Source organism: Dysidea avara, chromosome 8 (assembly GCF_963678975.1).
Source record: "Dysidea avara chromosome 8, odDysAvar1.4, whole genome shotgun sequence".
NCBI classification, from domain to species: Eukaryota; Metazoa; Porifera; class Demospongiae; order Dictyoceratida; family Dysideidae; genus Dysidea; species Dysidea avara.
Genome location: NC_089279.1, coordinates 3,039,926 through 3,146,297, shown reverse-complemented (window position 1 = coordinate 3,146,297; position 106,372 = coordinate 3,039,926). Strand labels below are relative to the sequence as shown.

The 106,372-nt window shown below is 38.6% G+C and overlaps 2 protein-coding genes and 3 long non-coding RNA genes across 11 annotated transcripts; 3 read left to right on the top strand and 2 right to left on the bottom strand.

Moving 5' to 3' along the window:
- Positions 1–3,853: 3,853 nt before the first annotated feature.
- Positions 3,854–10,922, bottom strand: LOC136263270 (uncharacterized). Its single transcript, XR_010704525.1, has 3 exons — positions 10,797–10,922; positions 8,994–9,042; positions 3,854–8,445 (listed from the first exon to the last, which is right to left on the bottom strand). It is a non-coding gene; the product is annotated as an uncharacterized lncRNA (long non-coding RNA).
- A 197-nt stretch (positions 10,923–11,119) lies between these two features.
- On the top strand, positions 11,120–70,970 carry LOC136263262 (metal transporter cnnm-2-like). Of its 3 annotated transcripts, none has more exons than XM_066057771.1 (3): positions 11,120–11,239; positions 48,289–49,424; positions 70,569–70,970. In XM_066057771.1, the coding sequence occupies exons 2-3, from the start codon at positions 48,360–48,362 to the stop codon at positions 70,719–70,721; spliced, it is 1,218 nt and encodes a 405-aa protein (XP_065913843.1). In that variant the 5' UTR covers positions 11,120–11,239; positions 48,289–48,359; the 3' UTR covers positions 70,722–70,970. The 3 variants fall into 3 exon arrangements, with proteins under 3 accessions (XP_065913843.1, XP_065913846.1, XP_065913844.1); XM_066057774.1 differs by having other exon boundaries at positions 11,144–11,229; XM_066057772.1 differs by having other exon boundaries at positions 11,146–11,239; positions 48,310–49,424.
- Positions 12,234–16,678, top strand: LOC136263260 (uncharacterized). The gene is made up of 9 exons (XM_066057769.1): positions 12,234–12,626; positions 12,683–14,255; positions 14,302–14,349; positions 14,400–14,905; positions 14,953–15,147; positions 15,382–15,609; positions 15,670–15,895; positions 15,954–15,995; positions 16,048–16,678. Exons 1-9 carry the CDS (start codon positions 12,534–12,536, stop codon positions 16,344–16,346), a joined length of 3,210 nt encoding a protein of 1,069 aa, XP_065913841.1. The 5' UTR covers positions 12,234–12,533; the 3' UTR covers positions 16,347–16,678.
- A 10,665-nt stretch (positions 70,971–81,635) lies between the features above and the next one.
- On the bottom strand, positions 81,636–85,746 carry LOC136263269 (uncharacterized). The gene is made up of 3 exons (XR_010704524.1): positions 85,513–85,746; positions 82,648–82,786; positions 81,636–82,041 (listed from the first exon to the last, which is right to left on the bottom strand). It is a non-coding gene; the product is annotated as an uncharacterized lncRNA (long non-coding RNA).
- LOC136263267 (uncharacterized) lies at positions 85,482–87,151 on the top strand. 5 transcript variants are annotated; one of them, XR_010704521.1, is made up of 6 exons: positions 85,488–86,339; positions 86,459–86,523; positions 86,572–86,770; positions 86,827–86,898; positions 86,955–86,988; positions 87,037–87,151. It is a non-coding gene; the product is annotated as an uncharacterized lncRNA (long non-coding RNA). The 5 variants fall into 5 exon arrangements; XR_010704523.1 differs by having other exon boundaries at positions 85,482–86,339; positions 86,396–86,770; XR_010704520.1 differs by having other exon boundaries at positions 85,486–86,339; positions 86,459–86,770.
- Positions 87,152–106,372: the final 19,221 nt, after the last annotated feature.

Below are 106,372 nucleotides of genomic sequence, written 5' to 3'. Positions count from 1 at the left end.
CTTTGTACAGGAACGTTTTTCATATGATACAATGTAAATGGAGAAGTGTCATGTGCTCCAGAGTTCATAGGCATATTATAGCAGGGGGTCTGGGGCATGTCTATAGTCCCTCAGAAGCTATACACATTTTATTGTCTAATACATTTGCAGTTTTGTATGCAAAGAAAATAAATTGTTATGCATTGTTTCTGATTGATCTTCTGAGTTGTAGCAGTTGGTAACCAAAGGACAGCAACTGCTCAGTATATTATGTAACTTGCATTTGCAGCACCATGCCAAAAACATATTAGCCTCCTAGGGATAAACACTTAAATGGTTCTCATTCTCACTGTTACATGCAATGACTGTTCTAAGCTTTCCGTTGAGCTTGTGACCGTTGAAGTTGGCTGTTTAGGCTATTTTATGCCAGCAACAGTAGCAACATTGTCAGAAGTGTTCCATCAATCAAAACATTCTATTCATGGCATCCTTCAGCAATCAGCAAAAGTTGCTATATCTTGTTCGTATAGGATCTTCAATGCCAGATCCTCAACATCATAGGACGTTACTGATCTGTTGGACTAATTATTGTGCTGTGCTGTGTCTTGGTGTTGTTGTAATGTGTGTGTGTTGTTATTGTGTGTGTTTTTTTTGTTGTATTTATGCCTTGTGAGGGCCCTTGTTATTTCAACTTGTTACCCCTGAGTCTGGGCCCCCATTTTCTCTTGTATGTTGTCATACTTTCATGACGTTATCATCATCATTAGGGTGTTTGACTGTTCTATTAGAGAATCTCGATCTTTTTGAAATATTTCCTATTAACCCCAGTCTCACTCCAGACCTAGAGACTTCACTATTTTCAATGTCCAGATATTCACTAGCTATCTGATGCAATACTAACCTTATGATAGTATGTCGTGCGGCCAAGTACAGCCAGTGCGGGCGCGCGACAGACAAGTGTGTATTTTACAGGAACCAAAAAAAATAATTTACGGGAACCAAGAAAACGCCGTTTTCACGCATCCATAGCTCGATAATGGCTGGACGGAAGTTAGCCATTTTTGTTGTAGAAACTCCCTCGGAGTAGGGCACTTCCTATTCCGAATTTGAGGCGAATCCGCCCATCCATCACTGAGATACGCGCCTTCAAAGTTCGTCTTATTTTCTTCATATTTTTCTTCTTAATCTTTTTCTTCTTCGTCTCGCACAGTTTAGAAAAATCGTAATAACTCGCCCGTGCTTTGGTAGATATACTTAAAATTTGGAGGGCAGTAAGGGCGTAATACAGTACATTTGCAATCCAATTTTGGTAGAGATTAGACAAAGAAAATGGGAGTTATGCGAGATTTTTCAAAAATCCAAAGGTGATTTGTTGTCAGCAACAGAATAACTTGAAAATCGGTCTGTAGATGGAGTAACTATCATAGTGCAAACCTTTTGTGGTTTGAAAGAAATCGCACAACAATCATGGAGTTATAACAAAAACGCCAACCATGTGTAAAAATCGCATGATCGAGTTTTTAGTATTACTTATTGGGGTGGGGTAAAACCGGGACGGGGACAGGGACAACAGGGGTAAAACCGGGACGGGGACGAGGGATGGGGAAAATAAGGATAAAACCGGGACGGGGACAGGGATGGGGATGACCAACAGGAGTAAAACCGGGACGGGGACAGCAAGTATCACAGAAGTTATATAGCTAGCTGTCCATCATAAATACTGGCGATGTTTAATTAGAAAGAAGAGCTGATTAGTCTTCAAGCTATACTTAGTGTGTTTGCTTTCCTTGCCATTCCCACAGCTGACCCAAGTTAGTCAGATATACATGTGGTCATGTTGACCGAGGATCCATACACATGAATTTTCAAGTAGCTCATATGTGTATTATTTTGCATATTGATTTTGTGCACATTGCATTTATAGCTATACTTGCTGTCCAAGGTTCTGCAATTATATACTTAATTTCATTTGTTCATCATATTCATGATGATGTTTAAATTAAATATGGCTCAGTGGACAGGGCGGCTGATATACTTCCAGCATACAGGATAATATAGTTATACTTAGTAATATAAGATTGCCACTAGCTAGCTATACTGATGAGACAATGATGACATGATAATCACTGAAAATATAGGATTAGCTATATATACAAGACACCAAAATCATGAATTAAAAATGCAGCTCAGTACCTATAGTATAATAAAACAAATGCTAAGAAAAATCATAGATGTAGCTGTATAGCAATGTGTGGCATGCAAAACATAAAGTTATTCTCTACAAAAAGTAATTAGCATATGAACCGGTTAAAATTTTCAACTTTGTGGCCACGTTAGAGGAATATTTGACAAATCACTGTTATTTTGTTGACTTCATACCATCTTAATAGTAGGGACGTCCATGCCACATCTTGATAGAGACACAATGTCCTCCGGTATTGATGGTGCACCACCAAGTTAATAATGCTGACCATAATGATAAGTGACAGTGACAAGTTATTGATTTATTCTATGCTGATTGGAATTGCCCATGGACTTTTATTGGTAAACAGGCATGACAAAACTTTTGATTTACCTTTGAATTCATAAAACTGATCCCTTACACTGTTTGCTGTACAGACAGTAGCATCAATTCGATCAGTCATGGTATATTGTGCCTTTCGAGGTGGCGTGCTGGGAAATTCAGTTCCACAATAACCCATGACATGGCCTGGGATGGAAAATATGATCTATCAATCCAAGGAGTCAAGCAAAAACAATGGAGTTTAACTTCATCCATCTCAGACTGATAAAGATCCTCTGAGGAGGAAGAAAGATCAAACATTTTATCATTGGCTTCTTTCAAACAAAGGAAATCGTATACGGCATTTTTGTAGCAGCTTCATTGTCCAATTCAATATTGGCCAGGTCTATAGGTGTTCATCTATACAAGCTGTGATTAGCAGTACTGCTGTAATAATATCTGCATAATCAGTGTTAAAGCACTGGACTGATGTGTGATTATGCAAGAGCTAACTGAGCTAATGTGTGGGCAGAAATTCTAGCATGATAGTTCAGCTCCATTCTGGCAGGTTCATTGTATGCTGAAAATACCTGTGGATATAAACTGAAAACTAATGTATAGCGTATTTACAACTATTAAGGACAAATATTTTGATATCCAGGATAATTAGCTAAAATCTTGTACATAATATAATATCCATACAAAGTTGGGCCTATAGCTAATCATAATAGAGAAAAACCAAAAAAAGTTGTTTCTTTTGTATGCATGTAGTGCTCAAACATAATAACATACAGTGTATACATATGAAATGCATTTGAACACACACATATGTATATATGCCAATTGAATTGCATAACTACCTATAGTATCAGCAGTATACAAGCACATAACTGAGTAAACTAATTTTCAGGATGCACTTTTAGCTAAATAATTCCAGCTTCTTTTTCTGGACTTCCCACTGCATGTGCTTCATCTAAGCCTAGATCATAAAGAAACACTGTCCCTCCTTTAGGTTGGATGGGAGGATTAGAATCCAAAGTGTTGATGTACTCCTTATACGTTGTGTTAGCATTCTCCAAGTAATCTACAACTTGGCTATAGCCCAGAGCTACATTCAAATCGCTAGAAAATAAATTTTTAATACTGTGCAAGCCTCCCGGGGGAGCATGTATGCACATGTAAAGTAATTACAATCTGAGCGCGGAATGATTTGATCTTCCACTTCACAATCTATTTGAAAAACCGCTCAAGAGTATATTAGTGTGAAGTCTGGGTTTATATAGCTAGTTGAGGAGTCAAAATCTCTCTAACCTTATACGGTAGTTCAAAGGTTAAATTACTTCAGAGTTTATTTATTTATTTATCTATTTATTTATTTGTAATGTACAGGACTCAGAATTGAGTATATGGTACATGTAAACATACAAGTGATTAGTTAAATAAGTAATTTTCTAAAAGTGCTTTGAATTTGTCCAAGTCTGGTGATGTAACAATATGTTCTGGGAGGGTGTTCCAAAGTCGGATGGTGGAGGGAAAGAAGGAGTGTAGGTACGTGTTAGTTCTGGCTGCCAGGTGTATGAATCTCACACTGTGACCGCGGGTGGTTGTAGATGATTGGATAAGATAGTCATGTGGTACTGATATAAGATTATTGATAATTTTATAAAACATATGTAACTTGGCTTGATTTCTTCTGAGCTCTAAAGTTGGCCAGTTCAGATGGTTTAGCATTAATGTTACACTAGCTGTTCGGTTGAAGTTGTTATGCACAAACCTCGCTGAGCGACGTTGGACCATTTCAATTCTATTTATATCTCCAACTAGATGTGGAGACTAGACAGTTGAAGCATACTCAAGTGTAGGGCGGGTGTAAGTAGTGTAGCAAGCTGACTTGACAGACAGTTGGCACTGATTTAAGTTTCTTTGCAAGAAGGCTCTAGTTAAATTGGCTTTGTTGGTTATCTTGTTAATGTGTTCAGACCATGAGAGATTGTTTGTAATAGTAACACCGAGGTATTTTGCACTGTTGCTTTGTTCAATAACTGAGTCATAGATTGAATATCTTGATGTGTCTTACGGGTGATAGTTAAATGTATACATTTGGAAGGATTAAAACTCATTAGCCATTTCTTTGCCCATTCAGATAAGATGTCTAAGTCTCTTTGTAACATTGTTATGTCTTCAGGTGTGTGAATAATTCTATATGCTAAAGTGTCGTCTGCATACAGCTTAACATTGGATGAAACAGAGGAAGGGAGATCATTGATATATAGTAAATAACAAGAGAGGTCCCAGGGCAGAGCCCTGGGGAACACCTGACAGTACATCAACTGAGCTACTAGTAACATTATTCAGTACAACCTTTTGTGTTCTATTTGTGAGAAAGTCTTTGATCCATTCAAGTACCAAGTCTCGAATTCCATAATGTACAAGTTTTACAAACAGGTGCTGATGTGGTACTTTGTTGAAGGCTTTGGAGAAGTCTAGTAATATGACATCAATTTGTTCTCCAGAGTCAATATGATGTGAAAAATCTTCAATAGTGGTGAGTAGTTGGCTTTCACATGAGTGGTGTTTTCTAAATCCATGCTGGTAACTAGAGAGTATGTTGTGAGTAGAGAGATGCTTAAATATGTGACTGTAAATGACGTGTTCGAAAATCTTACAAGGGATACATGTCAGTGAGATCGGGCGGTAGTTAGATGGATTTGTGTGGTCCCCTTTCTTGAAGACAGGAGCAACCAGTGCTTTTTTCCATTCTGAGGGAACTTTATGCTGTTTCAGAGAAGCTTGGTACAATAGTGTAAGCATGGGAGCAACACTATGAATGGTTTCTTTTAGCAGTCTGGGATAGATTCCATCTGGGCCACAGGCCTTATGCACATCTAGACCACATATAGTAAGGAGGCAATTTCATTTACTGTAACATTGAGAGGATCTATGGAGGGATATGGAGAGCTATCTAAGTTTGGTAAATTGACAACATTTTCCTTAGTAAACACAGTTGAAAAGTAATTATTTAAAACATTTGCCCTAGATTCATATGAAGTATATGTTCCGTTGCTGTCCTCCAGAGTTGGTATACCAAAATTCTCTTGTCTTTTACTTTTAATGTAAGACCATAGTCTCTTGTGATTGGTATCATAGTCAGGGTTGGTGAGTTGCTGGAGATAACGATTGTGTGTCTTGCGGCATTCTTTCTGAGATAGTGTTTTAAGGGAACGATAGGCTGACTAGTCAGATGCTAGACCAGTGGTATGTGCTTTGTTGTATGCTCACTTCTTTCGATTAGAAAGGTGTTTAATATAAGCAGCGATCCAGGGGGCTTTAAAGTGGTTCTTGGAGGAGTTTGTGCTAGGAGACTGAGACATTCAGAGCATATAGACTTGAAGGTTTCCCATATCACTTCAACTGGAGTGTCTGATGAATAGTTAGACAAAAATTCAGAACAATATTGCATCATGATGTGATTGACTTGGTAAAAGTCAGCCTTATTCCATAAAAATATATGCCTAGATATTCCAGGAGTTGTCATTACATTACGTTGCAACAAGAAACAACAATATACTCGACATTTTTTCCACAAATAGACCATCCTTAATCACAGAATGTAAGGTAATCCCTGGTATTAGCGACCATGAAACTGTACATGTTGAAACCCATGGTCAAGGATTATTCTTTCAATAGTTTCACTAAGAGTTTCAGCATATGAGAGATTATTGGTAGGGGGGCGATATACTGATATAATAATCAAGTTACCTTGAACCAGCTGTACCAAACTACAGCTGGTTGGTGGGACATGGGCTGTGCTGTAGCATATCAGTTAGGAGGGATCATATAGGGCATCTGGTTTGGGGTAAATAGGCATACCACCAAATATACCAGCCTGAGCTTTATCATAGATGTTGAGGTACACATTTACCATGACCCAATCTTTGAGGGTCATGTGACAGATTAAGGGTCAGGTCACAAGGCTACAGCGCTCCAGCCCATTCTCCCAATCTCGATGCCTTGTTGTATCATGGTCATTGCCGCACACTGGTATACAGAATGCTTGTTTGTTTCAGCTCTATAGTCAATGTCATCTTCATAACACTCGATGCTGTGGTGCAATGATTCTTTCAAAATGCAATAATCAAGGCTTGCAACACAGTAAACATAGTAGTGGTGAGACAAGTTTACCAAATGTACTATCAGTACATGTACATCAACCAGACATGTAAGCTTCATACTTGGAGCACAAAACTTCTGACTGTGTAAATATTACTGCAACATTCAATTAGTGTGTGTTGCAAACTATGATTGCAAGTCCCTAGTCTGCTCCACAAATACCTCTGTACAGTACAAGTGAAGAATAATACCAACATATAAATGGACACTTCATTATGTTTTTCACTTCTCATTACAGTACATTATACATAAACACATGCAAAACACACTTAGATTTGCTACAAAGGAATATTGTCGGTTACATGTCAAAATTGGCTAATTTACAATTAAGTCACCAATTGCTGCAGATTGATTGCTGCCTTAAGCTTCTTGGTATAAGGACATCTACAGATCATCTAAGGCTCTTCACCATTATATAGGCAGGGGGCTTATCAGTGCTGAAGCAAGCAGGCTGACTAATACTGTATAGCGCCAAATTTTCGTAGTGTAAAAATTTTGGAATTTTCGTAATGATTCAGCAATTACGGATTTTTTTACTATGAATATTTTGGTTATAAGTGAAGCGCGTGTTTTAGTTTACCGAGTGGTGTTGTGTTGGCATGAGTTGCTGCCATGAGCCAGCTTAATTTGTTTAAGTTTTTTAAGGTGACTTCTTCATCACCTCAAGTAGTACTACCTTCCCCAGATGGCCCCCCGGCGCTGTTGCGCGAAGTCCCATCAACAGCAATCAGTGCCGCGAACGAGGAAGTTGAGAAAGCCATAGTGAATCAGTCTGAAGGCAGTATTACAAAGAAGAGAGGTTGTTATCAGAAGTTTACACCCCAACAGAAGGCCATCATAGGAAACTACGCACTGATAAACGGCCCCAGTGCTGCAATTCGCCAATATGTAAGGGAATTTCCTGGTTTAAGATACACCCGATACACCACAGTGTGTGACTGGAGAAAGGCAATATCGATTCAACAGCGGAGGGAGCACGACACAGTGACAGAACTACACGGTAAGAAAAGAGAACGGCCACCAACACTTCCAACACTGTAGATTCAACACTTGTAGTGCTGAATCAATGAAACGCGTGATGGCAGCTGTGTATATACGAAATTATTTTCTACGAAAGTTTTATTTACCAAAATATCCAAAAATTTACAAAATTTTAGCGCTACGAAAATTTGGTGTTATACGATAGGCCATCATCATCTATCACATAGGCTACTCACTTCCTGGAATATAAATGCTAACAATAAATAACAATTATTATTGTGATATGTAATGTGTAAATAATATGAGGTGGTATAAGCAGTGGACCTGGAAATGAAGAACTCGGTTGGTACTTCACAATATTCATACCTGTTACCTCTACAAGTCACAGCGTCCCGTCTTGCATGACCACATCACTTACTCTATATCATGGTGCCTCACACAATCCATAGCATTTAGTGCCTACTCTGAAAGAGGGTTTGGACTGCTTAGCATAGACCATTCTGATGGGTGCTCATTTTCACACCTCCAGCTATGCACCAATATTAATAAATACTAGAAGGTTTAACTTCTCATGCACTACATGAAGCACACAAGGCTATTTGTCAAACTGCTTGTGTAACCAGCAGCTCCTGCCAGCAGTCACCCTTTCACTGAAAATGTTTCCTGGAAAAAAATGTCGTACAAAATTTCTCCAGTTACACAATACTAGTGTACTTGTCATACAGAAAGCCAGCTGTAACCAGTGAGCAGCCAGTCCGACCCCTGACAATAGACGTCATGTGAGGTACTTTGATGCTGCAGAAGTGCTATAACTATGTAAGATGAGACACTGTGACTTGTAGAGGCATCTAATACAATTATAGAATGCATAAACACTTAGAAATATATAAAATTTCTGGATCCCTGCAGGTCCTTGGTCCTGGGTTTATTACTTTCTGGGGTAGGGAATTATATTAGTACCGACTTGTGTACAATAATCTGTATTTGTAGCTATAAATACCTTAAGGGAATGTCCGAGAAGTTAGACTAAAGTATTCTAGGACTATAGTATTCTAGGGATGGGGGTATTGATATTTCTGTCGTACAACTATTGTCATGAGCCATTATCACAATTATTGTACACTTAACCACCGTAACAAAATATTCAACTAAATATTTAAGATGAATTTACCTATTCAATTATTATGTGATAATTGCCGATTTTAATTATCACTAAGAGACAATGTCAACTATTGTCAACTAAATATCATGATAATTTGATAATTGCCCATCCCTATAATATTCTTGCATCAATACTACAAAACCATGCCCCCAAGATTGCATATGGTCTATTGTAAACTCAGAAACAAAATACACTTACATTAGGATTGCTCAAGCTGGCAAGTTCTGTGGCATCTTGTTTCATTAATCTGCAAAATAAGCAATTGATATAAAATTGACAATACGCACAACACAATAAACATTTGAAGATAAATTATTAAATTTTGCTGCATACATACTCAGTTTGTGTTTATAGAAAATACTGGATGAGTGCATGACATCATGTTTATCACTGGTACAATGAAAAAAGCTATTTACTATTGTATTGTGTCAATTGTGGCCGGTCGTGTAGTCTTGTTTAGTGTCCAGGGGTACACAGCATTACAAGAGAAATAAAAGCTGGATATCAAATGAACATTTATGCAGCATTATGTTAAGAATGAGCTCTATTAGGCTTGAATCTGCTGAGGAAAGTATCCTAAGCACTTGAGTATGTGCAGGAAAATCCACCTTGGACAAGACTAGTAACTTGTAGGAAGTTAACATAGATAGAAGCCGTGGAGCTCAAAGTTCCATAATAACCAGTTATAGTCATGGCAACTGTAATAGCATGAACCGGCCAGCATCACAGGGCATACCAAGCCACCGTTCTAACCATTTGGTTATGTTGTTTCACCTGTAAGAATTTACGGTGAAAGCAAGCAACAGCACAAAGCAGAGATTCAGTTGTACTCATCATAGTTTAAATTCCAACCTTGCCCCATGTGTACATAACCAGTGAGCTTACAGTTTAAATATGCATGACATTGTCAGGCACATTGGTAACCACCTGGTAGCAATAATGCCGCCATACATTATGTTCAGTATATTAAAGTTACAAGCTCGAGGCAAAGTAAGGTAAGTAAGGGGGTTTCCGGACAGCTGGGTATTCCGGACACTTAGTTTTTAATCTGCTACTGAAGGATGGAATAGAAACCAATCAGGCTATGGTTTAAGTACTTAAGTACCCTACTTGTGTACTATAAAATACTAAAGTTTTGTTTTGATAGCTTTAAGGATTGCCGAGATACATCACAATTCGCTTGCGCGTGTAGAATATTTTTGTGTAAAAAACTTTTACTACGCATGTTAACAGGAGATTGAGAGCACCGTTCATAATTCTAAGCGACCATAGGCACCACAAATAATCAGTCACACTATTCAGTGAACGGATACATGATTTAGAGATAGTACAACTGGAATCCAAGCCGATTACCTGCGACGTGTTAACTGGCACGCAATCAACACAACCAGCAGCCCAGAGAAGCCCCAAGCAAGGATCCGCGGGGCTACACTACTTAACTATGCTGTTTCGGTGTTAAGGCAAGGACTGATACAGATTTCCAAGCAGTAGATCAAATGTCGCATCTTCGAAAGTGCTGCAAGACACACGCACGGTCCGAGCAAGGCTGGCAGCAGTTCTGCTTCTTAAAAATCGCTGTCACCAACAAAGTAACCACACAAACAGAATGCTATCAGTCTCTGCTGGGCCTTGACACTGAATAGAGTGCAGCATTTCCCATAGCAATGGCAGGTACGTCTTTTTTTAGTGGTGTCCGGAAACCCCAGCCACATAAAATTTTGACAATTTCTCAAACTACAAATTTAAACTGCTCTTTCTCCTAGTACCCTATACTTCACCACCCACACTTTATACCACCGATAGCCTAGCTCATTAGCTACAATTCGTCACTAAGCATTTTAAAATCCGTTTTTCTTTCGAGGAGGAATGAACAAATTTCTAATGCGTGTGCAAACTTTGTCCGGAAACGCCCGCCCCTACCTTAGTGATTCACTTGCTCATACTATGAATGTGTGCGTACACAAGTCACTGCAAATTTAGTTTAACACAGGGGTGAGTTACCGTGCCTTCCATATCCATAACAGAGTCACCAGTTTCTCGAGTTTATCTCCTTTATAAAGGTCACTCACTCGTCATTGTTATGCAGAAAACGTGGTTAACAACTTCGTGTGGTGATCAATCAGTTTCCTGTATTACGTAACGTTGTGGTTGAGCAAGTCTGTACATAACGAGATTAATATATAAAAGTCACTTACATTGTTACGCAGAGAAACCACAATCTATTGTGCGTTAATCACGTGATTTAAAACCTGAAGTTCAAAGGTCGTAGGATTTCTACGTATAATAAGATTCTTTCTAAACATATCCCGTAAAATTAGCGATGGGACTTCAGCGTCGAGTTCGGATACTTCATAGTTTCGTGCACTGCCAGGTCACATGACGTTACGCCCCTGATTAGCAACTAGCAACTGTTCCTGAAAAAAACAACGGACGTGTAAGGAAAAGTATGAGAACTGTTGTATTCTGTTTTAAATAATCTTTACGAAACTGCGACAGCCAAGCTGTAAAATCATAGATTATATAACCTATGGTAAAACATACTCTCATGAGCTCATAAGCACAGAGGCGTATCTAGACCAATTGTGATGCCCGGGCAAACCACTAACCTTGCAAGCAACTAAGTGAGCAACCTGTGGGATGTTCATACGTACACTCATAAAAAATTGTTTTTAGTGCAAAGCATGGCTAGCTATTCTGTATAGCTGCTAACTCTATCTGTATGGTGCATGAACATAAGCATTTATACAGCCTATCTAGCTAATCGCTACTGCATGATCGCTACCTAATCGATTGTGGGATGTAAATGTAATAGTAATATCTATGGTAATAGTAATCACGTGCAGCGCCACACACACTTAAGAGATCTTGTGTGATAAGTCCTCCTCCGGTCCTCCATTGAAGATGTGACTCACTAAACATGACAATTCATCCACTGACTGGCTCTGCTTCAGTGAACTCAGGTCTACAAAAAATGGTGGCAAAATTGGCAAAAATCCTGGTGATCTCCCACCACTGCGACTAATACAATTATGTTTTAATAATAGCTCACATCACATATCACACTCCACTCCTAAATCGTACAACACTGACTACACTGACACCTCGCTCCACACTGTTCCCCTTGTGTCACGTTGTATCTAAATAAATTTCGGGCACTATTAGAGGACTCTATAGAGCTAGTCTCGCGTGGCCAGACCCTTTCTGCGCAGCCGCTTATTGATTGGAAATTGTAAGTGCCTTGTAGCGCGGTGCTTATAATTTCCAATCGATAAGCGGCTGCGCGGAAAGGGTCTGGCCACGTGAGACTAGTATAGAGCATTATCACGGACCTCGCACCACCAAACAATAATCAGACAAAAAAAAAATCTGACAAGATCCAACCATAGATATATATATATATATATATATATTATATAGTCATACCAAGAGTACATAATAAAAATAGGAAGGGAGAGTGTCTAACTGTCAATATGCGCCGTACAAAATCACTTCGTACGATTGGCGCCCTTGTATGGATGCTATTTTCCGTATATCACCGTTTTCAATCGTATTTAATTCTCACATTGTAGAGAACAAGGCTAGCGTTGATTGCTGACGATAAGGTGAAAGCCAACCCTTCTAGTATGGTTATCTCGATCGATTTGAGACTTTGTTGGCTGCTTTTTACGCGGGAAATAAAGGCGAGTGGAATTTCGAAGACCAGCGCGATAAATAGAACCGAGATGAACGCTTCCTGAAATGGCTGAAGAAGGAATGCCAAAGAGGCCAAGCAACACTAGCAGGCGTCGCCATATGTTTGAGAGCAGGGATAATGCGAGTCACGCTAATTCGGTGAGTTTCGTAGTAGAATTGTAAATCGTTGTGATTGAGGTTGTGATTTACTATAGGAGCCGCTTCGTCCATCATGCTTCACGGATCCTCCCAGGGCTCCGCAAATTGGAGCGTACTCAGGCGTATATCAACAGTGGCAAAGATTAATTTTTCCTACGCCATTATATAATTTTGTTCCAATGTTAAACCGCCCATTCCAAGTACTTTCAGCACCACCACCGTATTTTTACCAACGTCAACTCGTAGACAGCACTATTCAATCAGCAACCTCTAATGTATTTGTGCCAGACCGTTCTCAATTTCAGAACGAAGATGTCGCTTCACAACAAGACCAGTTTGAGATAGTAGAAGCCGAGGTAGGATCTAATTCGCAGCCAGACCAAACTGATATTGCAGAAGCTACCTCAGAGTTGGACCAGACCGAGATTACAGAATCTACTTCAGAGTTGGACCATACCAAGATTGTAGAAGCTACTTCAGAGCTGGACCAGACCGAGATCACAGAATCTACTTCAGAGTTGGACCATATCAAGATTGTAGAAACTACTTCAGAGCTGGACCAGGGCGAGATTGCAGAATCTACTTCAGAGTTGGACCATACCAAGATTGTAGAAGCTGCTTCAGAGCTGGACCAAACTGAGATTACAGAATCTACTTCAGAGTTGGACCCTACCAAGATTGCAGAAGCTGCTTCAGAGCCAGACCAAACTGAGATTGCAGAAGCTGCATTACACCAAGTACTAACCTTGAAGAGTGCCATTAAGGAAGGCAAATCAGTTTATCCAGAATTGCTATTTATGAAAAAAGAAAGCAATGGTTTAGTTGTGTTGGAAGTGACACAGAAGAAGGTGCATAAGGTGTCCGGAAGTAGCTATATTTCAGTAGCTAGAATATTATTTATACCACCAGAATCAGATTGTGAGTCTGAATTCAGTTATGATGTTCAAATTCTTTTCACTTCCATTCAACATGGCACTGTAAGTACTCTGCCAGACCTTCTTAACATCTGTAGTTTGCTTTCCACCAGTGCACAGTTTAAATTTTGTCCAGGACTAGAGGAGAAAGCTTACTTTGACAACTACCACAAAATTATAGGCTACAATATAAAGAGCGTTAGGATTTGGGAAAAGCCCTTTACTCGTATTGACTCGAAAACTTGTTTATTGTGGCACCAGTTGTCTAAGAACAACAAAAAGGAAGATAAATTAATGTCCGAAGTCCTTTGTTCTAGTTGTAAACGGCTAATTTGTAACTTGGAACACCAGAAACGTAGGTCGGAAGAATTCAGTCCAGCTAGAAAGCTTGCCAGGCAGAAGCCATCATCTCAGTATAAGTTTAAATATTTGTCTCCGGCTAGTACAGCAATTAGAAAAAAAGCAGCACAAATGGAACGTTCTAGTGACAAGGCAAAGTTGGCCAGACATGAAGATATGGAGCTGCTGCTGGATAATGATCAGTCAGAAGAACTTTGTAATATAATGAAAACCATTGAGGAGTCATGTCCAGATGAGCTTCAGCAGGTTTTTCAAGAAGGAGAAAACCATTCTGTTGGAAATCAGGTGCGAGACTCATGGGAGTTGGACAAGCTTCATGCAAAAGAAAGTTTTTTTAAAGATCAGATAAAAAATGGTAAGTGGTTTAAACTGGAATTTACTTTTATTTTGTTTATTTTTAGAGACCGGGAAGCGTAGCAATCGCTGGAATATAGTGACCATCAGAATTGGTTAGTGGTTTGCTGCTTGAGTTAGATGTGTTGTAAATTTTTCTTTTTAGCTCTAGCTGTGTTTGTCCGTAGCCCTGCCGCTTATGAACCTTTGAAGTCTTTCAATATTCTGCAGCTTCCCTCACGTGCTACTTTGCAAGCTTTCACTGGTGCCTTTCTACATGAGGCTGGTGCATCTCGTGATGCAATCAGCAAACAAGTTGAAAAATACAACATCTTTCAACAAAATTGCAAACGAGAAGGGAAGTTAATACCACAATCTAATGGAGCATTGATCTTTGATGAGGTCAAAGTCGTGTCTTCGTTAATGTGGAACTCAAGGAATCACAAGATTATTGGTCTTGCCATGACCGAGGAAAACCAAGCATCACTGCACGACGTATTTCAGCTGTTTGACGGGGACCATCGTGTAAAACAAACCAGCTATATTCTTCAGTTTCTGTGGAGGGATGTGACATCTTGTTTTGATATTGTTGATCCTTGTTTTTCTAGTGAAGAGGCAGTGAATGCAAAAGTTGTGGGTGCTTGTGTATTTGAGACTATTCGACTTTTTCAAGTAAGCGATGCATTCATGACATTATCTGTTGTAATTGGAGTTTATAGGTTCATGGGTTACAAACTAGCCTTTTGATCTGTGATGGTGCTGCACCGAATTTGTCTGCTTTGAAAACCACACATGGTCATTCTGGCATGTATGGTATTGGTACAGGTGCTGATGCATATTCTATAAAGCCCTGGTTTGTCAACCCGTTCAAGCCTTCACACTACATCTACTGGCTCATATGTCCTAGCCACCAGGTATATCATTGCTACAATGGAACATGTCTTAATGGCCATCTGTATAAAAACACCGCCTCCTTCAAAATGTCTGGGTTTACCCAAAAGAAATTTGTGAATGTATATGTATGTTACCTGCCTATAAAATTTAAGGTATACACGTTTTCCTCTGTTTTGTAACTGGCTCAAGACTGTTTCCATTGTATTTATGTACATAATATAATTTATAATTTTATGTTAATCTCTGTTATGTAGCTGAAGAATATGATAAACGCACTATTTTCTTCTCAAACTGGTGGAACGAAGAGTTTCTGCACTGAAAAAGGGATTAGCTTTGGGTGGAAGACGATCTTTGATTTATATACACGGGAGTGTTCCAGGCGGGATAATGGTAATGCAAGGATGGTTTCAAAGTTGCGAGAGTCATATGTTTTGCGTGACTCCTGGACAAAACTCAATGTCATGCCAGCAAAAATTATGCAGGTGAGCTCACTGAATTCCTTTTTGTGTTGTGACATTTTATAGTATTTTCTATACATGCAGCAAGAAGTTTTGTCAGAATTATATAACTACGTTACCCAAGATCCTCTTCCAGTTGACTATGAAAGTGTCAAAGCAACATTGTGTTACTTGGAAGCATGCAACAAGATATTCGAGAAAGGGCTGTTGAGTCATCATAAAGTGTGTGATCCGAATAACAAGGTGATTGGCTCAATCAAAGAGGGATTTGCTTTTTTCACTGAATGGCATGCTGGCCTCTCAAGAGATGGTAACTTATTTGTGTGTTTTAAGTGTGTAATGTTCATTGTATACGGTATATCATGTAGGTGATGTTGCAGCGCTTGACAAAAGATTTATCAGCTGGCAAAGTGAGAAAATTCTTATTGCGTGTGTTAAGTAATGTACTATTCTTCTTTGTAGCATTTGATCTTCTGAGAGTCTGTGTGCATGGATTTTTAGGTTTTGCAGACTACTTTTTTCAAGAATACCCAGATAACTTCATCAGTCCTGTACGATTGTCTGGAAGTGCGGTTGAGACACTGTTTAGTCAGTTTAAACACACCAGTGGGGGTAAACTGAGCTCTACAAATTATTCCATTGCAAGAGCTGCCCATTTAGTGAAACATTCTGTTAGCTACCACGATGGCTCAAAAGGATACCGAGATGTTCCTCTGCACTTATCTGAGTCTGTCTTAGAGAAAAAGAAGTACGGATTCTAGTAGCAAAGCATATAGATGTAAAGTTCTTGTACACTGTATTTTTTTGTTTGGCTGACCTATGCATGCACTTAGTATTCTAGTCACTATAGTACCTGTATCCAATATTCCTCTTATGTTTAGTTGCTCTTTAGTGTATCTTAATAGTAACTGTGTTTGTCTTGTTTGCCTTTGTAAGTTTTTTTACTATTTTCCCTTTTACTGCTCAGTGACGCTTATAGCTGCATTCCCCTTATTTGTGTACTATTGTATGGTAATTGTACGATGTATTTGAATGTTCACTCCATTACATTACTTGATTATAACAATTTATTGTATTTTGCTTTTAAGGTTAACATGGTTACTAAGTAAAGAGTCTCTCAAGTTTTGCCCTGCCAAAGAACCACTTCCTTTGCTGGCTGCAGTTCTTTGTTTAAAGGAATCCAAGTATTCTTGAACTCGAGTGTGGCAAACTTTACGGGTTAGTTCTTGAAACACTGAATCAAAACCAGCAAAATTAGCATCCTTCAATTCAGTTATTTTGTTCACCACAGCATTAACAAAAATTGATCGTAGACTGGAACTGCCTACAACTTGATCAGGTAATGTTTTTAAAAGTTCAGAACCATGTTTCCTGAAATTTGTGTCATTGCAATTTTCTTTAGTAGAAATATCAACTGCTTTTAAAAAGGGAACCAGTTCAATGCATGGAAAGTACATGTAGCCATTGTCCCTGTACTTGAGATAGCCAGGCACGTCACTTTTATCTTCTGGTTTATGTATACTACTCTTCTGTAATACTGATATTTCTATAGATACCTTGTCAGTCAATGCACAGGTTTTGATTCGAGAATACCTACTGCGTAACATACTTGCAATAGCAGCCCCGCCGAAGCGATAATATACATCATCAGAATCTGCAAACACAAGCCTGGACATCATCAGGACTACTTGTTTCAATGACTGAATGACACTTGCGGAGTAACTCATCATATATACAACCACAGAATAATATAAGGAAAGTCTTACATCTCTCCTTCTGTAGTGAATACTTTGTTGAAAGATGGTGCCATTGGGATCGGACAGATACCACATCAACTGCTATTGGGTCTGAAGGGTGTAACCCAATCATGGACAATTCACGGTTACAGTCAACAAGAAAATAACTGCAGTGGTGATGCCATTTAAGTTGAAACTGAAGATATCGGTCAGACACAGCTGAAATGGCAGCACATTCTTCATACAGCATTACAAATCTTTTTTTTAAGTGTTCACTTAAAAATTCAATATCACTCACTGGCAGAGAATCACAGAAATCTTTCAGGTCTTCACTTGCTAAGGGAATCTGGTTGGATACTCCAATCTTGGCTAGCATGGACAGCGTAGTATTATGCACACTACGAGCATGATTAGCAACACTGGTCTTCTCGGACTTATTCAGGACTTTTCTCCGTCTAGTCTTACCATTTCCATCTTTATCCTTTTCTCCAGTGTCTGTTGTCACCTTCTTACTAGAATGAGTTCGATTTCTCGTACTCGAACTGCCTCGCAAACCACTCGTTTCACTAGGACCCGCCTTGGCTTTGTCGGTCTTTTTCACACACGACTGCAGAGAACGTTTAGTTTTCTTGTGATTACCCTTGGGTTGCGCAGATATCCTTTTACGCGGCTGTCTCACTTCTCCCCGCTCCATTCCACGTGTTGGGTCTTCGCTCATCACTGATATTTCTCGTGATCTATTATCGATATCATATGTTTACTCCAATATCGATATCATTGTTGTGGGCGGTATAACCTATAAGGGTGACATAAAACTGCTAGTGCGAGTGAGACACGAATTTACACAGTGAAAGTGTTAAACTGCTACAATACGGAGTGATTTTGGTGGAATCAGTACAGTTAGACACTCTCCCTTCCTATTTTTATTATGTACTCTTGGTTATACAACGGCCACGAGTGCTCTGCCTGATATAAACGCACGAGCCTGAGGGCCATCAGGCCCGAAGGCAAGTGCGTTTATACAGGCAGAGCACAAGTGCACGTTGTATAACTGTTATGTACCATTCACCTAATAGGTGGGGAGAGTCTCACAAGACAGCTGTAACGCTTATAAAGGCCAGGTTTCTAACATCGATTGTGGGTAACCAAGCCTGACGTTGCGATGACGTTCCCCCTGCATTACTGCAGCCACCTGAGATATTGAAAGCTAGTACGCTATGGGATAATTATATCACTAACCTGCATTCGCTGTTCCACTGTCATCATGTAGTGCTCAGCATGCCAGCGTGCCATATAGACTACGCACCAGACTAATCGCCATAGTGATTCTCTCGAGCAAAAAAAATCAGCTAAATAGACGGTTTAAGTAAACAAAACCTAACTACTAAACGATACTAGTCTAATTCTTACTATTCACACTGGCTAAACTCGAATCTGGTGGCATGACAAAACTGGTTACCACAATCGAACTTAAAGGTTAGTATTATTTAGAATATATTTGTTTTATTGAGTCATTGTCGAAGTGGACTACTGTTTAATCTGGGCTAAGATGGCACCAGACTAGTAAGGTGTATAAGTACGTTTATATATATGTAGACTACAGTTGTGGCCACCTGCGTTGGCTTTTTCGATCGCCATTGGCTGCTTGTAAACATTATACGTATTGGTGACGTTATGGCCCACAATCGACCTTTACATGTCAGGCTATAAAAGAATTCGAGTGATCTGTGAAGTGTCTTTCCACCTATTAGGTGAGGTGTCGTAGTGGTCTTCGCCACCGGCACTTGTGCTATGCTGCACAAAACCACAGCCAGTGCAATATCTGTATATTGCACTGCGGTCGGTGCATTATAACTTATAATGCACTCGTTGTGGTCTACAAAACCGCAGCCAGTGCGTTATAAGTTATAATGCACTCGCTGCGGTCTGCAGCAGTGCAATATACAAATTATGGCACTGGCGGTGCCTTTGAACTGCCCACGCAGAGTGGTACATATATATATATATATATGATCTGACTAACAGCCAACTGTGAACACTCACACGTCACGTGGAGAACACATGGCGCCATTTTCTGATTTTAACTGAACGCGCAGCGCTAACTTGTTCCATCTCGTGGTGCACTCCTTTTTAGAGAGGGTGCAAGTCTTGATGCATGTGTCGATGGCAGGCAGAATCCGAGGCAGAAGCTGTTGGCAAATATCGTAGAATTAATAGTGACGGAGGTGGGAGAGGTTTTATGTGCTAAACGCGATGTTTTGAGTCAACGGTGGCTGCGTGACCCAACCATTTTCTGATGCCCAGGCAAAGTGAAGTGATGCCCGGGCCTACACCACTGCATAAGCAACTTTACTTTAGGAGGACTTCATTGAAACCTAGGTGCCAATTGAAAGCTTTTCCTATGTGTAATCTACGAGTAATTTATTAAATGGTGCGGTGAACCCGACCAGTGGTTTGATCGTAGATCGGGTTGATGTGGGGGGGGGGGGGGGGAGTGGATGGGGTGGGGGGAGTGGATGGGGTGGCTAGCCAGCCACCCACCATGAATTGAACTTTACTTACACACGCAAAATCAAAGCATTATGAATATTTACAGCTGCTTTCAGAATTTGACCGCCTACAGATTCTTAACTATTATGAAACAGTAGAAATTAGTGTGCTAGGTCACTATCTGCCCAGCAGTGTTCATGCTTTAAAGAGTTTTATTGATTTCACTCAGCCGTCTATTGCCACCAAATCTAACATAAGACAGACTCTAGATAGAGCAGCCAACACTTGCATTACATGCTCACTAAGAATTTTCTTGGCTAGGAACTGCAGTGAGTGGTCTCCTTAAATTTGTAACTACTAATCACCTTTTTTTTTTGTCTACTGTATGTATGTATGTTTGTCAGTTTTGTTCTTGTATTTACCTTGCTGTGCCCACACAGATCTTTTACTACGATCTGATTGTGGTCGCACGAGACCGAGGTCGCACATACTATAAGCTAACTCTACTTATTGTGTTTTCTCATTTATAATAATGATGGTTCTCTCTCATAGCTAAAGTACTCAAACTAATCATATAAAACACTTGTAGTACACATTTTTCTGTTACGTTTAGGCCCAAACTCTTTGCATTATTTGTTCAACATTCAGTGGGAAACTAAGTCCTGCATTGCCAACACTCCGAGGTTACCCAGTCTTTCATCATTCATAGTGGTGTGCAATCATGAATGGATTTGCCTGAGACAAGAAAAGGTGATGATTGAGTCTAACAATGGAATAGTATTTGTGACTCTTTAGTAATCAGTTGGTGAACTTACTGTAGAGTTTGGTCTAGTTTGACGACCTTTTATAACATGGGGCATGCTTTCATTGCTGTCAATATCTCTGCATAGATTGAAAGCTTTACGATAAATTTGATTATGCTCAGCATTTGCATTTTCACAAAGTTGCTTGTATAATGCTCCTTGACCTCATGATTTTGTTAAAACCAAAATAGCTATGCTTTTTGTAGTCATCCTTGTAAGCATTCTGCAATTGGCTTAATTGGCTCCAATAATTCTTTTGACAGCAAAAATACAACCACATGCTCAAAGCTCGTAAAAATATGCTTTAAACCATTGGCAGTACTTCAAGATTCAGAATCCCTTATTTCCATTAGGATAAATTTCACTGTCATTATCAGCAGGTAAACAAATCTGTTCCCAAGTCTTAACCAGGTAAGGATACAATTCAAAAATTGTAGTGAGCTTTAGTTATAATAGCTACTAGCATGTCACTGCTTACAAGTGTTTCTTTAGGTTCAGTACAATGGGCCAGCATAAAATTTACATTTATAATTTTCGGTCAAAATCACTTCCAGATCCAATCTCAGGGGGGAAATTTTCAAAAATTTTCTGGAGGTGCATGCCAGACCCCCCTAGTAAGAGCATGCTTCGCACACTGAACCTATTAACACAAACACTTTGATAAATCCCCACTTTGTTAGCTAAATGGCAGTGCTTGTTGTATAAAAAAAAAAAGCAAAAGCATGAAACTAAGCCAGCCATTTATTTCTGGATCATCCCCCTGTAGATATCAGCAATATAGGCCCTGTGTGAAGGCTTGGCACTGTTAGGTACAATTTGTGAATTTGCGCAATTTATAAATTGCGCACTGTTGTCGTTGTGCATTTTGTGAATTGATAATTTGCACAGTAATTTGTAAATTACTACGCAATTCGTCAACTCACTATAACATTGTATGAAAGTTGCGCATTTCATGAACTCCTAGATTCTAGTCCATATGGTGGCTTAGAAGGACAGTCCACTGTGGCCTTGTGAAAGTCGCTGTGGTCCTTTGATATCTGCTGCGGACTAGTGAGAGCCGCTGCGGATTTGCTGACTCACATGATTTTCCATTCCTGTAATCTGGCCACGTGTGATCTGTTTATTTTGTCACCTGAAGACTGAAGAACTGATTCGTGGGAAACTATGAGATTCAGGCAATTTAATCAGTCTACGAATATAGAACTTTTTAAGTTATTTATTTATTAATACTTCACAGGACTGTACAGATCAATACAAAATTGAACTCTCCTTGAGAACGTAACTATTAAATTACAGACCTGAAGGTCTACCAGTATCTTGCACTGGTAGCCATAATTAATTACCTACAAATTACAATTGGCTATGTATTTATAAATAATAATTACAAGGGGTAGTTACAAAGAGTACAAGTTAAAGAATAAAATAGTTTGTAGGAGCTTGAGTGTTTAAACATTTGGAGCAGGGGCAATGGAAGTAAAAAGTACATAGATTTTTACTGTCAAAATTGTTAACGAAATGATTTCAAAAATAATTCTTTGAGAACTTCCTGCTAAAACTAAGGATCTAGCCTAAGATATCACAACTAGTTTGATGGTGGGCATATTCAAGAATTGACACACTGTGACAACTCGACAAACAGTTCATGTGGAGAGAGAATTTGTCAACTGTAAATAGCTATCACTTTAAGGGGTGGAGTTGTGAAGCACGAGTTTCAAGGGAAAACAAAAGCAGGCAGGACTAAAATGTATTCTAGACTGCACGGTGTAATAGTGAGCCCACTCATCATAGTCATCAATCATTAATACCATTAGCGTATCTCAGGTCTACAGGGTTGTATGAGCTACTCATGCTGTGAAGTTTTCAATGTCAGGTCATTTCTGCAGGTACACTAGTTTTAAGAGAACTACGCCCATAAAGAATATTACCTTTCAAGATTTTACATATTAACTGTTTTATTAGAGTATCTCGATCATTTTGTACCAAAGTAAATCATAGGCATCACGTGATCTTAATTTTTCTTTTCTTAACTAAAATCTGGGCAAACTTGGGTCGGTCAGGTCCAAGTAACAACTAGGTATGGCCTTATAGTACTTTGTGAGCTGTGTGCAAGACCTTAGCTTTCACTCTGGTTTGTGTAAAATATTAAGCTGTATATGGCAAGTGAAAGTAACAGGTATGTGGGTGAACTACTAGAAATTGGTCTTTATAAAGGATCTGGCTGCATCACAATCAGGACCACTTTTTGTTTAATACCAGTAATACTTGAATTCCTAAAACAATTAACAGTATTACTATATATCTCTGGGCACTTTATTATTGGCTGCTAACAACAGTTTATCATACAGTACTATAGGGATCATGGAGGTTTGCACTTCCTCACAATGAAAAACCAGCCTCACAATGCCTTTATGGCACCTTGGCAGTATTGGGTTATAAAAAATACAGAGCATTTCCATTATGAAAGGAAACCATCACATGCTACCACCAAATTGACACCTTTTGCTGTCAGTAAAGATGAATAGGACAGTGGTAAGTTCATGAAGAATGCATTGTATGTTCTGCAGTATGTCAAAAGGCACATGTCCGGCTGAAGCAGCACCGAACAGTGAAAAAATCAAGCTGATAGCCTTAGCCATTATTGAGTTATGCTTGCCTGAAGGCATCAGTCAGTTACTCAGTCAGTCACTAGAAAATTCCATTTAATATAATTATTATATATTTAATTTCTTAGCAACTTGTTGAAAGCATTTCGAGTCGATCTGAAAGCTTGTTTACCTAACCAATACTGCTTTATCGAAAAGTGAGGCTGGTTTTGGGGTGATGCTTTTTCATGGACCATGCCCGTTTGTGGTCCCTACTATACAGTACTATCAAACTGTATGATACTGTTTGATTACTGTGGTAATATTTCCTGACACAAATGCTTGAAACAAAATATATATTAATGGATGTTTATTCAATTTGTTATAAGGAAGTGTGTCTGAATAGTAACTGATCATCTAAATGATTTGGCTGAGAGTTTAGTGATGCATTGCCACATTATGTATCATACATGCTAAGTAATGGTTGCAAAAGTACTAGAACTGCTGTGCAATCACCCCAGTTTTAATCCTAGGATCAAGTAATTCTAGCACACTAAGTACAGCAAATGCTGTTTGCAATGGCATGAAGTTTAGAATCTGAATCAAATTCAATGGCATCCTAGGTTAGAGCAAGAGTTTATAATGGTTAATAGGGCTACACCAATATAAACTCTTGGTTAGAGTATATAAGCCATGCACTTTCTAGATCCAATCTCCTTTTCTGTGTCCTCCTGTCTGAATCACAGCTCAACTCGAACTCACAATTCGCTCTCTCACTGGCTGTTATATCCTTTTCACTTTCATTACTCATCTTAACCAATCCTCTTACCAGATCTAGATCTTTATAAACCTTATGCACTGGGGCACGAAAATTAGTTTTCCGTATACGCTCAGGATCTACCCACAATATTAAATATTAGAAAATGGCGATGGAGTGGCATGAGTGATTCAACTATCTCACATTTCTTGCTAATTAAGATTAGAAAGCGACTCAGTAATAAGGCAAGAGTTCTGTGAAACATGTATGTAGTATAATCCTATAGCACATCGCAAATGGTGGTTTTGGGTGGGTTACTTTGTACCATCATCAATTATCAGCCTGAACCAGAGCATTAAGTCCTTAAGGATGAAAAACTTAGTTGGTAATGAATGGGATAGTGTTTCAAGTTTGTTCAGTAGTATTACTAGGCCACCGCTAAGTCAAGCCTTCAGGTACAGCCTCATGGCTAAAAACTGAAACACCCGCCTCCCCCCAACTGAACGCAATAGCTACGCCATGAAAATTAATAATAAATAAACATTTTACAGACCTTCTGTCTTGTTAGTAAGTCACCTTCTCATGTAATTTGGCAAGAATGTGATACAGTTGGAACACCCGTGCCACTCCGTCGCCATTTTCTAACAATCGATATTGCGGATGGATCCTGAACGTATACGGAAATAATTTTCGCATGCCCCAATGACTGTTTTCACTGATAACACAACAGCTTCTTTAATTAATAACCAAACAAGTGTAAAACTGTAAATTTAGTAGTGATGGCACATAGTCATTACTCAAATTTACGTAATTAGAAAATACAGTCGAAGGGGCATGCACATTAAAAGAAATAGTTGTGGTGATGGAGAACCTTGTTCATTTGCTCATGGAAGACGATAAAAAGCTGGCCAATATGAAGATCATGGAATTTAAAATATAGCTCACCAGCAGGGAAGTGCCTACAAAGGGGAATAAAGCTGAGTTGATTGCCAGGAAAACTAGCTCACCAGCGGGAACCTGCTGGCCTGGTGGAAACAGTTGTTTGGTTTGGGTCCTGGTTATGGGTATTATGTGAATGCTTCTAAGTATTGATTGGTCGTTAAAGAAGATCACTATGACACTGCTTACATCTTATTCACTGACACTTCTCTGCGCATTACAACTGAAGGTCGTCCCTACTTTGGAGCTCCTCTTGGTTCGCCTAAATTTAAATCCGTCTTTCTTCAGGAAAAGGTATGTCAATGGTGGGATGACGTTATTCAGCTTTCCAATTTTGCTTCCAGTCAGCTACATGCTGCGTATTCCGCTATGATTCATGGCCTGTCATCTCGTTGGATCTTTTAACTAGGACCGTGTGTGATTTGTCCTCTCAACTTGCTCCCCTTGAGGAGGCTATTCGTCTGCATTTGCTGCCGAAGTTCTGTCTCCATGTTCCTAATGACTCTGAACGGGCAATGTTTGCTTTGCCAATCCGTCTAGGGGGCCTCGGTATATATGACCCTTGTAAATCTTCCCAAGACAACTATCAGTTTTCCACATCTGTTACATCCCCTCCTAGCATTTTCCATCTTGAATCAGCTTTCTTGTTTTGATTCCTCCATCCTACAACAATGGCGTGCTCTTAAACAAGAAGCTCTATCCACCAAACATCAGAATCTCCCTCAAAGATTTTCCGAGTTTTTCTCAACTTTGTCCAACTATCTCCAACTGTCCCTGAAACTTGCTGGTGAGAAGGGTGCATCCTCCTGGCTTTCCACTTTGCCTTTGGAATGTCATGGATTTGCTCTCCACAAAGGTGACTTTTGCAATGCGTTAGCTCTCTGTTACTGTTGGTCTCCCAAGAATCTTCCTGCCAGCTGTGTCTGTGGCAGATCCAACAACATTGAACATGCTCTCAGCTGTCCGAATGGAGCCTTCCCCACCATCCACCACAATGACATCTGAGATTTAACTGCAGAGTTAATTTGGAGGTTTGTCATGATGTATCTTCTGAACCCCCCCTTCAACCCTTGAGTGGTGAATCTCTCTCTCTACGTACAGCTAACCAAGATGTTGGTGCTTGCTTGGACATCAAGGCGTCTGGCTTTTGGGGTTCTCGATTTGAACCTACTTTTTTGGTGTTAGAATATTTAACCCATATGCCCCTTCTAATTATTGTAATCCCTATCGCCAGCATGAAACTTCGAAATACTGTCAGTATGCGGAGAAAATGCGAGAGGTGGAACACAGGAATTTTAGTCTTCTTATTTTTTCAACTTCTGGAGGCATGGGTGCCTCCACCACTGTGGCTTACAAGCACCTGGCCTTCCTCCTATCATGTAAGTGGAAATCACCCTACTGTAGGGTGATGAGCTGGCTTCACTGCTGTCTTGGCTTCTCCTTATCACACTCTGCCATCATGTACATGAGGGGTTCTTGCTCCTCTGCTGGTCATCTCTTTAAGGGTCATGTTCCAGCATCAGTTGACCTAGCACTGAGGGAGGGGCGTCTTGGGGCTGTTTAAGCCCCATTTCCTTTTTTCTTTTCTATTCTGTGTTCTGTAGGTTCTGTTTCAGTAGCTCTGTAGGTGTAGGGATAGGCTAAATTTATATTATAGAACATCTCAGTGTAGAGTAGAGTGTGGTGGATGGGAGTGCCAACTAGGGCCGGTTCGTCTTCCTTTAAAAAAAAAAAAAAAGCAGGGAAGCACCTACGAAGGGGAATGAGCTAAGTTGATTACCAGGAAAACTGGTTTGCCTCAGTAAAGTACCTACAAAGGGAAATAAAACTGAGTTGATTGCCAGGAAAACTAGTTCGCCAGCAGGTACAAAGGGGAATAAAGTTGGATTGATCGCCAGGTAAACTTACAGTCATAAAGTCATTTGGCATTGTTTGACAGCACTTAGAAAATTCTCGAGCAACCAACAAACACTTAGCCAGCTTGTTGTATTCATTGCCATGCAGATTGAATCCTATCACTCTGTTGCTAACATGCGAGCTTGCACAAAATTATTGTTCATTGTTGTACTGCTGGTGTAGTATTACATGTAAGATGTTGCTAACTATAGTGTTTGCCTTTATAGCTCATATTATGTATACAACAATGAGCCAAGATGAGTATATGTCAAGGGCATGGTGAAAATAGTCATTGTGGCATTGAAGTCAATCAGGCAGGATTGTAGGTCATCCAAGGTAATGCTGGCTTGGAGCTTCACCAGATGCATGGGTGACTGATACATCTGTAACAAATCCATGCAATTCAGATTTCTACTGTGAAACATTGCAGCTAGTATTAGTATAATTTGATTTTGATTTTTGTTTAAACTCATGACGTTCGGCATAGTCATTCTTCCACGTCAGAGTACATTGAGACACATACAAATACACAAGTACAAAACTGAAAAACATACAAGACATGACACATACAAAGCAATGCATTTAAATAATACACAAATTAACTATTATTAGTCATATAGTGAGTCTTTGTTAAAGTAACAAATTCTCCATGCTTGCGGGGAACTTCAAATGGTAACTTATTCCACCAGCAAGTGGCACAATGTCGAAAATATTGCTGTGTTCTAGCCAGATGATGGTAAATGCTGTTAGCAAAATAGGCCTTACACCGAGTGTTATAGGTGTGAGTGCGACCAAATGTTATTGGAGGTTGGTGACTAAAACAGTGATGATGAAATGCTGCCAAGCTACGGATCTCAATTTTTTTCTGATATGTTAGGCCAACCTAGCTGTTCACGTGGTACAGACACATGGTCAAACTTCTTAAGGGAGAAAACTACCCTCACTACGCTGTAAGCGGCCAACTTGGTGATTGAGAAGAGGGGGTCCCTACACTGGACACTGGTAGAGCATACATGATGCGCGATGAAATGAGGGACTCCATTAGCAACTTAAGAAGGGAAACAAGTAGATGTTTGTTACTGCATCTTCTTCACAAGTATCTCCAGAACAAGTTTGAGTTGTGTCATCAGCAAACTGCAAGAGGTTACCATGGAGGGAATATCGTTGACATATACTAGGAATAAAAGTGTCCCTAAGGCACGTCCCTGTGGTATACCTCCACGAACAGGAATCCATGATGAAAAAGAACCCTTGAATTTTACTCTCTGCAAACGGTTGGTCAAGTAATCAGTAAACCAGGCTATTTCAGTTCCATGGATCTCCATACTATTTATACGTTGCAACAGTAGTACATGATCAAGTGAGTCAAACGCTTTTCTAAGATCAAGGAAAGCTGAGCACACAACTTTGTAAGCATGTACAATATGGTCAGTGACAAAAAGAAGTATTTTTTCTGTGGATCTACCATGACAGTAGGCCCCCTGGTAAGGGCTCAACAATTGATTGGTTTCAAAATACATTTCAAGCTGAGCTGCAACAAATTTCTCAAGAATCTTAGCAACGATGGACACTACAGATATGGGACGAAAGTGTGATGTGGACCACTTTTATGGACAGGTGTAATATTACTTCTCTTCCACTCATCTGGAACTGTAGCAGTGCGTAGAGACAAGTTATACAATTTGGTTAAAGGAACTGCAATATCAGCAGCTATTTCCCTCAAAAAATTGAGCGGATAAGCCATCAGGACAGTAGACTTCCGAATATCAAGGTGCTTAAGTAAGAGCAACTTCAACTGCTTCAGCCTGTATTGATCTAAAATGAAATGATGTCGATTCACAAGTAGCACCAGGGACAAACTTGGAAGAGGGTTGATGATCAAAAGTCAGTGCAACATCACGAAAAAATTTATTTACAGAGTCCAGTGAGAGCTTGGAATTGATGCCTCCTTCTCTTTTCTTCTGTCTACCAATAACCATATTGATACCTAACCATAGATTACCTGCAAGTGAAGAATTGACACCTATCACACTGTAGTGCGCGCTGATTCCAATGAACACACTTTCTACAAGTGGTATATGGATACTTGAATGGCCCTGGATTCTGGGAAACATTACCACACAACAGGAGCAGAAAATGTTGGAAAACCCCATGGTGACGAGCATAATATGAGAATAACCGATGAACACCATCTTGATGATGCCGAAGTCTGACTGAGAACGCCTCCACAAATGAGCAGCACTTCTTTTGATCACTCAAAACACAGTTTGAAGTTAAACATGGAGCAATTTACCACAAAACCACAGGCAAAAGCAAATAGTCACCAGCCACAAAAACATGTGTAACCACTTCCGAAATGCCTTTTTTAGTATAAGTATTAGCTGAAAAGAATGCAGTTATTGTCATCGAGTACAACTCCAGTTGTGTGTTTCAACCATCTCTTAGTGATGAGATTTTTGTGTGTATGCTATGTGTGGCATAATTGCAATTGAAAGAATGTACTCTGACCTCTATGGAAAGATTCTTATTGCAGTCAGCTTGATGATTACCACATGACACAAGCCGAGCTATATTTATATTGTGTTTAGACATACAAGAGTCTTCTGTACATATGTGTATAAAACATCATGTTTCTTTTTGTACATATATATGACCGAGTCTGACAAAATGGGGCTTATAGCCAGAAAATACATGTGTTTGCTTAATAATTTATATCTCCATTTCTGTTTAAGCTATAACAATTCTGTAAGTTTCAGTAAAATCTCCATACATGTCTACATAAGTGATGAAAAATTTTAAATAGTTATCATGTCAACAGAAAAAGTTATAAAATTTCAAACTTTGAAATTATTATCAAAATTTTATGGGCTATAAGCCCCTCTTTGTCAGACCGGGTAACAATTTTAACAATATTTTGCATTAGCTCTTACAAAGTGGAGGTGAAAACTTTGCAAGAATGCTACAAACAAAAAAGATTTATCTGCAATGTCTGTCATCATGGCATGTTTCATTCGATAAAAATTCTTAATCCTTGGCTCTTTCAGCATGTATCCATAGAGATGTGATCCTTCTAGTGGAATCTACAACAGTTGCTTTTTAAAATGGAGGTATGTTTAGCCTCACTCCAACAAGCAAATCCAAAACTGAGTCCAGCACATAGAGACCACCATGTAAATGCTCCATGGTCATAAAGAATTCTTCAAGTGGAGGTAGTTTTTTTTGGACAAACTCCTTTGTCAGTAGGGGGAACATCATGTGAACAAATCAGTCAGACCAAGATAGTCGTAAAACTGTCGAGGGCAAATAATGACTAAACCCTGTATTATAGCATAGCTACCAGTGAGTCACTGGTTTTAATGTTATCCAATGGAAAAGTTTGTTGTTTGTAATAGCAAGCACCTTGCTCACTGATAAGTAGCTATAGGTATATTATCTATGATTTTCCTCGTGGAGCTAACATTGCATGTACCAGGTGGTTCCTCTATGGTAGGTCCATCTGTTTGACTATTACAATCACACATTCGTAGCCTGAGCTCTCTACTTCTCTGCTCCAGCTAGAGGGCTGTGGCTCGACAAATGGATGATGTAAAGCTTTAATAATAATAAAGGCTGTGCCTAGAGTCACGGCAATCACGTGAATAAAAAAAACTTAAGACAAAAAACCTAAGAAAACGAAAAAAAATATTTTTGGCTAAAGCGAGGATCGAACCCGGGACGTCCCATACTCTAGCCCAGCGCTCTACCACTGTATCACTGCAGTTCCAGCTACCCTACTACCTTAGTTTGTACCTTATATATGTCATTCACGAAGAAGCGTATCAAGACACACGATAGTGTGTCGTGCGGCCCAAGAAGCCGGCGCGCCACACCGTGAGTATATTAACAGGAAGAAAGAAAACGCAATTTTCACACCTATGTAGCTCTGTGATCCCTTATCCGATTGGAACCAAATTTGCTAGAGACGTGCCGCCCAGTTAGGGGAGTCTACATACCAAATTTGAAGAAAATCGCTCCAGCCATTTCCGAGATACGAGCGAACAAAATTTCGTTTTAATTTCTTCGTTTTTTTTCTTCTTCATTTCGCACACTTCGCAAAATCCGCCATAAAACACGAATGCGTGCTCGGATCGGGCTGAAATTTGGCACACTAAAAGGGCTCATTAAGGCGGATCTCTGTACCAACTGTGGTAGGAATCCGATGAACATTCACGGAGTTATGACCGATTATTTGCGTAAAATAAGGTCGAAGGTCTGTCACGCCTACAGGGTAAACCCCTTGGAGGAATCAGTTGAAAATTGATATGTAGATGGAGCAACCATCGTAGGAGTGCCTTTTTGTGGTTTGAAAGGAATCGGAATAAAGACCATGGAGATATGACACAAAACCCAACCTGTGTCAAAATTACGCGATCGATTTTTATGAATAAAAAAAACTATTAGTTTTCGTGTCTACCAGGCAAACCGCTTAGAGCAACAAGCTGAAAATCAGTATGTAGCTGGAATAATCATCATGGAAAGTTCTTGCAGTAGTACAGAAGAATCGGATTACAAATCACTGAGTTATGATTCGAAAGGCAACTATGTGCAGCAAATGCGAGATCGAGATACTCTAATAGAACAGTCACCCTAATAAAGCATTCAGCTGCATGTATAATTTACTCAGTTATATTACATTGCAAGTTATTCTGTAGGGAATTCAGCTACAAACAAGTCACCCTGTAGTCAGATCAGCTAGAAGAAGGTACCTAATAGAGAGTTCAGCTACAAAGAAGCCATCATGTAGAGAGTTCAGCTGAAATAAATCACCCTGTAGAGAATTCAGCTACAAACAAATTGCCCTGTAGAGAGATCAGCTAGAAGAAGTTACCTTGTAGAGAGTTCAGTTACAAAGAAACAATCATGCAAAGAGTTTAGATGCAAACAAATCACCCAGTACTCAGAAAGTTCCGCTATGAACAGATCACACTATAGAGAGTTCAGTTAGAAACAAGTCATCCTGTAGAGAGATCAGCTAGAAGAAGTCACATTGTAGAGAGTTCAGTTACAAAGAAACAATCATGCAAAGAGTTTAGCTGCAAACAAATCACCCAGTAAAAAGTTCCGCTATGAACAGATCACACTGTAGAGAGTTCAGTTAGAAACAAGTCATCCTGTAGATAGATCAGCTAGAAGAAGTCACTTTGTAGAGAGTTCAGCTACAAAGAAACTACCATGTAAGAGAGTTCAGTTGCAAACATATCACCTGTAGAGAGTTCAGCTAGGAACAAGTCACCCTGTACAGAGATCAGCTAGAAACAAGTCATGCTGTAGATAGTTCAGCTAGAAGAAGTTACATTGTAGAGAGTTCAGCTACAAACAAATCACCCTGTAGATAGTTCAGCTAGAAACAAGTCACCCTGTAGAGAGATCAGCTAAAAACAAGTCACCCGTAGAGAGTTCAGCTAGAAGAAGTTACATTGTAGAGAGTTCAGCTACAAAGAAACTACCATGTAGAGAGTTCAGCAGCAAACAAATCGCCCTGTAGAGAATTCAGCTACAGACAAATCACCTTGTAGAAAGATCAGCTAGAAGAAGTTACCTTGTAGAGAGTTCAGCTACAAACAAATCACCCTGTAGAAAGATCAGCTAGAAGAAGTTACCTTGTAGAGAGTTCAGCTAGAAACAAATCACCCTGTAGAGGGTTCAGCTACAAACAAGTCACCCTGTAGAGAGTTCAGCTAGAAGAAATTACGTTGTAGAGAGTTCAGCTACAAAGAAACTACCATGTAGAGAGTTCAGCTGCAAACAAATTGCCCTGTAGAGACAAACAAATCATCCTGTAGAAAGATCAGCTAGAAGAAGTTACCTTGTAGAGAGTTCAGCTACAAACAAATCACCCTGTAGAGGGTTCAACTACAAACAAGTCACCCTGTAGAGAGTTCAGCTAGAAGAAGTTACATTGTAGAGAGTTCAGCTACAAAGAAACTACCATGTAGAGAGTTCAGCTGCAAACAAATTTCCCTGTAGAGAATTCAGCTACAAACAAATCACCCTGTAGAAAGATCAGCTAGAAGAAGTTACCTTGTAGAGAATTCAGCTACAAACAAATCACCCTGTAGAGAGTTCAGCTAGAAACAAGTTACACTGTAGAGAGATCAGCTAGAAACAAGTCACCCTGTAGAGAGTTCAGCTAGAAGAAGTCACATTGTAGAGAATTCAGCTACAAAGAAACTACCATGTAGAGAGTTCAGCTGCAAACAAATTGCCTTGTAGAGAATTCAGCTACAAACAAATCACCCTGTAGAAAGGTCAGCTAGGAGAAGTTACCTTGTAGAGAGTTCAGCTACAAACAAATCACCCTGTAGAGAGTTCAGCTAGAAACAAGTCACCCTGTAGAGAGATCAGTTAGAAACAAGCCACCCGTAGAGAGTTCAGCTAGAAGAAGTTACATTGTAGAGAGTTCAGCAGTTTAGCTGCAAACAAATTGCCCTGTAGAGAATTCAGCTACAAACAAATCACCCTGTAGAAAGATCAGCTAGAAGAAGTTACCTTGTAGAGAGTTCAGCTACAAACAAACCACCCTGTAGAGAGTTCAACTACAAACAAGTCATCCGGTAGAGAGATCAGCTAGAAGGGTCACCTTGCAGAGAGGTCAGCTACAAAGAAATCACCCTGCTTCATCTTTTCTTCTTCCTGTAGTAAAGAAAAAATGACAGGTTAAAAAGCCCTAAAGCCGGCCATAGGCTGGCTTTGGGGTATACAAATACAAAAAGAAGTGAAATCTAATCCAAAACAGCCAAGCTGTAAAAAAAGAGTGCGGCCCTGAGAAAGGCTATGGTGAAAAAAGATGTGAAATCCAAGGTGGCGGCCAAGAAATGGCTGTGATGGTAGGTTAATGGTAAAAATTTTAATAACAACAATTCAGGTGAATTTGGTGCCGCTTGGTCTTGGCACAAAATTCACCTGAATTGTCATTATTAAAATTTTTACCATTAACCTACCATCACAGCCATTTCTTGGCCGCCACCTTGGATTTCACATCTTTTTTCACTATAGCCTTTCTCAGGGCCGCACTCTTTTTTTACAGCTTGGCTGTTTTGGATTAGATATAAATAACACCAGTAAAGAAGAAACTAAACCTGAACCCTTACCTAACTTTAACTCTAAAGTACAAGGCGCATCCCCTAAAGTCGAATGCTTGGGGCATACTACCAGGCGCATTCCCTAAAGTTGAATGCTCGGGGCATACTACTAGGCGCATGCCCTAAAGTTGAATACTCGGTGAATACCAGACTCCTGCCAACCCTAGCTCGCCTCAAACTCAACAAAAACTTACCTTTATACAACTACTGTGTGAATTCTGGGTGACTGTGCCGTGACTTTAGCAGCAAAATGTCCAGTCACGATGTTGTGACTCTAGGCACAGCGAATAATAAATACTTTAGGTTAACCCTCCTGGAGGAAAACTGAGTGTGGCCCCGACTGGTGACCTGCGGTTTGAATCCTGGGGTAGGAGGGATTTTTTCCCGCTCTTTTCTATTACACCGTATTGTTAGTTAGGTCAAGTACTGTTCTTAGGTTTCCAGTTCCAGTTTGCTAGGTTAGGTAATTGCTGTCAGACCTTCAGTGCCGGTCACTGTTAAGCTTTAATAATTATACAACCAAGTACTAAAGATAATAAGAAATGCGGTTAAAATTACGTCATAAATAATAAATAATAATGTTTGAGAAAACTACGAGGCCTAGAGACACAACCTAACCGGGGATTGACTTGCCAGTGAATGAAGGTACAAACATATAATCGTTGTGCCTGTCCGTGCTGATGACTTAAACGTACATGTAATTCTATATAACGCCCAGTACCACACCCATGCTTTAATTTCAGATTTCGCGAAGGAGAAGATTAGCGAACCGCTGCGAGTGATTGCAGGAGAGCCAGAGGCCACTTTACTCGAGACTACAAGTATGTTTCTAAGCTGTTTTCATGGTGCACAGTGAGTTCCAAGTCGCCATGTCAGGTGCTAGTGGACACGCTTCGCGTGTGATGAACAAGGTTAAAAGTATGTTTTCATGTTAACATGATTGTTTGTTTGTTTGTTGTGTATTTGTATCATTTTGTATACTTCTGTTCATCTTTTACCTGGCTTCAGCTAGCTGAATTGCTTCCATCTCCAGTGTTCAGTGCTAATAATACATTTTTGCATAAAGTTCTACAGTATAAAGTGCATCTCCTGTATGTTGTGCAGTATTGTGTTATGCATCATTATGCCATTGCCACACCATTGAGTACTGGCACTCAGCTACTAGTAGTTTTACATTGGGCCTGGCAGGGGAACGCCAACACAGCTTTCAGCTGATAAGTTTGTGTGATGATGCATAGCTCTCAATCTGAAGCCTTTCAGTGCCATGAATGAGATCACTTTGAGATGGAAACTATACAAACACTGCCGTGATTACATCCCATACAACCTGATGAAAAGAACAAACACAACATACACAAAATGTGCCCTTAGGTTGATAATTGCTTTGTGCATGGTTGTGCCTGCTATTATTATATGTAGCTATAGTCTGCCACCATCAGCAATGCTCCACATGCTTGTGCACACTGACATATCCATGAAATTCTAGCCACATTTGTTCTCTAATTTTTTATTTTTTTTTGGTCTTGCAGCATATCCATGACATCACGTGATTATTTTAGTACAAATGACCCAACTCATGCTAAATATATACATAACTCAGATATCAGTTGTAGGTGACAGACAGTTGAAATACTCTGCTTTTATCCCAATCTTACCATGGTCTGCTCTTGGCAACTCCAACCATGTCTTAATCCAGCGCTCTAATCCATCCTCATTTAAACATATCATGTAACTCAAATTGTGTACAATTGCATAAAATTAATGTAATAAGTATTCGTTGGATGTTTAAGCTTTACTGCTTGCACGTGTCGGATTCATTACCACGATTATCACAATTTAAAGTGCAATCTCACATCTCGATGGTCGGATGATCACTGTGTTGTCCATGCACTATTTCTACATGGCCCATTAGTAGGTTGTCCTGCTGGTGATTGTACTTGGTTGTATTTGCCCCACGTCTAGTAATAAAAAAAAAATCTTTTGGAGCTTTTCAAGGAGCAGTCTTATCACTTGCAGAAGGCAAAGAGACAGAACCTTGTTGCGCCTTAACAATGCCCAGTTGTATTCATGAACGAATGCTGCAAATACGAGTAACAACACTGCAGGTTTGATCCATCACTATTAACAATTACTCTAAATAATATACATGTCCCTTCAACTGTTATATTTCTAATTATGCAAATTTGAGTAATGAATAGCTATGTGCCATTACTACCATCATTTTTTAAAACTATTTTTTCCCAGGCTAGATGGACTGCCCTTGCCTACCACCCCCAGCACTGACTGTTAAGTGCTGGACAGCTGGAGGTATCAGCTAACTGAAACAATTCAATCATGGGTGCCAGACTCAAGGCGACCCTCGGAATAGGCCAAATCAACCATTGGGCCCCTATTTGCTGATTATTAGTTTCAGTAATCTCATCCACCATCCACATTCTTCTTAGGCTACCGCATGGTAAGCCATTATTTACTCTGTGCACGCTCAAAAGAACATGTGATACCAAACCGTCATAATTTGTATTGAAACACGATGGCGTTTTTAAAATCAATGCTACAGTGCACTATGCATCGCCTGTAGAACTGTTGTTTTTCTTGGCAAATTACTGCAGTGAATTCTATTTTCAACTGTTTTTCAACAATCAACTGAAATCCTGCTGTCATGAAGTCGATAGAGCATGATTGCAACTAAAAACCAATGTTAATTTGCAGGAGGAAAGAAAGACAATTTGGGCAAGGTCTGTACATCAGTGTATTAATATTATGGCAGTGGTTACTGAACTGAAAGTCGGTTCAATAAGCTGGACTCGCTATTGAACTGATAGTAAAACTTAGACAAAAAGGGTCACTAAATGAAAACCCCCCCACAAAACTCAACCTGGGCTTGAACCCTGGACTACTGGAACTGTAGTCAGTGGGCTAACAACTGTGCTACCGCTGCTAGCTACCCAATACCCCTACTTTTCTACTTTATAAATGTTACTCACATAGTAGTCTCACTATAATATATAGTGAGAAGAACGTAACCTAAAGGTAATGAAGAAACCAAAGCTAAATCCGACCTTAACCCTAACTACTTTTCGCATCCCTTAAAGTTGAATGCTCGGGGAAGCTACTAGACGCGTCCCCTAAATCAAATGCTCCGGGAAACTACTAGACGCATCCCCTAAATCGAATGTTCGGGGAAACTACTAGACGTGAAAATGAAAACCTTTTGGTTCAGTAACCACTTCCTTAAGTTCCTAATATTATAATGACCTAATGGTAATGCCCTCCCACCCACATCATAATAATTAGAAAGACTGGATGAGAAACTAATAATCATCAAATATGGGCCTTGATGGCATTGGATGACTATTCGATGACTGATGACCCCGTAAGCACATCACAGAAGACCTTAACAAAGAAAAACACAACTGCCATTGAACCCAGAATAAACAGTAACTGTAATTCATGTTCCACTTCTCAGCCAACACAGAGACAAGTTTCTGAAAGATGGTAGTTGCAGTAGGTCCCATGCTTCGAGTGGCTGCAAAAACTAAAGAGTAAAAACACACTCTCCACTTCCGAATCCTTTCATTATATGCTCGGCGTTTCTCCTGTTCATGAACTTGGTAACACCTTGGTAATGGGGAACGAGAATAGGAGCATGTAAAAGGATTGTGTTGTAATATAGTTATAATATGGGCAGATGGCACATGCTGCCATCTGACCCTCAACACCACCACACTATTTTTTACAATCATTTTAATTCTGTAATCTTACATCTGGTGTTGTAAAGCAATTATAAATAAATAAAAAAAGAAATGATCTTGTAATTATAATTACCAATGTATTCCTTGTAATTGAGTTGTTGTATGACATGTGATTGTAGTAGTGATTTGTTATCTTATCAAAATTTATGGTGTCAGGAATAGCTTTCCATTAATCGACGTTGTTGAACTGTGTTACTACATTGTCCTTTTTATATTGGGAAGCCGCGGAGAGTATAAAACAGTGGTGAGTAAGTTTCTCAAAACCATGTGCAGGACATGGCATCACAGACCTTAGCCAAGCCACCAGAGCCACTCAATCTGGAGGACACTACTTGCCGGGGTGATCACTGGAGACAATTTAAATGGGACTGGACCTATTATGAAACAGCTTCAAAAATAGACAAAGAAGAGGGACCAGCATCTCCTCAACTTCATAGGTAAAGATGGTCAGAGGATGTTTGAAACCTTTTCTCTATCAGACACTGATCGTGGTGATATTGCAAAAGTCCTAAAAGAGCTTGAAGATAGATGCATGCTTGTTACCCACTTGATCTATGAACACTATGTTTTTAATAAAAGAACCCAAGAGCCTGGTGAATCATTAGACCACTACCTGACTGACAAAATCAAACAAGCAGGCCGGTGCCAGTATGGTCAACTAAAGTATGAGTTAGTCCGGGACAGGCTTGTCAGTGGAATACAAAATGATCGAATTAGAGAGAAGCTACTGAGTAAAAAAGACCTCACACTAACAAAGGCAATTCAGCTACTGAAATCAAGTGAAGCTACACAGCTGCAAGCCCAGGATATGGTGACGCCAGAGATAAACACAGTACAAGCAATTGCAGCACTGCAACCAAAGTCATGCTATGAAAAGAAAACAATCTAGCAAGTTGGCAACTCGAGAAGACCTCATAAGCCCTGTAGGTATTGTGGCAGGAAGCATGAATTTAGTGAAGATGCATATCCAGCAGTGGACAAAAAATGCTACATATGCAGCAAAAAGGGACACTTTGTTCCACAGTGTAAACCAGCAAAGGTTCACCACATTGATGATGAGTACAGTAATGAGGAACTGTTCTTTATTCATGCAGTGAATAGCTTATCCGATAAGCCTGCTCTGGCTACCTGCACAGTAAACGAGCGTCACAAGGTAACTTTTGAAATTGATACGGGAGCTTCTTGTAACATCCTCCCCTTTGCTGAATATGTCAAAGCAACAGGAGACAAGCGAGGGACACAAATGAGCCCCTCCAAGACTTGGTTAACTATGCACAATAACAGTAGCGCTATACCACTTGGCAAAGTAATGCTACACGTGGAACAAGGGGCAATACACATCTATTACAATTCTTCGCGTTGCAGTCATCATGCAGTGATGCCCATTCTGGAAAAAACTCTTCCATTGGGATGAAATTGATATAAAACTTGTACAAATCTTAGATTGTGATGATGTTCACTCAATTAGCTCCGACACACTAAACTCGCTTATGTCTAAACCTCTCAGTGACCCCATCCTCCAGCAGTACCATGATGTATTCAGTGACCTGGGTGAGCTTCCTGGAGAATACACAATACAGATCAAAGCTGATGCTGTGCTTGTCATTAACCCACCACGCAGGCTACCAGTGACCAGTCCCATTGAAAAGTATAGTCAAGGCAGAACTGGATATGATGACAGAAAGAGAAATCATCTCCCAAGTGATGGAACCCACCCCGTGGGTATCCAGTATGGTGGTTGCATGTAGCTCATGTTGAGTGCTACTGATGTAGCTTCCAATCCACCTGTCCCCAACTGAACCAGGTCTAGCTATCATTCCCCCCTTTCCCTCCCTCCTAGGGGCTAGACTTAAAAATGTGGAATCCAGCCAGCTTAATTTGTGGTGAACTAATCCATAAATTCCTTTCAAAAGAAAATTCCAACAACCTTACCCTAAAAGGCCAGGCACCCTCTACGCCTACCTCCAGGATTTACTATATTTCACTCCCTTCCTGTGTGAAGGGAGGAGAATGGGTAATCGATGACTGGTTAGTGGGGACTTCCGGTGGTAGGTGTTAACTCACCTGACGAGACAGTACTGGAGGATCTACTGATAGAATTAGTTGTGCTGATCTGTGTGTGCCACCGCGGCTAGAGCACTATTGATCAAACTAGTGCCGGAAACTTGCTTGAAGATCTTCATGGTCACAATCTGACGGTTATCACTGTGGTTCGCAAGGTAACAGTAGAAGTTTATACCCTACTAGTCATCAGGATATCGTTCCGTTTGAGGTAGAAATAAAATATCATTGTTCTCCGTCTCGCAATTTTACGCACGATGAGTTGAAGTTCGATCACATGAGCCAACAAATGGCGTCTTCTACATCACGTGCATAATTGGCTGGAGGCGTGTGTGATTTTTTTTGTGCTAACCACGGTTAAGCTATTAACCTCCATGTAATCCACAATGATGTTTAACATGTTTAGACAATGAACATTTTGAAACTTGATTGAACTGAGATCAATCAAACTGAACAATTACCGTGATATTTTAATAGCTAGCTATGTATCACAACAGTAAATTTTCTATAATAAACTTGTCTAGGCTTCATTGCTTAGTATCAGTATCGGAATCAGTATTGGCAGATAATTTCAGTACAAATACTCGTATCGGAAGTATCGGTAAAAAGTGGTATCGGTCCATCTCTAGTATTTGGTATGAGCAACTTGGACAATAGGTACAGCTTCAATACAGTAATTGAAGACAATGAGGTTTTTCTTATTGGTATTCTCAAGAATTCACATTTGCTGGGGTTAAACTCCATCCGCCAAATGCATGCCCATTGTGCAAGAGCATCTAGGTATTCTTGTAATGCATGACAATCAGTTTCAGATTTTATGTAGGAGTAGAGTAATACATCATCAGCATACAACTTTACTTTAGAGCGTACTCAAGAAGGTAAATCATTTATATACAACAGAAAGAGCAATGGGGAGCACTGTGCCTTTAACTCCCAATGACACTGGGGTTGAATGGCTCTTTTGGTTATCTAGTATCACATATTGTGATCTATCGGTTAGGAAAGATTTAAGCCAAAGTAGTAGTTCCATAATGGTGAAGTTTTTGGAAAATACATGAGGTACCTTGTCAAAGGCCTTATGGAAGTCTAACAGGAGGACATCACATTGACCCCCTTCTCAATAAGACACTTGGCAAAATGATTAATGGTGGTGATCAGTTGTGATTCACAGCTTCGTTTCTGTCGAAATTCATGACTTTGTGGTACTGTAAACGTTTGGTAATGCTGGAATATACAATGTGTGACCTGGTTTGCAAAAAGGGGTCTTATAGTGTTTCCAAATTGTCAAGTTTGACTAATCATAACTCCTCATATTTTCAACCTATCACCTTCATATTACACCAAGCCATAGTGCTATGTTAGGGGTATAAGGGGACTAAATTTCAGGGTGATACCACATTCATAAGTCAAGTTACAGGTTGCCAAGTATATGCAATTAAAAAGGCTATAAGACCCCTTTTCGCAGACTGGGTCACATATGTTCTAAGATTTTACAGCAAATGCAAGTTAAGGATATTGGTCTATAATTTCCTGGATCAGATATGCTACCAATTGGAACAACTGCATGCTGCTGTTTTCCAAATGCTTAGTAAAACACTTTGGTCTAATGACGCTTGGAAGATAACAGTAAGGATTGGTGCAATCTCATATGCAACCTCTTGTAGGAAACGTGTTTGAAGGTTATCAGGTCCAGATGCTTTGTTTACTTTGATGTTAGATAATAGCTGGGCTACACCATCTGAATGCATTACAATCTGTGGGATACTAGGTAATGTTTCACCACATAGGTCTGGAATACGAGGTGTATCTTCGTGGGTAAATACAGATGAAAAGTAGTCTGCAAGCAAATCTCCCTTTTCCTGTGAGTCAGTATAGGTAGATCCCTGATGTTTTAGTGTACTAACTCTTGTGTGATCTAGTTTTTTGCTTTTAATATATGACCATAAACGTTTGGTGACAGCATTACTGTTAGGATCAATGAGATTGGCTACATACTGGTTAAAATATTTGCGGCATTCATACTGACACTGTCTTTTAATATCCTTATATTTAGCCCAGTCATATTCTGTTTTAGTGTCACGTGCATGATTGTAGGCATGTTGCTTTTATGGGTTAGAAGCTGGTGGGATCTATTCTATGGAATGGAACGGAATGATGGACTAAACTACGGAACAGCACACTTTCTCAAATTGAAGCCTGCAGCTTACCATTGCTGAAACTGCCCTTACAAGTTATTGAGGGACCTCCAGCATCTGATTAAACATATCCTCAAGAAAAATGTAATGCAAACTAATCGTACTGGAAAACAGAGGAGTGCTGTTAACAAGTACGAAGTTCCAGCAGCTGGTGTCACAGTGATAGAGGAATTCACCAAACATTGGACAGGTTTATTTTGTTAATACTTTTGTTATGCAAGACTCAAATATGAGTGTAATGCATATCAAGTTAACGCACACTTAGTAAGTTAATAAATGAATGTAAGTTAGGAGAAGTAACTATTTCTTCAGACAGAGAGTTCCATAGGCAAATAGTGGTGGGTAAGAAGGAGTGATAGTAGATGTTTCTTTTAGTAGGAATAGCCATAAATCTCACTTGATGACCTCTTGTCCTGGTAAAGCTTCTATGAAGTTGATCGGAGAGTCAGCTGAAACAATGTTGTTGATGATTTTGTAGAACATGATAAATTGTCCTTCTGTGTTCAAGGGATTCCTATTCAGCAGTTGAGCTTGTTAGAATATCTATAATGATTGTTAAAAGCAAATCTAGTACCATTTTAATCTTGTCTATATTAGATTGTGTGAATGGTGACCAAACAACAGAGGTGTACTCCAAAATCAGCCTAAAAATTTGACACAAAGTGAACACTGGCTAATGTTTCTTTGTAAAAAAGCTAGAATAGAATTATGCTTTACAAGTGATAATATGTCAATATGTTTAGATTTTGGCTTATTTTAACAATTATTTTGCTGAGGTAATTTCGTGAATGGGGTAGTCCCTGATCTTGTACATAGTTGATAAAGGTTGTTTTTTGTTAGTTATAACTAGGTGTTTGCTTTTGTTAAGGTTGAGAGACGCAAGCCAGGTTGCAGCCCAGTTGACTAGTTAATATAAGTCTTCTTGCAATATTGAAACATCTTCACTTGAAAGGATAGCTCTGTAAATTATTACATCTTCAACATACAAATAAATCTTGGACGATATAGAGATAGGTAGGTCATTAATGTATATTATGAACAGAAGAGGACCCAGGACAGAGCCTTGGGGAACACCGGATAGCACACTACAAGATGGGCTGTGCACATTTCCAACTGAATGACTTGCTGTTTCCTGTCAAGCAGGGTTCACCCCGGACACGCGATTATACAGAGATGGATTACAATATTTAAATACTTTATACCTCTTCACCTAGGTCAAGATTGTACGAGTTCACGCACTAAGTGTCAGCCTTCCCGGATTCCTCGTCTTGCCACAGCAGCCTTCCAAAGATTTATTTGATTAATATGTATAATCGGAAAAAAGTCGATTCATGAACACCCACCGTCTACAAATCAGACTTATATCCAATCAACAGTTTGATATCTTTAAGTTGTAGAGTAACCCATCTACTTGCTAAATATCCCTAGTTCATTTAATCAAATCCCTTTAATCATGAATTACAAATCAAATAAAAGCATGCGATAGGGTATCTCATAATCAGCTTCTTTTAAAATTAAAGTCAATTGGTATTGCTGGAAATCTATGGCTATGGTTCCGACACTATTTATTGCACTGAAAACAATGCGTTAAGATAACAACAAATATTCACCAGTGTTATCTGGTGTTCCACAGGGAAGTGTGCTAGGTCCTCTTTTGTTCCTCATTGATATAAATGATCTTCTTCAGCAAGTTCTTTTTTCTATACTAGTAGTATTTGCTGACTATTGCAGATATAATAGATTCTATTCACTGTAAGAAGATTTTAACGTACTTAATATTTGGAGTGTTGACACAAATTTACTGTTCTATTTATCTAAGATATTCCATGTGAGTTTCAAGACACAATTTACCAGATTACCACATCATACTCTATTGGATCCAGTACCATCTCTAGAACCTATGCTCACAAAGACTTCTAGGAATAGTGATTTCCTCCAACTTATCATGGTTAGCAAAGCCTACAAAATGTTGGGTCTACTACACTGATCTTTCTCTTCAAATGTTCATGTAGAAGCAAAGAAACACCTCTATATTCTATTAATCCATTCTCAACTATTATTTTGCAGTATCTTGTGGAAGCCACACCTGATAAAAGATATTAATTAAACAAATTCAGCAACGTGCAACTAAGTCCATATTGAACGAATACTCAAGTGACTATAAAACCTGTTTTTTAAAGTTTATCTTATCACTAATGTATACTCTTGACATCAATGATGTAATCTTCTTTATCAAGTCTATCAAATTTCTATCAGATGCTTTCAATATTAATGACTTCGTTTCTTTTATATCTGGCAACACTCGACTAGTGAACAACCATAAACTGCAGCACACAAGAAGCTCAAATGCTCTCAGCAACAACATACTTTTATTTTAATAGAATTGCTTGAATATGGAATGCATTACCTGTGATCTTAGTATCCCTATAACATTAAAATTCGTCTAATAAATTTCCTATGTAATCATTATGAGCAAACTTTTGATCCTACTAATACATGTACGTTTTCATTTCTTTGTCCTTGTAATAAATGTAATAAACACCCCAAACCTCCTAATTTTGATAAAATGTAGTGTCTATAGCTAGTTAACAAGTCTTTATATAATCGAACTATTTACTTAATGTGCATTACTTAATATTATTTAACTAATTTACCTATACTGTATTCTACTTTATACTACTTTCTTACTTTACGTTACTTTACGTATCTCAAACTAAGTATACTTAATCAAGTTTTCATATACTTAAATTTATGATGCGATTATTACTCCAATGACATCTCATTTTATTTGATTTGTAATTCGTGATTAAAACCACTTTACCATCATGCTGGAAACTAGCAACTGTCACTGCCATTCATAAGAAAGGTGATACAAAACTTCCTAGCAATTATCGTCCTATCAGCCTTACTTCAGTATTTTGCAGAATGCTTGAATCCATTATTTAAAATCGAATTATGTCCTGCTTTCAAGCAAATGACCTTTTTTGCAATGAGCAACATGGATTTCGAAGCAGAGAACAGTGCCATGAAACATTGATTATCCATGAACAGTAAAATAATCCTCATCAAGTGCCATGAAAGTCATTTCATTGATATTTCACTGTCCTGAAATACTCAAGATTTCATGGTAATTTCATAGTACTGACAATTTATTTCATGGCACAAGAAAATTTCATGGTTGCAGTGGCTCCATGAAGTGTCAAATTTTCATAGGCAGCGTCCACGAATTTTTATAGATGAAAACTACATGAAATTTCATGGTTTACCATCACATTTTCATAGGCTCTTCTGTGGGAGTTCAGCTAGAAATAAGTCAGATCAGCTAGAAACAAATCAGATCAGCTAGAAACAAATCATGCTGTAGAGATATCAGCTAGAAAAAATCACTCAATAGAGATATCAGCTGAAAACAAGGCATCCTGTAGAGTGAGGCTGTAGAGAGATCAGCGTGATCAAGTCACCCTGTAAGAGCCCAACTACTTTTCAAGTCACCCAATGGAGAATCCAGCTATGAACAAATCTCTCAGTAGAGAGATCAGCTAGAAATAAATCTCCCTGCACAGTATTCAGTTAGAAACAAATCCCACTGTAGAGATATCAGTTAGGCAAGTTACTCTGTTGCCTGCAAAGAGTTCAACTATTTTTCAAGTCACCCTGTAGAGAGCTCAGTAGAAACAAGCAGCCTTGTAGAGAGATCAGCCAGAAACAAATCACTCTGTAGAGAAATCAACTGGATCAAGCCACCCAGTAGGGTGTTCAACTACATTTCAAGTCACCCTGTAAAGAGAACAAGTCACTCTATAGAGAGATTAGCTAGAAACAAGTAACCTTGTAGAGAGTTCAGCTGGAAACAAGTCACCCTGTAGAATGATCAACTAGAAAGAATTCACCCTGTAGAGATCGGCTAGAAACAAATCTCCCTGTAGAGAGATCAGCTAGAAATAAGTCACCTGTAGAGAGATCAACTGGAAACAGGAGAGAATTCAGCTACATTTCATAGAGTGTTTCAGCTAGAAATAAGCCACCACGTGGTGAGTTCAACTTCAACCATTAACATGTAGTCAAAGAGTACAGTTACATTATGAGGCTCCCTGTAGAACTACATACACATTTCCCTGTAGAGTATTCAGCTGCAAACAGTTTAACCTGTGTGACTTATTTTCAATCAACACAATTTAAAATTATTGCCTAAAGTATATGTAACTAAACAAATCATTAAATCTTCTTCTTCATAATAATCTTCTCTCTAGATCTGTGGTAAAGAAAAAGACAAGTTAAAAGAAATACCTAAAGCTGACCATAGGCTGGTTTTTAGGTATGAAATTACAAAAAGAAGTGATATCTAATCAAAAACAGCCAAGCTGTAAAAAAAGGGTGCGGCCTCCAAAAAAGCCAGGGTGAAAAAAAGATGTGAAATCAAAGGTGGTGGCCAAGAAGTGGCTGTGATGGTACATTTATGGCAAAAATTTTAATAACGACAATTAGATGAATTTGGTGCTGAATCCTAGTGAAACTTGGAGGAGGCAATGCAAATTCACCTGAATTGTCGTTATTAAAATTTTTGTTATTAACCTACCATTACAGCCATTTCTTGGCCGCCACATTTGACTTCACATCTTTTTTACCTTGGCTTTTTTGGAGGCCGCACCCTGTTTTACAACTTGATTAGATTACAAGCTAAGTCTGTGATACTGAAAGTTAGTACTCATTTGAATATTCAACTTTAAAAATGATGAAGAAATCCACAAAGTTATATTCTACAGTTAACTGACATGGTCCATTACTACTTCCAGATTAGATGGGAGTATGCATGCAGCATTAGGGTGTTTGTTACCCGACATATTCTAAAATTCAACTGCCAAGGGACGAATTGCTAAGGGGATGAGTTCATGGCCAAAATGGAGATTTCAATTGCCAAAGCAACATAAATGTATTTCCGAAACCTGAAATAAACAATGTGACAAATGCAGCAAATCGACGTGTTGATAACAATGATCTATCTAACTGAATGTGTAAACCATGTTGTCTTTGATATTCTGCTGGCGTTTAACAACCAGCTTTTTTACTTTGATGTAAGGCTGCAGTAGGATAAAAGTTTGATTTTTTGCCAGCCTTCATGATCCCTACTATAAATATTGTAATATTACTGCTATATATAAGTGATACATTGGTAGATGTCATCATGTGATAGTTCATCATACAGTATGATAGTAACTGTATAGTAGGGACCACAAAGGAGTAGGTGTAGCTCATGAATTAATATCACCCAAAAACCAGCCTCAATTTTCCCTTATGACGATGACGCAGTATTGGTGAGGTAAAACTAAGCCCAAACAAGCTTTCAGATTGACCCAAAATACTTTCAATAAGTTGCTATGGAATTTAAAAAAAATTTATTTGATGAAATTTTCTACTGACTGACTGAGTAAGTAAGTACGTAAGTAACTGACTGATGCCTTCAGACAAGCGTAATTCGATAATGGCTAAAGCTATGGGCTTGATTTTTCACTGTTCGACGTTGCTTCGGCCCGACATGTGCCTTTTGGCATACTGCAGTACATACAATGCATTCTTCATGGACTTACCAGTGTCCTCTTTTGTGTCCCATTCACCTTTGCTGACAGGGAAAGGTGTCGATTTGGTGCGAGCACACGATGGCTTCCCTTCGAAATGGAAATCGTCCATATTTTTCATAGTGGCTATTTTGATTGCAGAGGTGCTTTTCAAACAGTTCTTGATTTGTATTGCTTTGTAATGGGTTGAACATAGCCAACAGCGAAGCGTAATGGATACTTCACTTTTCAGACAATAATTAATAAAATTGGGGTGCGGCACCATTTCTATTGGTATGTGTAGATTGTAGAGATGCTTCCGGGAAAGTTCTTGATTCGTAATGCTGTGTAACAGGTTGAACATAGCTGACAACGAAGCGTAATGGATACTTCACTTTTCAGGCGATAATTGGTATAGCTGGGGTGCATGGGTGGCACCCGCAGTGCCATTTCAGAAGCGGTATGCATCGGTTCACCAGTCATAATAAAATTATTTACAAAAAAAGTTAACAAAGAAGTACACAAAAAAATTTGGAATTTTCAACTAGAGTAGGGACCATAGCACATCGATAAAAAGTACTGAAACAAGTTGGAGTAGTCCATGACAGTAAAACAATAAGAAGTGTTATCCCTACTGTGCATTTCCATTATAGTATCTTGAGCACAGTAGGGATATAACACTTCTTATTGTTTTACTGTCATGGACTACTCCAACTTGTTTCAGTACTTTTTATCGATGTGCTTATGGTCCCTACTCTAGTTGAAAATTCCAATTTTTTTCATGTACTTGTATTATTATAATTTGTAATCTTCATACAGTATATTTTGAAACCTCATCAGCTGCTCAATTAATTGCAAGTAGCATTTACTGTGAAGCAAGTACTCAAAGAATGAAACAATCACACTGTTTACTGTTCTACTGCTTGATATTCTTGATACTTACCTGGCCAAGTGTTAGCAAATATGGAGCTAAACTGAATAATTATTTACCACTTGCAAACATACCTAGTGATCAAGTGAGATCTTTACTAGATGGCTACTTTGAGTTTATAGCTGGAGTACCCACAAAGTTGATTTTGTATGGGAAAGGCTTTACTAATACAACAAATGTGTCCTTAACTACTTCAAATACCTGTGATGCACAATTTTCAAATTCACTTGGACATATGATGCTTGGGGACTCCAATGAAACTGCATTGATAGAATTACATGCTAGTGATACACTAGAACCTGGAATATATCATTTTTGCCTGTCTGGTGAGCATCAAGGCAAAGAAAGTGACAAGAGTCTAAAAATTGTCAGATCTCACAAAAGTTCTAGTTTAGACATTAAAAAGTTTTCTGTTCATCTTGTTTTCCTGTTCATTTTTCTGGCTCTCACTTTTATATATGCTGGAGAAGGTATAATCATAATGGACCTAACAATCGATTATCTTGAAGAGAAACAGCATATTGGCACAGAAGTGGAGAGGAAGTATGCAAAAGGAATTCTTCCATTGAGAAGGCATGGAAAAAGACTGCAGGCTGCTCTTATTTTGGGAGGTGTAGTGAGCTCCGCTGGTGTCAGTCGTATGGTTGAAGTACTGCTATTGTTATTTGAACCATTCTGGAATCTACTTATCTCCCTTGCACTGGTCATTTTCATTGTAATTGTACCTACAATCATTTTTTCTCGGTACCCACTAATAATGTGCTATAAGACCAGACATCTGGCATATATAACTTTATGGGTTACTTTTTCTGGATCATGGACGTATGGCAAGTGTTTGGAGAATGACATTGATGGTGTACCTGAAGGACCACCTGTGGCTGCAACTGGAGATCCACCTGTGGCTGCAACTGAAGATTCACTGACACATCCAGTACAGGAAACTGAGGATGATCATGAGCCACAAGAGAATACTGCCTCCGGCAGTGTAGATCAAGAGCTCAATCTTCCTTCCGGGTCAACAGAAGTAAGTGGTTTACAATATCATACTATAGCATACTGACAATCATTTGTCTGAATGAAATAGAAGAGTTGTGTTTCAAGTATACTGCACCTTGAACACTCTCAAAATTTCTGACCTGATGTATATATAAAGACACATGGTAGTGTGTCGTGTGGCCAAGAAAGCCGGTGACCACACAGTGAGTACGTTTACAGGAAGAAAGAAAGCAGCTTTTTCATGCATGCATAGCTCCATGGCCCCATCTCCAAAACACACCATTTTTGCAATATAGCTGTCCTCCAAGTAGGGTATACCACACAGCAATTTGATTAAATTCGCAACAGCCATTTGCGAGATATGGGCATTCAAAGTTTCGTTTTAATTTCTTCATTTTTTTCTTCTTATGCTGTATGGGGGGCTACAGGGGCTTCGATTTCTTTTCGCACACTTTGCAAAAATTGCTCAAACATGTAACTTGATTGCCTCGATCTTTGACACAAATGAAGGGTGTGTAACGGTGGATTCATGTACCAAGTTTGTTGTGAATCTGAGTAATATTCAAGGAGTTATGAGCATTTATTCACGTAAAAAAGATCAAACTTCTGTCATGGCCACAGGGTAAACCAAGTATAGAAATAACTTGAAAATTGATGTGTAGATAGGCTTATCATCGTAGCAGTGCCTTTTGATAGTTTGAATAGCAATAGAGTTACAGCGACAAAGTTATAAAGTAGAAACTAAGCAAGTGTAAAATTGCGGGATCGAGATACTTTAATAGAGCAGTCACCACGGGGTAAAAAAGGTGTGCAAAAATGTTGGAAAAAAAACTTACCAGAGTTTGAACCAGGGACCTCCATACCTAACACCTGCATCCTTAACCACTGAACCACTGCTACCTTGGCTGATCACCTCACTTGATTTCTGCTTTATAAATAAAATTTCTAGTTGAAATCTGCTTATAATCAAACATTTGTAATTTCATAGATCTACCAATAGAAGTACTAGATTGTTCTAGAGCATTCTATGTATGTTCTATGAGAAGTCCTCACAAAATGTGCACTCTATTAGAGTATTACAATAATATTGAATTAAATCATGCAATGAAATACATTTATAAGTCTGTCTTCAATAATCATCATTGTATCTACATAGAAAAGAAGAAATGTGAGTAAAAACTAACCTCAAAATCAGCCATAGGCTGGTTTTGGGGCCTTATAAAGTACAAAAAGGAGTGAAATCCACACAAAAACAGCCAAGCTGTGAAAAAATGGTGCGGCCTTAAAAATCCTGGGTGAAAAAAATTGTGAAATCAAAGGTGGCGACCAAGAAATGACTGCAATAATGTTAATGCTAAAAAATTTTTATGTGTGTGCATTATTAAAATTTTTTAGCATTAACATCATTGCAGCCATTTCATGGCCGCCACCTTTGATTTCACAACCTTTTTCACCCAGGATTTTTGAAGGCCACACCTTTTATACAGCTTAGTTGTTTTGCATGGATATCACTTCTTTTTGTGTTATCCCTAAGCCAACCATAAACTGGCTTTGAGGTTTGTTTGTACACAAAATTAATCATTGTTCTGCTTGTCAACAGATGCAAACACGATTATAAGACAAACTAGTACTCTACCAATGCAGAAAAATACCAACTGAACCAATATCAAAGCCAATTTATACTGGTAATGTGCTTGTTTGTTCATTGATATATATAATAAAGTTGTAATGTACATGTAGTGCCTGTATTTTATTTATTTGCAATAGTGTTTTATGCAAAGTAAATTCCCTATTAAGATTTTTCAGTGACTATTCTATTAGAGTATCTTGATTTTCCATGCAAAATGTGACATAAGTTGCAGTTGCTCAATTTTAACAAGTACATCTTTTATGCTAGAATATGATTTCCAACCTGTTGTCACAAGTTTTATTAGCATACCACTTATTATGATGAGTATGATGATGACGACTGGTGCAAGTAGGTCTTACTAATAGTGTACAAAATATCGGATTTGATTTAATGGAATACTGGAGAAGTTGCAATAGTACCGACTACTTTCGTAATGCTCTAATAGAGAGCACAATTTGTTTGAGGATTTCTAATAGAACACACAAAAAATGCTCTAGAACAATCTAGATTTTCCATTGGTAGATCTAGCTAGAATTTTCATTTATAAAGTAGAAATTAAGTGAGGTGAACAGCTGTGATAGCAGTGGCTTCGTGGTTACAGATTTGGGTGTTCAGTATGGAGGTCCCTTGTTCGAACACTAGTTAGTTTTTTCGACATTCTTCATGCATCTGTTACCCCCCTGTGACTGTTCTATTAGAGTATTTTAACCCTGCAATTTACAGTTGTTTGGTTTTGTCCAATACAATTTCTTTTAAACCACAAAAGTTTCAAGCTATGGTGGTTTACCTATTTGCAATCCAATTTTTAAAAAGTTATTGTTTACCCTGTAGGCATGACAACAAGTTGGCCTTTTTTAATGTAAACAATCATCCATAGTTCTATGCCTATTGATCAGATTGGCACAAACTTGATACATGATTGTACCATATGTTCTTAAGTGTACCAAAGCTCAAGAAAATTGAGGAACGCATTTGCATTTTATAATGGTTTTTAAATGTGTGCAAAAAGAATAATCTAAGCCCCCAAACCTCCTAAGCAAAGAAAGAAAAAAACAAAACAATGAAATTAAGCCATAGTTTGAAGGCTCGTATGCATTAGACAATCTTGCTCAAATTTGGTATGTGGGGTGCGGGCATTTGCAGTATAAAAATTATTCCATTTTGAAAAGGGAGAACAGAGTTACGTATGCGTGAAAATTGTGTTTTGTTTCTTCCTGTAAATATACTCATGGTGTAGTGTGCTGGCTTTCTTCACTGCATGACACACTACTGTGTGTCTTGATAATTGACTTGTGCTCAGTATTTAGGAAGACCCACATTGTGATAGTAAAATTAATTGCACATGCTAGTAGTGTATTGCTCTAGCTGGTGCAGGTGCGTGACAGACAAGCATGTATTATGGTCTCTTTCCCAGACCCTATTTCCTTGGGGATGGTGCTTTATTAATTGGAGTACCCCTTGGAAAAACTTGGAATCTTGCTGTGGGACCTGGAATAGATTGATGCTTGGATGCAATCCAGTTCTTCATTCTGCGAGCCTCCTCTGACACTCTTCCTACAACAGTAATTTTACATTGTTGGAGCATTCAATGTGGTGCAAAGTGCACTTTGTGTGACTGTGTCCAGCCAGCCAATGGCGGATCCAGGATGGGGAATTTGGGGCAAATCCCCCCCGCCCTCACCTTGTAGAAGAGCCAGCCATATTTCTGATTAACTTTGTCAGGCCATGGCCAAGATCAGTTTATTAACTCATGAAAATATGCACATTTTACTAGCATTTATTACAATTTCACCTGAAACCAAGGCAAACCAAAGTTAAACTAGCTGTGAAATTGTCACCCAGCACCTTCGTCTGTACTAAGCACCTCTAAAAATAATTATCTTGTTGCTGTTAATGACATCCAGAGCCCTTTAAGACTTCACAACCATCTGTAAAGGCCAAAATGGCAAATATCAACAGTGAGACACCACTAAGAGGTGATTATTTGTTGCTTCAAAAATGCAGTAACTAACACAATAATCTGGCTCTCCCCAAACTGTCTAAGTTATTCGCTAGATATCATTGTATACTAACTTACCTGGAATGCGAGCAAGTGAACACTTCCTCTTCTCCCTTCACCTTATCATCTCAGCTTAGTTATTTATAGAAAGAGTATTAACACTTTGTAGCCATGTTAAAGCTATATAACTTGCCCTTTGGAAGGGATCATAAACAAAGGAAAAGGAAGGGATCATAAACAAAGGAAAAGGAAGGGATCATAAACAAAGAAAAAGGAATATTGCCATACCCACTTGTGGGGTCTACCCCATCTGTGACTGAGTGTGTCAGAGGACTCACCCTACTTAATTAATGTCTGTATTCATCAACAATTACAATGGTTTCTCTCTCACATTCCTGAATCAATTGTGCATATGTGACCGGATTTGCGAAAAGGGGTCTTCCACACACATCCAATTCTATGAACTTAGAAGACCATAACTTAGTGTTCAAGTAACATATAAGTCTGAAATTTTCTCCATCCATTAAGTTATGTTGGTATGTACTGCTGACCAAATTTAAAGCCATTATCGTTTTCCAATCTGACGGTATGGATGGACAAAGTTGGTGTATGGAAGACCCCTTTTCGCAAATCCAGTCACATTATTTGTTCCTAATCATTCGGCCTGACATAAACTATATGTATATATATACATATCATACAGTACGATAGTAGAGGTTGGTAAAAAATCATATGGTTTCGTGAATTTTCGCACTTTAAAAAATGGCCTTGCAATAAGTTTTACCCGAAAAAACTACCTGGAATGCATTAGTACTGTTATAATGATGCTGTACCTTGGGTAAACGAAGCAAAAAGTCAAATGTTTCGATGTACAGTGAGTTCTAAAATTTTTGAAATTTACCTAAATTTCGTCTGCCAGCTTGCCTGCTGTAAGACCTGGTAGCGCTAGGTGTGCGGTTCCAGAAATTTCAGACAGTCAAGGTAAATGACGGCGGATTTACAAATCTGTTGTCCCGATTACGTTCTGTCAACTACACCATGTTGCTTGCTTTTATCATTCATCCGTAGTCTTGCGTGGCCAGACCCACTCTTTGCGCGGTGCTTATCAATTCATAATTATAAGTGCCTAGCTGCAAGAGGGTCTGGTATAGTTTGAATAGTAAAGTTGTTCTGACACTCTGAGCTTTTTCAGGGTGATAATGAAACACCGGGTTAACTTTCATCACGCCATGTCACATTTTGGGTTGTTAACGAATTCCTTTCTCTGTTGACAGTTACAGCCACCAGTCCGCAATATGACATGGCGTGATGATAGTTAACCAGGTGTTTCATTATCACCCTGAAAAAGCTCAGGGTGTCAGAACAACTTTACTATATGAACTATACCAGATCCTCTTGTAGCTAGGCGCTTATCATTTTCAATCGATAGGCACCGCACGAAGAGTGGGTCTAGCCACGTGAGACTAATTTATCTGCTCCTTTGTTCTTCTCGAAGGAAAATTAATAATTGCGACACGTGCCACAATCCAAACACGTGATTTCAGCGAAGAGTGAATACGTGTGTGTAAGATGAGAGTGAATGAGTGTAGTACCCAAGGAGTTGTCTCTAGCATTTATTAACGCTAGGTAGTCATTTAATTGGGGCGAGCCTGAGCGAGCTCCACACTAGTGAGAACTTTTGTACGGTGAACCATGTACAATCAAAAGCGGAGAAAAACGATTGCTAATTGAAATTCAACAACACTTACAGAAGAATCACAGTATAGTCTACTGACGCTCCAAATAAGGCTCGTACGGTCAACCAATACATGAACAATAATCGGCGTGGTTTACTGACACTCCAAATAAGGCTCGTACGGTCAACCATTACACAAACAATAATCGACGTGGTTTACTGACACTCCAAATAAGGCTCATACAGTCAACCATTACATGAACAATAATTGGCATGGTCTATTGACACTCCAAATAAGGCTTATATGGTCAACGATTACATGAACAATAATTGGCATGGTTTACTGACACTCCAAAATTTAATAAGCCTCGTACGGTCAACCATTACACAAACAATAATCGGCGTGGTTTACTGACACTCCAAATAAGGCTCATACAGTCAACCATTACACAAACAATAATAGGCGTGGTTTACTGACACTCCAAATAAGGCTAGTACGGTCAACCACTACATGAACAATAATCAGCGTGGTTTACTGACACTCCAAATAAGGCTAGTATGGTCAACCATTGCACGAACAATAGTCGGCGTGGTTTACTGACACTCCAAATAAGGCTCGCACGGTCAACCTTTACATGAACAATAATCGGTGTGGTTTACTGACACTCCAAATAGTGCTCATACCTTGTGTCATTTATAATATACCTGGTGTCATATTAATATTAAAATGGAACAAGAAGAAACATTACTGAAGATGACGGAGGGAGCAATATAAAGCATGAAGAATTCGGGAAACCCCTGAACAGAGACAGCAAAGATTAGCCAGGCGCAGAATATGACAAACGAAGATATGCTGCATTAACCATCAAGGAATGCTGTACAGATAAAATAACAAGAAGTGGTACATACATTATCTAGCTACAACTACAGGCAGGGCTGGAGCCCATGGAGGTCAGACCACTTTTCAGCTACTTGAATTTGAAAAAAAGATCAAGATACTCTAATAGAGCAGTCATCATAATATGCTCTAATAGAACAGTCATCGCAATACTCTAATAGAGTATTTGGTATAGAATATAGCCACTGTTCTACATAGTGTAAGCCATTGCATCTATGTTATTTGTCCTCAAATCACCCAAAAGTTCCAGTGAGTCATCTGCATTGCACTGCATTGGGCTAATTGATCATGCATGTGAGCATGTCATGCATACATTAGCAATTACAAACCCAATGACTTCCACAGCAAAACTCATGTATGGATACTAAAAAGTACTGACTGATACTAACTCTGTATTTATTGAATTTTACTTAGTATCACTCTGTCTTAGAATAATTTTTTTCAAGTAAAGCTTAGCCAGAGGAAAAACTAGATTACTAGTGATAGTGGTAGACTATTACTGTGTACATTTTGACAGAATTTGATTAATGGTCCCAAGATGGTCCCAAGACGGAGCAATACTGAATAAAATACAGAGTTAGTATCAGTCAGTATTATTCAGTATCCATACATGAGTTTTGTTGTGTTCTGTATCTCAAAGAACTAAGCTTTCACTGAAACTTTAAAAGTAAAATTAGCCATGAAATTGAATTAATTGGTACTGTAGTACAAAATTACCAGGATATATCCTTAATGTTAACAAAAAGGAGAAAGAGACTTTGCAAGTAAAAGTAACTTCCAGATGTCATTTCAGAGCATTTATTTTCAAAATTTTTCCTGGGGGAGCATGCCTCCAGATCCCCCTTACTTGGCATGCTCTGTGTGCTTAGCACATGTAGTTGATTATCACATGATCTAAAAATCACATCAGATCAATAAGAAGTAGTATGACCTCCATTGCAGTCCATGGATGGCCAGACCACTCAAAATCTCTGGGCTCTGGCCCAGGCTACGCATACTAACTATAATTAAGGGAAAAGGGAATTGTCATCAATATCAACATCCTGAAGTGTCCAATACCTCAGGATCATCCTGGAGTTGTTCACCCATAAAGCAACAAAAGTTGTTGGAGCAGATTCTTCCTTGCTAGCTTAGTAGGAACACCACTGTGGGGGTGGTATGGTCAGCAATTGTCTGTACAGGTTGAAAGTGACAATGATCTGGAATCAACTGAACAATCTCACTTGTCAGCAGAAACTAACCCCGTTAGTACAACCACCACCTCCATCACCTCCAGACAAAATAGTGATATTACTATTTTAATTGTAATAATTGTAACTTTATGTAAGTTAATATTTGATGCTATTCAACATCATCTTTCATCATAAAATAATTACTAGCTAACTATAGACCAAAACATTAAAACACTGGAGCGACTTCAATGCAGAGCAACAAAATACATTCTTAATGACTATACTAGTGATTATAAACATCGATTAATGACTCTCAAGATTTTGCCACTTATGTATTTTCTATACATCTCAGACATTATGTTTCTGATAAAGTGTTTAAAATTGCCAAACAGTTCCTTTAATATTAATAACTTTATTAGTTTTGCATCAGGAAATACACATCTAGGTACAAGTAACAAATTACAACATAATAGAAACTGCAGTGTATTAACTAGCAACTTTACTTCAATTGACTACTGTGGATTTGGAATGCACTACCCATCATCAATTGTGATCTTCAACAATAAAAAAAACAACTTACTAACTACCTATGGAATCATTTTGCAACTAATTTTGATTCTAATAATGCATGTACATATTCGTTTTTATGTCCCTGTAGCCATTGTAACAAGTCCCCCAAATCACCTAAGTTTGAAGCATTGTAGCCCTCATAATAACAATCACTTTTATAATATACGTAATTTTTTTCTCCTAACTAATCACTATATACTATAACTAATCAATTGTAATTATTTTAGGCCACTGGCACAGGTTGCCAGTGGACCTTCAGCATACCTGTAGCCACTAATCTGTTGTAACCACGTTCATCGTAACTCTGTATGCTGTAAAGTCAAAAAATAAATAAATATAAATAAATTTAAAAAATGATATCAGAAATCACAACTATTTGAATCTTACTGTAACTTACCCTGTCAACTTTACACTTTATAGCCATAAAGTCCTTACCTTCATCATACATCAGACTCGCCCCATGATGCTCAAGCATCTGTCTAGTATAGTCTTAATTACCAGTTTAGCTTTTTTCGTGAAGTAGCTAGCTAATAATGTCGTTGAGGGGCGGATCCACCTCAGGATCCAGACTTTTAAAAGTAAGGGTTCCGCTCTTATAATGGTGGACTCTCCAGCAATGTTTTACTGTAAAATCATCAACATTTAGGTCATTAGAAATGCAGCTGAAGCCTTAAACAGTTGCTGTGATAACTTTAAAAGACAAAACAATAGTTATTTTTAGAGGCGTTTATTTGTGTACGAAGGTAAAAGATAGCTGCTTCAAGTGATATTTGGAAAACAAAAGGAGATAATATAGCTAGACCAAAAAGGAAACAAACTGGCTATTTAAAAAATTCAAAAATTCAAAAGGAAGTAGGGGTTGATCAGACTCACGGTAGTGAGGCGCGCGGCCAAGAAACTACGAAGCGCATGCCCAAGGGCATAGGCCAACCAGAATTAGATAATGTCAGGCCTAGATGGCCGGTACAAACAGGGTAAGATGACTGGTATAATGTGACAATACGTGTAACACATGGTACAGAAATAAAGTGAAATATGTCTAAATACGGCTATATTCTTTTATTTTAGCAAAGTCGCAGGAAAATGATGACAACTAAAGATTTTTTTATTACGTAACGCAATACAAATCCATTGAGAGATGGGATCATAGATAAAACGCGATCAAACATACAGTGTAGTGTGTGATAAGAAATCTGTTATGATCGTGTTTTATTAATGATCTGAGAGATGTTGCATAATCCAGGGCTAATATTGCAAAACCGACCCTACACGTAAATAACTCACAGTAGTGGCTGCATCTTTTAACGTATTTTCTCCATTCAAACCTGTAATCCCTACAATAACTTTTAAAGACACGATGTGGACACAAGTCCTAATGTCTGAAAAACAAGTTGTGAAAGCGTGCAGACCCATAAGTTCCCTAGGGAAGGCGTTTTAAGCAGAAATCTTTTAAAGTCCATTTAGTGCCATGCCCCATGCCAGCGTTTATAATCTGCAGATGTCTTATAAACAAGGTGTGAAAGCGTGAAGAATGTATAGACACTAGGGAAGGTGTATAAATCGTTAGTCAATACTCCATTTAGTGCCATGCACTACTTATGATACAAGAAATATTTTGCAAGTTGTGTGAAATGACCAAAACTCATGTACACAAGTTACAAACCATGAACCACATTCTAGCCAAAACTTTGTTGCCCTACATTACGTACACAATGAAAGCCACAAACAACACAAGCTCCACCTTAAATGGTGCTTTGTGGAAGTGCGAAACTGCCGTGGAAGTGTGAACTGCTGTGACAGCTACAAACAAAACAAATGAGGTAATTCTAATTGTGGATAAGATGGTTGCAGAATTCATGAAAATTTCTTGCGGTAGAATAAACATATAACAATGCTATTACAACACATAACAGAAATTTAATAAACATCAGTTTAACACCAGGTGATTATTTCTTGGATGTCTGCATGATGACACAAGATTAAGTGAACCCTGTAAAAGAACAAGCAGGCGCTGAATTAAACATTAAAAAAATTATATTCAAGCTTAAGGCTATAAATGAATCTGGTGTACCAGAGGTAACATAAATGTGTTTTGGTGCCAAATTACGTAAACATGGACATGAGGAGACCTGTCAAACAACAAGTGACCACCAAACAGAATGTACAACATGGTAAATGTATTTCTTAGCTATACAACAGGAAATTCAGGATTGCAATTGTACCAATTCCCACTTTTAAGCCAAGTGAATACCTGATAATATTGTTTAACCCATTTTACAACCAATACCTGATCTTAAGTAACATTAAGTTGCACTTGTGCATAAAAGTACAATTTATAAAGCAATTGCTGTGAGCTTTTGCACATACCTTAAGTCAAAGCTGCTAATCAGACAACAGGCCAATTATCGCTAGGGCTGGGTTTGTGGTCACCACAAAACACAACTTGCTTGGTAATCTGACAACACAAGAGACCAGTCCTGTAAAACAACAAGCAAGCATTGTTGCCTGGTCATGATCAAACGTGACTTACCATGAATACATCTTACTGCTAGTACGTGAACTACTATGACCATATGGCCTGCAAAACTGACGGTGTCATTAATATGTACAATACACCAAAAAATCTGGGTACTAGGAAAACATTAATACTATACGCACAACACATAAACTGACCTGGGTATTAGTTTGTTACCATCATATGAGATAGTACAATATCAACTAATTATGTAGAAATTCATGACACCTTTTGACATCACAATATATATATATTAGCACTACAAAAAGAACACAATGCAATTCCTTGAGCTCTGTATGTAAACTGATATGAAATTCACAATACTAATAAAGGTCCTACCTGGTCCAGAGTTAAGTATCACAACCACATCCACTGTTAGTGGGTGAATCACTATGACTAGATTGCCTGTAAAAACAGATAGGTGAGCGTTAAATACAATACACTTAAATTTGTCACTTTTTACACAAAATAAACATTTGGGGATTTTATTCATTTAAACAGTTGACATTGTTACACAGAGATCTGAATAGACAGGTATATCAAGAAGTTTGCGGACATTTGCTATACTTTTGTTCATGGCAAAAATGCCAGCTGGAACAGCATGTCCAATACATTTCAATTAAAAAATCATTAAAAATTAAATTAATTATTATGTACCGCCTACCTCAAGTCTGTTTAGTAACTTTCCAAATTTGATACATGCAGAGCAACTCTCTGTGAGTACAATGATGCCAAAAGAAGTCTAACTCATGGAACTTTTGTCTTGTCAAAATGGCCTAAACTGACCGGGTGTAGCAAATTTCCCCATACATTTTGTATTAAGTGTTTTGGGGTCATGCAATAAAAGGCGTAATGACCCGCGACATGTGATAAATATCTCAGATTCCGAACCAGATTTGGAAATAGCAGTGAATAGCAATTAAGATGAGCTATAGCAGGAGGAAATTTAAGCTAAGGTTGAAAATAACTTACTTTTTCTATGGCGAATTGAATGCTGGAAATTTGGAAAGGAACGCTCTGATCTATTTCGATGTCTTGACAGCCATTATTAACCTTCACTATATTAGTATTACAATGAAACAAAAGCACTGTGAATTAGTTCTGCAGGTTAATTTGTGAAAATTACGGTGTTCCGTGATTAAGCAAAATAATGTCCATGCCATGCAGCAATCTTCTTCATATGTTTCATTGTACATAAATTCAGTAAGTTAGACCAGAACATGTGAATGGGTATACTTTTTCATATAAGCATCGATATCTGACACAGATTCGCTTATTGACTTTTCACCTGCAGCCAAAGTTCCAAGACTTCTGATGATGATGTAAGTGGCAAATGATAAGATAGCCACGGTTTTTTGATAATTGGTCCGTACACCTTGTCAACAATCTCGCCATGAGATAATACAAGCTAGAAGTGGAGTTACTAGGGTTTTTGCCTGACGGGTCTCTAAAATACCATAAATGTGGTTAATCAGTGTGTGCCAATGTTGATCTAATTCTCGATCTAATCAGTTTCATTAACCTCCACTCCAGACTCTTATTCTTTCATACTTCAGCAATGGTGTACAGCCTCTGCATTAAAGTACGAAATGAAATCCAGTTACAATAAGACTTAATGTTGATTACTCAGCCTCGTCACTCTCCTTCTTGGACTGCCAATTTTAACAACATTAATTCAATTTAATTGAAACCGTGTATCACGTGTGTCTGCTTGGGTGTTGCGGGGGCATTCCAAGGGACTTCTCCTAAATAGATCATGTGATAATTGTCAGTCTTGTGTGGTACTTGTCCTTAGTCATGGCTCAGCAATGCGGTATGTGTGTACTATAGCCTAGCTATAGGATTGTTTGTGTGCTGCTAATTTTTTGTGTGATGATGCATATGGTTGCATAGAATGTGTGATGGTATAGGGCAAATGCACGCCCCTAGCTATGCCTATGGCATTAACTAGCTTTTTCTATAGCTACTCTATTATGTTGCTGATACATCAGGGGCACCAGAGTAAGGTGAAAGTGGTAGCTAAGGCTAAGTCAACTGGTCTATATAGTCTGGGCCTCTGGGGCATACTCCCTCAGAAAATTTTAGCTAAGTATACTGCAACTTTTAGTCCTTCAGTGACCAAATTCGCTTCATCAAGTTTGAAAGTTTGTTTAATTCCAGTCAAAAAGGCTCATATCTCAATGCACTGGTTGTATCTACTGTACTGGCTCTAATGCCCTATATATAAATTGTCCAAAAGATGGTTGGAGTCCCATATTAAAATGAACTCTTATTATATGCTTGCATGGACTCTTGATAATAATGTCTATATGTATTTAGCTTTCAGGTTACGTATACAAGGTATTCTTTCATCTACCGGTATAAATTGCTATTCCATGCACTATGAGGCCTGGGAAATGTAAGACACTAACAACCAAATTATATAATGTTCAACACAATGATAAGATAATTGCCAGAGCAGAGTTCATGGTTATTGTATCAGCAAAGAGTTTTGAATATTAATTGAGATGTTTTATTTGAGTGCATTTTGACTATTCCTCCTATAATTATTGTTCAATTATCTGATGTCTTGTTGGTTTCCCTCCATCCTCTTTACTGATCCCTCTTTATTGATTCTATGTGACCTAGAAAATCTGCCTTGTCAATCCAGTTACAACAGTTGATCTAATTATAATGTTGATGCAGTTATTGAGACGAAGAGATGCATAGTGTTTCCTTACAGTGCCACAACACACAAACACTTGAAATGTAATCTGAGACTTACATGTATATAGCTGCAGTGAACTAAGTAAGATCACTATAGCTGCTGGTAAGCATTGCATCATACCACCACCCATCAGTGCTTGTGCAATAAATTGTCTATATTATGAATTCAGTCAAAATTATGCATAGCTGGCTATGTAGTAATTTATTACGCACCCAGTCAATGCTTAAGTTTGAGCATAAGATGCCTGAAGTATTCCACAGATATATTTTGTAAATAATATTATTAAAAAAGATAAATATACTCTAATAGAACAGTCAATAGCCAGCTGTGTAGTAATTGTGAACTAATTAGGCACTTGCTATTTATGAGCATAATCTAAAGCATTTACCACAGATGGGATATTGTAAAATTTTGTTAATAGTAAATGAATGCCACAGAAAACATAGATCTATACTCTAATAGAACAGTCTGTCTATTCTACACTGTAAATTCATACTTCCAAATTTACAGTGTGAACAGTGTCTGTAATGTGCATGTCTTTGTCAAACATGATGACAGGTGCACATGTTTGACTCTCCTAGATAATAATATTATTGCTAATTTTCAAATATCAGTCATCTAAATGTTACCATTTTAACAATTTTGTTGTTCCACCAGTGAGACTATCACTATAACAAAAATGAGTGATATCCACCCCAAAAACACATTCGCTGTAAAAAAAAGGCGCGTCCAAGAAACTACAAGTACCTGTAATTCAATATAATTAAAAACAGCTCAGTTGTAGGGAAAGACTTCATGAAAGTAAAAATAACTGGTAACTTAAAGAGCTGATATCTGGAGCAGCCAAAAATCAATCTTAATCCAACTACTTATACTAATTTTTTTTAATCTGTGCAAAAACACCTAGCATTGGCTGTAAAAAAGTGTACCCATGAAAGTAACTGGCAATTGAAATAGCTGATATCTGAAGCGGCCAAGAATAAATGCTGATATACAACTAGTTGGAATTAACAAAAAATTTAACATTGAACCTTTATCTTTCAGCTGTGTTCTAAATTCACTCTTGCTGCATCATAAATTGATTTCTTTTAACTCTAATTGGCTGGTAATTTGGCTGCATTTTTTTTTTTGCTCTATACACTGAATATTAAAAAAGGCGGCCAAATTACCAGCCAATTAGTGTTAAAAGAAATCAATTTATGATGCAGCAAGAGTGAATTTAGAACACAGCTGAAAGATAAAGATTCAATGTTAAATTTTTTGTTAATTCCAACTAGTTGTATATCAGCATTCATTCTTGGCTGCTTCAGATATCAGCTATTTCAATTGCCAGTTACTTTCATGGGTGCACTTTTTTTACAGCCAATGCTAGGTGTTTTTGCATGGATTAAAAAACTTTACTATAAGTACTTGGATTAAGACTGATTCTTGGCCGCTCCAGATATTAGCTCTTTAAGTTACCAGTTATTTTTACTTTCATGAAGTCTTTCCCTACAACTGAGCTGTTTTTAATTGCATTGGATTACAGGTACTTGTAGTTTCTTGGACGGGTCTTTTTTTTACAGTGAAGGTGTTTTTGGGGTGGATATAATATACATGGTACAAAAAGTAAGGAAACAAGCTCAAAAATGTTACAGCTGAAATGATCCAGCAGTAAAAAGTAAGGAAACAAGATTACACGACTACTTGCTAAAATGAGACACACTTTAATCCCTACTTTTGGCTAATTTGATGGTCTCATTTCAAGATGCTAGCCAAAAGTAGGCATTAAAGTGTGTCTCATTTTAGCAAGCAGTCGTCTAATCTTGTTTTCTTACTTTTTACTGCTGGATCATTTCTCATTTCAGCTGTAACATTTTTGAGCTTGTTTCCTTACTTTTTGTACCATGTATATTATATCAACCTTTTGAAATTTAAATTTTTTAAATAGCTAGCATATATATATTCCTGTCAAATTTTTAGGGAATCTATGGTAGCTGTTTTACAGGCCAACTCCTTTCATTTGGCTTCTTCATATTTTACCTTCCTTGTTAACTGCTCCAGGTTACCATCACTATCCACAACCTTGGGGCTCTGAGTCCAGCTAAAAACTGATTCATTAACACTGCTCTCAATAGCAAAGAGTTTCTTGATTATTTCTCCATATTCATCAACAGTCTCCTAATAGTTAGGCTCTTAATTGTGTCCTGTCATTAAATATCTGAACAGATATAAATCCTTGATAAGTTGCTCAACCAAGTTGACAACAAGCTGTAGGCATTACATATAGCTCAGATTAATAAAATAACTACAGTAGGTGATCCCTGCAATCAAGCTGTCAAGTTAACCAATTTTTCATGACTATTCCATCCTGTCAGGTTAACTATTCTTGGATGATTTTGCAACTGCTGGTGAAATGACATAGATAATATTTTTGCCAGTTATTGCTTCTTCACAACTGTCAGTAGGGTTTCACTGACAGCAGGTGAGTGAATTAAGTTATTCTAATCACTATTCTCACTGACAAACTTCCCAGTGCTCCTTACTACACTCTTCTCCTCTTGCTGCAGTGTTGTGCATTCTGTAGCTTTAGCTATGTAGTCAGTGTAGTCTCATGTGCCTCACACTTCTACTTCACTACTCCCAGAGCAAGGTAACACAACAGTTCATTATTCTTGACGTCCCTTCCTACTACCTATTGCAATCAATCAATTCGTTTTTACAGTTAGATAATTTGTTTCTGTGCATATTATATATACAGTAGGCATCAAAAACAATTCCCATTTTGATAGTGTTTTATTCCATTGCAACGGCGGTGGAATGGTATCAAAATGGCAGTGGAAGAGTAGTACAATGCAATAGAAATGGAACTGTATGTATATATGCCTGTTTTACTCAGTCATAGCTACTGCTGTGTAGACTAGACAACTCCGTTCTGCTTGCTGCAATTTGGTTGACATTCTGCTTTGTCTTCTTGGCAATTTCTTCTGCAAACCAACTTCTTTCATCAATCATAATCAGGCTTTGCAATTCTTTTGTAGCTTCACAATTGAGCTGTTACATTTCATCCCTTAAATGGACATAGCTCATGAAAGAAGCTGGCCTGCTTCAAGATTAGATCATGACTTGTACAATCTATTATTGAGCATGGCTTTACATAAACTTGAAGACAGCAACTCACATGGACTCGTGCAGTCCAACATTAAGCAATGATTAAGGAATGTGGCTCCACATATGCCTACAGTTCCAGACAGTAACATATAATCCTGAAAAGTGGGCAAGGCCAGTGGCATAGCTAGGCCTCCATGAATGGGTGGGCACACTCACCCACACATTTCACCCCATGCAACTAACTAGCACAAAATGTGAGTCCATCCTTAGTGGACTCTATATACATTTGGTTTAAAAGCTGTTTCAAAAGTGCATAAGTGTATCTAGCTAGCTAATAATATGCTACACTTCTGTTCCTGCAGCTTATTTCACTAGTCTAATGCTACTGCATGAATGATATAGAAGCTAGAAATTGAAAGTAACTTATTACACCTCCTTGTCTGGTCTCTTTTAACTCATCTGTACTTGTACACAACTCTTTATACTCCAGTCTGACTCTTGGCCACTGATTGCAACTATTCGCCTCCAACCAACTTTACACCATTTTTGTCAATCACTTTAGGTCACTTCACCCCACCAACAAAAGAACACCTGTGCTGTTGCTCACAATTCAATATTCCAGATGCGAAAAAATAGACAGGATTCCTCCTTCCTCGTGTTCCTCTCTTCCCCACCTAAAATTTGGATCATGTGATAATGTGCATTAAATAGGAAACACTAAAACTACCCGGATCACGTGATGTAATTATTGAACTTATATTATTAATATCAACTGCTTTTTTTGCAACGAAAATATCATGCTACCAAGGTATGCACTATTTGTCTCTTGTTCATACTAACAAAAGCGAGTGGGCGCCGCTCTCTTAGGGAAATTTGGGTGGGCACGTGCCTACCCTGGCCCACCCTTGGCTACGCCACTGGGCAAGGTTCATGAAGCTGAACAGCAACATGACTGAACTGTGATGAATTAGTATACTTTAACATTGTCAAACTAATAATATTACTAATGTATTTCACGTGTAATTTATTCCGCACGACCTGGTGACCCAGATGACCTGACCTGATTTCAACTCTGAATTACACTTGAATGCAGCAAGACTAAATGGAGAACATGGGTCAATGTTACAATTTGTTCATTAGTCAGAGCAAGACTGATGACATATAGGCTTGGTTGTAGCCAGCCAATTTTCTACATAGTACCTTAATCATTTAGTGCATTTGATGCTGCAAGCATTAAATCTTTTCTACATTAGTGAACAGAATATTTAGTGCTTGTTGCACTAAATTGCAGCCATTTCAGCCATTATTAAATTTTTTTAGCATTAATATCATTGCAGCCATTTCTTGGCCGCCACCTTTGATTTCACAACTTTTTTCACCCAGGCTTTTGAGGGCCGCACTCTTTTTTTTACAGCTTGGCTGTTTTTGAGTGGATTTCACTTCTTTTTGTGTTTTCAAAAACTAAATCCTGCACCTTTTTACTGAGATATGGTTTCCAGGCTGTTGTATCACAAGTTTTGCTAGCATATGGCACTTATTATGATGATTATGATGATGATGATTGGCGTGAGTCGGTCATACTAGTCTGCTCGCAGACCGCCTGGGGGCGAAACTAAGTTAATACTACAAATATACTACTGATCGATACGAAAATAGCTCTGATTTGATGAAATAGCTACTAGATTGAGCCTCAAAGTGTTGCAACAATAGTATGGCGCTAATGCTCTAATAGAGCGCATGTTTTTACTTTCGCTGAAATCATCTAATAGAACACACATAGAATGTTCTAGAACAATCTAGATTTTCTATTGGTAGATCAGTTTTACTTAAGCTAGAATTTTCATTTATAAGGTAGAAATTAAGTGAAGTAATCAGCCGAGATAGCAGTGGTTCAGTGGTTAAGGATGCAGGCATTAGGTATGGAGGTCCTTGGTTCAAACTCTGGTCATGATTAGTTAATTTTTTTCCGACATTTTTTATGCACCTTTTTTTTTGCCCCCAGTGACTGCTCTATTAGAGTATCTCAATCCCGCGATTTTACACTTGCTCGGTTTTTGCTTTATAACTTTGTAGCTGTAAGTCTGTTGCTGTTCTAACCACCAAAAGGCACTCCTACAATGATCAGCCTATGTACACACGAATTTTCAAGTTATTCTTCTACTCGGCTTACCCTGTAGCCATAACAAAAGTTTCATCTTTTTTTACGTGAATAAATGCTCATAACTCCTTGGATATTTATCAGATTCATAGCAAACTTGGCACGTGAATGTACCTTTATACGCTCTTTACTTGTGCCAAATATCGATGCAATGGAGTTACAAGTTTGTGTTTCATAGCAATTTTTACAAAGTGCGCAAAAAGAAATCAAAGCCCTCATAGCCTCCTTATGGCGAAGAAAAAAAAAACGAAGAAATTTAAACAAAACTTTGGCCACTCGTATCTCAGAAACGGCTAGGGAGATTTCCTTCAAATTTGGTATGTGATGTGGCCTACCTGGCGGGCACCTCTGTAGTGAAACTAATTCCAATCAGATAAGGGATCATGGAGCTACAAATGTGTGAAAATTGCGTTTTCTTTCTTCCTGTAAATATACTCACGGTGTGGTGTGCCGGAGCTACAAAGGTGTGAAAATTGCATTTTCTTTCTTCCTGTAAATATACTCACGGTGTGGTGCACCGGCTTCTTGGGCTGCACGACACACTACCATGTGTCTTGATGCGGTTAACTGCTTATTTCCAAAAATCATCTAAATATTACTTTTTTACCAATTTGTTGTTCCCAGTAAGTTTATCACTGACAAAAATGAGCGATATGTATCCCCCAAAACACCATCACTGTAATAAAAGTGCGCCCAAGAAACTACCAGCACCTGTAACCTAATGTAAAAACAGCTCAGTTATAGAGAAAGACCAAAAGTAAAAAAAATCGTGGTAACTCAGGGGCTGATCCAGAGTTTGGAAAGGGGAGGGGGGGGGGGGGCACATTGCTGAAAAGTTGAAAAGCAAACAAACAAAAATAATGGCTATCCTTTACCAAATATATAATTTCACATATGTAAAATAAAATCCTTTTTTACAGTTTCATAGGTAAGCTACACTTCCTCATGAACACTGTGACTGCTTTATTAGAGTGATTGACTGCTCTATTAAAGTATCTCAATCTTGTATGCAATTTTTTGAAGGGGGGACACAGGTACCCCCCCCCCCCGATTCGCCACTATAACTTATAGAGCTGATATCTAGAGAAGCCAAGAATCAATCATAATACCACTACCATCTATGGCTGTATATCATTTATGTAAAAGTAACTGACAGCCAAAACAGCTGATATCTGAAGCGGCCATGTTGATACACAAACACTGAACCTTAATCATTCAGCCATGTTCTATATTAACACTCTTGGTATGTCCTAACTTAATTTCTTTTAACTATAATTGGCTGGTAATTTGGCTGCCTTTTTTGCTAACTAGTAAAAAGGTGGCCAAATTGTCAGCCAATTAGAGCTAAAAGAAATTAATTTAGGATGCAGCAAGAGTGATGTAGACCACAGTTGAACGTTAAGGTTCAGGTTAAACTTTTGTAAATTTGCAATTAGTTGATATTAAACATCATGGATTAAAATGTTGGTAATTAAAGTAAAGATTGATTCCAGATATCAGCCTTTAAGTTACCAGTTATATTTTTACTTTCATCGGGTCTTTCTGTACAACAGAGCTTTTTTTACATTGGATTATAGGTACTTGTATATGCATGCGCCATTTTTAGAGGAGATGTGGAAGTAGATACACTGAAAAATGAAGTGTGTCCTGCACACCAAAATGTCACAATATAATACACACCAATATGCTAATGATGGTGTGTATGCTGGTGACAGTATGCTATGTTGGTGTGAAAATTGTGACATTTTGGTGTGCAGGACACCCTTCATTTTTTTACAGTGTAGTTAATACATGCAACTTTTACCTACCATGTATGCACATGAAAGTTACAAAACTTAAAGTTAACATGCATGTGAAATCAAAAAACAGCACATACCAGGATTCATTTTGTATCTTGATAGTAACTGTACATGTAGTGTAAAAGAATGAAGCAGTGCATGACGTCACATTATTACACATTACTTGTTAGTTCTTTGTCCAGTCTGTATAATAATTATCAGGGGTTTCAGAGTAAAAGTGAAAGTAGTAAAGCTCAGTTTGGGGGAATGCCTCCCTAACTTTTTCCCAAGGAAATTAAACATTTTGAGATGCTATTTGGAAGCAAACTTTGGGCTGTAGCTAGCACTGTGTGCAAGGTGCTAGTTTGCTATAGAACTACCTGACAAGTGTTTAATGATATAACTGGACACTACCAAAAAGCACCTCCATTAGGGTCCACAATGCTGTTCATCTCTTATAAACTTATCAGTTGAGTTTATTAATTAAGAGATAAACTGTAAGGAATGCTTCCAAAATAGCTAAAAAGAGAAACAAAGCCAAAACCAGTAATTATTTTAGAGGTGCTTACCACGGACGAAGTCAACATTAAGCTGTTCTGAATGAAAAAAAGGTTGGATAAGTGTTGTTTTTGTCAATTGTTGCCATGCATAAATGCTATTATTGTATATTTACTACTTTTGGTTTTGGCTTCATACAATTAAAGCTTTTTATAAATTTTTTCCAGCCAAAAAGTGGTGAGGCTCTGGCCTCACTGGTCACACCTACTTGAATGCATCTGATAATTGTAACTAAATTAATGTGGTTAAACATATAACCCTCCAAAAATGAATCAAGCATGCATGAGTTATTCACTTGTTACAGGGACTGGGACAGAGGGAGAGAGAAAATTTGATTCCCTTTCCTTGGCTGTACAACATGTACTACCATGCATGTGTCTTTTATATTATACATATTTTAATGATAATTCTCATTCCTTTAGACTTCTGATGAGGTACTTCCTACCTCAGGCTATGCGTCAGCCGCTGCAAATGCACGCTCAAGAAATGAGAGAAGTATTGAAATGGAAAGGGAGAGCTACACATCAGGTGAAGTGTATACAGACCATAGAGACCCATACTCAGAAACTCAATGACATGTTGATTAGAGATGTTGGGTATGCTGTTGTTATGGTTATCGCAAGACAATTAGGCCATTTGTTTTATTTTTGTACTTGTTTATAGTTGTAGCTATATATATAAGTAGATACAAATTTATATATAATTTTCTTGGAACTGGTAGCTATAATACTCAGTGTAGTTTTGTATGCACTTGAGATTCAATACAGACACAATAATTATAATGATTTGCTGCATTCTTGCATATGGCCTGCTTTAAATATAGATATGAGTTAATTTTAATGGGTGAAAAAACATTGACTGGCCTGCAGTTTGAATCCTGGGGTAGGAGGGATTTTTCCTTTTCTTTGGAACTTTTCTGTTTCACCTTATTGTTAGCTAAGTTTAGTAATCATTACAAAAGTCTCCAGTTCCTGTTAGGTTAGGATAATCCAAAGGCTGCAGCACATGTTGCTGTCAGACCTTCAGTGCTGGACACTGTAAAGTGCTAATAAGAATAAATGTGACCGGGCCTGCAAAAACAGGGCATGTGGGTACAAACTACACCCCGTCACACAACAGGTCATATCTCAGTACTGAAACAGACTAATTGTATTCTGTAACTTACATCATACAGCCCATTAAATGTTTCATAAGTGGTGAAAATTCCATAGGCTGGTTTTGTGTGCCCACATGCCCTGTTTTCGCAGGCCTGGTCACAAATACAAGGAAGAAAATCCATCCTTCCTGGAGGAGACTGAGTGTGGTGCTCAATTAGACATTGGGTGGCCTGCAGTTTGAATCCTGGGGTAGAAGGGATTTTTTTTCCTTTCTTTGGCCCTTTTCTGTTTCACTTTATTGTTTGCTAAGTTAAGTAATCATTACAAAAGTCTCCAGTTCCTCTTAGGTGAGGATAATCCAAAGGCTGCAGCACATGTTGCTGTCAGACCTTCAGTGCTGGACACTGTAAAGTTTTAAAAAATTGTTAATTTACAATGAAGTAGGGATCTATGCAATATGAAGTAGTAAAACAAGAGGTGAATGATGGTGTTACAGCATAGCTCAGTGGGAAGTCCCTACTTTTGCATTGAACAAAATAATAATAGCTAATGTGCCAAAGTAGGGACTTTCCCACTGATCTATGCTGTGACACCATCATTCATATCTTGTTTCACTTCATTTTTAAATTAACAATTTTTAAAAATACTAGTATGTTTAGTTTTTTGTTGTGGCACAGCTACGTAGCTACAAGTAATAGTTGTAACATACTCATGAAGTTTTTTATCTGATTTGTAAACACGACACCCAAGGGTCGCAGGCCTGAGAGTGGAGTGTTTACAAATCAAATACAAACTGAGTGGGTGTGTTCTAACTGATTTGTGGTATGGGGCATGCGCAGATCAAAGGTGCCCATCTGTAAAACGGAAGGAACAAGAACGCAAGGCTAATATTGGCTACCGCTGAGCGGTGTGTACAAGGAATGATTTTACTTACTTATTACTGTCTTGATGGTTAGTTAATTCATTTTTAGCTACGTTTATTCATTGGTAGCGCATTTGTTATACACAAGCTCGAGGTGCCATCATCGATGCCAATCACTCCAGCTATTGTACTGCTTCCGCATCATTTAGATGGATGTAGCTGAAGTGTCTGATATTCATTGTTGAGTAGTGCAGCGATATAATAGCGGCATAGCCTTGGTTAGCTTAATTTATTGGCAAATGAATGTGTGGTATACAGATATTGGGCTCAGCCTAGCGGTTGTACTGCTTACCATTCATTTAGACAAGTGCAGCATGCATGTGTGTTCATTCGTTCCAGACCGATTTACCAGTCCTTGTCAGTCCTTGATGTATTAGCCTTGTATTGTGACTTCCTGTGTTGGTCTGGTGTTTGGTTTTGTTTGAAGTCTTTGAACTAATTATATTTCAGAAGGCTCAGTCTCACATATTAGTCGTTAAAATATTAGGATACGAAGCACGTGTGCTGTTGCGCATGCGCAAGGCATCCATATAAAAATTGCCATGCTTTCACACCTTTGGCCTTTCTTCTAGCTCACTAGTGTTGGTCGTTTGTGTATCTATTAGTTACTTGATTGATCATTGTAATGTCCGGAGACAACTCTGAAGTGCTGATTTCTATGCAGCAAACTCTAGTCTGAATGGACGAGCGTCTGATGGCCATGTGTGCAGAAGTAGAGAACCTGAAGCGTACCCACTCCACAGGAGGACAGGAAACACAGCTCCCTGACAGTGGTGAACAGCGTGTCTGGGGCTATGAACTGACTTCTAAGCTCCTTGTGGTCCTCGTTGTCCATTGGTGTAAATGCTTCATGCAAAAAGTTCTCTGTACTTTCCTCATGTCTTAGATGTTAAGTTTGTGAGGTTTGACAATACCTAGAAACAGTTGACTATTTCCTTTTCTCAAAGGGGCTGTCATCTGTTTATACTGACACAGAGTTTCCACTGGACACAGTTGTTTGTTATCAGGGAAGCTGGCAAAATAATAATCAGTCAAGGCCTTACTCTGTCTTGACTGTTTGGCCAGAGTAGATGGCAAGAATATTACACCCTCTGGTTTGAATCAACAGAGTGGGGTGGTCTGGCCAACGACATCAGCATTACCAGTTTGAATGTTAATAGCTTTAGTGACAGTGTAGCAAATACCATCCCATTGAAGAATATGGTCAAGTACCACCTGAACATTCCATGTACCAGTGTACTTCGGCAGTGGTGGCCTTGCATGAAAGGCCCCTTTAAGGAGTCTAGCTAGTAGAGGGTACTTACCTACTTCCACGTCATCCACTTATCATGAACACTGGATATTGCTGACCTGTAGGCATTGAGAGAATTTGACTGGTACCCCTGCAAGTGTAGTTCAGCCAGGAAATTGGCTATATCTGAAGTGGGTCCTGAAATGGGATCACAACCCTGTTCAGTACATTAGCCCAACTATTTCTTGAAATGGGAGTCATAAGATCATGATGTTGTGCTCCTCCAGGATGCAAAGAGCAGCTCTTTAACTTTGTTTGAAAGGTTAGCATTTCCAAACTTTTCCCGGAGATAGACCACACAGCCAGCTGTGGCAGGACTCAGCTGTGGCAGGAACTCCACCTGGATTCTGTTGGATGGCCCCTGGGATGTGTCCTGATTGCATGGGAGCTGTCTCGGGTAGTCGAAAAATATTCCCAGCAGGATTGGATACCACGGTTGCCCTTTCCACAGCAGAGCCACAAGAATTACTTGAGCTTGTTGACTCTTCAGTTGTGAGAGAACTTGGGCCACTAGGCACCATGGCGGGTTCGCAAATCCCTTCAATGAACCCCATTGCTGGCTGCTGCTCAGTACTCTCTGTGGATCCCTTGTAGGGACCTATAAAACACGGGAGCTGGGAGGACTACTTGGGATGTTGCAAGCATGCAGTTTCCCTATTATTTGAGCCAGTTGACGTTGACCTTTCCTCAAAGTCTTCAGTCTGATATGGTGGAACTTCTCTCCTGGGAGGGTCAGTTGAATGGTGGTAGAGTGCACCTGGAGACCCAGGAGCTCTATGTGCTGAGTAGGGGAGGTTACTGACTTGGGCATATTAATGATAAAGCCCAGACCTGTCAGCAGGTATATAGCAGTACTTCTGGGTGAAGTTTCACCTGCTCTGTGGATTCTTCCATCAGCAGAATGTCTATATAAATAACCATGTGGACTCCCATGCTCCAAAGGAGGATGGTCACTGGTTTCATCACTTTGCACCGCACTAAAATTTGTATTTACACGTACAGCAAATATTGCTTAAATGTGTATATAGTACACATCATGTGTAAATAACTTTTATTCATATTTGAACTACTAGGCATACCATATATAGTTCACATTTGACATAGAGTAAATTTATTTATGTGCCAGATTTGCATCACATGTGAGGTACAATGAATATACTTTGATTGTCGTATTTACACTATAGTCATAGGTGAAAAGTACATAATATTATGTAGCACAAATGTTACATTGATGTGCAATAAAATGGATATCTCTTTTTCAGGTTTACGCTGAAAGAATTCAATGAAGTGGAATAAAATATACATGTATATAAGTCCATTTTACTTACATAAAAACAAAAAGTTATTAATTGTTATTATCAAACAGCTCTGCTGCCCATTCTGAAATATTATCTGGTTTGGGACAAGTTGACACTCTTCCCTCCTCCATTTCCAGACATATTGTCCTTCCTCTGGGAGTATGCTGCTTGTTAATCTTTCCGTCCAGCAACTTGATCATTTGTTCCATTTCTTGACTCCTCCAGGAAAGCCTATATTTAATAAGCTTTTTTTCTTTGTTGTTGGATCACGTGAGTGCTCACTACAATCATTTCTTGCCAACTCATCATCCGAATCTTCAATGGCAGTATCATATATTCTGCTGCTGTAAGCAAAGGCTCCACCCGTTTCTTTGTAACTTCATCCAATGCTGTTGATTCTTGCAATGCCTTCTTATGAGTATGTAGTAAAGCAGCTAAGCAAAATAATTGCTCACTTTTTGATAAAAGTGTCAAACTTGGTACAACATTTGCTTAATTCATACTATTTCATACTAGATACAGTACCATTAAAGTTACCAATCATATCACGCTCAAAGTACCTGAAATGTAATACCAATAGAAATGTATTGGGGAAGCCATAAAGGTACTCTGAGCTGGCTCGATAGTAATTGTACTGAAACTTTGCATCTGAATAGACATGGGATGGTCATATACAAAAGCTGATCAAGGGAGGTTCTCACCCATGTCATTAGTTTGCCATGTTAAGAAGCATGGAGGGTCATGGTTCATGAAGCCATAGATGTGCAATACATTATTTCTATTGGATTGTACCTGTACTTTTTAACACTGAAATATTGGCTTAATTAAAAGTGTTTAAAACAAGTTATTTTAACACATTTTGAAAGATTTTCTGATCACACCTGTAAATTTGAGATACATTCATGCTATTTCAAAAATGAAGAGTTTTGAATGCACTTGTATGGTTTCTTGACTATCTAGAAAAGGGTTTATAACTTAGTTTAAAAGTTTCTACTAAGGCAATGATTTTGACGTGGCACTGTATCTCAAATGATTTAGTATACCTTACTCAACTTCCACAGAAACTTTGGTGCTTTTATCACAAAGTGAACAATTTCATCAAAATGTGTTGCTTAGCCACTCTGCTAATGTGTTTTCTGTACATTTAAACATAACTGCGACAGTAATCTATGAAAACAAAGGCTCACATTCTTATGTCTCTGTCTTTGTCTACTCTGCAGAAGTAGCTTCCTGTTTTCCTGAGGATGTTCTGTGCTGGCGACCATTTATGGTCTAAAACAGATATTCAGGGCATGAAAAATGCCACTTTAAATCTCTGCAACGCTGTCTTGGAAAATAATTCTTTATCTACCAAAATTGATGTGCTATGGGAACAATTCAAAGACGTATGCTCAGAATGTCTTAGTTATGTTCCATCCAAATCTATAAATTTAAATAGCAAAAAGAAACCTTGGATATCTCAACACATCCAATGCCTATCCCGCAAAAAAAACAGCATTTGTACAACTTGGCAAAGTTATCACAATCCCCCCATCACTGGCAAGCTTATTACAAATTAAAGAAAGAGGTCTCGAACACATGTCGTACAGCTTATAACGATTATGTGCTATCCTTAGTTGAGAGTGGACATATCACAAAAAACTAGTATGGTCTTATATTAAAAGTCAAAGAAAGGATAACAGCGGTATTCCACCACTATCTCAAAATGGGTCAGTGCATACAGACCCACATCAAAAAGCAGAAATCCTCAACAATTATTTTTCATCTGTTTTCAGTGACAAAAATCTACAACACCACCAACCTTGGAAGAATCTACTACTTCAGATATTGCTCCAATCACTATTGCTATGCATGAAGTAAAGAGGTTATTAGATAACCTATAGACTCTCACAAAGTCACTGGCCCCACAGGAGATACTAGCACTGTATACGGAATGGACGCTGTCCGCGAATCATTTCACAGGTTTTACTCTTTTCACCACCTTTCATAACCCTTACGTAATATTAAGCTCAAAAGCATCCAGACTTTCTACTGTAGTTGTTGCTCTCTCTCTTTGACTTTAGGGCACGCATCTAGTAGTTGCCGCGAGTAGTCAACTTTAGGGGATGCGTCCAGTAGTTGCCGCGAGTAGTAGACTTTAGGGGAAGCGTCTAGTAGTTGCCACGAGTAGTAGACTTTAGGGGAAGCATCTAGTAGTGTTAACGTTAGGTTAGGGTTAGAGTTCAGCTTTGGTTTCTTCTTCACCTTTAGGGTTACAGTAGGTTCTTCTTACTATATACAGCTTATTTCGTTAGTCACATTTATAAAATACAAAAGAAGGGAATCAAGGGAGCTAGCAGCGGTAGCATAATCGGTAGCACACTGGACCATCACACTGGGATCCTGGGCTCGATCCCCCTTCAATACTGCACTTTTTTTTTCGCCTTTTTGGTTCATCGTTTTTTGTCTAAGTTCTGTAGGGTTATGAAATAGAGTGAAAAGAGTGATACCCTCATTTCACTTGGCGGACTGTATACGGGTGTAAAACCGTGCGGTTCCCACCCAATGGCTTCCTCCACTACGCGGATAAAACGCCCATACCCGCAAAGCAACTTATTCTACAACGCGGACAAGACGGAAGTAACGGGTAGATAATTAATATCTAATCCAAAACAGCCAAGCTGTAAAAAAACAGTGCGGCCCTCAAAAAGGCTATGGTGAAAAAAGATGTGAAATCCAAGGTGGCGGCCAAGAAATGGCTGTGATGGTAGGTTAATGGTAAAAATTTTAATAACGACAATTCAAGTGAATTTAAAAAATCACCTAAATTGCCGTTATTAAAATTTTTACCATTAACCTACCATCACAGCCATTTCTTGGCCGCCACCTTGGATTTCACATCTTTTTTCACCATAGCCTTTTTGAGGGCCGCACTGTTTTTTTACAGCTTGGCTGTTTTGGATTAGATTTCATTTCTTTTTGTATTTGTATACCCCAAAGCCGGCCTATGGCCAGCTTTGGGACTTTTTTAACATGTCTTTTTTTCTTTACTACAGGGAGAAGAAAAGGTGAAGCAGATGTACTTTAAATATTTCTGATTTTATCAGTAAATGTACAAATTATATATATAATACATATATTTATCATAGAACTCTCCATGGTGGTTTCTTTGTAACTGAACACTCTACAAGGTGACTTCTTCTTGCTGCTCTCTCTACAGGGTGAATGTTTGTAGCTGAATAATCTACAAGGTAACTTCTTCTAGCAGATCTATCTACAGGGTGATTTGTTTGTAGCCGAACTATCTACAAGGTAACTTCTTTTAGCTGATCTCTCTACAGGGTGATTTGTTTGTAGCTGAATTCTGTGCAGGTGATTTGTTTGCAGCTGAGCTCTTTACAGAATGGTTTCTTTGTATCTGAACTCTCTACAAGGTAACTTCTTCTAAATGATCTTTCTACAGGGCAATTTGTTTGTGGCTGAATTTTCTACAGGGTGATTTCTTTGCAGCTGAACTCTCTACATGGTGGTTTCTTTGTAACTGAACTCTCTACAAGGTAATTTCTTCTAGCTGATCTCTCTACAGGGAGATTTGTTTGTAGCTGAACTCTCTACAGGTGATTTGTTTGCAGCTGAACTCTCTACATGATGGTTTCTTTGTAACTGAACTCTCTACAAGGTAATTTCTTCTAGCTGATCTCTCTACAGGGAGATTTGTTTGTAGCTGAACTCTCTACAGGTGATTTGTTTGCAGCTGAACTCTCTACATGATGGTTTCTTTGTAGCTGAACTCTCTACAAGGTAACTTCTTCTAGCTGATCTTTCTACAGGGTGATTTGTTTGTAGCTGAACTCTCTACAAGGAAACTTCTTCTAGCTGATCTCTCTACAGGGAGATTTGTTTGTAGCTGAACTATCTACAGGTGATTTCTTTGCAGCTGATCTCTCTACATGATGGTTCTTAGTAGCTGAACTCTCTACAAGGTGACTTCTTCTAGCTGATCTTTCTACAGGGAGATTTGTTTGTAGCTGAACTCTCTACATGATGGTTTCTTTGTAACTGAGCTCTCTACAAGGTAATTTCTTCTAGCTGATCTCTCTACAGGGAGATTTGTTTGTAGCTGAACTCTCTACAGGTGATTTGTTTGCAGCTGAACTCTCTACATGATGGTTTCTTTGTAGCTGAACTCTCCGCAAGGTAACTTCTTCTAGCTGATCTTTCTACAGGGTGATTTGTTTGTAGCTGAACTCTCTACAAGGAAACTTATTCTAGCTGATCTCTCTACAGTGAGATTTGTTTGTAGCTGAACTCTCTACAGGTGATTTGTTTGCAGCTGAACTCTCTACAAGGTGACTCCTTCTAGCTGATCTTTCTACAGGGTGATTTGTTTGCAGCTGAACTCTCTACATGATGGTTTCTTTGTAGCTTAACTCTCTACAAGGTAACTGATGTCTCTACAAGGTCACTAGTTTGTAGCTGAACTCTCTACGTGGTGGTTTCTTTGTAACTGAACTCTCTACAAGGTGACTTCTTCTAGCTGATCTTTCTACAGGTGATTTGTTTGCAGCTGAACTCTCTACACGATGGTTTCTTTGTAGCTGAACTCTCTACAAGGTAACTTCTTCTAGCTGATCTTTCTACAGGATGATTTGTTTGTAGCTGAACTCTCTACAAGGAAACTTCTTCTAGCTGATCTCTCTACAGGGAGATTTGTTTGCAGCTGAACTCTCTACATGATGGTTTCTTTGTAACTGAACTCTCTACAAGGTGACTCCTTCTAGCTGATCTTTCTACAGGGTGATTTGTTTGTAGATGAACTCTCTACAAGATAATTTCTTCTAGCTGATCTCTCTACAGGGAGATTTGTTTGTAATTGAACTCTCTACAGGTGATTTTTTTGCAGCTGATTTCTCTACATGATGGTTTCTTTGTAGCTGAACTATCTACAAGGTAACTTCTTCTATTGATCTCTCTACAGGGCGATTTGTTTGTAGTTGAACTCTCTACATGGTAGTTTCTTTGTAGCTGAACTCTACAAGGTGATTTCTTCTAGCTGAACTATCTCTTTCCATAGTTGCATGAACTCCCTACAAGGTAACTTCTTCTAGCTGATCTCTCTACAGGGTGAATTGTTTGTAGCTGATCACTCTACAGGGTGAATTGTTTGTAGCTGATCTCTATACAGGTTACCTGTTTCTAACTGATCTCTTGAATTCTCTTCAGGGTGACTGCTCTATTAGGATGACTGCTCTATTAGAGTATCTCGATCTCGCACTTGCTGCACCAAGTTGGATTTCGTGTTATAACTCCGTGGCTTTAAGTCTGATTCTTGTACACCATTGAAGAGCCTTTCTAAGATGATTGCTCTATCTATACAGCGATTTTCAAAGCATTACCCCAAGCGGATTATCTGGTAGGCGTGGCAAGTAATCGTTTTTTTATTAGCTAATCTCGATTGCGTAATTGTTACACACTGTTGGTTTTTTGTTGTATTTTCCTGGTTTTTAGCTCGATTTCTTTCAAACCACAAAAGGTTTGAGGTTCAATAGTTAACCTATTCACCCACCGATTTTCAGCTTCTTCCCATACGCGGTTTATCCTGTAGGCGTAACAACATATTGGTGTTATTTTTCGTGAATAATCGATCATAACTCTTTTCCTGTTTATCGTATCCTAGCCAATGTTGGTACAGAGATGCGCCTTTATACCCCCCTTCAGTGTGCCAAATTTCAAGGCAATCGGAGGTGGTGTTCGCGTTTTATAGCAGGTTTTGTAAGTGTGCGAAAAGAGGAAGAAAAATAAGAAGAAAAAAAACAAACTAAGAAACTAAGCCAATTTTTGAAGTCGCATATCTCGGGAACGCTTGAAGCGATTTCGCTCAAATTTGGAATGTGGAGTGCTGAAGGTGGAGGGAGTGTCCACAGTAAAAATCGTTTTGGTTCATCAAGGCAGCACAGAGCTACGGAGGTGCGAAAATTGCGTTTTCTTCCTTCCTGTCAATATACTCACGGGTGTTGCGCGCCGGCTTCTTGGGCCGCACGACACACTACCGTGTGTCTTGATTATAGTAGCTACAGCCTCCCACAATGATGTATCCATAGGGCTAAAACCACAGATTCAGAATTATAGCCCATGCGCGTTATAGCTTGAGGTCTGCACTCATTACTGTCCACTTTACCAGTCAGGTACTGGAAGGTGAACATTGGAGGCAAAATCTGTACGAGGTGCTTATCACGAGCCTGGACACATAGAGGCCAATGAACGACTGATAAGAAAAATCGGGAGTATCGATGCTTTGGAGTTATTTAGGTATTAATAGTGAAACGCCTGGGCACTTGAAAGCAGCTAGGCGACCACTGTGTCTCGGTGCTGGAAACACTTTGCACATGATGCATCAGCTAGCATGAGACCCCTCCTCGCCACAGATTATACCCCAGCACTCGTGTTTAGTGGCAAGTACCGCCGGTGCGGTTACCATTAACTGCAAGAGTGCCAGACCTGCAGTTCTGTGGCATATTATGGCACAATATACCTACATCAACTTTTTAAGCTAGCCCCACCCCCGGAATCCCGATACACCTACTGGGGATTTGACCATCTACATCCTGGGGCTTTTGATGGTGGCAGTCAAAAATCATTTTGATAAATTAATTCCCCTCAGAAACCCCCTTTTGAGGTGGGAATATAGTGGGGTTTTAGCCTCAGTACTGGGAAATTTGACACTAGACCTTGTCAAATCTGCTGTATTCTCCACCCTACCTGGAGTGGGACATGAATAGTGCATTGAAGTTTGGTAGAACTCACCATAAAAGCTGTCATATTAACAAATACTTGAATTGGAGTTATGACATCATGGGAAGTGTGGCTTCATGGACCAAGTAACTAAACTAACTTTGTAACAGTATACTACATCCTCCTTCTTCAATAAGACACTCAGAACATTGTTTGTCATGCATTAATCAATTATAAATTATTATACTTCTTTCATTCGTGTTTCCCATTTATGGTATGTACTGTCCAACTTGATGACAGCAGCTCATGGTTATAGGCTAGCTTCAATCACATGGCAAAGTTGTTAGCCCAGTTGCATACCTTTACCACGTCCAGTATGTGCATAGACAGGTGACATATATATTACGATGATAATTTCACTGTGACAGTTCATTTAGCCTGCAAACAGAAACAAACAACTCAATACATTTTTAAATGTAGTAGTTTCAATAGCCATATGTGTCCAACTCAGCAAAATCCTCGTATGTGTCCAACTCAGCAAAATCCTCGGCGTATCACAAAGCACCACTGTTGGACCTGTATAAGTGTTGTATATGTACAATTCATTAATTATCAAACCTGAAAAACACATAATGGACAAATCACATGCTGGAAGGAATGATGTGGCGGACACGGCTTTACAATACAATCATTGTTATACAATTGTTTTACTTTCAGCAGGTAGTACATATGAATAATAGTTAGCATCTTATATAGTTACTGCACCCCTGCATACCATCCCACAATTCAGCTCCATTTCACAGTTTTAACTATGCCACTAATACAAGCTTGGAGTTCCACATGCCAGACAAGTGGGCAGTTTAAATCTTGCTACACAGTCACAACATTAAAGAATACTTATAAGCATTTGATCTGATTAATGCACAGTAAAGAGGAAATTGTTCATTTTCAATATAAGTGGATATATATAATTAACATCTTGCAGAGGAGGCTGGTCATGCTACATCAAACATCTTATGGTCTCCAAAATTGTTCAAACCATTCAACTGTGATGCTAAAAATTATTGAATTTAATTATTTTAAAAGGACTCTGGGAACCATAGATTATGGTTCCCAGAACCCTACTCAACACTTGTTTGGCTTTCATAACTAATAAACAAATGCTACGAACATTATGCATACCCACTTAAAAGTGTCAAAGGACTCCATATGGACGATGATATTTTCAGTGCCCTGTTTGGTTCTGCAGGCAATGTCGTAGGGCTATGACACACGGCGAACCATGAGCTCCTCTGGTTTAGGGTAGTAAAGATCAATCACCCTATCTCATACACACTTATGCTAATCCAGTTTGGTAAATCAGCTGAGTACTTACACACACACACACAGACGCACACCCACACACCAGGAATATGGCAGGAAACACCAACAAAATAGTTATGAGAATCTTGATAGCTGAGATTTCTGAAAACTTTCATGTTTTCAAAGCTGCAAACAGTGAGCTGCGTACCCACTGATTTTTCCTGTCTAAAGATGGGACATCTTGACAGGACATGCCAACAAAAGATGGGACATCTTGATGGCTGAAAATCATGAGTACAGAGCTAAAGCTTGTACCGTTTTGCAACTGCGAACATCGTAATAACATTGATATTGATAAACAGTTACGTACCCACTGATTTTTCCTGCCTAAAGATGGGACATCTTGACAGGACTTGCCAACAAAAGATGGGACATCTTGACAGGACTTGCCAACAAAAGATGGGACATCTTAACAGGACTTGCCAACAAAAGATGGGACATCTTGATGGCTGAAAATCATGAGTACAGAGCTAAAGCTTGTACGGCTTTGAAACTGTGAACACCGTAATAACACTGATATTGATAAACAGCAACGTACCCACTGACTTTTCCTGACTAAAGATGGGACATCTTGACAGGACTTTCCAACAAAAGATGGGACATCTTGATGGCTGAAAATCATGAGTACAGAGCTATAGCTTGTACCGTTTTGCAACTGCAAACATCGTAATAACATTGATATTGATAAACAGCTACGTACCCACTGATTTTTCCTCCTTAAAGATGGGACATCTTGACAGGACTTGCCAACAAAAGATGGGACATCTTGATGGCTGAAAATCATGAGTACACAGCTAAAGCTTGTACGGTTTTGAAACTGCGAACACCGTAATAACACTGATATTGATAAACAGCTACGTACCCACTGATTTTTCCTGTCTAAAGATGGTACATCTTGACAGGACTTGCCAACAAAAGATGGGACATCTTGATGGCTGAAAATCATGAGTACAGAGCTAAAGCTTGCAGTTTATAAAACTGTGCATTGTAATAACATAAAATGAGATATCTTGAAAGCTAAAAACCATGAGTACAACATTACCAGAAATTTAGTACATTTTTTGGTCGTGTGCATTAGTGTAGACAACCTGTGTAAAATATTCATATAATACAATCACTTTTGAATGCGATGTTTTTAAAGCTATGCATATGTTGGAATAAATGTCTAATGATTGAAACCAACACATTCCAAAGGGTTTGAAGCCATGTAGTCCCTAACCACAATATTATCTTGCACTAACCTCAAAATTTGCTTCCACTTAGTACACTTCAAAGCCATACTGTGTGTGTCTGTGTCTGCATGGTTTAATCATGGCACATTTATACCTCATAAATTAGAGTGTTAACCACATCAAAGGGATACTCGAAATAACTGTTTGAGTGCTTTAACTTTCTCAGTTAAGGAACATTGTGTGAGATATAAACTGTTTGTTTCTTATTTTTTTTCAATTTCTGTTGTAATTTACAAGTACATGTTCCTTTATAGCCTGCAGCTCGTCTATACAAAACCATTCATCCGGAAGCCACAAGTCACCGACTAAACTGATGATTGTTTCTAATGTGCATGCATGTGTGCATGTTATTGCATTTTTAAATTAATTGAGTTGATTGACTATAATGTAGTCTGTATCACAACGCGTACGCCATAAGTGTCTTGTCCTGGAGGAAGCTGGTCTATCACATCATACTTCAGTCGTTTTGCTTTGTTGTTATCGCTAGCATAACTAGTCGAGCAATTTTTGGTCCAAATTTACACCAGATTTAACCTTAGATGGGTAAATTCTCAAAAAATCTTCTGTGGGGGCATGCCCCCAGACCCCCCTAGACGAGAGCATGCTCTAGGTTTTGCACTGTGTACGTGCATATATGCTCAAAACTCCTTACTTTAAAACAGCACCCATCATAATCTGCTGATTTTATTACAAGCATTTTCTAGTTCGATGTACGTGATTTTAATATACCCTGAAAAGTAGACTATCTCATTTGGCGCCAGTTTCAGCTAGCTACTACTTTCGTAGTTTACTTGCTGGAGAAAACAGAACACCTATAATTAGTTGGATTGAGCTTTCTAAGTAAGGTCAGTGCTGGATTTGCCTATTAATGACGAATGATGTAGGCAATACGTCATAGACTGAAGCAGTTTCTAATTTGTTGGAGCACCGCTGGACATTTATGGACGGCCTGGAACCACAAGTAGATGGCTGTATTTAGCGAAGGTTTTAGCCTACGCGTTAATAATAAGGTGAAAATGATTGGTTACATACAGATTCAACCGACTTCGTAGGGTGAGTGAGTTTATTGTATGTTAAACCCATACATTTGGGCCTACCGAACCATAGTCTGTATTGCCACATGTAGACGGACTTCAATCCTACCAAATGGGTCATTTAGCCTCTATTATACATATTTCATTACCTTCACTACAGAGCGGACATTGTACACCGCTATTTGAGATGTATTGCCAATCCAACACTGTATGTCAATTTAATTTTTAATCAGTAGGCCCATGACCTCAAATTTCTGGTATTGAAGTTAATTTGTATATTGACAGCGATTATCAAACATAGAACGTCTTTGAAGTGGCCTATTTTCTTCATTGCTTTACAGATACGTACATGGAAATACGATGTGGGTTAGGTTTACACCTCTTGAGTTCACCAAAGACTTAAGTACAGGTCGGCTCACCATTTTTTTTGTTCTAGTGAGGGTACGGAGAGTATACTATCTAACAGGATATCTCGTCGGATGTGTCAGTCACTCTGAGGATAGCTACATGTTAGCCGCTAGCTCAGTACGTCGGTAACGAAGAGACGGTTGTTTCTTCCGTTTATCGTCCAATACTTGAACACAATACAGTAGCAGAATGATAGGTACCACACGAGGTCTAAAGATTGTTCTTTTAACTGGTGGAGGCGTGCGCACAACAAACCATCTTTAATCATCAAAATCACGTGCGGTTTCTTTTTGACGGAAGTGATTGGATACTGACGCTAAACAGTCTAACGCAGCCGGATTGTTGAAGAAAACTAGGGTTAAACATGGCGCAACATTGGCGCTACTCAATACCAATGATTGCGACGATACTTTCATGGAATTTGGGGGGTTTTCGGGTGCTTGGCAGCTGAGACGTAATGGCGCTTGACTGAGCAGATCTAGATGTGAAGGATATCATCGTGTCAAACACCTCAGATTGTTTTCGCCAATCGATACGATGAAATACGTATTGTTTTTAATAACTGTTTTATGTATTATAAGACATTCCGGGTTGAGAGAACTACCGTCCTAGTCTGCTTTCTTCTGTTAGAACACTAAGCTGTGTGATGGTAGATAAGTATAGTTGTGTAAGCCATGGCTGTTTTGTAGTGTAGTCGCAGTTTATTTGGACCAAAGTTCACGTGTGCCCTTAGTGGATGATTTCAACCCAATATATCTGCTATGTTGCTGGGATGCAATTGTACCATGGGCTGTTTGGCTGTCGTAAGGATTTTAGTTACCTACTATTCAAATTCATGGTAAGACTTGTTTTAGTGTAGCTTGATATAATTTAATGTGTTTCTCTGTGTACCAGTTGTCTAGCCAGCTTTCCAACAGTAGTTCAGTGCTATCAAATTATTTTGCCTTTATCTTTTAGGATTTCCTACAAGATATTTTACAGCATTAGCATCTCAATGGAATTTCCTTGCCACTACTTGCAACGTAAGCTGTCAAGTACTCAATAACTGAAACACCAGAGACTGTTAACAGAATCCTATGGCATTAAGCCAGTCTTTGGAAGCCTGCAAGCTGATCATAGCAGTATGATGACCCCTCTGGCACGTGATGGCAGACATCAACCACAAAACAAACTCTTTACCTTACCCAGAAACTTCTAATGGATATTCCACTTTCTGCTAACGTCAAAGTCAACTTGTAAACAGTGGTAGCTGATGGACACAGGACTATGGTACGTGCTGATAATGTGTAACTATTTTCTTTCCATTATGTATAGGCTTTTTCCAGGTGTTGTCGTGTTTGCAACAAAGAACTATTCACACAAGTAGTGTTCACATCTGGTACTTTGGCATGTGCTAGGTTAGTGTATAGTAATGTGCAGCTTGTGATACACTGTAATGTATGTTTTTCTTCAGGTTGAACTTGCTTTGCTTCGAACAGTTATTCAAGGTACATGTGTAGTGTGTAGCTGCATCATCTTACTTTTGTTATTGACAGAACTGGAATGTTGGAATGCATGGAGCTAAGAATGTTGTGTAAAAGAATGAACAAGACATTTTTATTGTGGAATTTTATGCATTTTGAATTATGCTCTCACGTGACAAAAACTGAACTCATTATCGGACACAGCGGCCCGCGCGTAGGATCCTGCGTGACCCTTTGGCGGACACCGGATAGGTGCTTACGGAGAACTAGGCGGTTTATTGATGGCACCGTACGGATTTCTTCGCGGGTGAGACGCGTACGTCCGCGTACAAGTGGTCCCAAACGCAGAGCTGCCAAGTGGACCACCTGAAAATGCTGGAGACACTACCTGGTTAACTAAGAAGCCACCTAACCACGCAGCCACTTCAACACAGAACCCACATTCATGAGGGTTCTAAACAATGCCCAATTAATTTGGGCATGCACACACACACACAGCATTTTAAAAAAGTGTATGTATTTGATGATAGCTACAACTATCTAACCTATACTGCTGTTTGTGCAGCTTATTCCACTACTCTATCGACACTACAGTATACAAATTGTGCGGTACCATGACAAGTGACGCCACAACCAGGAATCGTCCATCATGATTATCACTTTTCAGTCAACTTCTGTCGTGTACTCCACTTCTCGGCTCTGCCAATACATTACAGGGGGTCTACAATTTCCTAACACAAGCGACAAGGACTGTCTGGGCGGACGAGTAAAATTTAACACGAGCTTCAATCGCTGTGTACTGGTTCAATGCGAAGACAGATTCACCACCTTGGTTTGTTGACTTGCTTGCTGCCGCATTACACGATACACATTCACAGTAACACCTTTAACTTCCCTCTCTTCTACGTATTTTAAACTCTATAATCACGTGCCGGTGTGCTTTATTACAAGTGTTGGTGATCATTATTTAAAATATCTACAAAATGACAAGTGTGACACAATATTAGCAAATTCATTTACACAAAATAGCTCGAAAATGAATACTATTTTAATACTTGGATGGCTTAATAGTTTGTATACACACGTATGGCTTGAGAAAGTGACGATTCTCAACACACAATTAATGCGTGGGTAGTTATAATATTTAATTGTGGGTTTTAGTTTATTCTGAAGGAAGTTTAGGGAAATACTGGAGGTTTGAGGCAGCACGCGTGTGAGCTGGAGAATTGGTTGAAATGCGTGTGTCACACGCCCAATGCGTGTGACTTGGCAGGTCTGTAAACGGGGTACTAACAGTAGTCCACGTACGCCTACGTGGATAACCGTATCTCAACCGCCTGCTCCCACTATGCGGTGTCTAATTCCCTGGGTACGTTGTCCGCAATCAAGGTGCGTTATTCCTGTGCCCGGACAGTATACTACACAACTGCTGAAACAATTCAGCCCTGAGCTTTCCCCTGCCCTCACAATTATTTTTCAAGCCTCTTTGCAGTAATGTCAAGTGCCAAAAGATTGGAAAACAGCAAACATTGTCCCTGTTCATAAAAATGGCAACCGTAGCACTCCTAGTAATTACCAACCTATATTACTAACCAGCATCTGCTGTAAGCTACTTGAACACATCATTTATACACATATTTTCTCTCACCTTAACTCTCATCAAATACTATGTGATAACCAACACGGTTTTAGACAGAGGAGATCATGCGAAACTCAATTACTCCTCACCATTGACGACTTGGCAAAAAAATCTGGACAATAACCTGCAAACTGATGTAATTTTTTTAGACTTTGCCAAGGCTTTTGACAAAGTAGATCATTTCTGTTTACTTCAAAAACTTGATCATTATGGCATACGTGGTAATCTTCTGTCCTGGCTAGAAAACTTTCTAACTCAAAGAACTCAACGTGTTACCATAGAAGGACATTACAGCTCTACAACCAATGTCACCTCAGGAGTACCTCAAGGCTCTGTCCTAGCTCCTCAATGTCCTCTATTGTTCCTGTGTTTTATAAATGATCTACAGAGGGCATTAAAAGCAGAATAAAACTTTACGCTGATGATGTACTCCTGTACTCAACAATCACAACACTAGATGATTGTCACCAGTTTATACACAGTGATTTTGCCGAATCTGTCTAGTTAGACTCTCATTTAACTCTTGGTATGCGTATCTACAGACCCTTAGAATTAAAACACCTCTCTAAAGAGGTATCAACATAGGATTCTTTCCATGATGGCAGTACTATCAGCAGCATACCATGCTATGCATTTATTTTACTGTGCAGTTTCTCCAATGTAAAAATAAACGAACTTCTTGTAAAGCTCTCACACTGCATATTCCAAAAGAAAATCGTAAATACTCTGCGCCACACTCAGTCTCAATTGAATTATTAATAAGCCATAATATTATAGCCAAACTATGAACCAAACTATGTAGCCACAAAAATTAATGTTGAAAAGTCTTTCACTCAAGTACATACAGTGTTGTATGTATATGTGTACAGCTAGCTAAATACAATGCAGTTAGCAAGACTTCATACCATTATTGAATTCTTATGTATGTACAAGACCATATTGAAAGTTATTTCATCCTGAAAGCACTTTACTAGTTTATTCTAATATCCACCTACAGCTGAATAGACTGTGGTGTTAGTTTAGCATTTGTTTTTCTAAGCATATACATAGGTTCCCGCACCTACATGACACGACAAAAGTACAAGGTTGAGATAGTGGTCAAAATTTCAATGGAGCTTTCTTATTCTAAGAAAACATTTCTTTTGTGGCTAGCTTCAAAATATAAACGAACTTCCTTCAGGTGTCTCCTTTACAAGCAAACCACAAAATATACTCCTTCAAGTGTTTCCATTAAACAAAGTTTTACACAATAACAATAATAATTATAAGTATACTCCTTATTATGTACTGAACTGCTTAACTGCTTATCAACAAAGCACTTTGATAGCTGCAAGACAAGTGAGTTATGAAGCTTTTAAAATATCCTGTACATGTGAGATGATTCAGGTGCACAAAAATGTTTAGCTACAACATGAAAACAAGTTCAAAACCATTGGTAGTAACACATGTTCACCACTTTGATATTCACACGAACTGACTACATTGTAGTACAATGCCTATAAGGTGAACATGTGTTCACTCCCAATGGTTTTATACCATGCAGTACAAGCATATTTCATGTTGTTAACACATTCGCATGCCTGAATTGTCTATAGACAGGTTCCCTTTTTGGAGTGTGTCCCCTGCGTAACGTATACTTCTGTTTATTTTAGAAAGCTTCATAACTCACTTGTTCTTGCATATCCATATCAAAGTGCCTTTTGATAAAAAGTTCCAAAATTTAAAGAGTTTCACAGTGTTGCTGTGTGGGCAGTTGGCCCATGTAACAAGAGTTATTAACAATAAATGAGGGCTCAGATGAACATGAACAGATTATATAGTTGTGCTATTAATTTGTTGACAGGGTGGTTTTCAGACAGTGCAAGATGCAACTTAAATGCCTGCATTGCATGGTTTCCTAGCAACACTATACAATTGGTAAAACAAAGTAATGTAATTACCCATGTCACTTGTGCCATGGCTAAAAGAGACATCAGTCTGGAGAACCATCCATTTGGTTTATTTACTAGCAATAACAAAGACAAAATTATAGCAAAACTTATATGACCAAATTTTGGAAAACTGTCGATATACGCACAATAGTACTTTTGTAATAAAACGCATTTAAAAACTATGGGTAAAAAACGCAAGCTCCAGAAAAAAAAAATTACGCAAGTATTTATCGCCTCAGTTGTGGGTGAACTAAGCATCCAATCGATACATCCGGGGCATCGTCGTGTTCGCCTATTCATAGGGAGTACAAAAATCTTTGTTTCATCTTCATGCACGAAAGGATGTCAAAGTTACAGACGTTTATGTACGTTGCGGTAACGAAAGAATTTACCGACGATCGTTTTTCAGTGAATTTGCCTTCCTTCTCGAACACAGAAGCATGCCTGTGGAAAAAAACTATACCTTAGTTAGGGTCCGCAATCCGAAAAATCAACTTCTACAAATCAATCCCCCTATCATTGTGGGATGTTCATTGTAGTATCCCATTGCTTGATCTACCATGAAACCGGAGACACGATTGTTGTCTTCACAGAAATAGCTATCATTTTCAGTATCTCACAAGATGCAAGATTTATTTTTAAAATTTCTTGCTCAACACAAAGGACCGGATGAAACTTGCTACTTAGCCAAATCGTATCCAGAGTTGTTGTAGTTGAAAACTACGCACAGAAATAAGTAAATGGTTTGCTGGGTGCCCGGCACAGGGTTGCTTTCTTTGAAAAAACAGACAAAGAAATACGAAGTTTCGAATTCAAACTGCCCTACCACCCAGGGCAAGAGAAGCCAACTCTTCCTCATAGTGTTTCGATACGGTTGGGTGTATAGTCTGTCTATGCTGTTAGTTTGGAAAAGATCTGAGACTTCTCACCATCTGGGTGACGAGTGTCAAATTTTTTTGCAGCATCAAAGAATTGTGTTGCGAATTCTACCCATTTCCAGCGCTTCTGCAGCCACAACAATCATCAATTATAGACTAAAACTATGGCAAAAGATGTCCCTGAACGTTTTGTAACAGCGGTTGTCAATTATTATTTCATCCACAGCTTCCACGCCTCGCTCTAAGCTATGCATCAAGGGAGGCAGCAAAATCGTCCAAATTTGACTTCACCTCTAACGCTCTACAGCAGCTTCAAATCTTCACTAGATCACCCTACATCACCATTATGCTGCAAAACATCCCAAAACAAACCGAAAAATGTACAAAATCTTTCATTTTATATTCGAGCTGGGTGGAGCTCCTGGTGAGCTGCTGGTAGCTATACTGCACAATGGCGGATCCAGGATGGGGCATTTGGGACAAATGCCCCCCCCCCCCCCCCTTCAAGAAATTGCATACAAGATCGAGATACTCTAATAGAGCAGTCAATTACTCTAATAAAGCAGTCACAATGTTCATGAGGCAGTGTAGCTTACCTATGAAGTTATAAATAGGATTTTACATAACATACGTGATATAATATATTTGGTAAATAGCTATTCGTATTGTCATGACCTTTTTGTTTTTCTTCAACTTTTTTCAGCAAGGTGCCCCCTCTCTTTCCAAACTCTGGATCCGCCCCTGCTGCATCATATGAAATCACAGAAACACCAACTACTACTGCTGCCAAACGTTTTGAACCATCATTTATCATCATTCTAAACAAAATTAAGTGACCAGTGTGGCATCAGAAGTACCGGAAAGCACTTTGGTACCATTGAGAGAATCCCTTGAAATGACGCACGAAAATTTTGACGCTTTCACCCAGATGGTGAGAAGTCTCAGATCCTTTCCAAACTAACAGCATAGACAGACTATGCATCCAACCTTATCACATCACTATGAGGAAGAGTTGGCTTTTCTTGTCTTGGCTGGTATAGGGCAGTTTGAATTCGAAAATTCGTGTTTCGTTTTCTGCTTTTTGAGAGAAAGCAACCCTGTGCCGGGAACCCAGTGAATCATTTGCTTATTACTGTGCGTACTTTTTAACTACATTAACTCTAGATGATATCTAGCTAAGCAGCAAGTTCTATCCTGTTCTTTGTGTGGAGCCTGAAATTAAAAAAATAATTTTTGCATCTCACGAAATACTAAAATCGATAGTTCTTTGAAGACAACAACCGTGCCTCCGGTTTCATGGTGGATCTAGCAATGGGATACTACAATGAACATCCCACAATGGTAGGGGGATCGATTTGTGAAAGTTGATTTTTCGGATTGCGGACCCTACCTTATATTAGGCATTCCAGACTGATCTTAAAATTTTGGAAAAACTGGCTTTTTATATGCTCAATAGATAGAGTATTGATTGCTGATCTCAGAAATATATAGTTTGTTGGGTTGGAATTAGCTACTTTGGCATGCACAGTGCTTAAAAACTGAAAAAAGGTACATTTTTTCTCCAGGGCTCCCCATACATTTTACAGAGGAAAATGGCACAATTGAATCAGGAAGCCATCTAGCAATCTGGACTATCTTGAAACTGCAGTTGCTTCTAGCTGCAAGTTTGTACATGTAATGAGAGTAACTTCAGGTCTTATTGGATCTTAGCGAACTTTGTATTCTTTGTGGTGAGCAAATATGTTTCACCTACTGCACACTTCTCATACAATGGTGTATGCCCATAGGCAAGTGGCTATCTCAAGTTGGTAAAAACATCAAGTTAACAACTTATAAAGGTAAACAACTAAAGTGGAGGTGCCACAATGATGCAACAATACCTAAGGTGGAGTTGTGGTTTCAATTATGGCATTGTTATGCCGACTTTGAAGTGGTTTATACTTCTGAGCTGATGACACAACCATCAGAAAATTGCTCTGGAGCTGAAAATCGCTAACCCGAGCGAAGTAACTACGCACTTTAAAGTAAGCACCAGTGACTACCTTCCACCCGACCGTACGTTTTTTAAAGTTTTAAAGTATTCTACATACATTACAAGGCTTGAAAAGATTACAAAACAACACAAAACTTACTTATATGTAACGCGCACGATAAAACTAAGATTTTCATGATGATCAGCGTGTGGACAAACCCCACAGCGATTTTCACCCTCATTGGAGCTCAGATGACGGAGCAATCCCAAGTTAAACACGAGTTGTCATTTTGTGCCAGGGTTCTATTGGGGAATATACGGAGAATTTTTTTATTAAAAAATCTCGGATACTGGAATGCCTACTTATATATAGTAGATGCAAAAATTCATGGCGAACACAATGAGCGAAGATTCAATTCCGTACGCCATTATATCAGTAAGTTATGATGGTTTATGTAAGTGCCTGTAGATTCTTTTCTCGATAGCTTCAGAATCTGTATGTTCTATACCATATGCGTATTTTGTACCATACGCGTATGGTACATACCATGTGCGTATACGCGTACGGTACAACCATACGCGTATGGTACGGAAAATTGTACCATCTGAGTATAGGCTATAGCTAACCTGCTTTGCGTATAATATCAAGCAGAAGGTTTTTGCACTGCCGTACCTATTGACTATGCCGGATGGCACTCTGTTTTCATTTCTTTTCGGGGAAGAGCTAGGGAGGGGGAAGGGGCTATAGTCTCGCTTAGCGGTTTCTGTTCAGTGAAGATCGAGCTAGCTAGGTATATACCTCTATAGAGCAATCATATTTTGGTCTGATTAGTTGCTGAGATTCATTTTACTTTAGTGTAATTAAGATATAATTTGCTTTACTGCATGATGCAAACCTACACTGTTAATACTGAGGTGGTCATAGCACACTTAACCAGCAGCACACCCTTGGGGTGCAGGCACACTTTCAGGATATAGTGTGTGAAGCACACAAGACAAGCAGTGTGACCGTATATTGGTGTACATGGCATCCTTTATTATTTAGAGGTAGTAGGATGTATAGAAAAGCATCAATTTTATTGAATTTATATGTGCTATAGCTAAATAAACTTATTTTGTGCTAAACCATTACACAGACACACTACAATAAAGTGTGTATTTGTACATAATTTATGTAGGAGATGATTGTCCACATTTGTCCATTAGTTAGCAAATGTGAACCCATTTGTCCATTAGTTAACTAATGTGAACCATCATCTCCTACACATCACATACTCTGCTGAAGTATGTGATTGTGTGTGTGTGTGTGTGTGTGTGTGTGTGTGTGTGTGTGTGTGTGTGTGTGTGTGTGTGTGTGTGTGTGTGTGTGTGTGTGTGTGTGTGTGTGTGTGTGTGTGTGTGTGTGTGTGTGTGTGTGTGTGTGTGTGTGTGTGTGTGTGTGTGTGTGTGTGTGTGTGTGTGTGTGTGTGTGTGTGTGTGTGTGTGTGTGTGTGTGTGTGTGTGTGTGTGTGTGTGTGTGTGTGTGTGTGTGTGTGTGTGTGTGTGTGTGTGTGTGTGTGTGTGTGTGTGTGTGTGTGTGTGTGTGTGTGTGTGTGTGTGTGTGTGTGTGTGTGTGTGTGTGTGTGTGTGTGTGTGTGTGTGTGTGTGTGTGTGTGTGTGTGTGTGTGTGTGTGTGTGTGTGTGTGTGTGTGTGTGTGTGTGTGTGTGTGTGTGTGTGTGTGTGTGTGTGTGTGTGTGTGTGTGTGTGTGTGTGTGTGTGTGTGTGTGTGTGTGTGTGTGTGTGTGTGTGTGTGTGTGTGTGTGTGTGTGTGTGTGTGTGTGTGTGTGTGTGTGTGTGTGTGTGTGTGTGTGTGTGTGTGTGTGTGTGTGTGTGTGTGTGTGTGTGTGTGTGTGTGTGTGTGTGTGTGTGTGTGTGTGTGTGTGTGTGTGTGTGTGTGTGTGTGTGTGTGTGTGTGTGTGTGTGTGTGTGTGTGTGTGTGTGTGTGTGTGTGTGTGTGTGTGTGTGTGTGTGTGTGTGTGTGTGTGTGTGTGTGTGTGTGTGTGTGTGTGATATGCACAAAAACACATTTTATTGTAGTGACAGTTCAAGTCGGTGAACAAGCTGGTATGGTTGTATCAATAAAGTAACCAATTTGCATTAACCAAGAGTAAATTTACTCTTGATTAACATTAACTCATAGAATTTCCATTAGATTAATCCAGTCAACAGTAGAGAGATGAAAAAGATGATCAGTGGGGGCCCGTACATATCTTAAGGTAGCCTCAGTTGAGTGAAATTAAATCCACAATCAAACTCCAGGCTTGATGATATAAGTTTATATACATTTTGAAACAATGTTTAAGTATAGATTTGAAAGCGGTAAGTTGCATGCTGACTGACTGATAGTGTTATGTACTGTTTGTAGATTGTTGACATTCTAGATTGTTGACATTCCAGGAATGTTACACCAATTGTGAAACTGCAGATGATGTAATATTTCACAATAATACTATGATGAGTGGTTGACTTTGATAATAAAGCTGTTAGATTCTATCCTTCCACTCCGGAATGCACAAGTGCTTTTTATCTCCACAGTGGAAATGCTATTACTTTGAAAGTACACAAGCTGGTATACTATAGTACTGTATGTTCTTTAGAATAGTCGAGATAATTATCTAGCTATTGCATAGCAACCACATACACTGAAAACGTATTGTAAATTTTAATTTTTGTTTCTTCCATGCAGTACATTGTGGCTGCAATTGCTACACATATATTACTTCTTCACAGTAAATTCAAATGGATCAATTCAACCTCCATGGGTAAATTTAACCTACAAATTTTTTTATTAAAATGACCATTTAAAAGTGGTTATAACTAGGGTAGGCTTTTGGATTAAATTGGTCAAAATAACTAGGGTAGGTCAATATAACTGTTCACTTAGGATGTTGAAATAACATATTTGGGTAATTTCAGTGTGTATGGTCAAGTCTACTATGGCACAGATTAGATGACCACCTACATGGTTAAATTTACAGTACACTAGCCGTTATAACATTTGTGTTACAACCCACAATCAAAAGTGAACATGGAGAACATAGGTTTTATATACAATTTGAAACTTCTATAAGATCAGGTATGTTTAAAGTATTCAAATGCAGCAGTGGCGGATCCAGGATGGGGCATTTGGGGCAAATGCCCCCCCCCCCCCCCCCTTCAAGAAATTGCATACAAGATCGAGATACTCTAATAGAGCAGTCAATTACTCTAATAAAGCAGTCACAATGTTCATGAGGCAGTGTAGCTTACCTATGAAGCTACAAATAGAATTTTATTTTACATAACAGACGTGATATAGTTGGTAAGGATAACTAGCTATTATTGTTGTGACCTTTTTTTTTTTTTTTTTTTTTTTTTGGTCTTCAACTGGTTTTCAGCAAGTTTTTTTTGGTCTTCAACTGTTTTTCAGAAAGGTGCCCCCCTCTTTCGAAACTCTGGATCCGCCCCTGTGCAGTATGTAACAACTATTGTGAATATGTGTCACACATAGATTAATGTATATTATTACTAATGATGACTGACTTGTTAATTAATGTAAACAAACAAATAAACAAATATTTTGTGACGTGAGTTAATTTTACCACAGATGGTTAAAATAACCATGATGGTAAGGTTATTTCAAACACTTGGCTAGAGGTTGAAGAGACTTTAGGGCATCTGGGTAATATAACTATATCTTACAAAGTTAAAATAACCAAGTACATCCTTGGGTCATTACTACCAAAAAATTGGTCATTTGAATTGCAGGTAAAACAAGCCAAAAATTTGGGTCATTTGTACCCATTTGAATTTACAGTGCTTATGGGCATTGTTCGTCCATAAAGAAACTGAAAGTTGTTGTAACAAATGTTTACAAGCCTGTTTGGTTGATACACCACTTCTGGCTGTGGTGCGTTCAGCGATGGTACGAAGAATCTGAAGCGCAAATGGTGACCAAAAACCAAAAGTTTCTATGCATAATGAATTATTCCATCATGTCACATCATTATAAACTCTATTACAGGTATGAAGGAGGAGTAGCATTATGTAATAATGGCCTGATTTTTGAATTTTCAGTGTATCAATTAAACAATGGATCATGAATCCAATTAATATTGTGTACTGTAGTTGTAAGAGTTAGTTGTTATTGTGTGCTTTCAATTATTGATTAATAATATTATATACAGTGGTCTGTTCTGCTTATAAAAGATTTGCCCAAGAGCCGACTTCCCTACAATTATAGAACAATATACCCACACATATGTTATAGCAGCCATATTAATTAATTTGTATCCATTGGAAAATCGAGCCAATTTTTTTCAGTCACATACTGTATATGTATATTACTTCATTAAATATTTTATTCTATTGTTGCTACATAATCTATTGTTTAGCTTTAATTTGTTAGTACACTAGCTTCCACTTAAAAATGGATATTTATGCCTGATTGCATGCACTAAAGGAGTGTTGAGCAGACAATTTTAATCAGATGAGCTCGAGAAGTACAATGTAATGATTGCTCAAACAGAGGAAGACCTGGAGAATGCTGATACAATGACATTGAGGGAGGTAGCAAAGAGATTTAACTGTAGAGAAAGCAATATTCCAGTTTGCAAATTAATGTAAATCTGGCTGTAGCGTAGCATTATTAGCATAATTAATTGCAGGCATGTGCAATAAATTCTTTTTAAACTGAATCTTTGCTATTGAATGAGGCATGCATATTGCCTACTGAGATGAAGAGGAAAACATAACATGGCAGAGATTTTATGGTGAGTTTATGAGTTCTAATGAATATTTCAGTAACGAATGTATATTATCTAGCATTGTTTAATTGTTAAGTGTGTTGTAGCCACTCACTATACTTACTGTGGATGGGACAATGTGTTTAGCTATACTCTTATCTGAATGTATAATAAAGTTAACAACGTCCACATTAATTTGTGCTGTAGGTCCAGTGTGATGAATGTAAGTGGTGGTACTATTTACAGTATGTATAAACAAGAAAAGTACACAAACAGGAAATTGGATCCTCAAAAGAAGAAGAGTGTATATATAGTAGATAAAGATGCAAAGACAGTGAGGGGCCACTGATGTTGCACAACTGATAACACTTACAAAGTTCTTTTTTCAAGTTGTTAGCTTTGCACAAGCAGTATATGTATAATTCAGTTAGAACTTACTAGCTACCATGCACGGTGACATTGTAATTGCTCTCCTTGCTTATTTACCCAATTGTGTTGTAAATTTTCAGTTATCCACACTTATATAATAAGACCATTTGCATGCTTCTGTTAGCTATAAAGTAGCATACACAGTACCATTCATGTGAAGTTCTGCAGACAACGTGAGATCATGTACATAAGATTTAGGTACATCAGTAGGACTATAGTGGGAAATGCATGGGCATGGCAAGGCCGAAAATGAATGCATGTGTGTGTGCTGATGAACAATTTTATAATTACAGCTAAGCAGATTATTATGTTGTGTTCTAAGTTTACTCAGCTAGAAATGCTTGTAAAGATAGCCCATTGTAGCTAGGTGATGGCAAGGCTAGAAGACACTGAGAAAAGGCATAATACGCATATGGTACGTACCAGCGGCGGAGGAAGTAGTTGATATGAGGGGGGGCTGGGCTGACCCAGACTTATTTCTATAGTTTGGTAAGGTGAGACCAAAAAAAAAAAAAAAAAAAAAAAAAAAAAGGTCGCAACCAACTGACAAGAGCTTTCCACCTCACCAGCTACCATTTCTAGCTGATAAACTACATAAAAATCCTTTCATAGCTCGCTACACACTGACTACTTTATTAGAGTGACTGCTCTATTAGAGTATCTCGATCTTTATCACGGTTTTCAGCCCCACTCCAAGAAAGATAATTTCGGTGTGATATCATGCTGAGGGGGGGCTTTAGCCCCCTAGCCCCCCCCTTTCCGCCGCCTATGGTACGTACGTACCATACGCGTATGCCTATACCGTACGCGTATGGTACGGAAAATCGTACCGTACGCGTACGGTACAAAATACGCATATGGTATAGAACATGTACATATCAATTTATTTGCTCGTCCGGATGTCTAGTGCTGTATTTCCAACGCTACTTAACTTATCAAGCTGAAACTTAGCTAGTCCATTCCTCTGTCCCTGTAGAAAACAAAGGGCAAATAAAATGCATTTTGAAAATTGTGCGGATATCGACGGTTTTCTAAAATTAGGGTCACATATATCAAACTGCAGCATTTTTTGAACTCTATAAGATACTATAGCTAAAATATGAAATCCGCTTGACATCCCTACCTCTAGTACCAACACCAGTTAGGCTGGTATCACCTGTTATCTACTGAATGCATTGCTGGAAAGGTTAGGCTCTACATTTATTATTATTACAGGGAAACAAAATGCGTAAACCTGTAAGTCCTGCTCATGTACAAAACAAAACTAAATCATTAGAGATAATAATTGTCAAATAGAATCTTGAAGTTATTACTACTTCATTAGGTAGATTATTCCAAGCACTTATTGATCTTATAGAGAAGAAATTACTTTGAGCAGATCTTTGTGCATGCGGCTTGAAAATTTTGAGACTGTGTCCTCAGACAATTGTTGATGAAAAAACACTACAGACTGTAAACTGACATTGCCATGTAAAATATTGTACACCATCATCATATCTGTACGATGTCTTCGGTAAGATAGTGAAGGAAGATTTAGAGCACTTAGACGATCATCCTAAAAAGTTCTGGAATGTATTTTGTAGCTCTTCTTTGTACCCTTTCCAACATCTGACAGTCGCCAATATAATTAGGTCCCCAGACAACATTGCATCACAGATCTTACTAGAGATTTATAAAGTATAGGAAGTGATCTAGTGTTTAGCTAGTTGAATGTTCTTATAAGATTATGTTCTGTCCACTGCACTCCAAATAAATTCTCTGTTTCCGTCCACCGCCTGCATCTGGGTACTGTCAGCTTTGAATATCCCATTATTCCATATTCTTCCATTATTTTCCAGTTATTCTTACATTCTGACAGGCTCAGTAAAAGCCAATTTGTAACGGTGTCAGCTCATGTACTGTGTCAGCAGTGATTCACGTTTGCAACTTACAAATGAGTACAAGCTTAAGCATGTTTTTTATGCAGCTTTCTAGGGTTCTGCCAAGCAAATAATTGCTTGAAAAGCTGCTAATCTTATAATGGAATAATGGAAATGGACTGCCTGCCTGCATACAAATGTACCTGAGTCCAGGACAGGAAACAGAGAATTAATTGGAGTGGCCTAAACAACTGCAGTACTCAGAGCATGATGCTTATAATCTCAAGAACTTGGAAAACTGCGATAGCTACTTGTTTGTTACCTCTTTGTATAATTATGACTGGTGAACCTTCGCATACCGCTTCAAAAGAAAGAATGGCACCAACGGGTGCCAGGGATACTCTGAGAGCATAAAAGTGATGTAATATAGGTTGTTTATGGACAGATTATAGCTATTTAGTTTTGTAAGAAGTAATTTAGTACATAGTGAACTATTAACACAAGGACCTGTAAATGACGCATACAGTATAATAGGATACATTCTTTTTGTACGAAAGTCTTTTGTTGGATAACATGTGTATGATGGTGTCAAGTATTTCGCTTGCATTGATTTTATGTCTAATGCGCCTCAATTACTAAAAAATGGAGTGACCATTACACCTCGCACAAGCTCTGCCTTTCTTGCTGCCTTCTGTGTCAGTTTGCCCTTGATCCTGCAGTACCTAAGCTAGCTAAGTGGTAAAGTTGATAAATAAATAGCTAGCTACTTCATTTTCAGCCCGCTACACAGCGTTACAAATAATTTAGTCTCTATGGAAATGATGGGCAATTTCCATTATAAAAAGGAAAGGGTAGCTACTACTGTGTGTAGCTAATAAAAAACTTAAGGTTGGCAAAACAAAAAAGCACCAAAACGTCCTGAGGGCTTGACTGGTGTGAAAGGCCAGTGTGGTACCAACTACATGTGCTACTGCTGCTATACCCAGCTCTCTTATTTTTCTAATGTGATTCAATAAAGAAGACCAGTAACCTGTATATAAAGAAGACTGGGTGAAGAAGAAACCAACAAAAGCTCTAAAGCTAACCTTAAGTTTGTCTGTTAAGCATAATGATGTCCTGTATGAAGGTAAGTTTTTGGTGAGTTCAATTAAGGCAAGCTAAGGTTTGCCTGGCTTCGCCTGGAAGCTCGCCTTGAACTCACCAAAAACTTACCTTCATACAATTAGTGTTAATTATGATGAGTGAGAGCCAGATGAATAGCCTGTATAAGTCGGTGTCTGGAACCAGACAAATAGCCACTACGTTAGCTATAATAAATGTATAGCTAGCTGGCGGCAGCAAGAGAATATGCTGTCCATCGACTGCTGGCCAAATGCACTAGCATGATTATAGTGGGGCTATGAAAAGTGGCAGCTGGTTGATACAACCAGCATAGTATATACACGTTGTGTACAAAGCACATTCAGCATGTGGACTTCCGGAGCCTAGGGGCATGCCCTTACAGGAAGCTTGAATTTAGTAATAATTTGTTGAATAGACATAAGGCATTTTATTTCTTGTTTCCTGTCACCACCTGCATCAATAGACAATCATTTCCAGGTTGATTTAATATTAGTGACCAGGCCTGCAAAAACAGGGCATGTGGGCACAAACTACACTGTGTCACTCTACAGGTCATATCTCAGTGCTGGAACAGAATATCTGAATTGTGTTACTTGCATCATAAAGCCAATTAAATTTTTACCAGGTGCTCAAAATTGCGTTGCCATAGCATAATGATACAAAAGGTTATGAGTGATGAAAGTTTAAAAAAGTAGGCAAAAATCATGTGCCCACATGCCCTATTTTCGCAGGCCTGGTCACATTATTAGACTTTGCTAAGGCTTTTGATAGAGTGCCTCATAAAAGACTCATGCAAGAAATTTCATCATATGGAATTGATAACTGTATATATCAGTGGATAGAAACATGGCTGACTCAGAGAACACAAGAAGTAATAATGGATGGTGAGCATTCCCTACCTGCATCTGTCTTGTTGGGTGTCCCATAGGGAGCGGTTTTAGGACCATTGATGTTTCTTATTTATGTTAATGACATTTCGGAACAAGTATCGTCCCTATTACATCTCTTTGCTGATGACTGTTTACTATACAGGATAAGTCACACAGAAACTGATGCACAACAACTGCAATCAGATCTAGACTGTTTATCTCGATTGGCTGAAACCTGGCAAATGTGTGGTCATGAAATGCAGCAAGGACCATCCATCACCTCTTTTAACTATTCACTTAATGGACATGTATTAGACACAAAAACTGAACACACTTACCTAGTGATCATCTTACACAACAGAATGTCATGGGCTTCTCATATAAATAGTTAATAAAGCTTCCAGGACACTTTCACTTAATATAAGTGAAAGGAAAAAAATCATCATTAGGTTCAATTACCTTGGACACATACAAATAGCTAGCTACGTGTAAAATGCACAGATATACAAACATGACAAGGAAAATACAAAAATAAACCATACAAAACCATCACATAAACATTAAAAACCAACCAACCGACAAAAACATTAACAAAGTTACATTCAGGACAATCATGTGCTGCAAAAATATGCTGATACCTTTCTGAGTGGCTTTAATATTTTCTATAGCTATAGCTGGCAGTGATATAGCTAACACTACATAGCTGTCATACAGAGGGCATGCTACGTAATGGTTTGAGTTTAAAGTTGAATTTCAAGGGGTTTAGCAGTGCAACCTCCAGATATTTAATTCTATTATAGCCTATAAATCGATGCTAATAGCTAAGTAATAGCTAACACTAAAGGATGAAACTGCAACCACTATTTTCAGTATGTTGCAGCTGCTTCTAATTTTCAAATGCAAACATACAAGTAGAAGGGATATATACAGTGATCACATTTTGTTTGGAAAATGTGGAGCTTGATCAAGTAAGGGTAGGAACCCACTGATTATGCTCTTTATTTTACCTATTATGCTCAATATTTATACCTCAGTTCCATGTTTTTCTAGTAAATTGCACTTTATGGGAAAACAGTAGGTTACTAAAGCACAGACTCTAAATCCTTGCTTGTCAAAATGCATGTCACAGAAAAGATCAATATACTCTAATAGAACAGTCAGCTGTCTGATTATTTTTTGATTGTTCTATTAGAGTATATCGATCTTTTTCTGTGATGTGTATTTTGATAAGCAAGAATTTATGGTAATGCACAAGTGTTCTGCCTATTATGCTAACATTATGCTCAATGCTTTCAGGCACCTATTATGCTCATTATTATGCCAGCATAATCGACGGGTCCCTAAGTAAGGGCACAATTCCCAGATGCTGTATAGCTCTGTCAACTTTATATGTACCACTCAAAATCAATGTCGTCTCACGAGCAATTTAAAAGCTTGCTAATTAAAGGGCATGGCACCCATTTCACTTGCTAGTATTTACCAAATCAAGATTGGATGAATTTTTGTGAGAGAAATGGGTGCGACACCCTTTAATTAGTGAATTTTGTAGTTGCTCGCATTCTCGCGAGACAGCATTGCATTTGAGCGGTATATGTACAATAGATACTTAGAATCAATGTTTTAGTTGTAAAAAGGAAATACTTCAACCCAAGTATCAAGTTTTTAGCTACATATGAAATTACCTAACTAAATATTCAACGAAAAGAAGTTTTTCTTAGAATATAGCCATTCAAGAAAACTTCAGTGATGTCATGTGATTCATGATACATAAAATGTATAGAATTTTAAACAATTAGTTTGGCAGGATGTTTCACACAATAATGATATATCAGTGCACAAGTCAAGAAGAAGAGGTTCAATTTCAGGTCACACATTGGTCTTTGTTCCTTATAGTTTAGAAGAGTTGTAATGCTATATTAGAGTATAGTTGACTGGTCAATCACAATATTTTGATTTTTAGCAGTTTTTGCCTCTAAAATATAATACCCTCTTGTTAATTCCTAGTTATTGTCATGCAATCACATCTGTACTGTATTCAGTGTATTGTAGCTCTCTAGCTAGCACATAGTTAATTTTGGAGGGGGTGTTTCATCACCCCATGCGCCCCTTAAATCTGCCCTTACCTTAGGCCCAGATATTGATCCAGAAATAAACCAAAGTGAGTGGCTTTTTAAGTTGAGAGTCCTGAATGTCTTAGTATTTACATCAGGAAAGAGCTGACGGTGTTATCGTTTAGCTTGTATAGTGAAGTACACAGTAACATGATAGCTCTTGTACACATATCATGTATTATGTAATCCCATTACAGGCTGATAATGAGTTACACACTATAAACCTGTAACACTGTGCACATGCTACACATTCCTCTGTTGTATGTGATATGTAGGAGATGATAGTTTAGGTTTGCTCCATTGAAGAAGTAAATGTAAGACTATCATCTCCTACTAATCACATGCCCCACAGGAAGAACCATTTCCTTAAAGATTATAGTTATAATATACCCTGTACATTTTTCATTACTTGCTTTTAAATAGCCAAATTTAAATTTTACCATAATTTTTTATGCAGCTGCATTATGCACAGCCCTAGGGTGGGAAGCTTGGATTTTTCTGGCCAAAAATATTACCCAAGAACTGACTTCAAAATACCATCCTGGCACCTTGTAGGTATTGGTTATGGTATAACCAAGCCCAAAAGTGCCTCCAGTACAACCCTAAATGCTTCCAATAGATCATTACAAAATTTTACAATATAATATTAATGGAATTTTCTACTGACTAACTACCTGATGCCTTCAGGTAAACGTAACTCGATAATAACTAAGGCTACGGGCTTGATTTTTTTCACTGTTTGACGTCACTTTGTCCCGAGATGTACCTTATGTACGTACAACGCATGCATCATGGACTTATCTCTGTCCTCCTTTGTGTCCCATTTCTTTTTGCTGACAACACAAGGTGTTGATTCATGGTAGCGCGATACATGGCTTCTCTATGCTTGTAGGAATCATTCGTATTTTGTGTGGTGACTGCAGAGACACTTCTCCTGCTGTTCTTTTTTTGTAGCACTGTGTAATGGGATGAACATAGCTGAAAGTGAAGCATAATTGCCATTTCACTTTTGAGTTAGTAATTGATATTCGGGATGCACATTTATGTGAAAACATTAACTCTAGTGCCATCCTTTCTTTTGATGTGGTATGCAGGGCCGCCCACAGGGTGGGGGGGGGGGGGGGCAACTGGGGCATTTTTCCCTGGACCCCAGCCTGAAAGGGGCCCCAGGAGGCCCCACGAAGGGCCCCTTGAATGCCTGTTTAAAAGATCGATATACTCTAATAGAGCAGTCAGATCTAAATACTCTAATAGAGCAGTCACAGTATTCTTCAGAGGAGCAGTGTAGCAAGCTTATAAATAAGGAGATATGGTTGGTGAGGGGTAGCTATTGTCACTGTCAGCATGTAATGACTTTTTTTTTTTGGTTTTCAACTTACAGCTTGGGTGAAGTTGTGATTCAGAAAATGGAAACCTCCTTGCCCCTGGGGTCCCACTTTAACTCTTTTCCCTGGGCCCCTTAATTTCTCTGGGTGGCCCTGGTGGTATGCACGGGTTCCAATAATAATAATGTTATAAAAAGTAAACAAACAAGTATAGGGGAAAATAAAGAATTTTAAGTATAGACTGAAGTAAGGATTTAATGTTCACTAGTATATCTGCAAGTGTAGGAGACCTCCCTTGTTTCCCTACTTTTTTTCTATGGTCCCTAATTGAACATAAAATCCCTAATTTGTGACCAGTCTGGGAAAACTGGTCTTATTTTCCATGTCAGCAGGTTCAATTTTTCACCAAGAAGACAATACTGCATGAATAATTTCACAATCAGCTAGAGTTGAGTTCTGCTTTTGCTGGCTGCTTTTCCCAAGCACAGTAGCGAACCGTACGTGTGGTG

What these genes read in the sequence shown, in the direction of transcription:
- LOC136263260 (XM_066057769.1), top strand. Translation starts at nt 12,534, where the DNA reads ATGGCTGAAGAAGGAATGCCAAAGAGGCCAAGCAACACTAGCAGGCGT. An exon ending in TAAAGATCAGATAAAAAATG is followed by an intron (nt 14,256 to 14,301) that starts GTAAGTGGTTTA and finishes GTTTATTTTTAG; the next exon opens with AGACCGGGAAGCGTAGCAAT. An exon ending in TGCCAGCAAAAATTATGCAG is followed by an intron (nt 15,610 to 15,669) that starts GTGAGCTCACTG and finishes CTATACATGCAG; the next exon opens with CAAGAAGTTTTGTCAGAATT.
- LOC136263262 (XM_066057771.1), top strand. Translation starts at nt 48,360, where the DNA reads ATGAAACAATCACACTGTTTACTGTTCTACTGCTTGATATTCTTGATA. An exon ending in TTCCTTCCGGGTCAACAGAA is followed by an intron (nt 49,425 to 70,568) that starts GTAAGTGGTTTA and finishes TCATTCCTTTAG; the next exon opens with ACTTCTGATGAGGTACTTCC.